Source organism: Chanodichthys erythropterus, chromosome 5 (genome assembly GCF_024489055.1).
Source record: "Chanodichthys erythropterus isolate Z2021 chromosome 5, ASM2448905v1, whole genome shotgun sequence".
NCBI lineage: Eukaryota > Metazoa > Chordata > Actinopteri > Cypriniformes > Xenocyprididae > Chanodichthys > Chanodichthys erythropterus.
In genome coordinates this window covers 16,198,850-16,343,028 of record NC_090225.1, presented here as the reverse complement: position 1 = coordinate 16,343,028, position 144,179 = coordinate 16,198,850, and the positions used below count along the sequence as shown (strand labels likewise).

The 144,179-nt window shown below is 38.4% G+C and overlaps 3 protein-coding genes across 6 annotated transcripts; 2 read left to right on the top strand and 1 right to left on the bottom strand.

The window, feature by feature from the left end:
* Positions 1 to 44,130: 44,130 nt before the first annotated feature.
* bcl11aa (BCL11 transcription factor A a) lies at positions 44,131 to 109,575 on the bottom strand. 3 transcript variants are annotated; one of them, XM_067386301.1, is made up of 4 exons: positions 109,444 to 109,575; positions 100,648 to 100,788; positions 96,912 to 97,247; positions 44,131 to 49,413 (listed from the first exon to the last, which is right to left on the bottom strand). In XM_067386301.1, exons 2-4 carry the CDS (start codon positions 100,700 to 100,702, stop codon positions 47,351 to 47,353), a joined length of 2,454 nt encoding a protein of 817 aa, XP_067242402.1. In that variant the 5' UTR covers positions 100,703 to 100,788; positions 109,444 to 109,575; the 3' UTR covers positions 44,131 to 47,350. The 3 variants fall into 3 exon arrangements, with proteins under 3 accessions (XP_067242402.1, XP_067242404.1, XP_067242405.1); XM_067386303.1 differs by lacking the exon at positions 100,648 to 100,788 and having other exon boundaries at positions 109,444 to 109,570; XM_067386304.1 differs by lacking the exons at positions 100,648 to 100,788; positions 109,444 to 109,575 and adding an exon at positions 99,843 to 99,982.
* A 255-nt stretch (positions 109,576 to 109,830) lies between these two features.
* Positions 109,831 to 121,115, top strand: papolg (poly(A) polymerase gamma). 2 transcript variants are annotated; one of them, XM_067386300.1, is made up of 22 exons: positions 109,831 to 109,967; positions 110,592 to 110,759; positions 111,713 to 111,779; positions 111,879 to 111,960; positions 112,064 to 112,173; positions 112,260 to 112,313; positions 112,622 to 112,733; positions 114,184 to 114,273; positions 115,058 to 115,196; positions 115,355 to 115,427; positions 115,517 to 115,637; positions 115,719 to 115,803; positions 115,882 to 115,935; positions 116,119 to 116,238; positions 116,766 to 116,875; positions 117,958 to 118,079; positions 118,174 to 118,337; positions 118,840 to 118,949; positions 119,055 to 119,257; positions 119,371 to 119,451; positions 119,644 to 119,703; positions 119,775 to 121,115. In XM_067386300.1, the coding sequence occupies exons 1-22, from the start codon at positions 109,951 to 109,953 to the stop codon at positions 119,871 to 119,873; spliced, it is 2,241 nt and encodes a 746-aa protein (XP_067242401.1). In that variant the 5' UTR covers positions 109,831 to 109,950; the 3' UTR covers positions 119,874 to 121,115. The 2 variants fall into 2 exon arrangements, with proteins under 2 accessions (XP_067242401.1, XP_067242400.1); XM_067386299.1 differs by having other exon boundaries at positions 118,837 to 118,949; positions 119,775 to 121,113.
* A 4,134-nt stretch (positions 121,116 to 125,249) lies between these two features.
* Positions 125,250 to 138,907, top strand: rel (v-rel avian reticuloendotheliosis viral oncogene homolog). The gene is made up of 10 exons (XM_067386298.1): positions 125,250 to 125,356; positions 126,062 to 126,097; positions 126,909 to 127,048; positions 127,152 to 127,300; positions 127,836 to 127,927; positions 134,089 to 134,229; positions 135,803 to 135,907; positions 136,334 to 136,549; positions 137,195 to 137,338; positions 137,442 to 138,907. Exons 1-10 carry the CDS (start codon positions 125,350 to 125,352, stop codon positions 138,206 to 138,208), a joined length of 1,797 nt encoding a protein of 598 aa, XP_067242399.1. The 5' UTR covers positions 125,250 to 125,349; the 3' UTR covers positions 138,209 to 138,907.
* Positions 138,908 to 144,179: the final 5,272 nt, after the last annotated feature.

Sequence of the window (144,179 nt, the reverse complement as noted above, 5' to 3'; positions counted from 1 at the left end):
TGTTGCAGACCATGTACACCCTTTCATGGAAACAGTATTCCCTGGTGGCTGTGGCCTCTTTCAACAGAATAATACGCACTGCCACAAAGCAAAAACTGTTCAGGAATGGTTTGAGGAGCACAACAACGAGTTTGAGGTGTTGACTTGGCCTCCAAATTCCCTATATCTCAATCCAATCGAGCATCTGTGGAATGTGCTGAACAAACAAGTCCGACTTAAAGGATCTGCTGCTAACATCTTTGTGCTGGATACCACAACACACCTGGTAATTCACCTGTGACTTCTCCATGCCTCAATGGGTCAGGGCTGTTTTGGCAGCAGAGGGGGATCAACACAATATATATACCAATATATTGAGAGGTATATATATTTTTTTAAGCTGTTCCCGGTCTTTATTCACTTTCATTGTATGCAGCTTGAACATTTAGCTAAATATCTCCTTTAGCGCCCCACACAAGAAAGAAAGTCATATAGGTTTAGAACAGCGTGTGGGTGAGTAAATGATGACAGAATTTTCATTCTTGTGTGAACTGTTCCTTTCAAGGGATGTTTCTCTCTCGCTCTCTCTTGCAAAGATTGGCTATGGAATAGATTAGTGCTCTGCAACATCACTTCAACTCCCAGGCCAGCCAGTGTGTGTGCCCCCACTCCACATTTGTGTTTAATCTTATTTAAATGAAAGGGACTTTGGCAAGAAGGCGGCAGGGAGTGCCAGCCTGCACTCCGGAGCTGGGGAGAAGGATAATGCCCAGCTCTGTGGCAGTGAGAGCAGGGTTGGGGGGAGGGAGGCCGGAGGGTGGAGAGTCCGATCCAGCCCAGCAGGAAGCTCCAGATGTGAGGCCACGGAACTGACAGTGCTCGTTCCCTCCGGGAAAGAGTGTGGCTAACATAGCTCAGAGAAAATGAAGAACAGAGAAAGAAAGACAAAGAGAGAGAGAGGAGAGACCGACAGGCTGCTGTAATTTATTCTTGTGAAATGGACACAGTTTGGAGTAAACTATAGGTGCAGAGGAACAGAGAGTCCTGTGAACTGTGAAAGTGTGAAGCCTATTCTTCATGTGCAGAGGAAGTGATGATAGTCTCTTTGCTCATTTTAGCCCTATGTATGAATTTATTTTAAAATACGTTTTTACACCTTCTATGATGAGTATGTTTTCCGTTTCTGTATTGAAATGTATTTTGATGCCTTTAGAGGGGCATAGATTAAAAAAATGAGATGCTGATCCAACTATTCTGATTTTATAATCACAAAAAAGCCTCATTAAAAATAATTTGGCATATTAAAACACAACTGCTTCACTGCTATTGATATCTGAAAAAGGTTAGACAACTAAACAAAAGTCATGTGATGTGACTTCCAAAAATGTATGAACTGTTGTACTATATTGTAACATTCCATAAATATCAGCTTCATGTAAATCTCGACTTCCACCCAAAAATGAAATTTCAAACAACAGTTTTGGGTCCCATTGTATGGTCAAAAAATATAATAGAATCAATGGGAACTGAAACAGTTACCGTTACCGACATTCTTCAAAATATCTTTTTTAGTTTTTCACACTAGAAATGGCTATCCCTTTAATGCAGTTTACATCAAAATCCAGAGTACTAAAATGTTCTAGAAATAGTGTAGAGTAAAACAAAATTTCTCTTTCACTCATACATTATCCACACATGGCCATAAACCACCAGACTTCTCATAAATGAACCAGAAAATCTGAAACTTGTCGTTTCAAATAATTGAAACCTCATATAACACCCCCCAACCCCCGTGTTTTCCTCTGCCGCCTAGCCAATCCAGTAAGCGTCTTTAGATGATCGAATATGTTTAAGCTCTCCATCTCTGAGTGTGTGTTTGTGAGCTGGGGGTCAGTCTGAGATATGTAGCTCCTGTACGTGTCACATATCTTATCGTTCTGTTCTTACATGTGAGTCAACAGTGCACACATACAAATACACACATGTGCACTCACACACACTCATCTAGTGCTGCGTCAATGTGGCCAGGGGCTAAGAGTGTGGTGGTGGGCCAGATAAGGGGCCGGTAGAGCAGGCGTAGTGTTCCGTGGACAGTCTGAGGACCGATAAGAGCAGATAAGATTCAGCCTGCGAGTGCTTATAGCAACATATAAGCTGAGAGACCCTGCCACCAGCCCCAAAGACTGTGTGTGACACTTCAGAGGCCCGAGAGAAGAAACCTCAAACACATTTACACAACACCCCAGTGCCTGAACGCTCAATTGCTTTTGCCTGAAGCCATACAGCGAGGAATCAGACATTTACATACTGCCATTACAATAAATACATTTAATATTTATTTAATTAGGCACTTTAAATGCAATCAAACTCTTATAAGGGTTTTGCAATGCAAAGCGATTCAGTACGACTTTGTGAAAGGTCTGAAATGACACTGTTCGCTTTAAGACCATATCTGGAGGTTTATTTCCAGACCACGCATGAAATACGTCAATGTCAAAGGAGACATTTTGAAGTTCTAGAGGTGGATATTAAGGCCACGCATTTCTCATAAAACATGACCTTCATTTTCTAGGAGGAAGCCGCCACATGATACTGTTTTGCATTTGATACTGGCTGATGGGCCTGAGGTTTATTTTGAGACATTTATTGTAACACAGGTGTTCTCTTTTCTGAGAATCAGGAACTAGATGGGTCTGCACGGACCACCATGCTCAGCCAAGTGTCGAAAGGACAGCTTAAATGAAACTGGCCCCAGAGGAGGTGCTGGCAGTGGGGGATAGATCGAGAAGAAGAGCCAATATGACCGTGCAAGCTGCCCTGAAAGGGAAGGAAGGAAACAGGGGCCAGTGGTTCCATCAAACAGACAGCCTCTCGGCTAAAGTCTCTCATGGTTGTGACCACACCATCCCCCTCAGAGGAGAGCGGACTCCTGACTCTCTCACAGGCCCGAGAGTGAAAATAAACACCACATGCAGCGACCAGACTCTATAGTATTTAATGAGGGGAGAGTGTTTTAAGAGGCTGCTGAAAAGTATGGGGCATGAAAAAAGAAAATATAAGTCATTCTTTGTATTCCACCAGTTCAATCATTTTTTTCTATTGAGATGTCCTGAGGACATGCTTTACTTCGTGAACATTACTCTGTGAGTGAAACATCTCAAAAGAACCCATGCAGACAAATGTTTTCAATGTATTTCAAAGAAATATACTGTGAAACTTTGAACAAGAAGTACATTTTAAACAATGTTTTGTTTTGTTTTGTTTTGTTTTGTTTTGTTTTGTTTTACAATAACTATAGCCTACAGTAAGGTTCCATTTTTTAACAATAGTTAATTTAGGCCTACATAAACTAACACTAGCTTTACCATTACCCTTCAAATTACCCTTCAAATTGCGCAAATTGTAATTGTGAATTGAAATTACACTCAATGGAAACACGTGAATTTAGCAAAAACTCCAAATATCGCAATTCTTCTGGCCAGTGACATCGGAGTGCGCGCTGTTTGACGTCAGAGTGTGCGCCACGCCACTATCTCCTTTGTTTACATGAGGTGAGTACTATTATTATTAATAATAATAATAGTAATAAAATGCTTAATAAAATGACAATGTTGTTAGACTACCGGAAACAGCAATAAACTTTTTTCCAGGTTTCTGATTGGCTAACATGGCTTTTGGCAGCGCTTCATTGCGTGTTTTTGCGTTTTCGTTTGGACGGAGATTTTTTTTAAATCATGCTTGTGTGGACGTGATTTTTTTTTTAAACAGAGGAGGAAAAACTCTTTTTATAAAAATACCCATGTACGTGTGGACTAGGCCATAGATGGAACGGGAGGATGCAAAAAAAATGTCATAAATCATATTTGTTTATTGGAATATTCTTGATCTCTCGAGCGTCAATTTAAAGCATCATCAGCTGCTCTCAAGCCTCTAGGGATCTTAAGTTATTAAAGTTTGACATCTAATACTAATAGTATTCATCTATTAATAATTAACATATTAGAAACTAATAGTATTAGATGTCTATGTACCTGTGCATCCTCGCTCATCGCTCCTCAGGAAGCTTTCTCACTCCTCGTTCCTCGCCTCGCGCTGCATTTAGCTATAGAATTTAAATGGCATTTATAGAATTAAAATGGCCTTCGAAATTTTATTTGAATGGTTTCCAGGTCACAGGCTGGAGGATGGAGGAACAAAGAAATGAGGAAGCATCCATTCGAGTATTGAGAAGCACACAGGGAAGCATATATGAGGGAGAAGGGCTTCCAGAAGCCGTGGCAAATATTACTCTTCAAATAAAGCTCCCAAAAAGAAGAATATTTTAGAAAATGACTTATCGCAAAAGGAAAATGACTCATCACGAGAGTTTTAGTCACATAATATCGGTTAATGGAAACGCCGACATTTCGCAATAGTTTTTTATCGGCATTTAGAAAATATCGCAAAAGTTTTGCGCAAATCTGTAATGGAAATGCGGCTAATGAAAAGTACTGATTAAAAGCATTTATTCGTTTTAGTTCATGTTGTTTAACATATACTAATACATTACTTAAATCAAAACGTTGTATCTGTTAATATTTTTTAATGGATCTGAGCAAACATTAACTAATGTTAACAAAGAGTAATAAATACTGTAACAAATGTAATGCTGTTAGTTAATGTTAGTTGAAGCACTTGCTAACATTAGCTAATGGAACTTTTTTGTAAAAGGTTAATGATTTTTCTATCTTGGACACACTTATATTTTCTAATATTGTTTAAGGAATGAAAATTGTTCAGACTTATACAATTTTGGAAACAGTACTGTTAACATTATTGTTCTTATTTGTTATATTCAAAACACTCTGTTGAAAGCCATTAATTGTTGCTTCTTCTACCTGGAAACCCCCCGACAGCTAGAGAGAAACCTTGTGCAAATCTCCATGCATCCAACCATGACTTTGAATCAACTGTGGGCAATAATGAATAGATATTAATTTTTAATATCTGGGACCTTTGTAAGACTTGTCAAGCTGTCGCGAGGCTCTTTTGATATGTGAGTTTTAACATTCATAAAAGGGCTTGAAAGCCTGCCAATGAGCAGCATCTGCTCCCAGTGCAGTGAGACAGGGCTCCTCAATGAACTAACACGCATGCTGCTCCTCCCCACAATGAGACAAAGTCAAAGACAAGTTCCTTGTTGATGCCTGTCAATGGCAAAGGTGTCACCACTGCAATTAATCTCTTTAACAGAGAGCAGGGCACTGCTTTGTTTATTCTGCTGGCTTCTCTCCTCCCCGACTGTACTCCCCGTGGCCTCCGCACACATACGTTTATCAGACCCCTTATTTCCTTATCGGTCTGTCATAGCTGACCATGGCCTCTTGAGTAACTACGCTGAAGGAAATGATGAAAAAAAAGGGAAAGAAGCAACAAACGGCTAACCCCTTCAGATTTCCACGAACTGCCTTATCAGAGGAGACCGGCCGACCTCTTTCTACCAACCACATAACCAAAGAATGACCAGACCTTCCTCTATACTTTTCCCTCCTTCGTTTATTCTCTCACATTTAAGTCTCTGAGCAATTTCCACCTTAACGGCACCCTTGTCCACACCCATGTATTCGTGAAGCCCAAACTCCTCCACATTTTAACACTTTTTTTACTTAAACTTACTTGCTATCTTTCTTAAAGGGACAGTGTGTATACTTTTGAAGTTTTTTTCCCCTAAAATCCAATTATAATGTTAGTGAAGGATACAGCAAGTAGTAATTTAGAGTATTTTCCACCCTCTTTGACACTTTTTGAGAATTAAATTAGACAAAGGGAATACTTAATCCAAAAGTTACTCCCTATACGTTGTCTTGAAGCACAAAAGAAAATGTTTTTAGTGTTTTTTTTTTTTCTTTTTTTTTTTTTTTTCATACAACAAAAGTCAGTGGGACTTATAACAAAAGTACCAACGTTGTGGGATATACAAACCCAAACATGGCAATATCTGAAATCCTTGTGGGGACATTTTTTGGTCCCCATGAGGAAACAGCTTATAAATCATACTTTTTTTTTTTTTTTTTTTTTTTTTTTTTTTTTTTATCTAAAAATGCAGAAGGATTTCTGTTAAGGTTGTGTTTAGGGGCTAGAATTTACAGTTTATACAGTATAAAAACCATTATGTCTATGGAAAGTGCCCATAAAACATGGAAACCCAGCATGTGAGTGTCTGTGTGTGTGTGTGTGTGTGTGTGTGTGTGTGTGTGTGTGTGTGTGTGTGTGTGTGTGTGTGTGTGTGTGTGTGTGTGTGTGTGTGTGTGTGTGTGTGTGTGTGTGTGTGTGTGTGTGTGTGTGTGTGTGTGTGTGTGTGTGTGTGTGTGTGTGTGTGTGTGTGTGTGTGTGTGTGTGTGTGTGTGTGTGCTTTTGTTTATATTACATTGTGGGGACCAAATGTCCCCATGATGTAATATAAACCTGAGTTCACCTACATCGTGGGGACCAGCCAGCGGTCCCCACAATGTAAATGGGTTTATAAATCATATAGAATGAGTTTTTGTGAAAAAGTAAAAGTTTGCACAGTTTCCTGTGAGGGTTAGGTTTAGGGGTAGGGGCAGGGTAGGGGGATAGAATGTACAGTTTGTTCAGTGTAAAATGCATTGAAGTCTATGGAAAGTCCCCACAATTCACAAAAACAAACATGTGTGTGTGTGTGTGTGTGTGTGTGTGTGTGTGTGTGTGTGTGTGTGTGTGTGTGTGTGTGTGTGTGTGTGTGTGTGTGTGTGTGTGTGTGTGTGTGTGTGTGTGTGTGTGTGTGTGTGTGTGTGTGTGTGTGTGTGTGTGTGTGTGTGTGAAGAAAGCAAGCCAACAGGTTTCAACATGAGGGTGAGTAAATGATGACAGAATTTTCATTTTTGTGTGAACTGTTTCTTTAAGTCTGTCCTTCAAAAAAGCAAAGCAGTCGCGTGGCTTAAGTCTGTCTTGTTAAAATAAGATGTCATATGCACTACTTTTATGTTATTTTCATGTAATTTTGGCACCTGATGGTGGCCTTATTTATGTATAAACAACGGGTGGTTGTTTATTGTGCTCATGAGTGTTTGACGGTACAATGACATTTTCTGAGTGAAACATTTTTTCAGCTTTGTTTTCATAAATGGGTTGGGCAGACATAGGAGGGATCTTTACATGAACATTACACTATGCTACATAGAACATCAGACTCTTTTATTTCAAAAGAGCAATGAAAATATGAAATGAAATGTTTCCAAGTCCCCTTTAAACCAACTCAACCGGACAGAGCGGTGTCTGCACGTGCAGGTGACATTCACAGCTGTAGGATCAGTGTGAACAGTGAAAGAGCAGAATGTTCCAGAGACAGCAAGCGTTCTTCTTTCGGCTCTTGGATAAAGGTATGGAAATGAAGGGCAAGTTGACTGAGCTGTAAGTACAACCAACCGAGCACAGATCAGGAGAAATCCCTCGCTTCAATTAGTCATTCTTTTCCTTTCTTTCTTTCTTTCTTTCTCCTTTTTTTTCTGACATCTGATTAGAAATGTATTCCTGAATCTCACCAGCAAAATGAAAGAGAAAGAGAACCGGAGAGAAAGTGCGGGATAAAGATAATCCAACAGCTTAGGAGATACACCGTAGAGTCAAACCAGGGCACAGAGAATGTTTAAAAAAAAAAAAAAAAGCATCAAGACAGTGGTTAAAGAACAGGCCATCTTTAATGAGTCAGTGTCCAAAAAAAGAGGAAAGAGGAGAAAAAAAAGCTGGCTTTAAAGTATCCCTCATTAGCTCCTCAACTGATGTCACATGCTGGCAATCTCACAGCCATGAAGACAATAAAGCCAAAGCAGCCATGTAGCGATTACGACTACCCAGACTATAGACACTGTGGAGTAGTATGAAAAAGTGTACGAGTGTATTAATTAGCATGGTTGCCAATGAGAAAAATGTTGTGTACGCATACAAGCTCACATCAATCCACTTACTGCATTCTAACACATAACAGACACACACAAGCAAGTTTAATTTAAGAGATGTTTGTATATAAATACATTGTAGCATCTCAGTATAACTAGATAGTTGTTTGAAAAGTAGTAAAAACATTGTTAAAATAGTCAACATGATTAAAATGGTTTATGCTTTATGTCATGAAGTGACGAGAATACTTTTTGTGTGCAAAAACAAAACAAAAATAACGACTTTATTCAACAATTTCGTCTCACCCGTGTCATTCTGCATTGCTATTTAAGTTGCAGCACCAAGTTCTACATCAGAATGGCAGCTCAGTATTGGCCGGCTCCTGTGTCAGCCAATACTGAGTCCGCGTTCTGACGTAAACACAGGAGAAACGAATTTGTTGAATTTGTCATTATTTTTTATTTGTTTTTGCACACAAAAAGTATTCTCGTAGCTTCATAACATTAAGGTTGAACCACTGTAGTCACGTTGACTTTTTTAACAATGTTTTTACTACTTTTTTGGACCTTGAATATGGTAAATTTCATTGCTTTCAATGGAGGATTAAAAAAACTCTCGGATTTTGTAATTAATTTGTGTTCAGAAGATGAACAAAGGTCTTATGGGTGTAGAACGACATGAGGGTGAGTAATAAATGACATAATTTTTGGGTGAACTAACCCTTTAAGGCTAATATATTCATACTAAAAGCTAAAAAACTTACATTTTGATTTCAGGTGGACTTTAAGACCGAAGAAATTTCATTTTGGGGTGGACTAAAGGTGCAATATGTAAGAATTTTGCAGTAAAATATCCAAAAACCACTAGGCCAATATCCCAAATGTTTGCAACTATTTGTAAATCATGAGAAAATTGCAATTTTAACCAAGGCTTCGGGACGTGTGAGGAGTCGCCGGTCAATTGTGTCATACCTGCGTTACCCTCGGTTTCCGGTTTTATTTTGTAGAAACCATGGAAACACCAAAGACGCTTTAATATTCACATGTTTTAATAAGCAAGGGAACAACTGTTTGGTTACGTTTATAGACATAAAACTAATTGTTGTTATATATCTCAAGACGTTTAGTCTTATTGTTTAAATCAAATTTTCTTGATTTTTTTTGCAAGTACCATGCTTTACCATGCCTCAGAGAAAAACACTATTTTGTCAAGTAGCTACAATAGCATTATCAGATGCAGCTTTATTTTTAGTAACAGTAATACAGCATTTTCTCCAACATACAATACCTTTTAAAATGAATTGTATGCCATTTATCAACACAAGCCATCCAGCATTTAATATGATATTCTAAAATCAATCAGCTTACTGTAGCGTGCAACAAGTGTCTCACAGCAGCCGTTGAGCGAACGCACATAGTAACGTTATAACATCATTTTCAACACACTCAAATGTATCTAATATGATAAACAGAGCTGTGTTACCTCATAAGCTAGACCGGAAAAACGGAAGCGGCGCTGACGACTTTGGCATAAAAAAAGTCCCGCTGCTCGCAGAGTGTTTTGCGCAATCATTCCAGCGGCCTTGTTTAGCTCCCATAACACTCAGTCCTGCTCTGCTTCATACTACAGTAATGTTAATAATCGCATCCATGAACATGATTTCTTCCCGAGTCCTCAAAATAATCCCAATTATTTTCCACTGGCCGTTGAGGTGAAGACCACATGTCTCAATATTCCACGCTCAAACTTGCCGTCATCAAGCTACACCTTTGTTTAATTAGGCCTTTAGCGACCTCTAGCTGACAGAAAATATTACATATTGCACCTTTAACCCTTTAATGTTTTTGTGGAAACCATAATACACTGTTATTCAGGATTCTTTAATGAATAGAATGTTCAAAGGAATTTATTTGAAATAGAAATATTTTGTAACATTATAATTGTCTTTACTGTCACTTTTGATTAAATACGTCATTGGTGCAAAAAAAATCTTTCAAAAAAAGAAATCTTACTGACCCCAAAGTTTTGAATGGTAGTTTACATACCTGGTTGTGTTGGTGTTTGAATTTGTAATATGTGCTTAATTTTGAAGTACAGTCCAAAACATGTTACATCTGCCATATTGGTTTTGTCCTTGGTAAAGGGTCTAAGGTCACAGGTTTCTCCCCCTCTCTTAGGTAGTGATCCAGGCCTGGCCGTTTTCCGAAGACTGTGTCCTACAACGACAAGGCCACTCATTAGACTCCCAAAGAGCAGGAGGAAACTGGCTAGACAGGGTCTCACAAGGGGACAGATATTGATCAAGGATCAAACACACCCACACACACACTCATACATTCTTACACACAAGTACACTCATACACGGCAACTCGAATCAAGGGTGTAAATTGGGGGATGCGAAGAGGAGAGCGAGGGGATGCTTGATGAAATAGAGGCCAATATGTGATCAATACAGCCTGAGATTTTCTCCTCTCTCCATTTCAATTGTCATGCTGCAAGCAATTAGACGAGGTGAAGATAGTGGGCCAGATTTACCCCCATTACCAGACAGGCCCTGGGAGAAAAAAAAAAGTTACTGTTATTATTTTTCTTAGTCGATATGCTTTGATTTTTTAAAATAAAACTGTGCATGGGGTGGAGAAATGTCCTTGAGCTGACAGCAGGCCAATGATGGCAGGTCACTTCTCAGAGAGAGAGAAAGAGAGAGATAAAAAGAGAGATGTGATGATAAAGAGGAGGAAACATATATTTGTTCCCATAATGTTCCTATATGGTTTGGGAACCAAATAATAACACTAGAAATATTCATAGAAATGTTCATTCTCTCTTTTGTTTTTCAACCAAAAATCACTTAAAGAGATTTTTGTGACAACCTAAAGAGAAACTATAGACAACGTTCGTTTACACTTAATTTCGATAGTCTACTTTAGAGATTCATGTCAACTAACTCATTCATTCAAAACGACGTGTCAACTAACTTTCTTTAGAGTATTAGTAGACTGTTAGGTTAGAGTTAGGGTTAGTAGAATTAGTTTGGTGACCATCGAAATAAATTGTTAGCAGATATTAAGCAGACAGTCTACTAATGACTAGTTACTAATAGTTAGTAGTATGTTTAAAGTAGACTATCAAAATAAAGTGTTACTGAATGTTCTGTAATGGTTATTTTTAGGTTTTATTTTATAACCAAAAACTAACCTTCCCTGAACAACGCAAGGAGGTTTTTGGAGACAACCTAAAGAGAACCTAAACCTAAACAGAATGTTAAGTTATACTTTATTTTAATTACGTGTAATTATACATATAAGTACTGAGTAATATTAATTAACTGCATGTACTTACTTTAGGGTTAGGATAGGATTAGGGTTTGGTTTAGGGTTAGTTCCATGTAATTATGCCTAATTTATGGTTATTACTATAGTACATACATGTAACATGTAACAAGGACATATTAAAAGAAAGTGTTACCGAACGTTCTCTAATGGATATTTTTAGGTTTTGTTTTTATAACAATATTTTTATAACCAAAAACTAACCTTCCTTTTCTATTTTTGTGACATTTCTAATGGTTATTTTTAGGCTTTAATGTATAGCCATAAACTAACCATCCCAGAATGTGCGGTTAGATTAAAGGAAACACACTAATACAGACACTGTACCAGTTGACCAAGGTCAGTGAAATCTTGTGCATATAGTATGAAATAAAGTGTCAAAGACCCTTGTACCATATCAAGTACATACTGTAACTGTACTGCAAAGCACACCTGTGCAGACATGAATCAAGAACAAAGAAACACTTTGTCATGTATTTAACATATCATACATGTCATATACACTAGAATGTGCAGGACACGACCACAAGAATTATCTTATCTTATATTAACTTATAGAGCTATATATAATATCTTATAGAGCTAAATTATACAAATAAAAATCACAAATGTCAAAATTGTTGACATAAAATAAGAGTATAGCACTATAAAAATGAATGTGGATGTCATCAGCTCAACTTATTTAGTGTTAGAAGATTTTGATGAGGAACTTGAAATTTCAGATGTTTGATTGTTGAGAACTCTTGTGAAATGCTCTAAGAAACGTGAGATTACTGAGGTTTTTTACTCAAGAGAAAAATCTAAGAGGCAATTCAGTAAAAGTCTCAATTTATTTGCTCTCGGTTTCTTTTAATTGGTGTGTGGGAGAAACATTTGAGATGTTCAAGAGATAACGTTCGTTTCCTTCCCCATGAGAATTGAAAAGTTTTTTAGCTTTTAGTATGAATATGTTAGCCTTAAGGTTATGAATAAGCTGGTGTGTTCCAAAACAATGACAAAATTCGCATTATGGATCATGGATTTTTGTGACATCACCGTGGACTTCATCTTCTCAACAAATCTTCTGTCCAATCAAATGCCTTATAAAATCTGAAGTCCCGCCCCGCCCCAACACTATAAACAGACGCTGAAGCTGTGACTGAGGAAAATTGATGCTAGATGAAACGCTATTGGCTATTTTGGGAAAAAGGGGGAGGAGATTCTAGATATATTCCGCCCTGTCTTCCTGTTTCACTTAAAATTACGTCAACACGAAAACTGCACGTTCCAAGGCACTTCATGGGCCTTTAATGGTTTTGCCCTTACTCTATTGAACGGAACCATCATGACATTCACCAACAGTGACAATGTACTATAGATAACAGATTAAAAACAAAAGCAAAAAAAAAATGACAATACATATTCAATGCGAAGATGCAAGAAAATTACACTGTAAACAGTAAATAAAGTATTGCTTAGATCAGAGCTAACAAGATGGTTCTTGGCAAATATGCATGCCATTGTTCCTAAGCGCTGATATGTGAGGAGAGAAAACCACGCAAGATCCTTCACATGACCTTCAGCGTCTGCGTCGTCTGAAGGAGCTTACCTCTTTTTCTAGGAGGGAATGTCACGCAGACCCAAGGCTTTATCTCCAACCCAGTTTTTCATGGGCATCTTAAAGGGCTGTTTGAGCTAGCTGAAGTGTTTGGACAATAGGTATTCATTAAGGGCCAGTGTACAGTGTACAGGGCTGTTTTGTCTGAGAGAGGAAGATAACAAAAGGACATGGCAACCCACTTCAGCATTTTCGAAATGAATGGCTGGGGCGGAGTGACAGTTTAGCATTCAGTGTCAGGTGTCGCCCGCGATGTACTTTTTCTCTTGTTTATTTTTCATGGGCCCGGGGATGTCTTGAAACAAAGAGGGGTTCAAATTTGGCACCGTCTCTCTTGTGCGTCTTTGCTCTTGTTTGGTGTAATCCTTTAGCGTTGTCTGAAATGACACAAGTGTCAAAGCCAGTGATGTCAGAGAGCGCGGGCTGCATTCTTCGTCCTGCCTCTGAACTCGTCTTCACAGAGAAATTGATTAGCACGGGTTCAGGCCCGGCAGCTCAGGCCTCAGCATGCAGAACACTCCCTGAACACAATAAAAAAGAGGGGGGAAAGAGGAGGGGATAAGAGAGATCCCTGGCAGAGTGAAACACACAACAGGACAGCGGGGACTAGCCAGTTCAAAGTCCACAGTCTGAAACCCTAGAGAACCCTCACCCCCCCCTCTGAACCCTGCCCCCTGCCCCCTCCTTTCTTGGCCCTCGTCTGGTTTGAAAGGTCAGTGCGTGTCTGGGAAAGAAGTCTGGGGATCCCCTTCTTTATTAAAGGTCACTATTATTCAATAGCTCTTAACACACAGCCGCTCTTGCTTGGTCCAGCAAGCCTGGGCAGGAGGGGGTGCTGGAGGATGCAGGATGGGGTGCAGACAAGCCTTGGAGATAGCAGGTTTTTGGGGAGTCCTGCATAGGGCTATATTACTGAAACATCATCTCTTAAATCTTATCTGTTTCGTATACATGATGATTTCAGTCTGGATGTCATTTAATTTAATTTTACTTAATGGAAGCTGTTTCTCAGACCATTTTTTTTATCCTATGGGCGACATAGGACTCTTATGCCCTAAAATTAAGGAACTCACTACTGAGAGATATTAGAAAGGCATCAACTATCCTTTAAATTCATCATTATCATTAAATCTTAAAATGTGTATTATAATTTAAATAATTTTAAATACTTACTATAAATGTAAATGATTATACAAACTATGTATAGAATAATATATAAAATAAAACATATAAAGATGAATTATATATGTGATTTTATTTTATATATTTTGTGTATGTACACTACTGCTCAAAGGTTTGTGGTCAGAAATATTTCCTTTTTTTATTTTTAATAAAACCTTTATCCAGCAAGGACATATTACATTTATCAAAAGTGACAGCAAACACATTTATAATGTTACAAAAGAAACCTGAAAAAAAAATGTATCAGTTTTGTAGCAGCACAAATGTTTCACCAAATCATCATATCATAGAATGATTTCTGAAGGATCATGTGACACTGAAGAATGGAGTAATGGATGCTAAAAATTCAGCATTGCCATCACAGGAATAAATTACATTTTCTAATATATATAAAAACGGAAAACTGCTATTTTACATTATAATAATATTTCACAATATTACTCTATAATAATATAATAATGAATAATATAATAATAAGGTTTAGGTTTTACTGCTATTGTGATAAACGGTTGTTTAGAAACTTTCTATCAATGTGAGCTACAATGAAGCTTACAAAACAGTGTTGTGTTTTCATTATACTGCAGTCCAATAGAGTTCAGGGTTAAAATGTTTGTTGAATGTGGTTATCTGAAGAAAGTGTGATGATGGGCAGTTGAATTTGGCGGTAAATTGAGTTGGGGGGAGGGGGTGTTCGGGAACGCTGCTAGTTCCCACACTGTATTTGGTTCACCCCAGCCAAATACTTCCCGATTTCTTATGAAGAGAGGGAACTGACACACTCATTCTCATGTAAAACACTCTTCGCACAAGCATCCCCCAATCTGCGAGTCCTCATTAGGTATGCCTAGTTTAGCGCTGACTCTTTTTCATCAAGTGGCTCTATTATTACAATAATCATCACCACTACCTCAATCATGTTTGCAGTAATTTCATAAATCAAGGGCCCTTTAGGAGGCCACAGGAGCTCTGGATTCTCTCAGGCCATTTGTTCACAGTTACATAGAAGAGGTGAGCCAACGGGGGGAGACTGATCAGTCTAGGCCTTTCACACAAGAGGGACAGTAATTACAACCCTGTGCAATGGGTGACAGGGGAGAATTATCACTCTGATTCAAGACTAAAAGCCGCTTTCTGGCTCCAATGCTAAATTCTCCATCAGTGAACATTGTTCTTGATTTTTTTTTTGTGATATTTCAGGACCAGATGTTTAAAGTCTTGCATGGAGATGAACACAAACGGATATTTGAGCAGTGGGGGTTCCCACTGACTTTGAAACGAGATGATTTTCAACACCTGGTTTTGATAAGACTCCTTTGGACATGACCCTTAAAGCACATGGCACAATTTCATATGTCATAAAGAGTATGTATTTGGTAAAAGGATAGTAAACTTTATATGATCTTAAGTCTTTTTTTTTTTTTTTTTTAAATCACAAAAAAAAAAAAAAAAGTCTACAGAGAAGGTTTTGCTTAGCCTCAGACAGCCATGAAGAAAAAAACTGTTGCAAGTATTTATTTTGATGCTGCTGTCCCTACTATGCTGCCCCAACATAAACTAGTCTGGACCACCATTGAAATGAATCTTTTTAGCAGGGAGTAGACTTGAATGAAAAAAATTAATGGTTTTGTGAACTGGTTTTCTTGGGTTTTCGATGTGCTTTTTTAAACAGTACTGATCATGCGTACAGTCCATTAGTTTCTGAGTCACAACTGAAGGACATTTCTACTTTCCCACATGAGGATTCATCAGGGAACGGGTGATGGTTCTCTGTGTGGCTTTGCATGCTGGCAGTAGCAGATGGCTTCAAATTGAATTAGATTGCAGTGTTAATAAGAGTAACTTTTTGTTTGTGTCCTTGAGAAACAGAGATTTTCATATCACCCTGGATTCCAGACTAAAACACTGAAGCAATGCAGACACATTCCACAAATATAGTACTTTGATTTACTGTTTTTCTAAGCATTGAATGCACAAATCAACTACTTAGATATGTTAGATGAGCTATTATCTAATGTTAAATTTACCTATTAAAAGCATACTACATTATGCATCAATGCAAAATGAGTGCAAAGTGAGTGGAACAGCTTTCTTCATAACAGCCATCTAACTTTGCATTGTCCTCAACTAGTACTGGTAATCTCTTTTTCTCAGTCTCTCTCTTCTCATTCTCTCTTTCACTCTTTACATGTAAATATACAAGTAAATGTTTATTAACATGGGTGTGGGGTTTGTCTGTAGTGCATGTGTGTCACATGTCTGTGTGTGCACGATTGCATGTGAGGGTGCGCCCTGGTGTGTGTCCATGCGATTGTATGGCGGGGTGTGTCTGGGTCTCACCCCAGGTCGAGATGAAGTGTCTGGTCTCTCAGGCACAGTGTCTGAATTTGGGGCTCCAGTTGGAGGGGGCCACCTCACAGAAACATCACTTAGCTCAACCAGGTCATCGTGCACTTCTACAACTAATATGTCCACTATCCAGTGCCATCATGACCGTTACCTTGCAGCCACAGATAACCATATTCAGAGGAGACTGTTTGGACCTGGATGCCATAAAAGACATATTTATGTCTAATCCTCAAACACACACACACCCACCCCCCAACCAAAAAACAGCTTCCAGTCCCAACCGTCGCTTCAGCCCCCTTTCCCAATCCTGCTAAGGATTATTTTGTATAATGATGAATAATTTATGAAAATCTACCCCCTGGCCCTCAACAGTGTCTCTCAATTGGCCTTGGCATTAAGCCATTCATTCCTCTGTCTGGGGTGGGAGTCGCTCATAAGCAACCGCATAATAAAATCTCATTTTCCCTAAAAGCGAATGATGCCATGACTTAAAAACTTATGAATAATTTCTAAACCTAAATTTGGACACACTCTCCCCTTTGTGAGTGCTAAACAAGGATGGTGACATTTTTTGGTATACCTTTTTACTTTGCATCACCCCACCAATGCACTTTTTCTTCATGTATAAATCTTCCTCTTTGAATTTTACTTTTTTTTCTGGTTATGATGATTTTCCGGTTTTGGTTTCTCTTACCAGTTCCTTAAAAGTTTCAATGAAAATTCTTTTAGTTTTTTGGAATAAACACCAAAAGGGATTGTCAAATGATAACATCATTAAATAATTAATAAGTGTTAAATAATTTTAAGTAATTTATCTCATTCTTTTTAGGAGTAGCATAAATCCAACACTGTTATTAGGCTTATATATTAAACATTTCTACAAAAAAATATATATATATATATGGAAAGATATTTTATTTATAAATATTTTTAAAATACTGCTGACAAAACTCATAATGTGTGTCTTTAGAGACAAGCTGTACAAGCTTGTACACAAGATTTAGAGACATATGAATAACCATTAAAGGTGCCCTAGAATGAAAAATTGAATTTATATTGGCATAGTTAAATAACAAGAGTTCAGTACATGGAAAAGACATATAGTGAGTTTCAAACTCCATTGTTTCCTCCTTCTTATATAAATCTCATTTGTTTAAAAGTCCTCCGGAAAACAGGCGAGTCTCAACAGAACACCGACTGTTACGTAACAGTCCGGGTGTACGCCCCAATATTTGCATATGCCAGCCCATGATTGAGGCAAGGGCAGAACGTCTGGATGTGCACAGCTGAATCATCAGACTAGGTAAGCAAGCAAGGAAAACAGCGAAAAATGGCAGATGGAGCAATAATAACTGACATGATCCATGATAACATGATATTTTTAGTGATATTTGTAAACTGTCTTTCTAAATGTTTCGTTAGCATGTTGCTAATGTACTGTTAAATGTGGTTAAAGTTACCATCGTTTCTTACTGTATTCACGGAGAAAAGAGCTGTTGTTATTTTCATTATTAAACACTGTCTGTATAATGCATAAACACAACTTCATTCTTTATAAATCTCTCCAACAGTGTAGTGTTAGCTAGTTAGCCACAGAGCACAGCCTCAAACTCATTCAATATCAAATGTAAACACCCAAATAAATACAATACTCACATAATCTGACGCATGCATTCAGTATGCATGACGAACACTTTGTAAAGATCCATTTTGAGGGTTATATTAGCTGTGTAAACTTTGTTTATGCTGTGAGTCGAGAGCTCGGGAGGGAGCGGAGAGCGAGCGATTTAAAGGGGCTGCAACCTGAAATCGGCTCGTTTCTAATTATGCCCCAAAATAGGCAGTTAAAAAAATTAATTTAAAAAAATCTATGGGGTATTTTGAGCTGAAACTTCACAGACACATTCAGGGGACACCTTAGACTTATATTACATCTTTTAAAAAAAGTTCTAGGGCACCTTTAAGATTATTCAACACTCTGAAAAATGCTGGGTTAAAAACATAGACTGTAAAAAAATATGGACGTAGTGTCCGTGACGTCACCCATAGATTTCTGAACAACAGTTTTGACGCCTAAATGAGGCCGCGGCCATCTTAGCTGCGCGTCATCGCACGTCACTCCCGGATAACTGAAAATGGGCAAAGAGGCGGGGAGGTGGTTTGAGCTGATGTGATTGGTTGCTGAAACCACGCCGCCTAGCTCGACGTGACCATGTTAGCAGGCAAAAGAGCTATCTATCTAGATACTATCTAAATTATTAATAAAGATAAGTTTTATCATCAGAACGTTCTAAAGGTTTACTGTCAATCTACGGTGTTTTTTAAGATATAGATGCTCCAACACCAGTCATTTGTTTTGGGTGTGCAAATAACAACATGTAAAATTAAAATGGGACTTCATACCTTTATAACATGGACTGTAAAAAATAGAGATCGCGAGATGAATCCAATCTGTGGCACTTGGGTAAAATATAAATGTCCATTTAAAAAAAAAAAAAAAAAAAAAAAAACATTTCACATTTCTTCTGAATGATCTGCTCTCTGTCATCGTTCTTCAAGAAAGGATGCAATCTGAGCAGCCTTTATGTTGTAAAACTGTATACGATCGTATATACTAACAGACAAATGAGCCTGTGTCCAAAGTATATTTTTTTCAAAATAGTGCAGCAGTTTTAGTTATGATATCCAAGCAGTGCTGTCAGAGTTGTATATCCTCCTGGTATTGTCATTGTAGTAACGTTAAATCTCGCAATCAAAACTTTCAGCCAATGCCACGATCCAACAAAGTGTGTTCTGTGTTTCTTCCCCATGCATGCACACAGATACAAACATCAGTCTCGAATATTATGCAGCAAGCCATATTTTATAATTGTATAAAATAATCGAGAAAAAAAAGCACAAAAACGGCTGAGATGCCAAATTCAGCGGCAGCTGAGGTAACATGACGGCTCACAGACAGCAGCAATCTACCTGTCACTCAAGTGACCACGCCCTTAATTATGCAGAACTTTAAGGCTTAATATAATTTAAACGGATAAGTTATAAAAAAAAAAATCACCCCCTTCACAGTTGTCATGAAGGGCAAAAATAGCAGTATAGACCAAAACCACAATTTGAACCAACTTGTAAACATGTTTTTTTCTGCTATAAACTTGGCCAATTTAACATGGTACTCTATGAGATTCTGCTCTCTTTTGGAGCCTGTCCCTAGCGGCCAGTCGATGAATCGCAGTTTAAGTTACTTCCGTATTGGCTTCACGAGAGAAAGGGGGAGGTTGCCGCTTGGTTAAAAACAACCCAAGGTGGGTTAAATATGGACAAACCCAGCGGTTGGGTTAAAGGGGACCTATAATGCCCCTTTTCACAAAATGTAACATAAGTCTCTGGTGTCCCCAGAATGTGTCTGTGAAGTTTCAGCTCAAAATACCCCACAAATTTGCCCTGGTGTGAGTAAAACATGCCTTTTTTGTGTGTGTCCCTTTAAATGCAAATGAGCTGCCGCTCCTGACGCACTTTTCAAAAGAGGGTGGAGCTTTAACAGCGCAGGCTTCGGTTGCTCAAAAACAACAACAAAGCTGGAGAATCTGGAAGAAGTTACAACTTTTAGAATGCCTCTGGACGTTTCTGAATGGTTAGTGGAGAAATTGATGTAGTTGCTGTGGAGTTGATTCAACTCATGAACTAGCATGTGCCGTCATGTTAAACTTTTGTGCAAACCCAGCTTTGAATTGACCCTCTTTTGTGAAGCAGTTTATTTAACTCAATAAAAAATTATTACTATATCGCTGGCTTAAAATGTACCCAAAATTGGTTGAAAAATAAAATGGCCGGGTGAAAACAACCTGCAAATAATAGTCATTTGTTTGGGAATCAGACTACTCTGGTTGTGTAGTAAGTTGTTGATTCACTAAAAAAAGAACTCATAAGAGTCATTCCCTACTATATAGCAGACAAAAAAAGTGTATGTCAGAATTCACAGTATACATAAAAACAGTAGGGAAAAAGTAAATGAATGACACTACTTCCAGCAAGATTCTGAAGTGTGCACTTTACTATCCCATGAGGCCATGAGAGAAGATTTGTGAATGGCAGTGAAGTGGTGCAACTGATGCTGTAGGTCACCATAATGACAATGTGACAAATGTAGTACATTCAGATTAAAACCTTTATAAATTAAATAACAATAAACAAACAAAAAAACTTATAATTCATTCATGTGATATGAACAACCAGTCAGACAAGCTAATTCAAGCCCTACAATTAGTTGTAGATGTAGCCCTGTATTTTAGTGTGTGTATTTAAAGGAACACTCCACTTTTTTTGAAAATAGGCTCATTTTCCAACTCCCCTAGAGTTGAACAGTTGAGTTTTACTGTTTTCGAATCCATTCACCCGATCTCCGGTTCTGGCGGTACCACTTTTAGCATAGCTTAGCATAGTTCATTAAATCTGATTAGACCGTTAGCATCGCGCTTAAAAATGACCAAAGAGTTTTGATATTTTTCCTATTTAAAATTGGACTCTTCTGTAGTTAAATCGTGTACTAAGACCGACGGAAAATAAAAAGTTGTGATTTTCTAGGCTGATATGGCTAGGAACTATACTCTCATTCAGGCGTAATAATCGAGGAACTTTGCTGCGTTCCATGGCTGCAGCAGTGCAATGATATTACGCAGCGCCTGTGAGCCCCTGCTTGCACAGGGAACGTGCCTTGCAACCATGGAGACGTATGAGAGAGACGCTGCGTAATATCATTGCGCCTGCTGCAGCCATGATACGGCAGTAAAGTTCCTTGATTATTACGCCTGAATGAGAGTATAGTTCCTAGCCATATCAGCCTAGAAAATTGCAACTTTTCATTTTCTGTCGGTCTTAGTACACGATTTAACTACAGAAGAGTCAAGTTTTAAATAGGAAAAATATCAAAACTTTTTGGTCATTTTTAAGCGCGATGCTAAAGGTCTAATCAGATTCAATGAACTATGCTAAGCTATGCTAAAAGTGGTACCGCCAGAACCGGAGATCGGCTGAATGGATTCGAAAACGGTAAAACTCAACTGTTTAACTCTAGGGGAGCTGGAAAATGAGCCTATTTTAAAAAAAAGTGGAGTGTTCTTTTAATTCACTAAAAAAAAAAAAAAAAAAAAACGGCTCATAAAAGTAGATCATTCAGAAATCAGTAACTTGTATGTTGTTGATTCATTTAAAACAATCAGCTCACAAGAGTCAGTTGTTCATGAATCGGACTACCTTGATTATGCTGTATGTTGTTGATTCACTAAAAAGAACTTGTTCATAAGATTCATTGTCTGTTTCATGTTGTAGATTCAGTAGAGGTGTTGCAGTGCTGTTGAATAAGTATTGCATATTCCACCTGCATTGATAGATGAATGCACGAGCGATAACTGTTAACAGAAATGGACCGCGTTCAATAAAATGTTTAAGGTAGCAGTATGTTTTTCACTTTTAAGGTTTAACAGACTGGCCTTTCAATGTATAATTCATTTACAGCTATTAACAAACTTGCACTTGAGAAAAATGACTGTGTTAATATGACCCCAGGGTAGCCAGTCCCTAAGGCCAAGCTAGTAAAACTCAACACTGGACAAGACACATCATGTAAACTGAGAGAAGTTAGAGACAGAAATCTGAGGCAACTGTGACATGTTTTTTTCTATGTGTGTGTGTGTGTGTCTGTGACAGAGAGAGATTTAAAGAAGAAAGACAGAGTGTTATCTGAAGCAGCAAAGCCGTCTCTGGCTGCAGGGATCTTTGATGGTGGAAATCAATAGATACTCACTGCATAGTGGCGTAACCTTGTCAGGCCAGAGCAAGGGTACTCTGGTTAAAAATGTGGGTGGAGGAAAGAGAGAAGGAGAAGGGGAGGGAGAGGAGGATGGTTAGAGTGTCATGTGGCTGCCCTCAGCAGATTAGTATGTGAGTGTCCGTAATCAGGCCATGGCCTTGAAGGCCTTTTAAAAGCCTTCCGCTGAAGCAGATCATCTAAATGTGACCATGGCTGAGTGGACTGCACAGTGACACACATATACTACCTAACATAGTTACTTCAGGGGTGAGAAATAAGCAAACATCCAATAAATCCTCAGCTTGTGCAGTCAGTGATGTTATACACAGGATTGATACACAGGATCTTACTTAAAGGATTAGTCCACTTTTAAATAAAATTTTTCTTGATAATTCACTCACCCCCATGTCACGTGCTTCCGCTTTCCGCATTCTTCAAAACGCTTACGCTGTATGTCCTACGCCTTCCCTATTCTACTTATGGAAAAAAACTAAACTGACGCCGTGTTCGTTCTGTAAGTAGAATAGGGAAGGATTAAGACATACAGCGTAAGCATTTTGAAGAATGCGGAAAGCGGAAGCACGTGCAAGGCGATAATTTGTGTTTATAAAGCATATACAGTTGTATTTTTTAGAAAATGACCGATTGTTTCGCTAGATAAGACCCTTGTTCTTCGTCTGGTATCATTTAAAGCCCTTTGAAGCTGCACTGAAACTGTAATTTTAACCTTCAACCGTCTGGAGACCATTGAAGTCCACTATAAGGAGAATAATCCTGGAAAGCCTTTAAAGGCTTAGTTCACCCAAAAAAGGAAATTCTGTCATTAATTACTCACCCTCATGTTGTTCCAAACCCATAAGACCTTCGTTCATCTTCAAATTAAGATATTTTTGATGAAATCCATGAGCTATCTGGCCTCCAATAGACTCCAACACAACAACCACTTTCAAGGCCCAGAAAGGTAGTAAAGACATCATTAAAGTATTTGATAAAAAGAAATTGTTCAATAAAGTTATTTTTGTTTGTTTTTTAAACACAAATGTATTTTCGTCACTTCATAACATTAAGGTTGAACCACTGTTGTCACATTATTATTGGTATGGGACAGAATTAATACCAGTATACACCACGTTCCAAATTATTATGCAAGTGACATATCAGTAAGATTTCAGTAGAATAAACATTCAGATTTTAGTTTTTCTAAGAAAATGTATGTTTGTTTATTTATCCATGTCTTTTTAGATAACTGGTATCAATCTCAGACAAAATAATTTGCCAGGTCTACTTAGGTCTATGGAGACCCTACTTAGAGGTTGTTCCACATTATTAAGCAAGTCACAGTTCTCATGCCATATGGAGAGGAAGAAAGATCTTTCTGAAGATGAAAAAGCATGAAATGGTCCAATGTTGTGCAAAAGGCATGAAAACAACTAATATTTTGTGAAACTGAATGGAGATTATCACATTATCATAAGATTTGTGAGTGATTTAGAGCACAGCAGAACTTGGTCAGATAAAGGCTTATTAATGAAAGTTTCTGTCAAAAAATTAATTGTATTAAAAGGGCAGCTATAAAAAAGCCAGTGTTGAGCAGCAAACAGGTATTTGAAGCTTCTGGTGTCGCTGGAGTCTCAAGAAGCTCTCCATGCAGGCTGGCAGTTGTGTGTAAAGATGCATTTCAGCCATCACTAACCAAACCTCAAAGAGAAACATTTACAGTGGGTGTAGAAATACATTTTCAAAGTTTTAATGCTGTGGTGTTTTTTTGCAGCATGGGATAGTGCATAGTGCATTGTACAATAGTACATAGTGTAATAGTACACTATCCTCCTTTTTATACCATAGCTGAAAATGGCCAGTTATGAACTTCACATATCTTGCAAATGTCATTTTAATACCCTCAGAGACCCTAAAGGGACCTTCCATCTCACTTCCCAATAATCCAGCACAAATCATCACCCACCAGCTCCTTGCTGACGTCACAGTCTTGTTGGAATGTGGTGGCCATTCACCAACCATCCAGAAATCCATCCATTTAGACCATCCATTGTAGTACAGCATTAGTCAGTGAATAAAACTATTTAAAAATGAGTCTTCATGTATTTCTAAATCCACTGTAAATGTTTCTCTTTGAGAGGTTTGGTTAGTGATGGCTGAAATGCATCTTTACGCACAACTGCCAGCCTGCACGGAGAGCTTCTTGAGACTCCAGAGGCACCAGCAGCTTCAAATACCTGTTTGCTGCTCAACACTGGCTTTTTATTAGCATCCCTTTTAATAAAATTAATTTTTTTGATAGGAACTTTCCTCAATAAGCCTTTATCTGACCGAGTTCTGCTGTGCTCTAAATCACTCACAAATCTTATGATAATTCGATAATCTCCATTCAGTTTTCACAAAATATTAGTTGTTTTCATGCCTTTTGCACAACATTGCACCATTTCATGCTTTTCATCTTCAGAAAGATCTTTCTTCCTCCCCATATTGCATTAGAACTGTGACTTGCTTAATAATGTGGAACAACCTCTAAGTAGGGTTTCCATAGATCTGGCAAATTATTTTGCCTGAGATTGATACCAGTTATCTATAAAGACATAGATAAATAAATAAACAAACAAACATTTTCTTAGAAAAACTACAATCTAAATGTTTATTCTACTGATATCTTACTGATATGTCACTTGCATAATAATTTGGAACGCAGTGTATATATTAATCAGACAAGATCACAGTTGAATGCCCATGAACATGACATCTATAGCTGAAAGCTTTTTTTTTCCATCTGCTTTTTCTAGGTATTGGTTTTGTAAGACATGTGATAGCGGCCAGCACAACATAAACAAAAAAAAGACTGAGTGCACCTCAAAGAAACAGACAAAGAGCCCAGTGGCCACCTCAGTGGGCAAGTGTTTTGTATGCGTGTATGTGAGAGACAGACAGATTGAGAAAGATAAAGCCGGCTCTTTGAATGGGTAGGGGTACGGACAGGCCTACAAGCAGTGCCAGGGGGCACAGCCATTGTGCCAGTGTGGGCTCTGTCTTTGAGTCCCAGCTGAAACAACAGCGCTGCAATTACACCTGCCCATCTCCCTGCTCTCTGAATCTCCCTCTGTTCACTCGCTGTCTGTGGTGCCCCTGTTGTTTCTGTTTGTTTATATCATTTAGCTTTTTTACTTTCATTTGTTTTGCTTTCCTTTTTTTTTTTTTTTGGTATCTCATGCTTTTTGTGACAGGGCATGGGGCTGCCTTTGCCTCCAGGAAATAGCAGACAATTTGCAGCAGCTGTGATGCGCAATAATACAACAAATTCACTTACTGAATGACAACGGCTTTGTTGACAAGCCAATTCAATTAGCCAGTGAAACCAACGGGAGTAGCAAGCGGGCAGCTAGTCAGACCCCGGGTCTCTCTCTCTCTTTCGTTCTCTCTCTCTCCTTAATTCCCTACATCTCTTTCTATCTGTCCAAATGAGAGGATGGCTGTGTGCCTGTGTTTGGCACTGAGAGAGAAGGCCAGAGTTCTGGCCGGTCTGTAGTCAATGAGAGCTGAATGAGTAGTGTGTGTGTGTGTGAAGCTGTGTAATGCTAATTAATGGTAGTTTTTCACACAGACTGCCTGGTAATGGCAGCAGAGCTATTATAGCATGGCTCTGACCTATGCCCAGACAAACTGGCCTGCCAGCTTGACCCGGCTAATGGCGGAAGAGGAGTGGGGCCTGCTATTATGCCTTGATCAATCATTTTCCCAGGGCCCCATGTAAAATGTATTGCGCTTGTCTAAGCTAATGTATCGATATCGGACCTTAGGAGACAGCTTAGTCAGACTTGCTCACTTGTTAGCTTAATTATTTCACCTCTTTAATATCCTGTTATTAACGTGTGTGTGTGTGTGTGTGTGTGTGTGTGTGTGTGTGTGTGTGTGTGTGTGTGTGTGTGTGTGTGTGTGTGTGTGTGTGTGTGTGTGTGTGTGTGTGTGTGTGTGCGTGTGTTAAGAGGTGGTGACTCTGCTACCACTCTTTTTCAGTTCTTCTATCTTCCCTTATCTCTTTTTGGTCATTTTTCTTCTTGGGAAAAAATTGCAAATGTAGTCTTTAATGTGAAGTGGGCATTTTCTATGCTTCCTTCCATTTAGAGTTATTAAAAACTCCCTCAATCAAATTATAGTAAAAAAAAAAAATTATAAATTACATGGAGAGAGTGACAAAAGCCATTTGCAAATACTTCAAATTCATACTTTGTGCTAATAAATCTGTCAGACCTATATACATTTTTCTAATTTTTCTCAACAGACTGAAACCAGTCTTTAAATACATGTTCTATAAACTAGCTACCTCTGAATTGCTGCTCATACTTTTTTCTCTGCTGGCTTAATGCTATAAAAGTGTAGCAGTCTGCCGTTCATGTAAATAAAAAAGAACTTAAGTATAATTAAAATAGCTAAAATAGCTCCTTGTTACCATTAGAAAGCAGAAACATTTGGTGAAAAATTGGCAAAACTGGCTTTTAGTTTGTTAGCTAGTCTATTTTATTCTATAATTCTATAATTAAGATGTGTTCAACCTATACTCTTACTCTATTCCCTACATTAGTCCCCTAATATAGTCCAGTTGAAGGAGTGAATGAAAACGAGTGAGCGAATTTGTACACTGAGTGCTGCCTTTGCATAGTTTGTGCTTGCTGTTTACTAATCATTTGAAACTTAGCAAAAAAGGCAGCTCTTGTAGTAATGAAAAGATTTATCTTGAACTCTCATGGAAACTAGTATGTATAAAGCTTGATTAAACAATTTAATAATCAATTAAAAAGAAATTTGTACCTGTATGATATTACGCTGTACCGACATTCGTCAAGCGGTTTGAAAAATGGATGGATGGAGGATTCAGCCAGTGCATTATGGGTATTCTCTAGGCGTTGAGTGAACATCGGTTGTACACTCATTAGTTGACTCGATAACGTCCACTATAGTTTCGGACACAACGACAAATGGCTGGCCCTTAAAAATTATGCCCTACACTCTGAAAAATGCTGGGTTGTTTTAACCCAAGTTTGGGTCAAAAATGGACAAACCCAACCATTGGGTTAACTTTTTAAATGCATTTTTAACCCAACGGTTGGGTTTGTCCATATTTGACCCAAATTTGGGTTAAAACAACCCAGCATTTTTTAAGAGTATAGGGGGCGATTTCGGACACAGCCATAGTCCGTTAGCATCTACTGCTAGCATATGACAATTTATAAAAACATATTTAAAATGCATTGCAAAATAGTTCCCAATGAACTTCCAACAGCCAACACTCATTCATTAAGGATCCTGCACACCATCTTGGCTCAATATGGAACAGGTCCCTGGAGGTTGTCCACCCCTTCCCTCCAGCTACCACCCCCAATCACACCTCTGCCCTCCTACCATGACCTTGGGCTAAGCACTTGACCCACCCTGTGGGTCACTGCTGATGGTTGTAACTGGAGAGCAGAGCTGTTTCTGACAGAGCTGGCCGTGTTTAGTCCAGTGGAGAAATGCTAAGGGCCAAAGCTATCAAAAGAGGCCCTGAAAAGTAGAGAACCACTTTTCCACTGAGTCCCAAAGGCTTCAGATGAGCACTAATGGATGCTAATAAAGCTGATGTGTCACCTGATACTTTTAATTTTAGAGAAGGAATACACAGCCACCACAATCAGAGACTCCCATTATACAAGAGCAGGTAGTGCGCAGGTGCCATGCTGATTGCAATACTAAACAGAATCTGCTGTGCATTTTCACACTGATTTTACAGGAAAGTCTGATAAATTCTGCAGAATTGACTTGTTTAAGTCAGAATGTAACAGAAGCAGCGACAGATCGTTTCTTCAGTATTGAAACGTACATTCAAGTGAAAAGGATTATCAAAAATTTAGGATGGGGACTTCCAATCCATCGGTTGTTTATTAGATGGAGGCAGATGGTCGACTGTAAGAAAGGGACAGCGTTTAAGTGGATTAAATGATTGGAGAAATCTGCCATACGTCACCAGAGAGAATCTGTAGTTCTACCAGTAGAATGGGTTGTTACATTTTAATTAAAAAGGGAAAAAAAAAAAAAAATATATATATATATATATAGCATGAATGAATCATCCACAATAAGATCATTAAGATGCATTACAAATAGACAGGGTGAGATTACATTTAATGCCGACTTTAAAATGTTATGTTTTAAACATGTCTTAACACTCTTATTCAAAGCTGAAAGAATTTTTAAATGATCTGAAATATGTCAAATTACATTAATGCATTTGTCAGACTGCATTGTGAAACATTGAAAATTCTTTTTATATTCCAATTTAAATTTGAACAGAATTTTAAATTGAAGTAGTAAACAAGATGCAGAACTACAACTGGAATTTGAATACAAGTAGAATTAAATGAATTGATATTCAATTAAATTCACGTTTTGTTTACTAGAAAATCTCCAGATGCTGAGAGTGATGGAGTCTTTTCTGGTATGTTAGTGCCAGTTAGAAAGCCTGGAAAAAACTGAGCCAAGCTAACACTATATCAAAGAGGAAATCGATGGAAAATGGCCCGAAGTTGTTTATGACATATTTAGCTAAAGCAATTTTCCCCAAATAATATCACTGCATAATATCAGTATATATGCCAAAAGCTGTTACTTGTTCATGGTTGTGCCGCAACCACTGAAGCTCCGCAGACTCCGCGTGGGCCTAGCCGTGGCTGATTTGGTATTCACAGGATGTTCTTGCTTTTATTTTGCAGAGATTTAGTGGCAATGGTGTGAGTAGGAAGTCCTCTCTCAGGTGCTGTGGAAGTCAGAGAGAGGGTACAGAGAGAGGAGAGTGTAATAAAGCGCTGATGGTAATTTAAAAAGCAGGCATGCATATCAGAGACTGGCCATGACACCCCTCTGTCCTCCACCCCTCTCCCTCTCTTTGCTTACCGGCCTTCCATTTTTCTTTTTCTCTTCATTTCCTTTCCCCCTGCCAGACAATCAATTTCCGCCCCTGGCATAGCGTTCATCTCTCTTTTCTCTCCCTCTCTTTTTCCCTCACTCTCTCCATTCTCATGGTCAGATGACTAGAGCTGACCTTTTCACTATAACCCGTTATTAGAGAAACTGACATTCAATCCCTGAGCCCGGAGGACACGGAGAGCCAGCGTCAGTCACCCAGGCCCCCACTACTGCCCCTGGCTTGCCCCTGACCCTCCCCTTCACGCCGCGCAACCCGTCAATCAACCCGCTATCCTCAGGCGTCCACCGATACCGCCTCAGCCTCAGAGAGAAAGGTGCTCTCAGAGAAGGATGGTCTTCGGGGTCATGTGACCATCTACACCTGTGAGCTGGGCTGATGTCAGTCGGGGTCACAATGGTAAAATAACGACTGAAAGGTGTGATGGAAAGAGAAGGTGAAGAATCCCCTTAAAAAAACTGACTGAGAGTGTGAGGGTTATCCTCACACACATTACTATGACCAAGTTTACACCTGATATTAAGATTCATTTTGGGTGACTATTTATTTTATTTTATTATTTTATTTTTTTGTTGTTGTTTTTATTTTATGTTGTTTTATATTTTAGAAATATACTATTTACTTTTTATTTTTACTATTTATTTTGTACTTAATCACAATAGATAAATTATGTAAAAATGTTTTTTTTTTAAAATAAATGAATACTTTTATTCACCATGGACACATTAAATTGATCAAAAGTGACAGTAAAGACATTTATAATGATTTTTCTATTCATCAAAGACTGAAAAAATATCATGATCATGATCAACAACAATATTTAGCAGCACAACTGTTTTCACCATTGATAATAAGAAATGTTTCTTGAGCACCAAATCAGCACATTAGAATGATTTCTGAAGGATCATGTGACACTAAAGACTGGAGTAATGATGCTGAAAATGACAATTTAAAATATATTAAAAAAGAAAATAATTATTTTAAATTGTAATAATATTTCACAATATTACTGTTTTTACTATAATGTAGACCTAGTTGAACATAAGAGACTTCTTTCAAAAACATTTTTTAAAATCTTACCAAAAATCAGAGACCCTCCCCTTGAAATTTGACACATCTAAGGTCAGTGTTATTATCAGCTGTAAACAATAATGTTCCTCGGCTGACTACTTGTGATTGGATCACCCGAGACAGATCTTAATACCAAGTTTAAATAGAGGCTAAAAATGTTTAGAATCAAGGAAGGGATTAAAAATAAATAAAATCAGGTTTGCTTTAGGTTTAAAGTGTTCTCATTAAATCTTCATTACCATTGGAGTTTAATGAGCGTTTGAAGAAAAGATTAAATAGGCGATGGTGGAAAATTTGATACAGAAAAACAGAGGCATAATTTGCTAGGGAAGCATTTCAGCCTCTTTTTTTTTTTTTCTTTTACAGCAAAGTTTATTGACTGACCAGATGAGACACAGACACTAGCAATTTGGACCGACTGCATGTGTGCTTTACACAATGAAAACACACTTTCTCACACTAATTATTTGCCCTTTGCCTTGGCAGAGAGGGGCTCAGGTTATGATAATTTTGTTATTTTTAGGTAATTGTTTCCAGTGTGCAAGTTCATGAACATTAAAGGGCTTGCCGCGTTTTTAATCTAGCGGATGAAGGTTTAACAGCAACGGCGATGTGTTCTAATGACAGAGGAGCCAATCATGGGCTCTCCTCACGCACACGGCAGAGCAAATAAACGGCCACTGGGCTGGGCTGCCTGCTCTCTCAAACTCGCAGTTCCTGCAGAGGCTTGCATGCAGCTGCATATGTGTGCGTGTGTACTTACAAAAGTGTCACTCAGTACAGCGCAGGTGAGGAGCAGGTATGTAGGACAGGGTGTGGTCCAGGCCAGTCGAACAGGTCAAGCATGTGACCATCGCCGGCGGGCAAAGGGTGTGGAGCAACCCGGAGAGATAAGCGGAAGAAGGGCCAATCGGGGCCGATTCAGCTTCAGGTACAAAGTGTGCCTGCGGGAAGAGGAGGAGAACTAAAATTTCACACACACATACATAAGCCTGCGGGCATTTTCCAATGTTTCACAAACAAAAATTGATATAGATGAGTCAGTCTCTCATGTTCAGGTTAACCTTTTAGTGCCCACAAGAACCGGAGACACTCACACTTGCACACTGTAAAAAAAGAATTGTTGGTTTAACTTAAAAAGGTAAGTTACCTGGTTGCCTTAATATTTTGAGTAAATTGAAATTAAAAATTTGAGTTAGTACAATGAAGGCGATTGATTTAATCAACAGAAACTCAAAATATTATGTTATCTGAACTACATTAATTATCTAAGCTGATTTGACAAAAGAAAACATGTTGTGATGACAAATCAGGAAAATCATTTTTTACAGTGTACAGTGAACACAAAACAGGCCTCAATATATGATACGCATCTTCAGATGACCTATATGACTGCTTTTGTGAAAATGAAGTGTGCTAAAGTGTATTGAATGAATTTGCAGATAATATATTAATGAAATAAAAGGCACATGAAGTGTACTTAAGTATATTAAGAAATCACTTACATTTCTTAACATACAGTAATTACACTTTTAATAAAGTGCTCTTTGTAATATCTTTTATAATAATATTTTGTCGTGCTTCCAAGAAGTACACTTATTTTGATGTGTTGACTAACATATACTAAAGCATGTGTAAAGTAACTTCATTACAAATGTGTACTTACGAATATTTTTAAGTTTAAATATAGTATAATATACATGTTTCAATAGAAATTACATTAAAGCACATTTTAACATAAATGTTTGTCAGTATATCTGGCGGTACACTTTAACCATATTTTAAAAACAATAGAATTATGAAAATACATGTAAAGATGTACAGTCTTACTTTAGCCGAACTCTAATGTTCAGCTAATTGCATTTAATAATTTTAAACTATAATACATTTTTATTGATTTAATGCAATTAACATGCAATTCATTGTCTGAAAACATTACATGTAGTTCACAGTTATATTCTTTGAAACAATATTAATTCTATAATAAGTACCCTTTTTTAAAGTATGCTAAAATGTACTTTTGCACAATGATGACCTTTCACTGAGCCATAAAATGTTACTGTTGCCGTCTGCCATTTTCTCAAACAAGCTTTTGCTCCTCTTAATGCGTTCTATGAGAGATCTGTGTGTTTGAACAGTTTGGAAACGTAAGGAAATGATCCAATAATATGTTCAAATGTATTTTTTAAATCACATTACTGTATAATTTAACCATTTCTATAAAGAAAATGGTGAAAAAATGCTTTGTAATGTCACTGTTGTTTTACCACTATGAGTACATTTTAGTGAAAATCACAGTTCATGGAAATCCTGTACATTCTGAAAACCTCATCTGGGTTAGCAACAGTAGCAAAGAAGGCGGAGCTTAGCAAAGGCTCAGTTGTGTGAATAGAAATTTTTATAATTTACATAAAGCTGAGCTATCAGAAATACAGTCAGTAATGGGGTACAGAAGAGCTTTAAAGTAGTACAGCTCATCTCAAGGGTCTGGAATCTGGGCCTGGTCTCAATAACAGAGTCGGCTTGATAATGTAAGAGAAAGAGTGAGAAGAAAGAAAGAAAGAAGAAATTCTCCAAACACATCCTGAAAATAATTAGAACATGTAACCCACCAAAAAAGGTTAAAATTTACAGGAGTAGATGACCCAAAAGGCTTACCTCAGTTTAACAAACCTCCAAAAGCACCGAGTGTTGAGCTGGGCAACTGAGGCTCCATGTGCGCTACTGGGAAATGGAGGACCACTGCACTAATTCCACTTGCTGGATGGGTAAGTAGCAGACAGACATTAGTGGGCCCTGTAGGAGCAGTGCATCAGAATCTACTTGAATCTGCTGGTCATAAACATCCATTATTTTAATACTGAAACTCATTTTCTTATATATGAAGGACGTTTTTGGCAGGAGAGATTAAGAGGGGGATCTTCCCCCCTTTTCCAAAGTGGTCTTGTCTCAGAGAGTTCCGGAATGTTGACTGAGTTGACCCGAATCATTTAGCATGATAAGTAATGGGCACCTGTGGCCATCCACAGCATTCCAAGAAGACAAGACCACTGATATGATCAGCTACTCCAAATACTGATTTCTGGGGCTGAGTACAGAGGTCAGCAAGTACACACTTACATGCCTTATATATGCGCCAGAGAAACAAGCGTGCAGAATCTTCAGAATTTTGTTTTTGAACTTCCATTTTCCATTTCTATGACATCGCTGGTGAAGAGTAATTAGATGGTAAAGTGGATTTACTTGTTGTCGAGTTAAAAGTTCTCATGAGCATTGTAATGTTTGAAGCGGATAACAAATGTCAGTAGGCCGAGGAGAGTTTAAAACGAGCAGTTTATTCATAAATCCATAAGATCCTATTTTTATGCTGTGGAAATACACTAATATCACATATGATTATATTTTATAGAAATACTTTTGTATTTATTTTGCCAATATGCCACCTCGTAATACCTGAAACATTGTCAACGACAGTTGCTGTAAATTTAACAGGATATTTTTGTCTTTCCAGTGTGTCTTTCCAAATCTGTATGAATTTTTTCTTCAGTGGAACACACACACAAAAGACATTTTGAAGAATGTTTCAACTGTTTTGGACCATACAAAGTAAGTAAAATAAGTCCAAAACATGTGAAAGGACTTTCATTGTACTGTACAGACAAAGAAAAAGAAAGAAAAAAATGAGACATTTTTCAAATTATTTTCTTTTATGTTCCACAGAAGACAGAAAGTCATACAGGTTTGGAACGACATGAGGGTGTTTTGGTGAACTGGAGTTTAAAAAAAAAAAAAGTCTCGGACAGTACAAGCTTTATGTGTGTTTGTTTGTGTGAGTATGTTGAATTAGAGGCTGTAGGAAAGGGTCTTCACTGAAATAAATATCTCTCTGACCTTGGCCATGTCATCGCTGTTCAAACACAAATACACTGGTCACTATAGCTGAAGACACCACAACTAATGGGCCCCCACTGTTCCAGCAGGAAATAAAAATGTTGATGAAGAAGGTATCGATCGCTCAAATTAATTCGGCCCTGATGGCCCAATAGTCACGGTGTGGGTGTGTAAACAGAAAATCCCTAATGCAGGAGGGCGAGACAGAAACAGAGAGCAAACCTCATCCACTCACTTCATGAAGTCTACAGATTCAGGTTTCAGACATTGAGATTCAATGATTGTTTAGTCATTAGCAGACAGGTTAATGTAAGGGCTTTTCACGAGTTCATATGTTAATGTAAAAGGGCAGGATGGTTTGATGCTGTTTGTACTGAAGGTGTTGAGTATAAGGATGGGACGGTTAGAGGAAGTGAGGTAAGCAGCTGTTTATGTTGGGGAGTTTTTTGTGATGGACAGGATCATATGAACAGGATCAAACTTCATTAGGAACTGACTGATTCTTTTATATTCGAGTTTGATCTGTATGTTCACAGATATTTTGTGTTGGCAAAAAAAAAATCAGGATTCTTTGATGAAGAGAAAGTTCAAAACAACAGCATATATTCAAAATATATATTTTTGTAAGTCATTACTGTCAATTTGATTAATAAAATGCATCCTTGCTCAATAGAGTGTTCATTTCTTTTCTTTCTTTTTTTAAAATCTTCCTGACCCTGAACTTTTTTAATGTTTACCACAGAATGCAGATGACTTAACTCCTAATTTTTAAACTACTTTTTATCATTAAAGGTGCCCTAGATTCAAAAATTGAATTTAAGAGTTCAGTACATGGAAATGACATACAGTGAGTCTCAAACTCCATTGTTTCCTCCTTCTTATGTAAATCTCATTTGTTTAAAAGACCTCCGAAGAACAGGCGAATCTCAACATAATACCGACTGTTACGCCACCAATATTTGCATATGCCAGCCCATGATCGAGGCATTAGACAAAGGCAGCCAGTATTAATGTCTGGATGAAAGGCATTAGACAAGGGCAGAACGTCTGGATCTGTGCAGAGCTGAATCATCAGACTAGGTAAGCAAGCAAGGACAATAGCGAAAAATGGCAGATGGAGCAATAATAACTGACATGATCCATGATATCATGATATTTTTAGTGATATTTGTAAATTGTCTTTCTAAATGTTTCGTTAACATGTTGCTAATGTACTGTTAAATGTGGTTAAAGTTACCATAATTTCTTACTGTATTCACGGAGACAAGAGCCGTCGCTATTTTCATTTTTAAACACTTGCAGTCTGTATAATTCATAAACACAACTTCATTCTTTATAAATCTCTCCAACAGTGTAGCATTAGCCGTTAGCCACGGAGCACAGCCTCAAACTTATTCAGAATCAATGTAAACATCAAAATAAACACTGTACTTACGCGATTAGACATGCTGCATGACGAACACTTGGTAAAGATCCATTTTGAGGGTTATATTAGCTGTGTGAACTTTTTTTATGTTGTTTAAGGCAAGCACGAGCTCTTGGGGCGTGGAGCACCAGATTTAAAGGGCCACACACCCTGAATCGGCTCATTTCTAATTATGCCCCAAAATAGGCAGTTAAAAAAATGAATAAAAAAAAAATCTATGGGGTATTTTGAGCTGAAACTTCACAGACACATTCAGGGGACCCCTTAGACTTATATTACATCTTTTAAAAAAAAGTTCTAGGGCACCTTTAAAAATAAATAAATAAAATGCTAATGCTAAAATGCTAAAAAGAATAATGCTAATTTGGTTGCTCCAGAAGGACTGTCACTGTTATGAGAATGCAGTAAGTCACTTTGAATGAGATCATCTTCTAAATCAAGAGTGTCCAACCCTAATTAAACACACCTGAACCAGCTAATCAAGGTCTTCAGGATTACTAGAAACTTTCAGCATTTAAAGCATTTACTTATTACTAAATATTAATATGAGCATAATATGTAACATATCACATATGTGGATAACAGATAAAAATGAAATAAAATAAAAATGGCACATAAAAAACACCACTTTGTGTGAAATATATCACAAAACTGATGGCTGAACATGCCTTCAATCTCAAGTGCAACCTTTTGCTGGCTCTCCCCTTCCATTCAGCAGCATGTGTCAGGCCAGACGTATTGTAGTTCATGAAAGGGTCTGAGACACTGCAGATCAACCAGATTGTGTAGCATGCAGAGTTCAAAACACCCCCCTCGGACGAGCAAACATGCTCAGTGTGGCTCGGGGGTGGGGTGGGGGGACATGCTGCGAAGGTGGCCAATCTCAGCACAGGACTCAGAGGGAGGAGCTGCACGATCCTCCTCTTGGACTCAGACATGCAAGACACTTCCTTTCTAGTGGACTGCCCCAACAAAGGTGCTCAGTCATGTGAAACTTAATCTGCAGCCTTGCCATGCTGACCTCTCACCCCCACCACCTTAATACTGCGAGAAAGAGGGAGAGCTGTGCTAAGACAGGGTAAAACGGCATGGAGAACATACCAGAGAGACCATGAAGTTGTAAAATGAAGATGGAATGGCCTTTTGAAATCGCTTACAACACATGAAAAATGGTTACTGTGTTCCTGCCGCATTTCTCTGTGTGCGTGTTCACGCCTGTGTGTGTATGTGCATGACTCTGGGGAAACAAATGTAAGAGAGTGTCAAAACAGTCTTAAGCGGTAGACAAAGTGCACTGGGGTCACTTTAACACAAAACAGTAGGACCACTAGACAAAACACAGCCTCAATCCTGGCCACAGTGTTCTTCGCCAGCCCATGTTATCCAACCACAAGTGATCAAGCAAGATAGACTGATATTGACACATATGGCCAGATTTACTAAACGGGGCAAATTAGAGTGAGAGCGCAATTCCACAAATGTGCCGATGGGAGTGGCAAATTTTGCGCGTGATCTACTGCTGACGCACGAATTAAAGAACACAGACGCAGTCAAATCATTTACATAATGACCAACGCAATCTACCAAGAGCAGTGCAAATTAGCGCAGGGACACAAATAAGCAGAGCTGATGCTCATCAGGTGCGGATTGACACAGGCGCAACTTGTCACATGTAGTATACGGATAACGTCTTCCTCTGCCATTCCAAAGAGATGAATACGAGTGGAAAATATTTTCTCTCTCCTACCACGCATTCTCTGTTCTCTGCGGTGTCTCTTCCTAGCAGCAACAATTGTAGCCATGTCGCAAAAGACATGCTTTCCTTGGCGTTAAATAATGGTGCAAATATCAGTAAATTGACTAGCACAAACATTAGTAAATCGCGTTGCGTGATTCATTTAAATACTCTCCTCCCATAAATTTTGCGTCTGAAAGGGAAACTAGTGCTAATTTTGCACTGCGTGTCTTTAATAAATAACGACTGTAGTTTTTTAACGCCAAAAGAGGGTTTGCGCTAGCCTGGATGCCAGCCGAACTTAGCCCCGCCCACAACATTTTGAGGTCGGGGAGTTCGGTCTGGACTCGATCCGTAGAGGAGTAATTATGCCCGAACAGAAACTGTTCGGACCAATCACATTTGTCAGGGCGATGATTGACAGATTATCACCAGAAACGTAATCAGCCACGTCATCAAAAAGCGCTTGGGTTGAATTAGTTTACAACAATGATGGCTGTTGTTGAAGAACTGAGATGCGTAGATTCCGCCATCGCGTCCGTTATAGAAGATATCGACAGCACATTAATTGGCAAGTACTCCGTGTATACTTATTCTTTTTACAACACCGGCAAAGATTGTTTACGCTCATCTTCTACTAGTTCCAGCATGTGTGCAGTTGAGTTCTGTTGACAACTATGCGTCGCTCAACATACATCACTTACTCTGTAGCTCTGATTGGTTGCATCTATCCAATTGAGGTCTTTCCTGGATCGGTTGAAATACGCCCCCATAATCAAAGCCCAATGGAGCAGTATCAGACTCATATTCAAACTAGAATTGAGTATGACCACGTCAGACTAGGTTTGCGCTAGCACAAGCTATTAGTAAATCTGGCCCATGGTATTGTATCTGCTATAAAGTCGAAATGAAACAGAAGTTGCAATCCCCTTTTATTCCCTATTGTGATGTACAGTATATCCAAGTGAAACGGCTTATCAAACAAGAAAAAAAATGAGGGCCGGGACTTGATTTTGTCCTTCAGGAATTGATTGGATCGCTGTGTTTTGTTATTGCTGTGAGCTCATGTGAGTTACAGCCCTTGTAATTTTTAATCAAACACAGTAATGTCCCCTTCTCGCAATGACATCTCTTCTCTGATGACGTGTGCACCGACACAAGGGCGGGACAATAATCCCTTCCTTCCAGCAACCTGTCACTCACATGAGAACGCAGCAATTAGCAAATCAAATCCAATCATATCCCGATGGACAAAAATCAAGTCCCGCCCTAGTTTTTTCCTCATTCAACAAGCCGTTTCACTCCTGTGGTTTTGGACTCCGTTTATATCTGCATTTAGCACTGACCACTTTTAATCGGATCACCTAATACTAGTTAATACCAGGTGTAAGCAATGCCTCCCTTTCACACCTGTCCCGTCCTCTCCCCCTCCATAGCCCTCTACCAACCATTAGGAACTGTCCTGAAAAAATCTCTGTGGTTCAACTTTAGCCGTCCTCTATGATTACCTCATTTTTCCCCCGTCTCTTTCGTAGAGAAGGTGACCCAGGCTGTTCATCTCTGCAGCTGCAATTAACCCAGGTCACCCTGCACAGCTCCCAGAGTTGAGCAGGAACGAGACGTGTTAACAGCAAGCACGGACAGGCTTTTTTTTTTCTCCAGCAGATTAGCTCCAGTCTGCCTGGACGCATTCCCTCGCTCTCAACCATCAGGCTACGCTGGGATTAAGGCCTGCACCAAATGCCCTGAGGAGAGGAGAAGAGAGGTGAAGGCTGTTGTATATGTGAATGTGAGAAAAACTACTGACTATCACCACAGACAAGCACTTGGATACTGGAAAACAGATTACTATCAAGTTATTACAGAAACATCTTCAGCACACACACTTACAAACCATAAATGTTTTTCCTTAGGGAGTGAACTTGACTCTCTGACCTTTACACTCCAGACCATCCATTCACAGACACACACACACCCTGTCCTTCAGTCCACACAGTCTTAACTTTATCTCAGTTGTCCACACCTTGCATTCCAAGTCTCTTGTCTATCTATAGACTTTAGCCTTCCCAGCTCAGCAAACAGCCAGGGTGAGAACAAGGCCAGCCATTAGTCCAACATGCCCCAGGGTGCTAAAAGAGGACAAGAGAGACACACACACACACGGGAAGACACTGATAGATTTATGGTAATGACACACTCACTCTGTTGACCATGCAAGGGCAGGAGACTCGGATAAGTCACCAAACACTAAACTCCAACATCTGATGTCTGAGGTTCAAGGCTTGAGGCGTGTGTGTGTGTTACGGTAAAGTGTTCTTTTATTACTTTGGTCAACAGATGACCAGGACCACTATCTGTGCCCACGGGTTTCCACAAAACTGGAAACACCCATTATTCAAAATGTTTTTACACATCTACCACAACTAGATTTACAGCATTGTTTGTTTACTAAATATGTTGGCTAATTTGATACACTACAATTTTATTTTATTTTTTTCCCGATTTAAAACCATATCCTAAAAACCGCAATAAATTTACTTGGAAAGCAAGTTGCCATTTAAGATGTATAACATAACATATATTTATATTAGGGCTGTCAAACAATTAATCGCGATTAATCACATACAAAATAAAAGTTTGAGTTTGTATAATATATGTGTGAGTAATGTGTGTAATTAATATGTTTACATAAATACACACAAATTAATGTATATATTTAAGAGAAATATGTTATTTATGTACAAAAAATTATTTATATATAATATAAATTATATAAAAATATAAATAAATACAAATACTTGTAAATATTTCTCAAATATATACATGGATGTGTTTGTATTTATATATACATAATAATTACACACAGTACACCCACATATATTAGGCGAACTCAAACTTTTATTTTGTATGCGATTAATCGTAATTAATCATTTGACAGCCCTAATTTATATATATATATATATATATATATATATATATATATATATATATATATATATATATATATATATATATCTGTAAAGCTTGGGGTAATTTTCATTTTAGTGAACTAAAATGAAAATTACCCCAAGCTTTACTCACCCTTAAGCCATCCTAGGTGTATATGACTTTCTTCTTTCTGATGAACACAATCTGAGTTATATTAATAAATATCCTGACACATCCAAGCTTTATAACGGCAGTGAACAGGACCAACGAGTATGAATAAACAAAATACGTAGCTTCCGCCAGACCGCTTTCCATATTCAACTTACGAAAAAAATGTAACTTACATTGTGTCGTAGGATGCGGCGAAAGCGTTTTGAACTGTGAGAGGCTTTACACATTCTTCATAAGTTGAATACGAAAGGCAGTCTGGCGAAAGCTAGATATTTTATTTTATAACTTGTTAAATAATATAGATATTTTTCATACACAAACACATCGCTTCACTTCAGAAGTCCTTTATTAACCCCCCGGAGATGATGGATGGATGCAATTTCTTGAGCTTTAAACTTCTTGGTCCCGTTCACTGCCATTATAAAGCTCGGATGCATCAGAATATTTATTAATATAACTCTGATTATGTTCATCAGAAAGAATAAAGTCATATACACTTAGGATGGTTTGAGGGTAAGTAAAGCTTGGGGTAATTTTCATTTTAAAGTCAACTAATCCTTTAAAGAAATTATTGTTTTCAGTGCAATTCCTCCTCTGCCAATAAAAGTGAAATACTCTCAGTTCAGATTAACACATTTTACCATGTTTAAATCCATTCTGCAGAAATCCATTGGATTTTCCCCAAAAATCTGCACAGAAAATGCAAGAAAAATCTTGCATTCGGCAGCACAAGCAGATGACTAACCTCTTGACCTCTTTAAAAGTATTATGTGACTGACAGTTTTTATTGGGCTTAGTGACGACTTAATAAAAGTCATTTCTCATTTGTCTTTAAATATGTGAACCTAAACTGTTCATTAATGCTCACAGAAGGTATCCGACTGTATATACAGTATGTTCTAAAAATGACACATCTCTCCTGGGCCTCACACCACTGGCGAGAAAAAGAAATAGTCCATATGTGACATAGTTACAGACCGTTCAAGTGACACCTTCTAAGAATTCAACACCTCATTCAAACAGGCTGTTATCTCCAAACAGGGCTCAGTGTGGGCTGCGGGCTCTGTTTATTCAAACCTAAAGGGCATTGCAATCTCCACAACAAAGTGTTCACCTGGGATCAATCAGTTAGCTTATTAAAGCACTAACAATATTCAAATGATGCTGCTGCTGCTGTTTAAGAGTGTGTGTGTGTGAGTGTGTGTGTATTTATCTCCCCTGCACCATTTGTGATTAATTATCCCTCACAAATCTAATCATAGAACACACATGGTTGCTTCTAACTATCTATCTGTTGTCCTGTGCTTGAGGGGGAAAAACAACAATGAAGAGACTGATTCCACCTTTAATGAGATTGGAGTCAGCATACAAGTTCTTGTGGCATTGCTCGACCCCCATTCAGCAAGCAGGTGTCCATTTCTAATGACTCTAGGAGCCTGACAGCCTGCCGTTAAAGAAAGTGAGACAGAGAGAAGAGTAACATGTTAGATATGGCTCACTGGAATGAGGATAAAATGACACTTGACCAATTGACCCCACAAACCTTTGAGCAGGCCTGTCAGGGTCAAAGGTTGAGCTTGGTGTGATGTCTGAGTGCTAATCCAGTCCCCATAACCTCTTAACCAACCCCATTTGACCAAGGGTAAGGAACTGTCTCCAATGTTTTGTGTCTGAGTCTCCTTGAAATCAAATTGGTGTGGAGGTTGTATAAATTGCAGCATGAGGCCATTCTGTAAGAGCCGAGTAGTTTGCGTTCAGATGATGTGCTGTAAATTTAAGCTTGGTTAACAGTCACATACTTTGAAAGCAGGACGAGGTGGACATTGTCCATTAAGGTGCACTTACTTTGTGCTTACTCACCTCTGCACACCGCACATTTAATAGAGCAAAGCCAAGCCGGGGTAAAGGAAGTGATGCAAAGCTAGTTCAACACACAAGGCGGGGTGTTGGCGATGAGGCATTCGTGTCTAGTGGTACCGCAAACTCACAAACCGATGAGAAAGTTGACAACGTGTAACGTTTAAACAACCGAGTCAACCTCTGTTTAGACAGCGGTACAATCCGCTTTGGCAACCTTGTGCTGAATAGCCCAAAGCAGAATGCCTGCCAGCGGGCCATAAACACAAGGAACTTTTGATCAGGAGACCAATTTGCACGGCCAAGTCCACAAAGACACAAAACTAAAACAAACCATGCACCTCAAGGTTTTGAGACTCATATTTTCCAAGTCACTGGAGAATTCTGAACTACAAAACACTGGGAAATGGGAAAAGAAGGATATCTGGGGATACAGAGTGAGTAATGCCCATATGGATTTTTATAACAGTGAGAACATAATAACAGCGCCAGTGTTCCCATCTTGTTTTGTTATCTGTATATATATATATATATATATATATATATATATATATATATATATATATTGTTGTATTAGTTGCTAGTTTGATTTTTGACAGGCCATGCAGGGGCAGTTCATCCAAAAAAGGAAAATTCTTGAAAATTTACTCACCCTCATGTCGTTCCAAACCTGTATGACTTTTCCGTGGAACACAAAAGAAGTTGTTTAGTAGAATGTCCAAGCTTCTTGCTTCCATCCAATGAAAGGGGATGGAGGCAAGGAGCTGCCAAGCTGCTAAAGGAAAAAAAAATATATAAAAATTATGAAAATTATGCAGATAATTATATATATACACACACACACACACACATACACACACACACACACACGTAAACCAGTTTGAATATGTTTTAATCAATGTGAATCTTACCTTGAAAATATTGCTTGACGGCAGCTTGGACATTTAGATTAACGTCTCCTTTTCTGTTCCACATATGAAAGTCACAGAGGACTTGAAAGACTTGGGAGTGAGTAGATGACAAAATTATCATAAATACAGCATTAAAGTCTGTAAAAGTTTGGAGGGAACTTAAGCACATGGGTTTATGTGAGCAGTGGTTTATCAGGCATAGAGAGAAGTCAGTGATTTGTTTTATTTGTCTGTCTGTAGTGTAGTATTTTTTGAGTAGAGTGACATGTTGTCCTTAAGAGCGAGATGAATAAAATGGGAATGATTGGGTAGGGAGGGGTTGAATTTTTTGCGTCTTTCCCACCTGCTAAAACACAATAGGCCTCTCTCAACACAAGTGGCTGAAGGGGAATCTTAAAGAAACACATCTCTGCCTGGTTTTATGGATTTGTGTTAGACAAAGGAGAAAATTTGAGAGTGCATCACTATGAAAAAAAATGACTTGGCTTGTGGTCAAGGCTCTATTCCACTACAAAACTAACTTTTTGTTGATTTTTTTAGCATATTAAACATAAAAGATTTATACAAAATAAAGGCGGATTCAGTAGTGAACTTGCATATAAGAGTAGCTGCGTATGTGGTAAAACTGCTAAGCTGCTCTTGTGACCTAAAGAACTGGTAAGGTAACACTTTTCAAGTCACTTGGTCACATGACCCCAGATATCTGCAGAGCAGCCTGAAGGCCCTCCTACGCCCAGGGGCTGAACACACCAAACACACAGTAGCGGGCAAGGAACAGGGGGAGGGGAGAGGTGCCACGAATGCAGAGCTGCTCAAGACGACCGTCCTAATTATTTGACATAAACACACCCAGTGGAGTTCCAGCAGTTGAGAGTTAAACACCATCATGGCTTTAGTACGATACTCAGTTGTGTGTGTGCGTGTGTGTGTCAAATGTCCTCTACAAAAAAAAATAAAAAATTCAAAGACAAAAATGCAGAGAGAAATCTTTGTCACCAGACACGGATATACTTTAATTTTTTTATTAATTGTTTTCAATAAAGGGACAAAATTGGTTGGTGAACAGGATAATGTAGACAACTGCCAGAAAACACAGACAGTGGTTTCTCCAATAAAACTTAACATAGACCAGAAACAAAAACAACAAAAAAGCAAGTCTGTCAATGACCTTTGGTCATTCTTTTCTTTTAAAAATAAAAAATAAAAAATGAAAACAAATGAACAAAAAAAGGATCCATTCTATGTCTCCGTTTTGAACAGAGTATTTAAGCAATAATAAATAGTGACTCCCATTGAAAAAGATAAAGTTCAAGTTCAAGTTACAACAAACAGCTCTCATAACAGGAATAGAAAAGGCTGATAACAAAATATTCCGCATTGCCATTTACAAAAGAGTATGAACTTAAGTGGGCTGCTCCTTTAGTTCCATTTCATTTTTAAATATGCTTTGCATATGAAAGTCATCCCAATCTAAATATAAAGCACCATTTAATATTTGGCAATGAAAAAAAAAAAAAAAAACACCTGCAAAACATTGATTATTTGAATTCATTTATTTGAATGATTTTTTTGTTTGTTTGTTTATTTACTGGTATTTTACTGCATATGAAGTTAGCTTTTTTTCAAGATGCTGGAATGTATTCAGGTGAGACAGGTGAAAAGACAGAAGCACACTACAGAACAACCCAACATTAGCTTGCTGTACTGCATACAGAATGGCAGCAGAGGAGATTTTAAAAAAGAAGAACAGAAAAAAGATATGTACAACCACCTGTTTTAGCTAGTGTGGACATTCTCAAAAGACTCCTCGGGGGAAACCATTGAATGGCCTCCTTTGTTCAATGCCACATACTTTAATTTTTTAATTTGATTTTTTTCAGTTTTCTTTTTTTAAACATACAAATAATTCGCACTATATTATCCTGCCAAATTAAAAAAATATACCGTGGCAGCTTGTTGTTTTTTTCCACTACCAAAAAAGGTACAATAATACCTTTTGAGAGAACAAGCAACAGTTAAAAATACAAGCCTCAATATAAATACTGTAGTACCTACACTAGGTGAACATTTAATTCAAATACCATTCTAGAAATACAGAAGAAAGTAGACCATAAATGTGTTTTAGCATAGGAACTGACATGATGTGCATTTTCCTATATTTAAGTTTCTCTATTATATATTTTATATATAATCTTAAACCTTTCCCCAATGCAAGTTTGACCTGAAGAGCTGTGAAGAGCCAAGATGAAAAAAAGAAAAAGCAGAAAAAAAAAATCACATATTTTTTCCCATTTTATATATAATGTGATCAAGTCTTGAACACCACCAAGACAAAGAGGAAAAGAGAAACAACAAACTTAAATACAGTTTCCCCTAAGATAATGAAATGTTACTTTTTAAAAAAGTCATTTTCATACTTAAAAAAAGATTTGTACAAAAAAAAGTTCTTGCAGTGAAAGCAGCAAGTTTCAATTGTCCGTACTTTGTCAAGCACTGTGTGCTTTGACACAATAGTATTATATCGGAGTTGGGCTTTATCTTCATGAGGTGAGAGGAGGAGTTGGCTTTTTTACATTAAATAATGACACCATGTTTGATTCTTTTGGAAGTTTTCCCTCTCGTGAATACCTGTAAACTGGGAAACTTTAACAGTGCACTTCGTTGTCCAACAAGCAAGCAATCGTAATTTATACTCAGCTACTATACCTCCAATTAGCATGTCTAATATAAAAAGAAGGGCAGAGTGGCAGGTGCTGTCTAAACACCAGAAACGTTGTCTAAAGTCATTGATGTCATAATGCAACAATGAAAAAGAGTCTCCTTGAATGTCAACTTAGACCACACTATGTGTGAAACTCATATAAAACAAAGGAACAAAAGTGACGTGTATGGTTTTCCCTCTCTCTCTCTGTCTCTCTTTCTCTCGCTCGGTCGGTCTTTCAGGTTCATTTAGTCTTTTAGGGAGCTCAGACATAGGCAATAATAAAGAAATAAGATTTTGACTCAGACCTGTAGGCAATTCATAGTTAATCATCACTGACAGCTGCAAATATTTCAGTGCTTTCTTAATAACCAATTCTCAAGTGTACATTACATTAGTTCGGTCCAAATGCCCTCAAGTGTTCCTTCACAATGGATGTTCACACTAACAATGGTCATCAAAGAAACGTCAAAATGTTGTGCTACTGAAGATAAGACTTGAACAAACACAGAAAAGTCAAATGATTGTGGATTGAAAACTAGTACCGCCAAGTACAGTACCTTCAGATAGAAGTAAACGAGACTGAATCCCACACCATACACTGCTTGTGCCATGCCCAGGACATAAACCACAATGGAAGGATACATTTTACATAGGTACCTAATGATGATTAACTAGAAATTTCCTTAGCTTTTTGCTTACTACTATTTCTCTCTAAAGTCACAGTTGACTATAGCGGTCAGGTGCTTGATGCAAGAACCTTTTGAGGATCCATTTGATCCTTATGTAGTATCTAGCTGAGACTCCAGAATTACAGCAGATGAGATTAACCAATGCAATTTCAAGATATCCAAGGCACTCTTTTTGTTTGTTTTACCAAATGATAGTACAAATTCAAATCTTAATGCTGTTTCCTTTTCAAGAAATTCAAAGGCTGTCGTTACTTTTATTCCGTAATAGGGGCCAATTAATATTTTAACCCTATGTGGACAGAACATCTTTTTGAAAGATTAGTTTAAGTGCGATATCCAGCCCGTCCAAAGAGGGTTAAGCAATAGCCTGTAGTCCTCCATGTTACAACACAAAACTGTACATGATATGTATTACAGAATGTATGCAGCATGGTTGTTTTTTCTTTTCTTTTTCTTAGATCTTAAAATAAAAAAATAAAGAAAAAACATCTTAAAATAATGAACGTTAAAACAGCAACACATTTACTAAACAACTAACCAACCAGGGACAATTTATTTTTAAAATTAGCCAAAATATATCATGCATGCTGTCAAATTCTCCAAAATGGGAAAGAAAAAAGAAAAAGTACACAACATGTAAATTATTGCACAAGAGAAAGGCTCCAAGTTTGCGTCAATGCAATAGTATTGCCCCGATACAGATCATGCATTCAACGGTAAATGAAAAGGGTGTGCTGGTGGTGCCAAGCACGTTGTCTTAGCCGCCACTGGACTAGCGAAACAGGGAAATCTACAAGGATGAGGGTGGGAGTGGGGTAAGGTGTTATTCGCTGTTAACAGGCAAGTGAGTCACCACACTTCACCGCTACTCAGTTTTAATTTCGTTGTTCAATGCGCGGTCACTGTGCCATTTTTTCATGTGTTTCTCAAGGGTGCTGTACACACTAAAAGGCATCTGACAGATTTCACATTTGTAAACGTCCTTGCCCACTTGCCCGTGTGTTTTCATGTGCCGTGTTAGCTTGCTGCTCTGGGCACAGGCATAATTGCAGAGCTCACACTTATAAGGCCTCTCGCCCGTGTGGCTGCGCCGGTGCACTGTCAGATTGCTGCAGTTTTTAAATACTTTGCCACAAAACTCACAGGTGTCACTGCGTCGGCCATCTTTTGAGCTGGGCCGACCGGGACCCCCAAGGTGTGGCGTGCTGCCGCCACTGCCAGTCCCGCTGCGGCCCGAGACGCCACCATCCAGGTCCCCTGGTGGCGTAGAGAAGCGCAGGCTTCCGTTCTCTGAGGAGTGCTCTGAAGACGAGGCGAAAGGCGATTGTCTGGAATCCCCAAAATTCAGAAAGGGGTCCTTGAGCTGCCGAGAGGCAGCGTAGCCAGCCAACCACTGAGAATAGACATTCTCAGTGTTGGGGATTGTAGGGGTAGAGAGGTCAAAGTCTTTCTCCAGCTTGATTCGTTTGGAGAAAGGACTAAGGGAGCTGGGACTGCCCAGTAAGAGCTTCTTGGACAAACCAACAGAGGCAGACTCGCTGGGGGACGAGCCTCGGCCATTGATAGCTGAGCCACAGCCCTCGTCCACTCTGTCTGATTCCAGAGCCGAGTCCTCGTCACACATGTCCCTATGTGCATCATTGTCAGAGTTTAGGGCTCCTCGTTTGTGTTGATGAAACGCCTCACTGTAGTGCTGCATGCTGGCAGCCAAGCCCATGCCCTGCATAACCTCAGGCAGCGAGCGCGGGATCCCATCCTCACCCGCGCCCAGACGCCCGCCGTTGTTTTCGTGGTGCCGTGCAGCCTCAAGGTTGAGGCTGAAGTGGTAATTGTTTCTACCTCCCTGCCTCTCCAGCTCCTCCTCCTCTCCTTCCTCCTCTTCCTCTTCCTCCTCTTCTTCCTCCTCCTCCTCCTCTTCCTCTTCTTCTTCTTCCTCTCCGTTCTCTGGAATCAAATGATCATTTTCACTCTTGAATTTGGCTACCACAGACTTGAGGGCATTACTGGCACTACCCACCAAGTCACTGGTTCCCGGTTCAGGGGAGCTGGCTGTAGACAAGCCATCGTCGGATTTGACCGTCATGGGTGAAGACTTGTTCATGTGTGTCTTCATGTGCCGCTTCAGCTTGCTGGCCTGCGTGCAGGCGTGGTCGCACAGATGGCACTTGTACGGTTTCTCACCCGTGTGACTGCGTCGATGCACTATTAAATTACTCTGGAACTTGAAGGTCTTCCCACAGAACTCACAAGACTTGGTCTTCATGGGCGTGTTGGGCTGTTGGGTAAGAGGGGTTGGGGTGGACTGGGAGCCAGAGGGGGACTGCATGGAAGGTAGGGGAGGGGTAGAGAGAAAGGGCGGCTTGGTTCCTGACTGGAATGGTTGTAGTAGCCGTTGCATAGGGCTGGGCCGGTTGGGTGAGAGAGGAGGAGTTGACCCTGAGGTGTTACCAGCCAGCTCCCTCAACCTACGAGAGAAGTCCATAGCTGGGGGATCCATGGGTATGGGGTTGAGGCGCAGCACCCTGTCGAAGGCACTCGGGTGGTGGGTGGCCAAAGCCAGCTCCTCCGGGCTCAGGTGCTCCATGCGATGAGGGTCCAAGTGATGGCGGGGTGGAGGGCTAAAGAGAGGTGGCGTAGGGGGAAACCGACCCTCTCGGAGAGGGGGTCCGTCGCGTCCAGAGTTGGGTATCCGTAGCAGGTTGAATGGGCTTCCCTCTGGGAGATGGATGCCATGCAAGGGGGGTTGAGAGGAGCAATCTGCGACCATTCCTGAAGGAGCTCCCACACGGGGCGTGAGCGGACTTCCGCGCTCGCTCTCAAGGTAGATACGGAAGCCATGAGTGTTCTGGGCATGTTGCAGCAGAAACCAGGCACTGCTGAACGGCTGTTTACAGGTTGTGCAAGTGTAGCTGCTGGGCTCATCTTTACCTGCAAAACACATAAGAGAAGAATTAATTCTCTAACTGTACTAAAGACATTAACTGCAACTCATTCAAAGAAAAAAACATTTGGTTAATAGGTTTGTAGATCTGTTACATGTGTTTGTTCACACTCATTCCCTTTCTCAGCTGCTCCCTGGTGTATTTTGGACATACGAAAACCCTACAGATTGGGCCTTAATCATTTATGAACCTGCCTAGACCCCGGGCCTTTGCAGCCCCCCATACTAACAGTCTTTCAACAGCTTTAGCCCCTCAGCAGGCTAAAGTAAGTATCACATAACATTAAACACAGCTCTTATTATAAATATGCTCCCAAACAGCACTACAGGCCAGAACCCAGTGGAGCAGAGCTTTTCACAACACAAGACCAGACAAAGCACTGATATTCCAGCAGAGAAAGACTGTGTTGGGGTTTAGCTCAGGTCTTTGCATGGGGTGATACACTTCTGCTTTGCAGTTGTCAGCCGGGCTATAAAAGCAAACAATAGTGCTCTCTCATGCTGAACGTTTTCATCCATGTACAAAAACAGATGAACAGGAAGCATACAGTATACAAAATTTGGAAGAACTAAAGTAATACAGATCCTGTAAAGGGGGCAACAGAAGAAGCACACACATTGTTAGAATGTGTTAAAGGATACATTACTCAATGTTCAGGTATTGTATACCAGTGCAAAGCTAGAGGAGAATAGGAACATTTGTTGTAAACACCTCACACAACACTCTGAAATTAGAATTCTATTTAATAAATTGTCTGCTCTTCAAATGCATCTGACAAAAGATGTGTTCATACAAAAATAGCTTCAAATGGAATTAAGGGAAGCAGTAGAATAAAAAAGAAAAATGAGAGACTATCTCCTCCCTTACAACTGAAATGAAGTATGTAGACAATTGTCACAGCAAAGGAACATTTAAAACAATAATTGACTTTCAACAGCACTTTGACAATGACCTGTGATTTTCCTCCCATTGCGTTTGTAATCTCATTTAATGTTTCTGACTCCTACGCCACCTTATTTAAGAGATTAAATAATAAAGGAGGCTGGAAACAAGAGCCTTTCAACATTAAATACACTGTGCTGAATCCTGATGCAATGTTACCCATTTATTAAATATTTTTGTTCCTGCATTTTGGAGGAACTGATACAGCAGTATATTCTCATGCAAATGCCTTGTTATTTTTGATTATCTGGTCTCTGTAAACAAAATAACACCAAATGATGACCAGCTTTTATAATTTAAAAAGAAAAAGAAAAAAACATCTTCATTAACATACACCTCTCTCATAAATATGATAAGTCTAAATGTTTTATCTAGTCCAGATGGAAAGCTGTCAAAGCTACAGAACCATTTTTGATAATTACACTGATTTAATTTCTAAAAAAAAAAAAAAAAAAAAATGTGATGCAAATGGCATTTGCACCATCAACAGGTAAACAAGCAGCGAGTTCAGGATGCCTATAGTTAAAAACACACGATTAACTCACAAATGGCAATGAAATGGATATTTTCATGAAGTAATGAGTGACAGTTTGAACTTTGAAAATTACCAGCGCTAAAAGGGATGTTACATGCAAGGTACAGATATCTACCTACGCTCCCAAAAACGCAAGGTCAAGCGGTCAGGAAAAGAGCCATCATCCACACAGGAACCACAACAACAAACAGCGAAAATGGACAGGGGAGATGGATTTAACTCCCCCCACAAGCCAGAGGTCTCTAAACTGCTATCATGTACTGTTTACAACCATCCCGAGAGAAAAAGGGGAAGAGGAAAAAAAGCGAAAAATGGAGAGATGGCGGGAAGAAAGGCAGAAAGAGGTGCTGAACGGTGCCGAACAGGCAGCATGCACTCTTTCATCTCGTTTGTTTTCCTCAGAGGGGCTTTCTCTGAAGTCTTCAATAGCCAGCAAAGCATGTAACGAGGCAAGGCCTTTCTGCTGCTCAGAGGAGGATAGGCAGGCCTGAGCCACTGTGGGTTTTCTCAGATAATCCTGTTAATGCACACAAATGGGGGTGGTTCTGGAAGGCTCTGCGGCGGGCAGACAGCCACCTCCGGACATCGCTGCGCCCTTTTGTGCTGTCATCATTTTGTCTCTTCCTTGGCACTTCTTAAACATGGCCGACGAAAACACATGCACTCTACATGAGCAAGGTGTGCAACAAATAAATGATAATGTTTAGGAATGGCTGTTAGGAATGACATGAGTGAAGCTAAAAAATAATATAAAACATGGTGATGTATACCAGTGATTCCCAAAACTTTGTCAACTTGAGCCCTATCAGTAACACCACATCATAAATATGTTCTCTTTTACTCAACATATACTGAATATCATTTAGCATTAGCATTATTCTAATTAAAGTGTAAATATTGAAAATCATTTACTTTTAAACAAAATACAGATTCAACTAGATGCTTACTCTCTATTTATTAAAATAATTGAACTTGCTTGTATCACACTGAGAATTGAGAGAATATATATTATATATAATAAATACACACACACACACACACACACTCAAAACATATGTACTCTTTAACAAAATTTGCACTTGTTGATTTAAATACCATTTAAAAGTATAAGTAATCACCCAAATGCACTATAATTAGTACATCTGAAGACTTTAGATGCAAAAGCCTCTAAGTGCCATCTGAAATGTTCTTCTAAAATGAGCATTTTTATCAAGCTCGTATGTTTAGGTTCAGAAATTCCACTTTAATGGCAATTAATAGGCCCTTTTCATTGCCATTAAAGTGAAATAACTGAACATAAACATAAGAGCTTGATAAAAATGCTTATTTTAGAAGAACATTTCAGATGGCACTTAGAGGCTTTTGCATCTGAAGTCTTCATCTGTCTATTTTAAGAAGTTATGAATTAAAGGTAACAAGCCACACACATTTAAAAGATCAGAATCTTTAAAAAAAAAAAAATCAAAATCTTTCCAAATACCACTGGAACCTGCACATATAGGCCTGGTATGTCCTTAAGACAAAACCATTCAGATTTCAAAATGAAATGTGAATCAGATTTGACAGACATTTAAAATATATATAATAATCCAAGGTCCCAGAACAAGAGATCAATGGTGATGATATCACATGCCAGCTTTCAGCTGAGAGAGATGGGCAGTGAAGGAGGTGACGGTTGGTGTAAATAGAGAGAAAAATAACAGCACATTGCTGATCTGTGGCCCTGCCACCCACGAGCACCTCCTGACAAGCTCACTCATGACCAACAGCTGAAAGCCCTGCACCAAATCAAGACTGCGCACTACTTTATATCAGGCGGGTTGATGCAAAGGCCAGCTAAATTATGGATCATTACAATCTGCAGAAATTACATTTAATTGCTGCCACCTGCAGAGGGTTTAACCTAGTATACATTTTTGTATTATCATGCAAAGGGTATTTTTCACTCCTGTCACAGCTACAACCATAATGGCTATCTGTTGTTGTCGAGTTGGAGAGAGAGTTTTAATTTGCCTCATGTCGGACACAAAACCCAATTCGCCTTCAAAACCGGGTCTACGGAAGGTTTGAGTCTTTAAATAGACTTTGAGGGTCCGCCATCTCCTCACCAGCCATGGGGATCTCTGAAGGACAGGTTACCGCATCTCCATGTTTAACAAGGGCCCGCTTCATTTCATTACACATGGCAACGCTCAGCGGAATATGTAATCATCTTTTTCACATGACATTTTGAATATCCAACTAGACAAATAATTGCGGCAATAATTGATAGCTTCACGCAGGCTGCAGTATTATTGACTGGCGTGCCTCTCACAGGCACCACCGTGTGCCGTGCGGACATCGTGCTTGGCACGCTCACAGCCAGGTTCTTCTTCTGACAAAACTGTCACAATCTGTTCCGATGACGGGAGTCGGCAAGCCACCGACAGGTGCTCCAATAATCTGCTATTAGACTCTGAAGATTTTACTGGGTGGAATTAAAAGCAGCAGCTTGCCAAAGAAATTAGCCTCCCCCTCCTTTCGGTCTAATTTTAATTTTCTCAAGAGAGTTGAAAGAGTATTCTTTGTGTCATTGACTGTCTTTTTGAGACGAGGAGTCGAGAGCTGAGCATTTGAGACGGATGAGCAATAAAAGCAGACGAGGGACTTGTGGGTTCTCAGCTGTTTAATGTGTACAACTTACGTGGGCCACCGCTTGGTGCGCAAGTTTGCTAAATGTAATGATAATCTGTGCCTTGACACTCTAAACATTTAAGACAAGTCGGAAAAGCGGCCTTGCTCTAATTTTCACCGATTTCTCAGTTAATTAGAAAGCTCTCCAATTTGCAGCGAAAGCGGGTCAGTCCGGACAAGCTGGCAAGCCATGGTGTTTGAGGCAGAGACTGCCGGTGACAGTTGTTGGACTGGTCTGCGGGAGCTGGCAGCGGCACGGCTACTTACAGACGGATGCGAGCGCTCAGTGCATTGCTGGCAGTTTTTACACAGGGAAATGTCAGAGCAATGTTACAGCACAGAGCCACGGGAAAACAAGAACACCCCCCCCCCCCCCCCAAACTGCCAACCACATCCTCACAGGACCGACTAATCCAGCTAAATCGGCACACACACACACATACACACACACGCATTAAACTGCAGTTAGATAAAGCCACATTAAATGATCTTGACAAAAAGTAAGGCTGTATTACAGAGCGGTGATGGCTTGGCAGAGAGTGACTGGTGCCCATGGTGAAACCGGAGACATGGAGGAAGGAAATATGTTGTGAGCCCCCCATCCACCCAATCCCCCCCCCCTTGCTGAGTCCTGCATCTTGCTCAGGAAAACTGTAGCACACCAAACAGATAGCTTTACAGTGCAAAAATAACCAAAAAGTGTCAAGTTATGACTCTTGCAAATTTCAGACAGCTCGTCTGGGGTGCAGAGTGTATAAAATCCGCCTAGGGGACGGGTCAGTCGAATAATATTGCAGAAGTGCACTCAAACAAACACACACACATAACCTGTTTGTTGGTATTCAAAAGGCATTGTGTTAGTTACACAAGCGCATTTACAAATGAATTTTTTTTTACCGTCATACCAATTCCATTACAGTTAAATACAGCTAAGTGCATGAAACGAGCATTACGAATGGATTTATCTTGACTGACACACATGGATGACTGACATGTATAGATGGAGAGCGTGTATATTTGGAGTAATGTCTACAGTTGGCTTTGTTAAGAGAGCGGGGTGCATTTCTATGTGTGCCGTCTGGATCGATGGCGCTGGCAGACTAAGATGAATGCCAGATTAAAACAGCTCGGGCAGCCCAATATCCCCGACATGCAGATTCATCCATTGTTCTTCCTCCCACCACTAAAAACCACCCCCCTCACTCTCACACACACACAAACGGCGTCCACGGCAAACAAAAGCACCGGATATGAACGCACTTGCGTAGAGCAATTCAAAACCTCCTACATGCGAAAGCGCAGGTCATTTGGACAGTTGCTGGCATTTCGCGAGCTGTACTCTCAGCCTTCCATCTCGACAGCTACACTGCTGTCACTAGCCGAGACTACGGCTCCTTTTGTTTTGTCCTTGACGATTGTGTTAAGACAGCTCTCAGAGATAATGGTAATTGAAGTAATGCAACAATGCAGTAACAGGATTACTAAATGCAGGGGGGGGAAAGGACAATGCCATGTAATATCATTTTTGAATTTTATCAGCGGCTTATGCTTTCAAGAGCCTCTGCATATATTTGTGTTTGAGGTGTCCCTTCACCTCTGCACCTGCTCAAGTCTCAAAATTATGAAATTACAATTTTCATATTACATTTTCATAAAGTAAACTAAGCACAATGCATGTGAATTCTGTTAACAACAAATAAAATACATTTTATAAATCAATCAATGTCAAACTTTTTAATAAATATTTTACGTTCAAATTTATATACACTGCCATCGTTCAAAAGTTTGGGGTTGGTAAGGTTTTTAAATGTTTTTAAAAATAAGTCTCTTATATTGCTCACCAAGGCTGCAAATATTTGATCAAAAATATAGTAAAAACAGTAATATTGTTACAATTTAAAATAACTGTTTTTAATTTTAATATATGTTAAAATGTAATTTACTCCTTTGACCGTAAAGCTGAATTATCAGCATCATTACTCCAGTCCTCAGTGTCACATGATCCTTCAGAAATCGTTCTAATATGCTGATTAAAAACAGTTGTACTGTGTAATATTTTTGTGAAAAGTGATACTTTTTCAGGATTATTTGATGAGAATAAAGTTCAAAAGAACATTTATTTATTTTAAACAAAAAATGTTAACTTTTTTAATCAATTAAACACTTTTGATCAATTTAATGTTTCCTTTTTGAACAAAAAATATCTTGCACCCAAACTTTTGAATGGTAGTGTACATCTAAAATTAACTGGTCCCCATTAATGGTCCCCCATTAAAGTTTTTCCACAACATTTTGCATTTGCTAGATAATTTTAATTGTCCTGCAGTGTAACAAATTCATTTTTAAAAGTACAAATATTATACACACACATTTATAAATAATAGCAAAATACAGTTCACACTGCAGGACATGTTGAATACGTATAATAAAGGAAAATGTTTGCTAAATCTGACCAGAGTGAAGCTTCTAATGAGTGTCTGTGTTCAGGTCATGTGTGTCTCTGGCTTGTATCAGTATTCCTCCAAGCAGTCTGGCTGGGTCGACCCAGCACCGCTCTCACACACTCGGCTCTTTGTCCGGTTCCAGACTCTTTGTGGTGTGCCGAGTGACTGGCCACAAACAAAGGCCTGTTTGACCAACACTTGTTCACTGACAAAGCTGGACAGAGGAAGTGCCATAAAAATCCTGCAAAAGACTCTGAGACACTTCTCACACTGTGTGTCCTCCAAACCCAAACATTATGCATTTCTCTCCGCCTTGCCAAAAGGACACAAAGTAATATCTAAACAATGAGATGTAATGCGCCCATTAACTGCACTTTCCAAATAGACAGAGAGAGGGGAAAAATACTGTGATGACACTAATAACACAGAAACTATTATTTATGTATGTGTGGAGTTAAGAGATAAATAAATAGCATTTATAAGGGAATGTGTAAAAGAGTGTACATCAACAATTTGTGATGGTCAATCATCCTGAGGGGAATAAAATATGGATTAAAATTAAAAATCCTGCTGGAATTCCCTTTTCCACATTATGCGAGTAATCCCAGCATCAACTCATTCCGATGTACACAATCATGTCTTCCGCCTGCCTGCCTGCCGGACAGCAAGCGCAATTAAGAGCAGAAGAGATTTCCACACACCTGACTCCCCTCTCCTTATCATTATTACAGCGATGAGAGACGTGTCCCCTCCAATCAGAAATACACACAGCTAAACAGGGCCTGCCCAGCTAATGATAACTGCAGAGAGTGGCATACATTTCCCTCTCAAGCCAGTCAAATCAAACCCGGCTGCTCGGGTCCGAGCGTAACGCGAATGCATGTTCTGTTATTGCTGAATACAAGAAGTTGATTTCAGTATTTAAGAGCAACAATGAGACTAATTTCACAATCCTCTCGGTGTGTCATTAGGCACTGCTCTACAATCTGCCACACAAGAACGAAGACAAAACACAATTACCCCCCAATGCTTATAAAGAGATGGGATATGAAAGCGTTATTGTTTTGGCGAGGAGGCCAATCAGGACTTTATATGTGTGTGTAAATGTATATTTGTGCATGAGAGACACGTGCACATGGTTTGACTTTTGCTGGGGAGAAATATAAATACTGAGTGCCAAAGAGTTCGACTTCCCTGCTGTGACACTGTGCTTCTCTAGTTGTCATACACACATATTCACTATGCAATATAACATTTATTTTTAGCATTTATTTTAAAAGCATACAGAGAAAGCAGTTTATGTTTTAAAGGTTAAACATACATTATTCAAAAGTTTAGGGTCAGCAAGATTTTTTTTAAATATTTCATTTTTATTTCAAACTTTTATTCATCAAGGACGCATTACATTAATTAAAAGTGACAGTAAAGACATTTATAATGTTATTTATAATTATTTATATTTCAAATGAATGCTGTCCTTTTGAACTATTCATCAAACAATCCTAAAAAAAGGTCTTATGGTTTCCACAAAAATATTAAGCAGCACAACTGTTTTCAACACTGAAGATATTCATGATAATAAGAAACAATTCTCGGTTAGAGTGACTTCTGAAGGATCACGTGACACTGAAGACTGGAGTAATGGCTGCTGAAAATTCAGTTTTGCCATCACAGGAATAAATACAAATACAAAAACATATTTTAAATTGTAATAATATTTCATAACCTATTCTTTTAATGTATTTTGATCAAATATATACAGCATAAGACTTTTGAACTGTAAAACTGTGTATATTTAACAAGACAAAATTATTGTATGAACTTGATTTTTAGAAGACATACAAAGTCAGTTAGTCCATTTAAATAAAATTAACTGTCTTTAAAAAGTTTTGAAAAGCTAGCATCTATGTGTTTGCAGGTGCTACTTGGTTTGTTTTCTCTAATACAATGACATCCATACACCTGACTTAAGTGACCAAAAGTGTTTAAATACTGCATATATGTGTAGACATAAGGACCCCAGTGAAATCTTTTCTTTAAAAAGCACTAACCCTGCAGTCAGACATCCTCTGCTTATGGATGTGAATGTAGGGAAAGTGTGGGGAGAGTGATGACTTCATGTAGAAGCAGCCCAGGAGCTGTGCTGGGGATTCGCCTTACCACTGGGGAACATGCCTGGAGAGCAGAAGCCCCAGAGGGACAGATGGAGAACTCTTGGCATAGACACCCATGAACAATGAACGAAAACGTTGTTCCGTCACCCGGATTATTGTAACTGCTGCTCCGACCGTTCCTGCACTTTGGATGTGCGAATCAGGCCTCCTGACACTGGAATGGATTGTTTAAAAATGAATTCCTGCATAACCTCATAAACATAATTTTAATAATACAGTCAGAGCCTCTTAAACTGTGTTTATGATTGTAATTAAATGGCCAAACCTTTATATAACCGTCAGAGCGTAAAACCATGCGCGCATCCTCTCTCTCGCTCTCTCTCTCTCTCTCTCTCAGTCTCTTGTGAGGAGAGAACCTCACTGCTGATGGTAGCAACTGTAGACTACTCTTAACCCAAAACCAAAATGTCAAAATTATAGAGAGCACAAATTACAGCATAGGAGGGTTGTGTGCTTTGCTCTTTTTCTTTTTTTAAGCTAAGAAGAAAAAAAAAATGCTCAGAAAAATACCAGGCTAACCTGCATCCAGATGTACACACACACACACATATCTGGAACCCTAGAAAGAATGACAAGACTTGTCATAAATAGCCTAATTAATCACTGTGCAAACTACTACACTGCTCCAAATGCATCAATTAATTAAACCCAGATTCATTTAATCCTGTGGAGGAACACAGGCTTTGTGCCCAAAATAATTACTGCAGAAAAAGTCATTATTATTGGAATTATTGTTATAAAATAGATTTCAGTCTGAGGTATCCCCAAAGAAATGCCTTTTTTGAAATATACTTTTCAATATGGCTGAGTATTAATTAAGCCTTAGCACTAATTTAACCTGCACAAACACCAAAACGGCATCGGCGTTGCTCAAACACACAGATCATTCCTATAACAATGCAGCAAACGGGCGCACGGCCGAGGCTTCAGCTGCAGCCTCTGAAGCACAGATCATGGAGACCTCTTTTCTTCATTGTCTCTCTCAGAGCCAGAGAGAACGAGGGAATGAAATAGAGGGGAGGAGGTGGGGGTGAGTGAGATATTCACAGCACGTTCTGCATAAATGTATCGCTGCATCTGTAAGGAAGAGAAATTGGAGCTGCGCAGAGCTGGGGCCCGGGGCATGGCTTCAGACACTGTCAAAACATTTTCAGCCATTTTAATTAGAGGACCAAAGCCAGTTCTGAGGCTCCATAACATTTGCTTTCACATAATTGCACTTCGCTCAGCGTTTTCGCCCTTTCTGTCCCCCATCGTATTCAACTTGGGCAATTCATATTTCCATTAAGGCTTTTTTGTGCTTTTTCAATTTGAATATATTTTCTTATAGGACATTCAAACATTCATGAATAGCATGTCCTACGGTGGCTGAACAGCTGGAAGTCTGTTCGCTTGTACTTCATTAATTATTCAGCTACCTTCGGCTCTGTCACTGTGGTATAGGGTATATGAAGTACAGTATCAGAAAAGCTTCCATTTGGGTTTTTAAGGTTCTTATTCAGCATTTTGTCTGCATTTATCCCCTTTGAATCCCTATGCTCAGATAAACATGCAAGCAAACAAATGCTGACACTTGTGATTGGAGGTGTTCAAATAAATTCACAGGGGTAATTTTTTCCTGTTCTTTCACACGCAATAGGTCAGCGGTCACCTGTATGCAAAACACACACACATATATATATACACATGGAGAGAACAGGGATGTGCAGGGACATGCAGACCAGAGCAGTCAGCAGCAGCAGCAGCTGTCGGCCACAGAAGATCACTCATCAGCCTTAAACCTTCATAAAGCTTAGCAAACACCAGGTACTGGCCTCACGCCCTTGGAAAGACACACATCTAACAAGCCTCTATTTTCTATGTTAGCAATAGGAATATATGGATTGTGTTTCAATATTTCAACTGAGCAATAAAATCTTTAGCTTCTTTGGTTTAAATCCTGCTTTTTTAAGGATGGTTCATGTTAGGGGTGTCACAGTACAACAGTATTGATGTAATAATATTTAAAAAATGAAATATTGATATTGTGTTAATACTACATATCCAATAATATCATAAATAATCCAGTGCCAGAACTTATCTAGTTGATTTAGTAGTAGGTGGCAGTATTGCACCATAATGCTGGTTGGGATTCTGTCATAAAACATAAAAAAGAAGAAGATGATGATGTTGATGCAGTGTGTAGTTACTAATGTTGCACAAAAACATGTAATCAGAGATGACAAACGAAAGTGAGACTCTACAAACTCAAAAAAAGTTAGTTAAAACACAAAATGAAGTTAAAGATTAATTTGACTGATTGCATCATTTATTATTTTTTATAATGAAAATCTGACAGCCCTAGTTCAGGTCATTTGCATGTGCACTCCACAGGCAATTCTACAAACACATGACTCTCATTCCTACATCTGCCATATTAAACACTGCAATTTCTCTCGTACATCTCCTCTCCTTTATACTGTCTCTGGTATCTCTCTCTTTTGCTCTTATTCATTTGTCCATCGGCACCAGGGGGCTGTTCAGGTGTTTGTTTTTCCCAGCCCAGACTATCTTTGGAAATTTTTTTTTTTCTCCACTATCTGGCTGCAGGTCTGCACTGACTCAACCTTAGGGGTTCAGAAAAGGGGATGAGGGAGTTGATGATGGAGAAAGAGAGAAAAAAGAACAAAAGGAAAAGTTAAACCTGTAAGTCAGAGCCCTTTTTGCTCTGCAGTCTCTGGAGAAGAAACCTCAGCAAGACTGACCCTCTCTCATAAGCACACACATACACAATCTAACACACACCTCACCTCACCAAGAGGCCGCTTTTTTCCTCACAGATGCCCAGAGCTCTCAAAAAACAACAAGGAAAGATGAAGAGAGAAAAAGCAAGTAAGAGAAAAGGAAATGGGGCATATGGGACTTTGAGTCTGATTCTGATATGAAGTAGAATATCAAGAATATTAGAATAGAAAATTAGTCTCAAGAGTTACATTTATTATACTTTTGTGAGAATTGATTTAATTAGTGTACAAAAAGTACTAAAATCAGCATTAAATAACAGCAACAGAAATAAAATAATATTCAATAACTTTATTTTCAGAATAAAGAATTAATCAGAATATGTAAAATTATGTGCACATAAAAGTGATGACTGAAAACACACAGAAACCATATAGGCTTTAGCCACTTACAACTTTATCTCATCATTTCATCTCAGCATTTTCTCTCCCTTTTTTCCCTATTAAAAAATAGTCTTCAAATATATTCAACCTAGAGTAACAATCGATAAAAGGACATTTTAAATGCAGATATATATTGTAACTGGTGCCTAGTCAACAGTAAAATCCCCTCAATGATTCTGGTGGCAGTAAGGGGGTTGAGAGAGCCATAAAAAAGTTTATTCACATAACTGCCTCTTACTGCCTCCTGGAGCCACTGACCCTTGCACTACAAGAGCTGACAGACATGCAGAGAGAGGTGTGAGGAGCCTGTGTGTGTGTGTGTGTGTGTGTGTGTGTGTGTGTGTGTGTGTGTGTGTGTGTGTGTGTGTGTGTGTGTGTGTGTGTGTGTGTGTGTGTGTGTGTGTGTGTGTGTGTGCTTTTGTTTATATTACATTGTGGGGACCAAATGTCCCCATGATGTAATATAAACCTGAGTTCACCTACATCGTGGGGACCAGCCAGCGGTCCCCACAATGTAAATGGGTTTATAAATCATATAGAATGAGTTTTTGTGAAAAAGTAAAAGTTTGCACAGTTTCCTGTGAGGGTTAGGTTTAGGGGTAGGGGCAGGGTAGGGGGATAGAATGTACAGTTTGTTCAGTGTAAAATGCATTGAAGTCTATGGAAAGTCCCCACAATTCACAAAAACAAACATGTGTGTGTGTGTGTGTGTGTGTGTAGGTGTGTGTGTGTGTGTGTGTGTGTGTGTAGGTGTGTGTGTGTAGGTGTGTGTGTGTGTGTGTGTGTGTGAGTGTGTGTGCGTGTGTGTGTGTGTTTGTGTGTTCATGAGTAAGACATGGGTAAACCCCTGAGATGTGACTGCAGCTAGCTGCTACGCTAACACAAGCAGATGCAACAAATCAATAGTGGAGAAAATCTCCCCATGCAGCATCCACATGGCAACATTGAAATACACATTAAAATCACATACACAACCTATTTAATTATTTTTATTTTTTATATTTTTTTTTTTTTGTTAGACGAATTAACCAAAGCAAACTGGGCTGTTTTGGGCAATAATTGCTATATTATTTATTAAGTATACTTCTGAAATAAATATTTATAAGAATATGTGTATAGTGCCTAAATGTCATACTTTAAAAGAATATTTTTAAAAATGTATATTTTAACAATATCACACAAGCAAAAGTGCCTTTCTACTAAATTCCAAATCAATTTCTGAGAAAAAAATGTCAAATAAATAAATACATAATATAATAAGATATAGTTCATTAAAAATGTCATTAAATTTACACTGTATTTACTTTTGTGTAAACACACAAAAACATGAACTGCAATAAAAGTGTAACCAAAAGAAGAAAAAAAAAAAACATTTGACACTTTGTTAGAACAGTGAAAAGACTGCGTTGGAGAGGCTTGGTGAAAATGAAAAGCGATGAGAGAAGGTCCAAACAGATCACTCACTCTGCCTCACGGCTCAGGCCTGTGTCTGACAAGAGGACAAAAATTTCTCTAAATTATTCAGAGTGGACAAGCACACATCTACTGGGCACTGCCCTAAAAAGAACATATCCAGAGAGCGGGAAAGTAAGCGAGAGGCTAGCAGGGGTTGGGAGGCAGAAAACGGGAAAGGGAGAGAGAGAAGTAGCAGTTTGATGAACGTCAGAAGAAAGGCAGTATTGCAGCAGCAGGCCGCCTGGGGCTAGTTGTGTAGGAGAACACAGAGGCACACAGCCGTTACAGAGCAGTCAATAACGACACAGCCTCTGACATTTACACAAACACCAAGGCCCCGCCACTAGCGCCAAACAAACACCCCCAAAACACATACACACCACCTTTAAAGGAAGCCCACAGTAGCTCCTCACACGCCAAAGCAGAGTGGGAAAGAAAAAGAGGAAGCTACGGACAAGAGTATGTAGCGGCTCTTTGCGCAGGAGTTGATTTAAAGACGGGGCATGTAAGGAGATTGAGAGGTGTTGAAGATCCCTTTGCTTTACCGCTTTCTCTTATCATCAATCTCGTCCAGAGAAATTACCGACCATCCTGGTTTCATTTTTTATCTTACTTAAGAGGCAAGGGAGAGGGCAGCTAGCAAATTACAGAAATATATAAATCACACATTAAAAAGTTCCAGAAAACTATTTGCAATCCTTTTTTTTAGTGGTGTGTGCGTGCTCGAGTGTGAGTGCTCCATTAGGGCATTTTGAGAGCAGTCTAATGTGGCTAATGTTCCCATCAGAGATACTCTAAGTGCTGTGCCATTCATTTCCCTTCCACCCCCTTGAGCGCAGCGGTCACAAGCCCTCCAAATGCTTCCCTTCGAGGAGTGGCCAGCGCCTTTTAGCCAGGCCCAAAAGATCGGCCGGCCGCGCGGGAAGAGCCAGGGCCCGACCACCGACGCCCTCTCCCAAAGCTATGGGTCTACTAATTACCCCCATCTCGACACCAACAAACAACTTTTAAGACCTATTAGAGGACAGTTGTCCGGGAAGGGGTTTTATATCCCATTAAAACCAGAAGATTAAATTGCTATTCACATAAATTCACCCGGCCTCAGATACCGGTAGGACTCGGATGCTAATAGCGTGTGGCCTATCGCTGCTAAACAGGCTACAGCAGGATGGCACCCTCTTGCAAAATAGCCTCGAGTGCGATCGCATAAATAACCTCGGCTTTTCCGTTGAAGCCATTTCAGGTTTCAGTGGAATTCCTGTTCTCATGTCTCTCCCGACCTGTTTTTGTCTTTGCTCTCCACTCCCAGAATCCCCTCAGCATTCGCTATCTGGGTTTCTTTGTTGATCCTACCTTTCTCAGCTTTCGGTACGGCCTGAAGGAGGGGGGCGGGCAGGACGAACGGGCTGGATCTGCCGGGGCAAGAACTAGAGGTAATGTCAGCCAAGGCCAGAGAGAGCGAAACCCAGCAACCATGTCAAAGCCAACAAACACTCCCTATCTCATTCCCAAAGGAACTGTGTGACTCACTCTCCAACAAGCCCCCGATTCGCTCCAAAACCTCTCAGCGTAGCCATAACATACATGCCTCAAATTTGGCGTAGAAACCACAGCGACTAATACCAGAGACGTGTGTGTTGGGGTGAGAACGGGTGAAGATGTAAAACTCGACAAAACTTCTCTGAGTGCGAGGACACCGAACCCTACAGAACTTAGGCTGACCCGATACATCACACCACCCTCCTGACTGCCGCCCTAAGCTGTGTGACATGTCCACCGGGTCTGGGGAGAACATGTGACATTCATGCCTTTAAGAAGGAGCTCTCAGCACATCTATCGAGCTCAGCAGGGACACGAGGCCACACACAAACAGAGCACTGTTTCAAGAGCGGCCAAGGCAGTGCTGTTGCATTCCTCCCGACTGGCGCATGGCCGGCTGGTGAGAGTGCGGTCGGCCTCCAAAGCTGCCCCTCGTCTCAATCGCTCGTACACACTGGGTCTGCTCTCTCTCTCTCTCTCACTCACTCTCTCTCTCCCTGGAGACGTATGTTTTGCCGGCATGGGCCGTAATACTGGAGCGTATACCAGGAAATTACATGTTCATTTACAGCTTCTCATAAATACAGCTGAATTTATAATAAATCAATGACTCATCTGAAGCCAAATAGGAATTCCCTGCAAACTAAAGTACTTAAAGGGATAGTTCACCCAAAAATTACAATTCTATCACCCTCATGTTGTTCCAATCTTGTTGAAGTATGTCTTAGTGTTTTTTGATTGTCAATGTCCAATGTTAGACAAAGATAGTTGAAACAATCTTTAAAGTATTTTTTAAGTTCTTCAAAAGATACAAAGTCATACAGGTTTGGACAACATAAGGATGAGTAAATTATGACAAAATTTTCAGGTATGCCTTTAAATAGAGTTATTTAGAATTGCTAGTGTCCAGAGGGCAATTAAGTAGACCAGTATCTTAAAAGAGTTCAATAAAATATGAATGAATGACCCTGGTGAAAAGATTGCCTCTGTCTATCTCATTTCACATTAACCTTTGGGCTTGAAATCTGCTGCTTGGACTCATTTTCAGTATCTTCGTTTACAGTACATGTTGGTGCTAGAGAGGTGGAATGTCCATCAGGGCCAAGGGCCAAGGCTATAGAGGTATATAAAAGTAAGAAAGCAAAATTGAGATGGGGGAGGGTGGGGGTGTGAAAATGATAATGAGACAGACATCAAAGATCAGACCAGAAAACAAACCGCTTCCGCATGGTCATAAAACAATTTGAGCCATGAGTCAATACACTGATAAGGCACATCAGATGCCCGTGGTGAGGCAGCCAGGCAGAGGTGAATGGACAAGCACTTGTGTGTGTGTGTGTGTGTGTGTGTGTGTGTGTGTGTGTGTGTGTGTGTGTGTGTGTGTGTGTGTGTGTGTGTGTGTGTGTGTGTGTGTGTGTGTGTGTGTGTGTGTGTGTGTGTGTGTGTGTGTGTGTGTGTGTGTGTGTGTGTGTGTGTGTGCTTTATTCATGCGGGACAGAGCGCATGACTCAAAGCCACTCGGCCCTGCACTTTATCGGGATAAAAAATTCAGACTGACCCTTCTACTGCCCCCGTTTGCAGGCCACAGCCATTAGCAGAAAGAGAGAGAGAGAGAGAGAAAGAGAGAGCAGGAAGGAAGGAAGGAAGGAGGGAGGGAAGGAAGGAAGGAAGAGAGACCTTTAGGTTTGGTGACACTAGAGCACTTCCCCCATATGTCTGATATAGCAGTGATGGTACTTTGAAACTAGCATCCAAAGTTTAAAAGCTACTCAAAATTTTAAGTATTTAAACTCAATTCAAGCTACTCTCTTAAAAAAAAAGTAGTCAGCTTCACTTGAAGTTACTAACAAATATCTAAATAAAATATAATATAAAATACATTATAAAATACATTATTATAATATAAAATATATTATAAAAGTATACAATAAATGATAAAATATAATAAAAATATATAATAATATACACAAAACATAATCATATCAAATATTATTTGTACTATAAATATAAAATAAGGATAATACTATATAACACTGCAACAAAACAATGACGATTACACTGAAAAGATAAATTTACACAACTAACACAACTACTACAGCTAGAAAACACTAGTTCCTTTAAATGCTGCAGTTCATCATGTTTTCAATTGATACTGTAGCTACACTCTAATACACCACTATGTCCAACCGCCTTCAGCACTCGTTAGTAAGGTCTGATCGCGCTCTGACAGCGGCAGTGATGTCTCGCTCTCATTGAAGTATATGCGCGAGACATCACTGCCGCTGTCAGAGTGCGATCAGACCTCACTAAGCGAATGCTGAACGCGGTTGGACATAGTGGTGTATTAGAGTGTAGCTACAAAAATGATATAAATACTGTTTGGTTTCTTGCACAAGCCGAGCGTTTCGTGTCTTAGGACATCAATGTGTCGTCACGAGCCGCAGGGTTTAATTTGGACTTGTCTATGCAAGTTTTATTTACTCTTATAGTAGAAGTTCCCATCCACTAGCATTATTTGACTCACAGACGGCAACGGTTGGAGTTAAAAATCATCATTTGTGTTCTACTGAAGAAACAAAGTCACCTACATCTTGGATGCACTGGGGGTAAGCAGATAAATATCAAATTTTCATTTTTGGGTGAACTATCCCTTTAACACTGATATGAACTATCCAAATTATCCTATGAATCAGCCTGCCCACATTTACACATAAGAGAAGGCAGTGTGACTATTTCTTTAACTTTCTTGGCTGCAAACTTACGCACACAATTAAACAGGAAAAAAATCTGCAGTTTAGCATTTGTCATGAGTATTATTATTTTGACTATTGTCAAAAGTAGGAACTACCGTGACACTGTTAGAAAGTGCAAAGCAGAATTGCTGCTTTTAGTTAGTAAAAAAACGCTGCAGATACTTAATTGCATCTCTCTGTGTGTGTTTGAAGGGTGGGGGACAGGCATTAGTACGGTGTGGAAAGAAGACGTTAATACTACAGTATAACATTTACCATTTATAACGGGGTGGTAAGATGGATGCCATGCATGCAGGGCTGTGGCTTTTGCTGCTCAGTCTAATTCTTCATGGCAGCACTTCTACCCACATTTACTCCCAGTCCCACAGATAATTCAATACAAGTGTTCTAATCCATATCATCCCATCGTATGTTACCTTTGACAGCTCAGCACTGGGGCTGCAAACACCCCGCCTCTAACAACCAGTCAGTACGGCCACAGTCCGAGCCCTCCTCTGAAAAAAACGAACATATTACCATTTGTTTCATCTCCTTCCATTTTTCTGCTCAGAGACAGAGTTAGTGGTATGAGTTGGACACAAAGCAAACGCTCTGAGCTCAGCATGAAGGACTTTTTATGTATGAAGACCAAGAAAACCAGCCATTCATAAGCAAAAATGTGACCCGTTCCAACTCGGGACACTTACACAACTGATATAAAAATCTTAATTACCGCAGATGTACCTGCAAGCTCTCTTCAACGGCTAAAGTCAATAAATCAGGTTTTAACACGGCAAGGAGCCACAACTCAAAGCATGCTGGAACATTACCTGCACGCTCTGCCAAAAATGTGTCCGGGGTCCTATAGATCAGAGATCTCATAGGGGTGGCGTGAAGCAGGGTACAGGGAAGTGAGGAGAATGGAGGGGGGAAGAGCTTTCTGTAAGGTCGCTCAGGTTGACGCTACATATCTCAGATGCTTATCTCAAGTGCCTGGACTTCCCAAAAACAGCCTTGAGAAAAGAGAGAGGTGTGTGTCTCTGACATTTATTATGATGCAGTGTGTTTACCGTTTCTAGAAAATTGACTCACCAAACCTGTTTGAGCCCTCGACTTTTTTTCCAGTAGTTGAGATGAGCAAAGGACACCGGTCTCTCTCTATCTGAGCATGTGTAGGCGAGACTTCACTATGTGCATATGATCCTGTTTCAGCTTCTAATTTTTGACCCCAACCTTGCCCTCCTGAGCTCGGTCCTCGACCCCACGTTGCATTACAGAACACAAAGTTATATAAAGCGACGTAAGTAGAGCAAAGCGCAAGCTGCACCATTTCTGCCCTCTGTGGCTCCCAGCCAAACAGATAATGTATATTCAGCCTGCGGTGCAAACTAGGTCTGTATTTGTAAATACCACAACTCTTTACAGTATCAGACTGTTTTTAGAAGCCCGTCTGAACGGAGCGAAATGATGTCTTTTCACAGTGGACAAGTGGAACTAATCCATTTCATTAAAAACAGACAATCAGATTCCAGTCACAGAACAGAGCACTTAGCGCAGACTGGCTTCAAACGGCAACTGACATCAATACTCTCTGCCCCGCAGTAGCGTGAGGAAGCGGGCGAGCTAAAATTGATGCCGTTCACAGTTCATACCCCCTCTACTTTCTGCGCTCGTTTACAACTGTCTTTTTTCACGCGTTTCATCGGGACTGGAACAGACCAGAGAGTGGCCTCTAACAAACTCCAGATCCCTGTGCACACGCGCACACACATATGTACATATACACATAACAGAGCTCGGTATACCTTGCATATGAACACAAATATTACACGTTAAAGACAGGAACAAAGGGTCGTGTCTATAGGGGTGTTATCTCAAAATCTTAAAAAGTCATCTCCTAAGTCAGAGACGGAACCTACAATAAAACCAGAATTAAAGAAATTGCCGTTAATAGAGGACTCAAGGAAGCATTGCATAAAATGAAACAAAATAACACAAAGTGCAAACTATAGAAAATGAAGAAAGCTCAACAAAATCAGCTGCAGGAGCATATATATTATATATATACATATATATGTTCACTACAAAGTGCAAACACAGAGTTAAAATACAGCACAAGACAGCAAGCAACATTATGATCATCTATGAGACTCCCTTACAGCATGTAGGTCTGCTTAGCTGAAATCTCAATGTGGCTGAACAATGTGGAACAGCAGTTCTCAATTCTTAACTCAAAGGACCCCTCATTGTCCAAAATAATACTCAAAGGCCTCCCATATTGACTAAGATGTTTCCTCTGGTATTTCTGCTAATATATATATATATAATAAAACATAACTTTTTTTTTATTAACAGAAACTATTATGGAAAAGTCAAGATTCTGATTCGGTATGTTCTTCAGAAAAAAAAAAACAATAGTTATTAAATATTTTAAGTCACACCTTGGAAGTTTGCGGAGGGCCACCCCATTGGGCCCCGGCCCCCTGGTTAAGAACCACTGGTGTGCTATAATACATAACATACTATAATTTTTAAAAGCCCATTTCTGCATTGAAGTAAGTATAAATAAAGAAATAAAAAGTATCTCTGAGGTGGAATCTGAAAAAAAAAAATTATTGGAGAAAAAGATGTATTTTTTTTCAGTTCGTTGAAAAATTAATAAATAAATTAAGTAATTACTTAGTTGACAAACATGATTGAATAAATTAATCGAGGAAAATATTTAATTTAGTTAATTTTTTTAATTTAGTATATTTAATTAAAATGAAAAATTTAAAAATGCACATTATTTGGAGCCTGTTATAAACTTAAATGGTTCATTTAAAATCAGGGAATCAGCCCTGCAAGTGTCCTATAGTGGCCACTCTAGTCAAAGATGTCTGGACACTCCTCTAGAGGGAAAAGACACAGAAAGAGGTAGAAGTACAAGGCCGCAAGAAACTTTGCCATGTCACTTGATAAGCAACACTGGGCAGGGCGTGGTGACATTGTAAGAGTCACGGTACAGTAAAACAGACCAGGAAATCCCCTCTGACCTACAGAATACACACAAACACACATTCACAAAGGCTCCTTCAGCTGTCTGGAGCTTCTTACTCAGACATAAAAGCATCAATCTGAGGAAAATCGCATGAACCTTGACAAAACTGAGCGTAACTATGAGTATATGAAACTGTTGAGAAGGAAATGGAAAAATAAGATGTGTTTTGACAGTCTCACTCATCAGCAGGGTGTGGAGAGTATCTCACAATACGTCCAACTCTGAGAGGACAGGTGGAAAAAAAAAGTGGAGAAACCATGTCAACTTTTTAAATCAATGTGCTTAATGAGGATGGAACGGGACTTTTTGCCTCTGTTGGAAATAAGGCGGCGGATAGATCGAGGGAGAGTCGGTGGACAGCGTCAGCCGTGGCACCCTTTTCCCGGTGGTGCCAGATTACATTTCCAACAACAGCTGCCTCCTTTGTCCGCTCGCAGCCAAGCCAAACTGCGCCTAAAATTTCATTTAATCTGCTGCAAAACCTGAGTGTCAGCCACTTAAATGGCAGCTAAAAGCACTACTCTCAGATAACTGACTGACACTTGCTAATAATAGACCCTGGCAACAGGGGAGCCACGGCGGACATTTTGTGTAACCGTAGAGAGACGCCGGGTGCCTGGGAAACAGGGGAGTGGACGGTCCCAGCTCCCCTAATGGGTGGGATCCTCTCACAGGCCGCCTGCACCGTAGCCCCCTCAAGCTCCACCCTTCCCCTTGTCCTGATTAGCCAATCCTAATCCAATGACCCAGGTTCTCTCTTTCAGCCCTCAGCCGCCATGCAACAATGGGCCTACATGCTTTTGTCTCCAAGTCTGGGGGCAAGTAGGAAGCAAGGAGGTTCAATCCAAAAGAAAGAGTGAGGATTTATAGATGATATAAAAATGTCCCCTTTTCAACTTAAGCCCCAGTATGTCTGAATGGAGACTCGGCTCTCCGGTCACAGGTCCGTCAAGCTGTGACGGTTTGGACCCGGTCAAGGAGCAGAAGATTAGCGCATGGAAGAATGGGGGAAATTGGAGGAGGAGAAGGGGGGGACAGGTTGAGCAGCTTCTGTGGTACTGTGTCATTACACAAGGTCTCAACACGCCCTATACGTGGGAATCTGAGACAGAGCCTGGCAGGTCAGGGCTGAGCTCAAAGCAATAGAGCACCACGCTAAAACCACTGCTTGTGTGTTTAAGAGCCAAAAGCCCAACGGACACATCATCGTGCTTTCTTTCTCTCATACGCACAGGAGAGAGAGTATTTATAGAGAGGAGGAAACACCCTTCGACTGAAAAATAAACAGATTCACTGTACATCGTTGAGGCAACAACATAAAAAAACGTTCCGCTTCAATGGGTTCACAGATGCTGCTCTCTCGGTTTTGTTTTTCACTACCTGTTTTCTGCTTTTCTTTTCTCAGGTGTCGAGAGGTGAAGCCGTCTGGAGTGGACACATGTGGCAGGAAAACCTCAGTGAGAAACAGCACGAGAGGGAGAAAGGGACAAAGGAGGAGTGAGACACTATTGGGTTTGACAAACTTTCACATTAGTGAGGTTTCAGTGCGTCTATATATACATATGTATATTTTTGTAATGTTCCAGAACTGAAAGTCACCGTTAAGATGCGATCATATAAATGAAACTTGCAGATTAGTGAAATTTTGCAGGACCACTGTCCACCATTTACTCTTACTCAGAGATCACTTCCAAACAACATTTCCAACACTTCCAATATTTGACATGTTCAAAGTTTAACACACTTTAAAAGGATGCAAAATGCTTGCAGGGAAATTGTGACTCACGCACCCCTTATGTTACATTCCAGATCGCACAGATTCCTATTACTAAGGCAAATGTGTTATAGTTGTGTGCCCCTATGACAATCAGATCCCAAAATGACACCATTACACATCACAAAAGCAACGTTTCTGCAATAGCTACAAATGAATAACAATCAGCACAAGGGTTTTACTCGCACGATTAGTGTATTTCCATGATTAGTCATTGTTGTCACTTCCAAGTACTCATGCCCATCTCTAACATATCTGCTCAAAAGCAGGCTGGAAACAGAGAGATGGACAGAGAGAGTAAGACAGGAGGAAGAGAGCGGGCAGGGGGCCTCTCACAGCCTCTGATGAAGACATAAAGGGGAGTGGATGGAGGGGGTGATTTAGTCTGCTGTAGGAGATTTTCACTTCTGCATTCTTGTCATGTCCAGATGTTCTCCTCCAAACACACACACCAAACAGTGTCCACATGTACTCAGTCTATACAAACACAGTAAACATCAGCGCAGTGACTACTGCATCAATACTAGTGGTCCGAAGATGGACTTTTCCTAGAGAGCAAGACCGATGGCTAATATAATGCCAATATATACATAATACAATTCAAATATTGCAAATGATATGCACAAAAAATTGCTAAAATTAAAAAGAATCAGTTAAACAATTATTAAACTGATTTTCTTTTCACTATCTTTTTGTCTTTTTAATAACTGTTTTTTTATATTTTTTCTGACTTTTTTTATCTTTTTGCTTTTGCTGGAAATAAGGGAGCAGATACAATACGTTTCAAAATGTTGGGGTCAGTACGATTTTTTTATCCTTTATTTTTATCCAAAAATGCATTCAACTGATCAAATGTAACAGTAAAGATTTTTACATTGTTTCAAAAATTTATATATCAAATAAATGCTGTTCTTTCAAACTTTTTTTATTCATCAATTTATTCATGCAGCACAACTGTTTCAATTGTGATAATAATAAGAAATATTTCTTGAGCACCAAATCAGCATTTTAGAATGATTTCTGAAGGATTGTGTGACACTGAAGACTGGAGTAACAGATGTTGAAAATTCACCTTTGCCATCACAGGAATAGACTCTTGGATTTCTCTTTTTTTATCAAATAAATGCAGCTTTAGTGAGCATGAGAACCTATTTAAAAACATTTTAAAAATCCTACCAACCCCAAAATGTAGTACATTTGGCAGGCAGCATCAACTATAAATCTGAAAACAGAAAATGTTTATTATCCATTGACAAGGCTGTCAACAGTTAGAAGTACGATATCACTAATTAATACGGCTCTTTTTATACTGCAAAACTTTCAAAAAAATTCCAGTCTCACAATCAAGTTTAAATATAGTACATTAGAAGTGAGTTAACACTTGTACAGGAAGCACAGTGGTGAACCTGTTAAGCAAAACAACCTCTGTCATCTCCACCGAGAGCGACGCATTTCGGACTAGGCCATGACAGCGGCGGGCCGCTCGGCGCACGCTGACGAGCGAGGGGAATTGTGCGCTGATTACTGGCAGCTTGCCTTTCTGACTTGGCAGCTAGTGGTCACTGGGGGAGGAGGACATGATAGAGGCAGGATTTAGCCTCCGCTACACACACAGGGTAATGAGAGCCAGCCAGCGTGGATTTATGTGCATTAGGAGGCACTGGGCTACCCGGCCTGTGATACATTTATTTGGCTTTATTAGCCTTGTGGCATATACGTATTGGAGGTAATTTGGTTAAGGCTGTTAGGTCCATTATGCAGCGAGCATCGTCGGAGGAGGGAGAGGGCTGTTATTAGTGGTTATCAGATGAGAATTATGAATGATAACGGAGGCCCATCTCTAATTTGTGTGGCTAAGGTCTCCATTTAAATTATGCATACAGTGCAGAGCCGATAAACAGTGGGGCATCTGTGCAGGGATGCGGCCGTTCCTGTGGTCAGGAGAATACACTGGTCCATGCTTTAAAATAAACACATGCACTTACAAACGCACACAAATACCCACAGAAAATCAATCTTGAACTGTGCTCGCCCTTTAGTCTATAACGGTTCTATGTGTGTTCCTGTTGGCAGTGGCCAGGGCTGTATCTGCTGCCTGCTGGTCAGATCTGTGTTACTGTGTTGTGACGCTGGGGTCACCCCATTCTGAAGGGGACATGGATCAGTTTATTGACCGCTAGCTGAATGCAGAGCTCACCCCGGCGGACTGCTCTTACAGTGTACTCTCTCTTCCTGTGACACGCTCACCTTTACCAGGGCCTGTGAGCACTCAGTGTCACAGAGTAAAGCTCTTTTGTTCATTTCTGTGTAAAAGATAAATAAATATAGCACAAGGGCATGTAAGACATATGAAGAGTGTTACAGTCTTTTAGTCTGCAGGGCACAAGGGTCACCTGAGAATTCAGCTCTCGGTCGCTAACAGGTCTTGCACAGCACTGCCTGGTCAAGCAGAAACAGACATCTGTGTCTGGTCACAGGGACCATGAGAGAAAAACACGAAGACAAAACAGGAGAGGGGATGAGAAAAAAGACAAGGAGGGCAAAATTTTACTGCACACAGTATGAGAGAATGATAACCATGAATCAAATATGCTATAAAAAATAAAATAAAATAAAATAAAATAAAATAAAATAAAATAAAATAAAATAAAATAAAATAAAATAAAATAAAATAAAATAAAATAAAATAAAATAAAATAAAATAAAATAAAATAAAATAAAATAAATATGTGCCAAGAAACCTAAACTTTAAAGATGATGGCTTAATAAAAAAGGCTATATTAATTCAAATGAAATGCAAAATAATTAAACTGAGTGCTCAAATATATATTTAAAATACATATTATATAGAAAGGCATATTTGTATATTTAAACAGAATTGGAACAAAATTTCTTTCCAGATGTTTTTATCCAAAACAACAAATATTATATATATATATATATATATATATATATATATATATATATATATATATATATATATATATATATATATATATATATATATATATATATATATATATATATATCATACAACCCCTACAACCCTATACTGTCCACCTTTCAGCAACTATAGATATTTTGTGCTGAATTTTAAGAGGCTGACTCAGCACATTATACTTTATCATAATTAACTGAATATGGGTTTATTAGTTAAGTAAAAAATTCCATAATAATAGATAAAACACATTTTCTGTTTTGTAACTAGTTGCATGTAATATTGTGCCAACATTTCATTCTTGTTTTTTGAACATCGTTTTTTTTTTTTTTTTTAACCTTCAAAAGACATTAAAGGTGCCCTAGAACTTTTTTTTAAAAGATGTAATATAAGTCTAAGGTGTCTCCTGAATGTGTCTGTGAAGTTTCAGCTCAAAATACTCCAAACATTTTTTTAATTCATTTTTTTAACTGCCTATTTTGGGGCATAATTAGAAATGAGCCGATTCAGGGTGTGTGGCCTTTTAAATCTGGTGCTCCACGCCCACGGAGCTTGCGCTTGCCTTAAACAACATTAAAAAAAAGTTCAAACAGCTAATATAACCCTCAAAATGGATCTTTACAAAGTGTTCGTAGTGCAGCATGTCTAACAGTGTTTATTTTGATGTTTACATTTGATTCTGAATGAGTTTGAGGCTATGCTTCGTGGCTAACAGCTAATGCTACACTGTTGGAGAGATTTATAAAGAAAGAAGTTGTGTTTATGCATTGTACAGACTGCAAGTGTTTAAAAATGAAAATAGCGACGGCTCTTGTCTCCGTGAATACAGTAAGAAACGATGGTAACTTTAACCACATTTAACAGTACATTAGCAACATGCTAACGAAACATTTAGAAAGACAATTTACAAATATCACTAAAAATTTCATGTTATCATGAATCATGTCAGTTATTATTGCTTCATCTGCCATTTTTGCTATTGTTCTTGCTTGCTTACCTAGTCTGATGATTCAGCTCTGCACAGATCCAGAAGTTAATACTGGCTGCCCTTGTCTAATGCCTTTCATAATGTTGGGAACATGGGCTGGCATATGCAAATATTGGGGGCGTACACCCTAACTGTTACGTAACAGTCGGTGTTATGTTGAGATTCGCCTGTTATTCGGAGGTCTTTTAAACAAATGAGATTTATATAAGAAGGAGGAAACAATGGAGTTTGAGACTCACTGTATGTCCTTTCCATGTACTGAACTCTTGTTATTCAACTATGCCGAGATAAAGTCAATTTTTGAATCTAGGGCAACTTTAAAAATTGTCTGGTTCAGCCACACTCATTCTTAACACAAACATCCAGCCAGGTACAAATGGGCAAAAGGAACCAAACGTATGAGGACTGCACAATGCTAAATTCACCTGCCTCATCATAGTAGCGTAAAACTGCGCTTTTTACAGTACGGCTCCCCTCATCCTGCGCAAGAACTACAGTACTGTTAAAAATAACTGAAGAGCGAGTAACACTCTGGCTATTGATACAACCTCAACTCAAGCAGTGAGGTCACACACAGTCTCCTCCCCCACGGCCCGTCCACGCACGCTCCCTCGCACATGCAGCCGACCCGCAACTTATCAAAGGCATTAACAACTTTTCGTTAAAAGGCTATAAAGTCTGGCAGAGGTCAGAGTTCACAGCGTCAGCTCTCCAGAGCAGAACAGCACGGCTTATGGAATCAGTGTAATGTGTTTAACAGCGCAGAGTTATAAAAATGGAATGTTTAAAAAAAGAGAGAGAGAGACAGAGAGACAGAGATACACTCCTACACAAGCCCCTGTGTGTGTCAGAAAGGCAGAGCAGTACAACATTGAACAAAGAGCAGCCAGGCTGGCATGATGTGTGTGTGTATGTGTGTACGCAAAAGAGAGAGAGAGGGTAAGAGTTTGCCCGCGGCATGCCGAGATGTCAAAACTGTCTCTCAGTAGCTGCAGAGAGACGCAGACAAAGGCAGAGAATCAGCCACTGCTGCTATTGATTACTTCTCACTGGAGAGCACTGTGTGAAGAGGGAAGACAATGGAGCAGATCAAACTCACACGCTCACCTCTCCACCCCACACAGAGTGCCACCGGCCCTCTGCTCTCATGCAAACCACAAAGCCTGTGCTGCGTTCGCCAAAAACTCCGCCACATATCGGAATTAAAGGAATAGCTCAGTCAAAAATGAAAATTACATCATTCACTCGCCCTCATGTCAAACCTGTATGACTCTCTTTCTTCTGTGGAACACTAATGGAGAATTTCTGAAGAATGTACCGGCTGCTCTTTTCAATATAATGAAAGTGAATGCGGACTGTAGCTTTCACATTCCTAAAAATGCAAAAGTATCATAAAAGTGGCCTAGCGCTTCTTGTTAACAGTTTCATTGCTCATATTTTTGATCTGTTGATCTAATCATTTGATAAATTGTGAACGAATCATTCAGATGATTTGGGTTTATGAACTTAACAAAACAATTTAATTAAAAGATCTGACTCAAAAGACAAAAAGACCGAAATTTGAGTTGAGAATCAACCAAATGTCTCACTGATCTCAATGATTAACATCCAACTGAGAAGATTTTCAGAATTAGACAAGCTTTATTTGCCAAGAATTTGTATGGCTCTGGGTACATGCATACAACTTTTATGTTACTGTTGCATCCTATTTCGGGCCAAACAGCCCCAATCCTGATTTACTTTCACTACATGGAAAAGAGTGATCAGGATATTCTTTAAAAAAAAAAATTACCCTCATGCTTTCTACAGTAGAAATTCATACAGGTTTGGAACCACATGAGAGTAATAATAAATAGTGACCTAAATTTTCCTTTTTGGTGAACTATTCCTTTAAAAGCCTGCATTTTACAGCTGTACAGATTAATTTCTCTATATATTCCATGTTCTATATCCTAATGAATTGCACACATAAAGCTGTCGGTATATTTTAGTATGCAGGATTATAGTTTTGTTGGACACATTGAAGCTATCAGTTGTGGACTGGGCCCCATTAAGGGCACTGATGTGGCTTTTGATGGTCCTTCTGCAGGAGTAATAGCTGTGGAAAACGGCTCTCTCTCCCTCTTTTTTTCACTCTCACTCTATGCCTCAGTGCCAAAGAGCTCTTGTCCAGGCAAACTGTTAATAAAAAGCACTTTAACAAGACTTCACACAGCCCAAAAGCAAACATCACAGATACTCTGGCCCCTGTAAGCAGAACAACTACACGTTTACATAACTAAACAGAAACATCTAACAGTAGGTGAACCTGTATCTAAGATAAACATGACTATATTGTTTCATGGCACGGACAGTAAACAACAGAAATGGGTTATATAAACATTAATTATATATTTATATAGACATAAAATAAGAAAAAAGATTCAGCCTCTTTGTCTCTGTACTTTTTTTAATTCAAGCCAATTATAACCCCATAAATGGAGGTGCACCAGGGGTGTGAGGGGGCAGTTTTGGCTGCTGTGTTCAGGATGGAGGGAAAGGAAGGGTGCGCAGGTGCTGATGTGAATCTGGGGGGCATGTCCATTCATCAAACGGCCCAATCTTACAGCCCCCGCACACAAACAAAATATGCCACGGTAAACATAATCCATACATCAAACTCCAACACAGCGCACATATTACCTTGTTCTCTCTCCATTGACGTGAACAGAAGCAGTTGAAGAGACGGCTGGTTTAAGGCCTGGAAAGATCATTCACTTCCCTGTCTTTCTATGGCATCCCAGAACCCTCTGCTTTCGTTTTAAAGAAATAATAACACTAAATACTGCGTCTGTCTTCTAAAGCAGCATTATAAACATCATAGAACCTCATAAGCGACATGATTCCACATAGGAAGAAACACAGAGCGCTCCATATGAGAGCTTTGAATCTCAACTTTTGAGTACAACAGAGTTTGATCAAAGTCCCTTTAATTCAAGTCATTTCACTCGGCGGCCATCTTTGAAACACCTCTCGGGCATCCTGGGCATCATGCAGCTTCTATCTCTTTGAATGGAGAAACATCAAATTATCCAAAGCTGTTTGCCAAGCTTTTGATTAAATTTCATATTTGTAATCACCAATGAAATCTGACAACAATTTTTTTTTCCAAAAGCTCGAATCATGAGCAAAAAAACTATTTTTCAGGCTGGATCAAGCTAATGCGCATGCGCAGACCTAAATGCGCTTCTCTTTGGAGGTGCGCGTCTGACTGTTTCTATAGAAACCGGTGCTTCTAACGGCCGCTGAAATGACGCGATGACTTTACCAGTCGGCGATTGGCTCTTATTTAGAAGGCGGGACTTATTCCGCCATATTGCGCGTTTCACTTTCTCCCATTCAAATCAATACGAGTGACACGTCTTGTGTTATTCTATAGTCTTTGGTTTGATGTTAGCATGTTGCTAAGCTAATAGCCAATTTCTTGTCATCTTCCCCCACTTGTAATGAAAAGTGCTTGTAAACTGGCTGTCAAGCTTTAAGGTCTTTGTCTGGGGTTTTCTGTCAAAATAAAAGCTTGGTGGTTTAACGTTTGAAAATTAAATTAAGAAATTAAGGCAGCCATAAATATTAGTATTGTAATTTTACATTTGTACTGTAATAACAATAATAATTAATAATATAATAATAATAATAATAATAATAATTAATATATTGATAATAATTATTATTATTATTGTTAAAAAATTAAAAACTACATTTTTTGTTTTCCAGAGAAATATTATAATAGCAATATTTATTTTTAAAAATATTTTTATTTATTATTATTATTATTATTATTATTAATATAGTCATATTTATATTTATTGGGTTAAATTGTTCAGTCCTACAAGCAAGCACAACAAGAAAAAAAACTGATTAAATTACTTTCCTCCAAACCTATTACAAATCACATAAAAAATACATAGCACACACAATTTTAGAATTAATAATCCATTTTAATTACACTGAACTATTTTATTTAATATTTTTCATACTGTATAAAGAATAAAATAATAATAATTCAATCAATAAATCAATAATCATCATTTCGTTCATAATTTTGGGTACATTTTTTTTCCACAGAGCTTGTCGCAGTGGGTTATGGGACACCACAAAGGATGCTACTGTAAAATTTGACCAAATTGAGGTAAAATGAGAAAAAGTCTTTGAATCAGGAGAGCGTCTATGATGCCTTAAAACACAGCTCACAAGGTTTTAAAGAGAGCAACTGAAGTGTGAAGGGAGAGAAACAGTTGAAAAGAGGAGGAAGTAGAGGACTTAATTTTTTTCAGTTGGTGTCGTGGGATTTTGCTTTTGAAAGTTCCTGTTTGTGCAGGGAGTGTAATGCTAATATCAAATAAAACACATTACGAGACACGCGTTTTTGCAGTTTCTTGGACATTGTGTGCACAGCATGTCCAGGAATAGCCTGTTGGCCAAAGTTGCGAGAAATAGTATCGAGTTTGCTCTGTGCTATTTAATACACACATAGCCAGATCACATCTATCCTTAGAAATCCAAGCCAGCTAAGATGGTGGGCAGGGTGTAATGAATTCCATCTTGTCTATGTTGAGCCTGTCCTCCTATACGAACCACTCTGGCCTCTCCATGTCCGGCCAGCCTGTCAGTCTGGCCCAGGCTGAGCCTTATCTGGCCTGTGGTTACATCTGGGGTTCAGATCTCTGACCCCAATCGGGTTACATGTACCACAGTCCGTTCTTCCACACACATACATGAGCGGCAACATGAACACACTCTGAAATGCCAGCCGTCTCATGTAGCACACACACTGTGACCTGTGTATCTGCCACCAAAACACATGCCGAACTTACATACGTATCCTGGTTTGCTTAAAGGGATAGCTCAACAACATGTATTGGTCCATACGATGAAAGTCAATGGAATCCAGTAGTATTTTGGACCCCATTGACTTTCATTATATGGACAAAAAACAGATGAAATGTTTCTCAAAACATCTTCTTTAGTGTTTCACATGCAGGTTAAAAAGGAAGTCTTACATGTTAAAAATGCCATGAGGGTGAGTAAATGATGACGGAATTTTCATTTTTGAGTGAACTATCCCTTTAATAACAGACACATGGTATTCAGGAAGACTGATAACACACACACACATATGGGAAGCTAACATTTGACCGAAGACTCACATTTGCTGGTCTGTCCTCGTGAATTCAGGGGAAGAGCTGGAGATATACACAACCGGTTCCCTAAAGAGTACTTGGAGAAAACTTCTAGACTGACTATTCAGGTCAGCCACACACTCACTCACATACAAATAAATGTGACTGCCCTCCGGCAAACACATATTTGAGGAAAAATAAAACTCACCAGGAAATCATGCCACTAAAACTGGTGCAGGTTAATAAAAATGCATATACATAACTGCGGTTATGTCATAAACATCTGGTGACATACTGAATGCTTTGAGAAGCATAGCAGAATGTACATGAACACACACCCCACACTCTCACTTACAAATACAGCTATATATAAAAGAAAAAAAAAACATATTTTTGGTCTGGAAAAATCTAAATGACAACATCATCTGTTATTCAAAGCATTAGGCCAGAGTCGCCCCTCACACCCCCAGGCTGTGATTGACAGTTGGTGGCCACTAACTGTTGCAGCTGTGCTGGTCTATAAGGCAGGTGTGTGTGTGTGTGTGTGTGTGTGTGTGTGTGTGTGTGTGTGTGTGTGTGTGTGTGTGTGTGTGTGTGTGTGTGTGTGTGTGTGTGTGTGTGTGTGTGTGTGTGTGTGTGTGTGTGTGTGTGTGTGTGTGTGTGTGTGTGTGTCTGTGTGTGTGTGGCAAGTCTGATTAACTGCAGAGCAGACCAGTGCTGACCTCTGTTCCCTGTGTCCAAGCTCACCTTTGATATGGAACCTAGCATGAGGTGCCTCAGATAAGACAGAATGTTTTTATGACACATTGCTCCAGAGGGAAGGAGTCTACCCTCACAAGCTCATTCTACTGTAGAATATATAAAAATGTTTATGTATCAGACCCCCCCCCCAAAAAAAAAATCATATTCCGGTGTTTAGATTTGATAAAACGAAATTCAACAAATCAAGCAAATTTGAAGACTCAAACAAATCAATATTTGTTCTACCAAATAAACAGGAAGTGCACGTTTGTGACTTTTTGACACATTCATAATTACTAGGACTGCAACGATATTCAAATTCTGGTCAATACCAATAAGATAATAATTATTTTCATGTTATGGCTGATAACTGGCCAATATTATAAATGTACACTAATGGTAAAAAATCTAAAATAAATAATTTGTATGCTACAAGTAAATTTGATTAATGAATGAGCATTATAAAAGATGAAGGATACATTTTCCATTTAAAATATGCTACAGATAAGAGTAAACTGTTTGAATTAGGGAAAAAAGTTCATATTAAAAAACAACAACAATAACATAAAAAAAAATGTTTAAATGCAATAAATATCCAATATCAATATTCTGATCAAAAGTAAGTTTTTGGTCAAGTAAGGTCAGTAAGTTTTTTACTGCTTAAGGAAGTCTCACCAAGGCTGTGTATTTTGGATCAAAAATACAGAAAAAACAGTAATATTGTAAAATATTATTACAATTTAAAATAACTGGGTTTTTTTTTTCTATTTGAATATATTTTAAAATGTAATTTATTCCTGTGATGGCAAAGCTGAATTTTCAGCAGCCATTACTCCAGTCTTCAGTGTCACATGATCCCTCGAAAGCATTCTAATATGCTCAGGATTCTTTTATGAACAGAAAATTCAAAAGAACAGCATTTATTTGAAATAATCTTTTGTAACATTGTAAATGTCAGTCACTTTTTATCAATTTTATGCATGCTTGCTCAATTTCTACAAAAAAAAAACATTAGCCAATATACTGTTCATATATTTTACATAATATAATATAATATAATATAATATAATATAATATAATATAATATAATATAATATAATATAATATAATATAATATAATATAATATAATATAATATAATATAATATAATATAATATTTAAAGGCCTAAAATTTCCTGATATTTCCAGGTTTAATGCCTGTGGGAACCCAGTAGACTCGTGTCTAAATCAAACGACCTAGCCCAAGTTTCAGATCACACTAGGACTGAATTATGAAGCACAGTAACAACTCATGAATCACTGTTGCTGGGTCAGTGCCGGCCCAGGGTTCACTGACCATCCCTCAGAGAAGAGGGAGAAATCGATGGTGTCCTCTGTTGGCCGAGGGTAAGTGGGTCATACATCAGGGGTCCCGGGTTCAGCGAGCTGCTTAGCAAGTGGTGATCAGGCACTGGGCGGACAGTGACAGACTCCACAGAGGAGATGCCCTTGCTATGGCTCACTCGATACGTGACCCTGTCCAGCCAAACACACACAAAGGCATTCATATCCCGTTCAATGCCCTGCTATAGCCTGAGCTCAGCATAACGGACAAAACGGTCATAAAAAGACCCCTCAAACACATTGATTTCCTCAAAGTGGGCTTTTCTCAACCTAACAGCGCTTTTTCTTGTTAATTTGAACTCCTTTCCTTTAAATCACCAACGGGGATCCACAGGTCATAAGCAATATTAGAATTGTGCTTTCATTTTCTTTTGGTGTTTTGTTTTTGTTCTCGAAAGTCCTCCAAGCTAAAGAAGATGATGACGGAGCCCAGGCTACAAGGCCAGCTAACCGGTCTAAACTGGTTCTGACATTGGAGGGTGTGCAGCTGGTGGAGAGAAAAGTAGTGTTGTTTTTGCCTTTAGCAAAAAGGAACCTGGAAGCATTTGAGAAATCGGCTGCAGGTACAGTAAAAGAGAGAGAGAGAGAAATCAAGAAAGAGAGGAGAATGAAAATGAGAGGTAGGAAAAAAGACAAGCAGACAGCACGACTGATGAGCGAGAGAGGAGGGTGAGAGGAATTGTAAAGGCTAGAGTGAGTGCGGGCTATGACACTGTCTCATCAAACAGCTGGACCTCGGCCAAGTTCATCTGTTAATGGACAACCACCATAGGGCCCCCAGCACTCCCCCTTCAACCAGCGCCTCCCTCACCCCCTCAAACCCTCACCGCTCTCTCTTTCTCCAAAAAAGAAACAGACGTAGATTATTCTAAAGCCTTTTCTTTTTGTTGGAGATAAACAAAGTACTTCAGGTTCAGGGCTCACCCTGGGACTCTGACAAAGCAATCTATCATCCTGTCTGGCTCAGCCAGTTTGACCACACTGAGACCAAGGAGGCTAATGGACCCACTGGACAATTTTGTCTTTGTGTGGATGCCCCCTCCGTTCTGCCACCCCCGTTCCAATGCCCCCTCACAGGCACAGATGTGCTTGACCAGGCCCTCTCCAACCTGGATCCATCTCTTCCTGTTTTATTACATACCTAAAAAAGTGAAAATGCTTCTAGTTTGCATTTTTGTAATGTATTCAAATATTTTAAATTACAAATTATATTATCAGCTGACAACCTGAGTGAAATATTGGGGGGGGAAAAGAAAAAAAAAAAATTCTGAATGTATTAGTCATGCTGAATGAACTCTACATGCTTTAACTCCAGCATGATCCAAAGAGCATTTTGTGCTTCAATGGAAACAAGAACATCTATACAAAGAATCACATGATCAGTGTGACAAATTTGCTTATTTAATAGTACAGAATCTGAAATATTTTTAGAATTTTCAAAATACAAAAACATTTTTTCCCAAGTTTAAAATGGATTTTGACAGTGGACACGGTGTGTGACTTTAATACAGAGTGATATAAAAATAAGGAAAATAAGAATTAAAGATGAAAATGAGAGTTTGTGGAAGAAAGAGCAGGGGAGATGAGAGAGAAAAAGAATGGTTAGCATTAGCCTCAGACGTGTCGAGACACATACGCCTCCTGGATTTTCCCTGGAATGACATGCAACGGAATGAAACTCATAAGAGGGAAAAGTATAAAAGAACAAGGGAGGGAGAGGGAGAGGGAGAGAAAGTGCAGGAGAAAGGGGGGAAAAGAAGTGGACTTAAGAGTATTTTAGTCCTTGCTTGCAGGGATTTTCAAACAGAGTGCGATTTTACTGCGGTTTTTGTCTCGTAATCAAAAGCAGCATTATATATTCTTTTCATACTTTTCCTCAGTCAGGTATTACATTTATCATATTGCCCAATACACTATGCAGTTGATAAATCATGTGGTATATTATAAGACACGTCACCTACACTATCAGAAATGTTTAGAAAGTTCTTCACCCACTTTTTGGGATATATCTGAGAAAAAAACGCAACTCTGTTAACAATTGCTGATTAAATGTAATGAATGTAAAATCAACAAAGAATCAATTAATTTCTTTTTTATTCTTTTTTTTTCAGTAGTATTTTAGAATTTATATAAAATACCACTGGAAAAAAAAAATGTTTATCTTCATCTTAACTACACATTGTCATATAAACATCCAATCAGAAACTACAGTGATTTTGATCTCTTGAGCCTTAAACACAACACAGCACTCTATCAGTTCTTGGTTCATGAAGTTAGACAAGGTAAAATTACTTGGAATTCAGTAAGTGAGCCAAATTAAATTAGAAGCTGCTCCAGTGGATTCAAAAAAGGTTTGTTATTCACTAAAAAAGAACCCACTTATAAGAGTTATTCACTTGGGAATCAGACTTCACTGGTTGTGTGGTGTGTTTTTGATTGACTAAAAAGACACAAGAGTCATTCGCTTGAGAATAAGATTTCACTAGGTTTCAAGAATAAAAAAAAGTGGAAATGGTACCAGTTCTCGTAATTTATTCGATAGTAGACTGAATGAACGGTACTTTACCAGACAAATGTTACGTAAACTAATTAATATTCATAAACTTGATGAAGTTTATATTATATCCCCTCCCACTTTTCAGATTGCTTGTGGTTTCTGCTGAAAACTGATACAAGGATTAAGGCAGACACAACAAGAGCAGGGGATCTATATATCATGCATTGTCCAAACACACAGGTAAAGCCCCACTGCACGTTTATGCATGCATGTGTGTGTGTGTGTGCTTTTGTTTATATTACATTGTGGGGACCAAATGTCCCCATGATGTAATATAAACCTGAGTTCACCTACATCGTGGGGACCAGCCAGCGGTCCCCACAATGTAAATGGGTTTATAAATCATATAGAATGAGTTTTTGTGAAAAAGTAAAAGTTTGCACAGTTTCCTGTGAGGGTTAGGTTTAGGGGTAGGGGCAGGGTAGGGGGATAGAATGTACAGTTTGTTCAGTGTAAAATGCATTGAAGTCTATGGAAAGTCCCCACAATTCACAAAAACAAACATGTGTGTGTGTGTGTGTGTGTGTGTGTGTGTGTGTGTGTGTGTGTGTGTGTGTGTGTGTGTGTGTGTGTGTGTGTGTGTGTGTGTGTGTGTGTGTGTGTGTGTGTGTGTGTTGTATGAGCTCAGGCAACAGACTAGAGACAGCAGCACCCATCAGGGATAGGTTCCTGTTCAGAGCACAAACAGACACGGTTCACAACCCCCACTGTGAAACAAACAGTCCAGAGCCTCTGCCAGGATCTCATCTCACACTTACACACACACACACACACGAGCGAATGCATGCGGCAAACAACAGATCACACAAGCTGACTGCAAGCGGTCCAGAGCAAGACGTCTCAATCAAACAACAAACATAATTCCCAAAGGATGACAACACATTCTCTGCTGTACAGGTGCAAAGAGATGGTGACAAAGAGAGAAAAGAGCTTAAAGCAGAATTCAAGGCGGAATTAGACACAGATGGCCGAAGAGAAGACCTCAGGATGGAGAGACTAATAAAGTATTTGCTTTTTAAGTCCGCTAATCAAGGAGAAAAGAGAACTAATCAACCCGCATTACAGAGATCAGATGTGCCGCCCGGGATGGAGTCAAACGGACAGCCAACGCTCTTCCCCTAAACATGCACAGCCGTTTCGTTCTTTCTTTACCCATTTTGAGACGATAAATTATCCATTAGATTTCATCATATCTTACTAAGGCAATTACATCAAGAAAATGATAGCGCGTGTGGAATCAATTATGCATGCCCTTGGCCGGAGACCAGAGGCTGGGAAGTCGGAAAGGGCAGATCCACTCCGCACATGCACACAAACACACACACACACACGCATACATGCAAAGAAACCCATACTACACCGCGCTACACACACACACACACACAAATAAAAAAAGACCCTGGATCTCACAGATGTGCCCCATCAGTTCATCTTACTGCCTAAAAAGTTCATGCACTTAATAATTTATTTGTGTTCTGGATACGGTTTCCCAGCTGAATATTAACAACTTTGAAGCGTGCTCACAGCCAGGGTAGGGCTAAAGGAGTCCGGAGGAAACAGTGCCTGCCGAGTCCCACCGGCCCGAGTCCATTCTCCTCCCCCCTCCTCTCCCGAAACCAGCGTGTCCGTCCGAGGAATGAACCGTGCAGCCGTACGCAAGTTACTTTTTCTCTGATTAAGAATTCTTTTTCATTGCAATGTAGGTTTCAGTGCTCCCTCGAAGCATTTTTGGCAAAAACAGACGAGAAGAGAAAGGAAAGGGAACGAAAAACATAATATGAAATATAAAAACAATTTCAGTTTTTTGTTATTTTTTATTTTATTATAATTATTATAATTTATTTTAAGTTTTATTCATTTCAGATCTCTTCATTTAATTGCATAAATATGCATTATAATATGCATTTATGTGATTGAAATTTTTTTTTTTTTTTTTGTCCACAAGCCCACTCTCAGTCTCTTCCTGGTTCAATTACACATGACAGTCTCTCTTTTGGGAAATGCATAAACTGAGATGTGTGTGCGTCCCTACGTGTGTATTTCCATATGGGCTCCGACTGTACGAATGCATGTTTGAGATCTGGAACCATTACAGCCACATGTCCACATGTGGAGGGACACACGCAATGTGCTGAAAGATTTAATTAATTTCCCTCAGCATGTTAACAGAGAGCCTCACTTAGTAAGACAAATCACTCTCAGAAAATGGCACTAGCATTTGAATCCCAGCAAGTGTATTGTGTGTGTGTTTGGAGGGGGGTGGGGGGGGGGGGGTTTTGCTCAACATCTGCTTCCTCGTTGGGAAGGGGGTTTACGGTGGGTTTGGAGCAGAAAAAAAATGTGTGAATGTTGTCATGTGCAGAAGGTAGAATCGTCTTCCGTGTGTGTGTGTAATTTGAGTGGTTAGATGAGGCTCTCAATGCTATCTCTGCAGTGTGTTACAGCGGCAGGCTGAGCCGGGGCTGATCAGCAGTGATTAAGTGCGCCGCTGTATGCAAAGTGCATTAATGAGGGTGTGCAGAGTCATCAAGTAAATTAAATATGTCAAATCTCCCGGTGAACTTTCAATCTTCACATACAAAATGCTGCTTTCATTTACATCCTCCATTTCTCGCTCAAAATCCAGGATGAAAAAAAGCAAAGCGCAGAAGCAATTTATACCTTTGCTTCTTTTCCTTTTTTTTTTTCAATGCACCCCCTCCCCTGTGTAAGCATGCACACACACACACTCACACACTTACAAACACACGCATGCTTTCTCATACACAGCTCCCTGCAGAAGGTCTGACAGGCCGTGCTGATGTGTTCAGAATGCGTATGGTAATAGGCCAATCAAAAATGCAAAACAATTGGCAATTACTGAGAAGACCTAATGGTCATTAGAATTTACAACTAGGTAATGAACTAAAGTCTGCCCACACCATGCATATTCATAAAGCAATTTAGGCTTTGAAGATTAAAGAAGTGCTTAAAATTCAAATGAGCCTGAGCAAATTATCAGTAAGATTCAGTCAGGAAGTAGCCGTGTGTGTGTGTGTGTGTGTGTGTGTGTGTGTGTGTGTGTGTGTGTGTGTGTGTGTGTGTGTGTGTGTGTGTGTGTGTGTGTGTGTGTGTGTGTGTGTGTGTGTGTGTGTTTCTGTGTGTGTCGCCAGCACATGTTTTTACGAGTAGATGTTGCACCATTTTCCTCAAGTTTGTTAACAGGAAAAGCTGCCCAGCGTGTGTGTGTCTAAGCGAGTATGTGAGCCCCGTGGGCCTGACGGAGGCTAGTGAGGGTCTAGGTGTGAGCTCAGAGACCAATCAACACAATAATGGCTGCTTAACAAAGCTGGCTCTCAGCTTTATTCGACTCTTCGAAATCTTTATTTGTCTGTGTCCTCTCTCATTCAGATTGGTTAATTCATAAAGGGGAAACGCTTTTCTGGCAATTGCCGCTTTATTGAGTAAATGATCATTTGAAAAGCAGTTCAATATTTGTGGTAGCAAATACCTGAGGAGGTAGAGCGGTAATAAAAGAACTAACTTTAATGCGGATTTAATAATTTGTTAAAATAGAGCCATAATAATTTTCAATTCTTTATGCAAATTGCAGTGCTGGCATTATACTTACAATGAAAGCAATTCAATTAAATCAAAATAGTACCAAAATAAATACGAATACATTGTATTGTATATCAAAAAGACAAAAAAAAGGTAATATTTTCATTGTTTTGTACTATTAAAAAAAACGCAAAACAAGCCATATTGCTGCGACATAAACTAAATTTTACTTATTTATATATATATATATATACTAACAAGATAAGGTTTTCAGATCAGAGCGTTGATAGAACAACAAATCCTTGCCTTCATCAATGAAATGAAAGGTTGATATCTGTGTCTAACAGTACATGGATCAAATATTAGAGCCTCTGTGGTCACAGGTAGGTTGAGTATATGTAGGCTGCAGCTGGGCTCTGGGTGGCTTCAGCCCACTCAAATCTAAAAATAAAGCAATTAACTTATTGGCAGGCAGGAGGGGAAAGAGTATGACAGGCCGTCCTGCTCTAGGTGAGGGGTTCTGACCCACATGGGTCTCCAGGATGGTAAAGAAGAGATTCAGAGCATAGTCACCACTGGAACTGACAGAACAGAACATTTCTGAGCATTTGTATGGATCTATATACAGTATACACACATAAGCACACACACACACACACACACACACACACACACACACACACATACAAAGCTAGAGCGAGCTTATCATACTATGTAAATAACCAGAAATCCAATATCAAACACAATAAGAACCATATAAACATAATCAATCAATGTATTGTTGAGCTGTTGCAAAAAAAAAAAAAAAGCTAAATAAAATAAGCACACTGTTGCTCCCACACACACACACACACACACACACACAAACCTCACCAGAATACTATAATGTGACATTTCAAGCATATCAGCTTATCAGTCCAATAAAGAGCTGATATGCTCGAAAACATCACATTATGTACTTTTTTGGTCATGCATTTTTGGATGTTTGGATGTTGATATCATATGAATAATTTTACGTATCTATAAATTTTTAACAAAAAAAATTAATCGTTATTAATCTCTGAAAGATCTAAGCCCTCGTCACGCAACGCGTCTGCATACTGTCACCACGGCGGAGTTTAAAACCACATACACACACGCAAATACGTGCGCACACACATACACAAACACTACAACCCACTAAAACTAGGCAGGCACCCAATACCAACATGAGCAGAGCAGGCAACCACCCAAATCACACACAAACACAGAGAGGGAGATACGGACAGCAGCTCCAGTCGTGGCACGCACGTTCTGGAGGACCTCACATGGGTGAGAGGTGTGGAGTGGCTTTAAGTAAAAGTCTGAGTGAAAGGATTTGACGGCGATCCACCAGCCTGCAAGAGACGGCCTGTCCTTCTTAACACTGTCTTTTTTTTTTTTTTACATAACCAGATCAGAAAGTGTGTATAACATCCTGTTTTCACCTGTGTGAGAAATCTGAGGGCACTTCCCTGAGGAACATTTCGTTGCTCGGAGATTGCTCTTTTATAGCTCAGGTGATGACTTTAAGAGGGGGGAAAAAAGAATTGTAGAATAAATTAAAATCAAATAAATATTACAGCTCAGATAATTCAGTTATAATGAGATCTCATTTGATTGGTATCTTGGCAAATCTTAGCACAGTTTGAGACATTCAGCGAAAATCTCGTGCTCTTTTATAGCTCAGTTTCAAGTAACAACTTTAAGAAGAGGCATAAACAGATTTTAGAAGTAACATTTGAGACAAAATTGACATTTTCTCAGATGTTTTGCTAAAATTATTTAGGAAAAATAAAAAGTAAACACAAATGAGAGAATCGTTAACATACAAACAAGGAAATGAATGTGAATAAATTCAAATCAAATTAAAACTATAGCTTGGATAATTCAGTTCTTGATTTCTTAGCGTATCTGAAATCTCTTCTATGAGATTCCTTGGGTCTTTTTCTGTAAAGAAAAATCTGAGAAGCACAAATCTAAAAATCTAAATCTAATCTCACTGTCATTTGGAGCAACTTTTGAGATACTAAAGCGATCTCATTTGTGAGTTTTCTTCCCTACAGGTGGAAAGCGGACCCCCTTAAGAGATTAGGAGAGACAGAATGATAGAAGGAGCGACAAAACAGACAGGAAGGGAGAAAAAAAACACTGAGCGCTCAAGGTGTCTGTAGAGACTCAAGTCCTGCCATCTGTAACCATTAGAGCCCAGATGAATTGATCGTATTGAGCGACCCGGCTGGCGCAGGGGCATAGCTGGTCAAGGTGACCTCATAGTGGAGTTGTGTCCGCCCGGTGATACCAGGAGGGATAGAGCAAAAGGAAAGAAGACAGAAGTAAAAAATGAACTAGCCTAGCACTGGAGCAGTGACGAGGCCATCGCATGTGTCTGACAGCGTGTGTGTGTGTAAAAGGTAAACAGAGTAGTGGAGGACACCCCTCCTGAAGCCCACCCGATGCCTCCAGCCCTGCTCTGTGCCAATTTCTCTTTGGCATTGGCCACTGAGGGATGTCCTGCAGTACTAGTGCCAACTCACACACACACACACACACCTCGCATGCACGGCTGCAGAAAACCACAAACAAACTCACAGGCCTTTCGCAGCCACACGCACACACACGGCCTAGTAATTCTGCACCATTCCTATCTGTGTTTATGGAAGCTGTCTGTAATCCGCAGAGATTTATAAATATGCTTTGTAGTACATAAACATTTTTATGGACACGTTCCTCTAAAACATCTGACACAATTTGAGAGCTGCAATACGACAGGACCCAGTGGGTCTGTGCGTGTCCACCCACATACAAAACACGCATCCATGTTGGCACAAATAAAACGAGGAGATCAGACCAGAGGGGAGCTTGAATATCAGCAAAATGATCACAAAATCTCTCCGTAGAGGCATAATCACACTTCTCACGAACCTCGAATCAAACCCTACACCTTCTAGACCTGCACGTACCTGCGAACAACAACAGATACTGAGCGTTTTTACATCGAGCAGATGAGCGCTTTTATTTTTCATCTAACATCCGGCGGAAAGACAAAGCGATCGCTCGAGGTAGTCCAGGAAAGACGGCATGATCAGGTGGCATTATGGAGATGAGCACAGACAGAAAGGAGAGAGCTGGTTATTTCTCCTCTTGTGATGGAGGAGGCGATGCCATTGTCTGCAGGAGGGAGGGACGGGGTGGGGGGGGGATGAGAGCGTCATTGGGTGCTAAGAGCGTATGAAGGGGTGCGGGGGTGGGAGAACTGAGACGGAGCGGGTGGCACCGTGCCAGGCAGTGCCCGTCTGGCTGCTAAATACCTTTGTTTCCTTGCACGCCAGCTTTGGCGCAAAAAACAGGTAAAACGGACACGATTTGGGGGGTTTTAGGACTTAAAATATACATTTTTCATTTTAACATCTCTCAATTTCAATCAAATATAAAAATGGTACTGCACAAATAACAAAAAATATATATTCTCCTTTCTCATTTTTTTTCCAGGCAACACAAAATTCCCAACCCAACAAAAAATGTGTGCTGTAGCCCATTAGATGAGAATGGCGAATGAAAGGAAGCCGCCCACCCCCACAGCACCGAGCCGACTGTATCATGCAAATCAAGCCTGAGGATGCAGAATATCACAATGTTTCTGCGAGGGATGCTGCGAGACACATCTCCACATGCAGCAAAACAGCTCCAAGAGAATTAAACATCATTCTGTGCTATTATTACACCTCATCCCTCTGGAAAAGCTGCACACCTCTCACACACACACATTCAGTAATGCTATTTTTCCAAGATCAGACAGGAGATGGTACACATATGCAGGGACCAGATACAAACACACATGGGCATACAACAGCACGGTATTCTTTGAAAGGGATGACGGGTCTTGTGTGTGAAGAAATCCTGTCGGTGAAAGGAAATAAAAAGGTTTGGAAAATTAGACCCCCCCCCCTCCCCAAATTCGAATACATATTCATAAAGAGCCGCTTCCAAGGCACCATCGCCGCTCGGGTAAGACATGTCTCTTTGTCGCTTCCTGATAATTCATTTTCCTGATTGTAAAAAAAGGACAAGCAAGGTTTGGGTGTTGCCCCATATTAAGTCGTGACAGCGCACACACTCACACCTGCACAAATAAAATGATCTTGTGACACTATACATGCATATTTCCACATGCCGTCTATTACGTCTGTCAGAAACACACACTACCATGCTGCATGGGGCGGTTTAGAAAATAAAAAGCAACTGTCATGGTAGCCTCAGCTCTCACTGATGACCGAACATCAGCTAACGCTGCTCCTCACAAGTCCTCTTAAAAAACGATCAGTGTCAGCACACTCGCAGCTGAACTCCAGAAGGGCGCTTTGATGATAATTATGATCATGACAGATCGTCAAGCTCCAGATAATATGCGATTTAAAAAAGGAGGAAGAAAAAAAACAATAAGGAAAAAAAAAAAGCTTAAATTGCTGGGGTCTTTGTTAAGCCACTCATTTGGGTCACATTTTGGCACAGAAAATTGCAGGCAGCTCACATGCCAGACAATCGCACACAGTGTAATTGATTCAATATTAATTGGATGCCCCTGATTTACATTGACTGCTACAGCCATATGCATAGCAGAGAGGGAGAAAGTGACAAAATGGGCGAGCAAGCGAGCGGGAGAGTTAGAGGCATTAAAAACCCACCCAGCAAAGGCCATTTAAAAAACAATTATCTGTATTGAGGTCCGTTCTGCATGGTGGCAGTGTTAGTCCGATCTAATCTGCCGATTTATTGGAGAGCAGTCATAATTTCTGAAGGGCTGCCATAGCGAAAGACAGAGTCTTGAAAAGCGTTTGATAAAAAAAAAAAAGTTCAGAGCTCCAAATGGCCCCATATCGTGAGCCAAAGCGAATTCAATCTGTTCCATCGACATGTTTTTGGACAACGCGTTATGAAACAGAAGATCATAGGATGTTACTCTGCATAATTTTTACATTTCATCAGACGTCTTGCATTGTGAAGCAAAGGACACGATGCAGATTATATCAACAGAGCGTATTCAAAGCTCTGGGAGCAGCATTAATTCAACTAGACACTTTTGTGACAACCGGTCTAATTTTTTACCATTTTCAGGGAATATGAGGCTCCAAAATCTCATTTAGGGATTAAAAATTAAATAAATACATTATGTCTGTATCAAATTACAGCATGGGAGAGAAGAAGGTCTCAGTCTTCTCTTCTAAGGCCCTCTCACCAGGATACATTGAGGTAATACACAGCCACAAACGTGTGTATTGCCACTTTCTATGCTCACACAGCAAGTCCATTCCTCTGTGGCAGGTACTGCTTTTCCTCACACTGAGCTGCTCTATATGGAAATGGAGTTGTTACATCACACATAACAATTTCCTTATTTGGTCGTCTGAACTACAGCATAATGATCCCTCTTAAAATAGATCAAATGAATAATAAAACAGTAAAAAAAAAAATAGTATATAAACAAACAAAAAAGTTAAGAATAAAAAGATTATAAAAATAAATATTAAAAAACATAATATAATTCGTTGAAAGAAAAAATATATAAAAATGTTTTTCTTGAAAATAAAATAAATAATAGAGAATATTTAATAAGAAAAAAAATACATAAAGAACAGAATATGTGAAAAAAGTGTTGAACTATCACCTTTCCTTCACCCTTTTTTAAATTACGTTTTGTGATGTTCTGGCCCACCTCTAACCCAGGTACAGATACACGCACACTCTCACAAAGTATTCTAGTTTACATATTCACAGTAAGCTGCAGTCATAACTAACCTTGAATGTGTTATGTCTAAAATCGTCTATAATATGGCTAATTAATATCTCTTCCCTGTCTGACCTGCCATGGCAGCAGATTCAGTAACATGCTGAGAAGCTGTTATGGTCCTTCCCACAAAATTGTTTAAAAAAATAATAATAACAAGCACACATAATACCAGTGACCCAACGCTATCAGCTGAACCCTGATACATTATGATGTAAATGAGTTTAATAACCCAGTTTAGCGACTGACAGAAACAAGAGACGTGTGCGATAGCCGGCTCGCATAAAGGTTGTATAATTTGTGCTGAAACTGCATCAACATGCTTAAAACAAAGAGGGCAAGCAGACACAAATGACCCCATTCAGCCTCCATATCTGATCAAATTTAAACGTTCTATAGCAAAGCACTGTGTTCCACAGCAGATGATTGTACACATTTTATATGCACACAAACTATACCGATACATTTTCTCTATCTCAAAATATGCAAGTGGGAACTGTTGGAAAACAACTTGATACTTGAACTCAGCCGCCGATAATTAGCCTAGAGCAAAGGGTCAAGTCCAAATGACTGTTGATGGGGCTAACCGGACCCAGACGCTTCCTGGAACCTGATCTTTGAGGCAGACCAGAGAATGGCCAAACGTAAAGCCAGGCCAGAAAAACAGACTGGAAAGTCTCACTCTCACATTTTCTACATTTAAAAAACAGCCACTCAAAATCACCCCAGCAGCCCAAGACACTCACGGACACATAATAGCATGCCGACAACTTAATTTCACTTAACGCTCAGCTTAAGGAAGATTAGACTTACGCTGCTATAAGATTCCAGCGTTTGCTTTTCTCTTTTTATTTAAGTTGTTTACAGTGGAAATTAGGAGCTATCTTGTTTGCTGTTTTTTATGACTATACTTTCTGCGTTTTATATAGTGCAAGTCAACCTCTAATTAAAACGCACATCCACAAAACTAAAACAAATAATTAGAGTTGTATTATTGTTCCCTGACAAACCAAAATAACCAAACGGCCTTCCATTTCCTTTCCTTTTTTGACAGAAAGTGAAAATGTGCAGACGTGCATTTATACGGATAAGATGTGGCTGTGCAAGAACCCACAACGAAATCAAGATACATCTGTCGAGACCACATGAGAGAGGCAGTGCAGCACAGAGAGGCATTTCATATGAGCCTGTGGACACACACCGAGGGGGATGGCCTCTCCTGTCACAGCAAGGACTCTTCGAACCGCCCCTCCAGTGCCAAAATCCCCCCCTCTCAATCCCTCTTGTAGGGATGAGCGGCCCGTCAAGCCATTTAGAACACACCCTTTGCACTCTACTTTGGCGGCCGGTAACAAAATTGCAACTTTTAAGTCAAAGTCTGCCACTATGGGCCTCATGGGGAGTGAATGACGAGTTACCAAAGAAAAAGGATTTAAAAAACACAAAGTGCAAATGTGCTAAACCGAAGCACACAGACGGTGGTGGGAATGTGTGATCTACGGTTCGAATCTGAGCTTAATTATCCAAATCCCACAGAGTCCAACTGAAGGAGATCCTTGATTCCAAGCAGAGATGATCTTGAGATAATAAATCAGATTTTAAATGTGTGTGTTTTTTTTTTTTTTTTATCTTTGTACTCTATGAAGTAATGCCGGTTCCTCTTTTGGTCTTCTCACTCTGAGGTTTGATTGAATATACCCCCTTCCCCTTCCTGCCCCATAGCTTTTAAATATTCAGCACTCTGATACGTCTCCAGAGCCTCGAACGAGACGCCCCACGGAGGAAGGACATGTGTCTACGATATGTGGCCCACACAACAACTCGGCTCCACCACAAATTTTTCCTCACACAGACTCAAAAAAAAAAAAAAAAAAAAAAAAAAAATCACATTGGATGAGGTTACCTGTAATGTTTTCCTGTTTGGGACAGATTCCTCGAGAAGACGTCGATAAGCAGTCATCATCCTCCGGCGTAACCTGGATGCCCACCTCCACGGGGTTGGACGCTCTCCTCAGCTCAGCGTTCGAGGGCGAGGGGGGCTTATCCACTGCTTTGTCCATGCACAAAGTGCCATTGCACTGCTTCCTTTTGTGCTCAATGAAAATAAGGATGTCTCCCAAAGGGAAGTTCATCTGACACTGGCCACAGGTGAGCAGGTCCTGGTCTCCCTCTGGAGATACCTGTACCAGCCCGCGCTGTTCCTGCCTCTCCTCCGAGACCACGGCTGACAGGGGCTCGGCTGCACACAGGAAGAATCCATATGCGACACAGAGGGAAGGAAAAGCAGAGGGAATATTAGAGACTGGGTGCTGTAATGAACGCAGTCAAGAAGAGGGAGCACATATATATATCAGGACAAAAAAAGAAAAAAAATACACATTTTATGCTCCACATCAAACTCCCACCATTTTAATTTAGTTTCTAATTTCAGATCCATAAATGTAATTACCTCACAAGTTATAAAAAAATTATAATTATAATAATCAACACACACAAAAAAACAATCAGTTAAACTTCAATGAACAAGTACAAAAACGTAAAATTAGCAAGGGCATGACATCTTATTAACATTTGATTTTCTATGATATAACGGTAAAAGCAATATAATTGTGCTATATCTATTTTTGGAGCATTAACATATGTGTCTATAAGTACAGAAAATTCATCTCAGTCTGACTCTTTGTTTCACTCAACCATACACACATCTGGATCGTGAAATGACTGCATGGACAACACGTGTAGATTTCCAGCAAACCCAACACAGTCAGAGCTGCAGCAATACATACTTCACACAGTAACGACTATTAGCTTTTTCCCCTCACGATAAAGTTAGCTATAAGGTTCACACACACACACACACACATGCAGGTATTAATGATTGTTTAGTGAAATCTTTTGCGCAGAGGTTACACTATCTTCCTAACGGTTAAGAATCTTGACCTTCTTTATAAGCTGCCAATTTCATGCTTTAATGAACCTAAAACCACAGAGAATCAAAAAATAGATTTTAATTTTAGTGGGTGATGATTGGTACAGATTTTGATAAAAAGGTGTTGGGATCATGTGCAGGTCGGATAAATTTACTTCAGCCCTGTCTGGGGCAGCTATTGAGGGGCAGATGTGGAGTAACTCCCAGACGTACTTATGAGGAAAATATCCGACACATTTGCACATGAAATAACACAGACGAAGTGTGATAATTCAACCTTCTATATGGAGCAATGCTTTCGACACTTTTTTTCTTCTAAGTTTAAATGCTCAAATAAATAAAAGGCTAAGCGATTAAAAGTGAACTCAAACTATTTTAATTCTCATTCCTAGAGTGATACATAGTGATATTGATTCGTAATAAATTCGTAATGATAACAGCTGTAGAACTAGTCCAGTTATGTGTGACTGTGATAAAACAGAGAGATAATCGATATATGCAAAACTTCAGTCATGACTTAATAATGCCGAGCGAGTATTAGCTTATAAAGTTACAAAATATATATTTCATTTCAAATGCGTCACAATAAAACAGCAGAATATATTCGACACTTAGTTTAGCTATAACAAGTATATACTTGTTTTACTATCGCAGCTGCCATCTAAAGATATCCGTATACATATGCATATTTTTGAATTATATTAAAGCAACTTTATACGACTGACCTTGTATAAATAAACAAAGATTCTGTAAATATGTTACAAAGGAACATTCGACAATTTTTTTTTAAAAAATTATAATAATAAGTTGGCTCAGAAAGTGTGGAAACTGTGGAAAGTGAATCACATTGAGTTTTCCCAACTGTTTTAAATTCCACTACACTCAGCGCAGGCGATAAAAATGATATTAAATTTTAAACTGTTTTTAAAACTAAGAATATATTTGTATATTTCAAATCGATTCAAATGTCTAAAATCAAAAGAAGCTTAATGCCACAAATTGGTAATATTTTCAAATAGTTCTCTGAAAAGTAGGCTATCTCTGTGTGTATGAACGTGGACCTTTAAAGCTGGGTTTGAATAAAATAATAAAAAGGTTTGCAATAACAGCTCCTTCGTTATAGTGTCTCTTTCACTTTACAAATAGCTGCCATCTGTGTAATTATGAATTAGATGGCAAAGTTTATCGTGATTGACATTTGGTCTATTTGTAGTACTGCCTGATCCTCCTTTGTTAGTTTACTTGATCTATTAAAAAAAATACAAGGTATAAAAATTCTACATGTCATGCCAGGTCAGGACGGGGTAAAAAAAAAAACTGTTACCAGTTCATATACAATACGTTTCGCTCTTGCTAACATATGGTCAAATATAGATAAAGATAGCGGTGAAACTGATCGGGTTCGAGTCTAGTTTATGATCGTCGTCTGCCCCCTAGCGGTGGTTTTCTGACACGTACAGCAGCAAGCAAGCACACGGAGTAACCCGCGCTGAGATCCCACAGCCTGTGTGTGGAAACCCAATAATGTCACACGATACTTTACAATGTTACAACAACTCGGGATTTGTGTCAAACATGTTTATCTAATAAAACGCGTACTAATGCTTTTGTAGCTGTACATGTGCGATATGAATAGGTAAATATCTAAAAGCCTAGAGCTAAAACGTTTTCGTTTCGTGGTCTTCCTGACAGCATTTTCAGGTCCACAAAATACGAAGTACACTATATTTACAAAAATGTAACTTACCACAGAACTTCAAGACATGTTACAGTGAAATAAATAATTCTAAGGATAATTCTAAGAATAGTAGCCTAGCAGTAGGCTACAAATGTAGCCAATGCTTTAAAAAACGAGCGATACACTTGTATCTTAAATAGTTGCATTACATTCAGGTTTCGTCTTACCTTTGCCACCGACATTTAAGACAAAATCAGGCCTACGTGAAATTGAATTTATCCTTGTAAATGCACTCAGAACGGCAAAGAGCGTAGCGTAAAATCGTCTCCTACTGCTTTTAAGCGAAAGCCCAAACGAGTAGATCAGAATCGCGTTTTCCTTCAAATGTAAGAAAAGCTTAAGATTAGAATTCAAACAGATTTTATATGCAGACGGGTTTCTCTGCGACGTTAGTCTCACACAGGCGACTATGCGTGCTCTATTTGCTGGCAGTGGGTAGTACGCGCACGCGGCGCTTGTAAACAGTCGGACACGAGATTTTTCCCAATCAAAATTCACTTCCACTCTTTGAAAATCTTCCAAAAATAGCGCGAGAGGGGGGAAATCCTGCCCAGAATCACAGACAGACAGCGTTACGGGACATTCCACGAGATGTGAGCTTAAATAAGCGAGAGAAAGCAAGCGTGCATATACCCACCACAGTCCGGTATATGTGAGCGCTTGCTCTTAAGTGGTCAAAGCGACTAGGGCACGAGAGCCAAGACATATGCGCCTAAACACAGAGTCGGCACGAACTTCTCCAAGTATAGCGATGGAAAGCAAACTTTTCTGGCATTTCGGCGGACGAAGGTGCGCGTAAAGGCATTTCAGAGATGGGAGCGCTCTCTTCTCTAAAGTCCACTTGATCTGCGCTGTCCAGTGTCCAGTGTGTCTTCGCTGAGAATTACGCTCCTCTCCAGCAACTCAACACTACAGAACGGAGCCAAAAACAGGTAAACGGAACGGGCACAACATATATTTGTCTTTACTTACGCGAAAAATCCCGTTTGCTTAAGTGCTGGGGTTTGCCTTGCTTGCGGCGAGACATGGTGGTTGGTGGTGGCTTTCAGCTCGGTTCACATCGGGAGAGCCGGGTTAGAAGGGAGACTCCAGAGAAAATATCTTCATCAATGCCTTTGACATCCAAAATAAATTAGAAATAATACAAAGATGGCGCAGGGAAGATGGATTGTGGGATAGCCGTCATGGCTTTTTTGAAAAGAGAGAGAGAGAGATGAAAAAATGGCAAAAGCCCCCCTGAGCTGCAAGTTCAAGTGCGGACGTGACGTCCCTGCGAACTTGAACGTCAGGAGATGGATGGACATAGACATACAGAACATGGGCAGGGCAAAGCCGTGGAGTGGGAGGAGGGAGTGGAAATAACAAAACCAATGGACACTCATTAGGGGCTGGACATGAAAAATAGACCCGAAGAAGCCAATGGACAGAAAGATCAGGGGGCCGGACAAGAGGCGAGAGAGAGAGAGCGAGAGACACGCACACACAGAAAGAGAGAGAGGGGGGAGATATGCTTAATGAAAGCAATGTGCGCTGCTGCGGCGTGTGTGTGTGTGTGTGTGTGTGTGCGCGCGCGCGCGCGAGCGAGCGCTGGGGGTGGACGCAGGAAAACAGAGCACGAAAAGCCAATGGACAGGAGATTCAAGGGGGCCGGACATGCTATATATACAAAGAGAGGGGAGAGGGACCTCGCATATAAGGTTTCCTAGTGGACACTGATGGTGCTTCAAACACAGTCACTCAACTCCTGGTCAAACAGTCAGAGGTAGCGCGCAAGCTGCTTTTCGGCGAGACACGATCGGGTTGCATGAACAGGACAGACAGGTTCCGAGTCGGGGCATGTGGGTTCAACCGCCGCGTGCGCTGCCACATTCCTCCAGAACAGAAGCCCAGAAAAACTTAAGGGACATCATCACGTAGAGCGGGATAGGATACTAGCTCGCGCGCTTTGCGAGCGATGTAGGTGGGACTTAAATACTACAAGAGTGTAATTGTAAAAATATAACAACACACTGACGAATAGATTGTGGGAGCAGCCCACTAGAAAGAAAGGGGACGGGGTAATAACTTTCAGATGTGTTCAGATTATAGAGAATGGCGACTGGGAGGAGGAGGGGGGTGTCAGTAAACCGCCGCGTGGATTTAGAAATATAAAGATGCTGTAAACAGCGCCGATGCATCTGAAATTAAAGAGACATGAAGCGTATAAGCGAACGCGATGACAAGCTAGTTCAATGCATGAGGTGGGAGGAAGAGAGAGACACCCCTGCGAACTAGTAGAAGTACGACTAGACTATAGCGACTGCTCCAGAGACTCAAAGCAGAGGCTGCGTGAACAAGTGACAGTCTGCGGGGAAAAGGCACAATTCAATAGGGAACCGATCGGAACTGAATTCGAATGCTGGAGATAATACGTGACCCGTGAGCGAGCGAGCGAGCGAGTGAGTCAAACTGCTTTGCAGGCTTATGCGCTGACATCTTTGTTTCTGGACCAAGACTGATCGCTGTGTTCGGTGCGTGTGTGTGGGGCTTTTCTTTTTCTTTTTTTCCTCGGCGCGAGGTGTCAGCTCTTTACGCGAAAGTTAAGACAGGTTTGCGCTGGCTAAAAAGGTCAACTCTGCGCGAGGGCTATCTGGGAATGCCAATGGATCCGATGCTTTTCAGGTCATTGTTCTCAACAAGTGCATATGATTAAAAGCACCGCATCGATCTGAATTTTGTATATAAAGCCTTTGATTTAGTTTCAGCGCACTATTCTCCAGCATGCACAAAGAGAGCTAGCTACATTTACAGCAATTTAAAACAATAACAACATGTAATTATTTTAAACAAATAACTATATGGGCTATTCTAAGAAACATGGATTCTTGGGTTGGCTATATGATTATTTGCATAAAAGCTAAGCTATAAAACAGGGTTTCTGGGTAATAAAAAGTAACATAACTTAAGCGAAAAACACTTTTTGTCTCTAACTAGGACCTTTATTTTTAAGTGTCTAATATTTCTGCGATCGTGCAGCGTGATTGACAGAAATGCACCACGGATTCCTTTAGGACCTCTCCTTTAGGGATCGTGCTCTGTATTTCATGCGTCCCACAGAAGGATTGCATTGTTAAACCACGCTCTAAATATTTCGTTAAAAATTACATTGTCGAAATTAACTTAAAAGTTGTGGGAAATAGCCTGAGGTTTGTTGAAACCGTGATTATATTATGAAAACTTAGTTTGCATGCCATTTTCCTCACTAATTCACCCCGCGCGTGAATAGCAAATATTGGTCTGGAAACAGCGTTTACTTTTGACTGATCGATCGTTGTATAGGTTTTGCTGGACGTTCATGCACTTCAGTAGCACTAACCATGGCACCTGCCCACTCAGGCCATTGGCTAATGGACCGCCTTTTTTTCTTCTTCTTCTTCTTCTTTTTTTTTTTTTTTTTTTTTTTTTTACTTTTCTTGAAAGTCTGTCCCGGACATTGATCAGCGCAAACGGAGCGTTTACACCTCCTTCAGGAATGGAAGCTATCAGACAGCAACAAAACGCCGCGTACAAACAGAATCTCAATATGTAAATGACAATGCGACTGATCCCATCATAAATCAGCCAGACGTTAAATGCATTGCAATATCCATCTCTCCAATGCACGGTCAGGCGCGTACAGAAAAAGTGCTTTTGTGTGAGAGAGTGACAGAGGAAGCGATTGGAAATGAGAGTGAGAGGAAAGTGCGACGACAGATTCATGCTTAAAATAACGTTTCAGCTCAATGCGCGAGGCCCTGTGGATGACACAAAAACCAGATTACCAAACCTATGACTGTTGCTATAAGATCACTTTATTAAAATGCTGCCTTCTTTCACTATTTAATACAATAAATACTGGTCCATAGGTCAGAGAAGGAAAAACAAGACAGTTAAATTTCTGTTGGCCATGTGCTTGCCTTCCACGGGTAGTGGCTCAAGGAAATTGACTGACTGGCCCCTTGGGCACATTTTAATATATGGAAATGACCGAGGGCTTATGCGATAAATCAACGCCCAACGCCCTGTTCATGCTTCACTCCTCTCATTTTCCCACTAGCTCTGGCAATTCATCAGCAGATCTGTTTTCCTGCAACTGTTGTCCAGCGCTGATGTCATGTTGAAAGAGGGGCTTTATTGGCATCTATGGTTTACCAGAGAGATTAGCACTGAGTAAAAACCGTCGCGTGCAGTTTGTGTGCGCATGAGAGAGAGTGTGTGTGTGTGTGTGTGTGTGTGTGTGCGCGCGCTAGTGCTTTGCCTAACTTTATCTGTAAAGACCTTTCAGGATAGATATGCTCATTATGTGTCTTTCTGGTTGTATCTTATTTATTATTACAACAGTAGGTATTTCGCATGTATTCCAATTGCAAACGTGACAGATTTCAGGCAATATTCCAATACATTATCTTGCCAAATTTATTAAAACTTCGATTTTAATGCTCAAAGAGCAGCTGTCACTGGTTATTGAGCATTTTATAGGTAAACAAAGTGTCTGGTAAACACGACTAGTACACTAATTCGTGTTATTTAGTGCTAAACAAACTAATATGCAAAAGAAAAAGAAAATGTGTGCATCCTTCTGGGTTAGATATTGTTTTGTTAATTCCATACTCCATAAAATTGTTTATTTATTATTTTTTTCTATTTTGTTATATCAATTGCAAAGTTTTTTATTATTGCACAATTTCTTTTCCTATTTAAAAAAAAGTGCACATTTACTCTTATGGAAACTTTCTTAAGCGATTAAAGTGCAGATATGTTACTAAGAATTGAGCCACGTTTTACTGTTTTAATTCAAATACAGAGACAATGGCAAATTGAAATAAAAAAGTAAACAAAAAAAATGCTTGCCATATTATTTATTTGCCCGTTTTGTTTACCATATGTAGCATATGCTCTCCATACTCTCTGGTTCAAAGAGATTTTTGTGTATGCCTAAAGTAGAGTTTGGACTGATGTACATATAGAGAGTGAATGCCATGCACTGACCCACCTGGATGGAAATAAATCGCTTTTCTTGATAGTTCTAAATTAAATGACATGTATCTCTCAGATATGGATGTAATCATGATATTATCCTCTTACGCATTCCTCTGGGACAGGCTCTGCGAATCGCAGTTGAGTAATTAACCATGTAAAATGTCACTAGGAAAAGCGAGCATTATTAACGAAATTATTTTGTCTCCGTCCATTCTCTTCCAAAGCATATTTCATTCGCACAAAAGACCCTAAAATTAAGCACAGAAACCTCCACAAAAGACAATGGTGCAAACAACATGTCTTCATTTGTCCAGTGTAGCAAAGACGAATATATATTTGACACAATAAATCAGACTGACCGTAAGATGAATAGGCCTTGTGGTGTCGACTGTGAAAGGCTTTGAGCACCTTAAGTCTACATATCCCACTGAATGTAAGTTTTACCTCAAAGGACGGAGAGAGGCGAAATGGGAATGCTCTTAAAATCCCTGGTAAGTCAAGTCTTCCCTTCTTTAAGGAATTTTAAGCTTCAGCAGTTCAGGCACATTCGCAGACTGAAAATTAATATTAATGGCTAGATTTCACAATGTGGCATTATCACACCGAGCGATGGGTGGGCATGCCATCTGGGTTTTGGCAGGTATTAGATATAATCAAAGGGATTACGTCTCTGTGGGCGAAATTATAAACGTGAGTACTGGTTCTTCTGCAAAAAGCAACGGCGTGTGAGTGAAAGAGAGAAAATCTGATTACCCCTAAGAGTCGACTAGCCTACATGTGGACACATGCTGTAAGATAAAGACTACAATTATTGTATTAAAAAGCGCTTTAATAGAACAAAAGACAAAGTGAAACACATCCTTGAAATATTGTTGCGTAATCGTTGTTATTTCAAGGTGACGCGCTTCACAAGTTCATGCCAGTCGGTGTTTATATACTGTTAATCTTACATTAATATGATGATGAATGGAAGCACTGTAGTCGTTTATCTGTTGAGTTAAGACTTTCGTTTATGTTCATGTTCAAGTTCTTCCTCACATAAGAGATGCTGCTTAAGGTAAAATGTGTGAAACGGTAAGGTAGAGGGGATATTCAACACATACACGCAGGCCGACAAAAAACGACAAACAAAGCTCACATGTCCTTTTGCATCACAGTAAGCGAGTGTCCAATCCACAAGGATACATTGCTGCCGTATTTCCTCCAATTAGTTATCAATGACATCGAAGAAATAAACGTTTTTACAATAACCCGTGTTGTTAACACTGGTACATTACATAAGATATAGGCTTAAATAAGTTAAATGACTTTGTCTGTAATGTGCAAAATGCAACAAAATAAACAGGATAAGCATGTCATTATTAATAATAAAAGTGAATTATATGGCCTAAGCGGGATAAAAGGGTAAACATTGGAGTCATTAAAGAGGTTACTGATGGTCGACATGATTCGCGGAGTTTGGGAGATGCAGAGCTTAAAGCAATGTGTCGTGTTCCAGGCTCCCTCTGGTGTTCAGAATGATGAGGACATGGAATTTCTCTCGTCTTGACAAAAAGAAATTAACGTACTGAGAGAAGTGAATGACTTGATTTTATAACATATTAGATTAAACACAACTGAGTAAAAAATATATATATATATATAAATATATATAAACAACTTTTACACGATATACGTTTGGGATTTAAAACTGAAATCAGGTTCTTCATTAAACTGTGAAGCTTTTTTTCCTCATTTTTGAAATACTTTTTTAGGTGAGTTACTTGTAAAGAATGGTTTGCTATTTAATTGCACAGCTGGCTAATTCTATTTATTATAGGCTATTTGTTAAAGCTAAACGCACTGCAGTGTGACGATATATTGTGGAGAAGGTCGTAACGGTTTAGGCTTATTACAATTATTATTGTTTTTGTTCTTCACAAAGAGGAGAATGATAATGTTTAGTTATAATAAGACGTGAAAATTAAAAGGTCCCAGTTATAACATTTTCGTATGAAAGATTTCTTGAAGCTTTTTTTAATATTTTAGACATCAATTCAGCATATCGTCCAAAACAAGGCAAGCATTAAAGAATCTCTCCTAAATTTTGTCATTACAACGCGTCTTGTATTAAGCATTAATTGCACTGCATTGCATTGTTTTTTCATGCCTCCAACGACAGCCTTAAAATGAAGAATCTCGACCACCTGAACTATTAAACATGATCAGTCAGTTTAGTTATATACAAAGAACGAAAATTCAAATATCATAAATGAGAGATGCAATGTATTTGCAAATAATAAGTTGGTCCGAATATCTTTGCCACTTACATCCAGCAATAATTTGGCAAGTTGACTGAATTGATTTCACTTTAATCAGACTGAGGAATTCTGGTCGTTATAATTGCTTCAGAACCATGGACAGCGACCACACGAAATCAACTCTTGCCACACAAACTCTGCCATTAAATGAGCTAAACACGGGAGACATTCTCAGGAAACACATTGGTTTCACGGCTCACGATACTGCTGAAGAGTTTACCTTTATACCATATAGCGGGATGACCAGCTAAAAATAACAATATCTTTCTGCTTAATAAATGCTTTCCTGCAGACTCTACACTGAGGCTATGTTGCATAGCCTACATTCCTTGGTTAAGAGAATGAGGAACACGTTCAGCTGTTTGCAAGAAAAGAAAAGAAAAGAAAAGAAAAGAAAAGAAAAAAGAAATGGAAATCATAACAGGCTTCACTCTGTGAGTAAAGAAGTGTTGTGTTGCCATGTTGAAATACAGAATTAAAGACAATGGTTCCTATTATAATATTGTCTTGTATCGTATTTCATTTATCTCATGTTCATTTACTTCAAAGTGATTTTGTGTAATGTTTCATTTATTCAGTGTCATTGTTCATTCATTTTCTTTGTAAATGCGGTTCCGACCATCTAAAATAAAAGTGTTCTTGAAATGTTTTTGAAAATAAATATAATAATTGAAATTTGAAATGGTGTTTAAAATATTAAAGACATAATTAATAAAGAAAATGTCGTTGTGCGGGTCGTTTCTTAGTCTTAAATTAGCCAATAACATACATAGCCATAAAAACGCATTAAAGTCAGAATTTATACAATCGACTGCAACATTGGAGGACAACATTACACTAGCTACATAAGAATGGTGAAATGTTGATTTTGAAGGAAAAGTGTGTGAAAACACAGTGAAATATAACAGAATGTGAATGAGAGCACATGCAGCAGAAAGCTTGATTAGCTGTGCGGCTTTTCTACACATTTAATACAAGATCCAGTATAAACATCATTTGGAGCGTTATAACTCAACAACTATTTTTTAACGATAGAATTTTAGATTTTTTTAGTCTTCAAGTCACTGGAACACAGTTGTTATTAATTTGTAATATTATCATGTATAAAACTTTGGAATATTATATAAAATACATTTTTCCATTATTATTTATTTCATTCAACTATCTAATCTGTCGTCAATTCGTGAATGGTATAAAAAAATCTTGCACTATAAAGTGAAATAGAATACAGCAAAAGTGTCATTCTATGTTAAAAAATAAATAAATAGGCTAATGCATCCATACACTAAGTATGCAGGCTGATACATTATGGTGACAACGTGCAAAACATAACATATACCACAACAAAACAGTAAAATAACTCTCAAGCAACATTTTCTGTTCTGGGTTTCATTAGCGAGCTGCTGGACGTCATCACGCCATGGCATAGAGCCACTAGATGGTGCTGTGGATAAGCGATTACGCACGGCACACTAATTCTTTGGAGCTATCCTGCCAAAGCCTAGCTTGTGTGTAATCGATTCAATCACAACATATGCTAAAGCTCGAATCTAACTAAAACTATTACTACATCAAATGGAGTAGATACAGCCTTTAAATTGTTCGTAAATAAATGTAGGGGTTTTCCAACTGGGGTACGGGGACCCCCAAGAGACCTCAAGGGAGTGGTAGCGAGCCTGTGAAAACGTTTAGAGTAAATAAATAAATAAAGTACAAATAAATAAATAGAAATAAGATCAAAATAAATAGCTAAATAAAATAATAAAGTAGATCAAGTAAAATATAGGCTACTAAAAAAATAATGCAAATGAGATTCAAATAAATGCAATTATTAGAAATAAATACATGATTACAATACATTGATTTATTTTAAAAATGATTAAAATAATAACGAAGATTAAAATAAATAAATTAGATAAACAGGCTAATAATGCAACTAAATAAAAACTTAATATTTTACACATATTATATTTATAATATTAAATAATTTATCACAGTATAAAATGTTTATACAACAAAAAAAATAAAGCTTGCTTTTAAATGATGGTGGTCCCCAACACAAGCATATTTGGGGGTCTGGGAAGCCTGAGCCCCTCAGAAGGAAGGTTGTTAAGACTTATGAGTCTGAAAGGGAATTTAAAGCCATTTCCAAACTATTTAAAATCTTTAACTTCACCGTGAAGTCTTCACGGTACATAAAAAAATTAAGCAGGCCACAGGCAGTACATGCCTCCAAAATTACAGATATCTGATTTATAACATAGACAAAATGTATCCTAGTCAATAGGGCTATAAGAGACTGACAATATTATAAACAGTAAGAACTTATTTCTGCCAAAGGGGTTAAAACCTACTAAATATAGGGGAGTAGACCCTATGAGGGCCTATTTTTCCACAGAAGGACATTTATGCTACTTATTTCTGTTCTGCATTACTTCGTTTCATTGGGTTTGTTGTACTATGTACTTACGCAGCGTTGGTCACGTGATTCTGCCTGTTCATCGTTTGTTTAAAGAATTGTTTGTCCAGGCTAGTGACGGTGGAAATGTTCAGTAGCTTTTTGGTAACAAAAAAACTTAAAATAATGTCTATACAAATGTCAATATTTTGATATTTGACTTATAAACCCACTGTGATATAATATCCAGCCGAATAACAACAAGCCCCGATCTCCTCAGGATTCCTACTTTTTACCAGAGAGTGCAGATTTTCTTCAATAACATAAAAAATGACAGTGTTTGATAGTCGTATCGCACGCTGCTCAGCTCGTTCTAGTCCAATAAAATCGTGATTGATATTTGAAAACATTCATCTGCTGGTGTCAGGGGCGCAGAGCATGTCGGGAGATGTCTGTCCGGTGGGCGCCATATTGGAGCAACAACTATTGTTATAAATTGAGACGGGGCTGCTGCTGGCTGAGTTTACATGTTTTCTGCGCGTTTGTTCTGAAAATATTTGGATATTTCTACGCAGGGTCATGAAAGAGATGTCAACGTAAGTGTCCCATGCCTCACAGTGATATTAGTAGGGTAAACGGGGTAGTTGTTGATGAAAAATGCCATGCTAGGCTAGTTTAGCCAGTTTATTAAGATAACGGTCAGAGAATGCAGACTGTAGCTGATAAGCGGCCTGAATGTGTGTTTTTAATTTTATAAATGCATACATTGCAGTGGTTAAATACACGTGTGTTTTAGACGGTTGCATTTAAACAAAGTATTTTGGTGGTGTTGGCCAAGTAACGTTAATCTTGTCTTTGTTTACAAATGCACGGTTCTTCCAGCGCTTGTTTACGTTTCTTAAAACGAAGCGCATTTGAATATTTTGAAAGTACAATATGATCTGACATTGTTTATATTAATTTAAGTATATATATATATGAATTTCTAGATGGCATTTGTCGTGCAGTCATTTCCGTCTTTATACGCATTACTTATTGTATATTGTATTTTGAGCTGTCATATCTCATGATTAGAGCACCCCTTCATTTTTTAAAAAAGCCTTTAGGGTTTTTTTTTTTTTTTGTTGTTGATTTGTTATTAATCTTAATATTTAGTGTATCTACATTGCAGAATGACCCTATTATTATTGTCGTCGTCATCATTATGTCATCATTTGCAGGACTGGTGACAGTACGCTTGGCGGGCAGCAGCCTCGGAAACATTATGGCATCACATCTTCAATCAGCCTGGCCTTTCCCAGAGAGATAGACCATATCTACACTCAAAAGCTCACTGAGGCTATGAAACCATTTGGGGTGTTTGAGGGTGAAGATGAACTCAATCACAGGTGAGGGATTACATTTATGTAATTTTCCAGTGGTTAGAGACAGGGGTTTCGGCATTGCAGACTGACACATATTTGTTGCTGTCTATTGCTACCCTTTTTGTTGCTATCAGTCTAGTGTCTTTGATGAAAGTACAAACATAAACCTTTGAAGCAACTTTACAGTCAACATATCTGGAGATATGTGTATATGCAAAATGTTCTTTATTGGTTATGGTCTTTGAGATTGTGATGTGATTGTGTCAGCTTTTTTTATTACTTTTGACACAGTCCAACAATCAACCCAATCTAGCCCTTAAATGTACTCTTTCTTCATGTTACTTGCATCCAGATATCTGCTCAAGTTTGTCAGATGATGCAAAACATTTAGTTAAAACTACAGATTGCATTTTTGTGTCCCTAACCACTTGCAGTTGGATCGACAGAGAGGCCTTGAATGGCAACAAGCCCAGTGCATTATAGGTGTTGAAGTTTCATAGTCATGTAGCATATACCTTTTTGTACCTTCATAGACAGCCAAGTTATATTTTTTTAACTGTAAGCAGGCTCTAAAGAGAGTACCTATTAAAAGTTATTGCGCCAATGCGTCGTTTGAAGACCTGATTTCAAGAGAAGATTTGATTACTCGATTTCTCACAACATGGCGCTTTATCTTACATGAAAGCAAAAACTAGATAAAATATTGCAATCTTGCCATTCCTTGGGACACTTTACTCACTTTAATTAAAACATGAGATAATAAGAAATTGCACAAATTGTTCACGTTACAGATTTTTGCATGCACACAATTTTGAACTTCTATCGATTTTACATCGTTTGATTTGTTGCTGGTTAAGTGTAAAATCCTTTGGCTTGTATTTAAATATTAGCCGTATAATTTGCCTTCTACAAACTAGTTTTTGCACAGTGTCTTGTATGTTTGTGATGACTATGAGAGATGTTTGTTGTCTGTATAGGCTTGCTGTTCTTGGGAAGCTGAATTCATTTGTGAAGGAGTGGATTGCAGAAATCAGTGAATCAAAGGTAATTAATACTATAGGTCTCTTGGCCTGTTCCATCACATCACTTGTTCTCAAGAAGTTACATGATGAGTCGCTTTTTAAAATCTCTTTTGCCTCACAGAACCTTCCACCGTCGGCAGTAGCGAATGTTGGTGGCAAAATCTTTACTTTTGGGTCATATAGGTTGGGAGTGCACACAAAAGGTATATTTAATATGCTTGCTTGTATTGTAAAGAAATGGAATGACCTTAAAAGGCTTTCTTTTAAGTTTGCATATCAACTTTTTTTTTTTTTTTTTTTCTTTAGGTGCTGATATAGATGCTTTGTGTGTTGCCCCACGTCATGTGGAAAGAACTGACTTTTTTTCATCTTTCTTTGAAAAACTAAAACGGCATGATGAGATTAAGGATCTACGGGTGAGTACCTTTTCCATTACTCATAATTTCTACCTCTGCCACTGCTTTAAGAGTGACCTTTTATCTTGTGTATGATTCCTGTTTAGGCTGTGGAGGATGCATTTGTGCCAGTGATCAAATTCAAGTTTGATGGCATTGAGGTAAAGCATTTGTTCATTTGTTTATGATTAGAGATGCACTGATGTATCAGCCGCCGATATTTATCAGGCAATTTTTGATCAATTTACAACCATCGGCATATCGGCCATAGCATGAAAAAGGCTGATTTAACAAACCAATGGTTTATTAATTAACTGCGTGAAGGCACTGAGCTGTATAATGTCTGTTGCATAATCCAACGTTTTTCTCTAGGTGTTGGCCATAAAATCCTATCGGTGCATCCCTATTTATGATATAAGCCTGGTTGATATTTTATATTGTAACCCCCATTTCTTTACTCTCCCCCCAGATTGATCTGCTGTTTGCCAGGCTTGCTCTACAGTCTATTCCTGATAACCTGGACCTGAGAGGAGACTCTCTCCTCAGAAACTTGGACATCAGATGCATTCGCAGTCTAAATGGTAATACTCTCCAAGATTTTATGATTTAAATGTCACATGTACAATCCAATTTGTAGTGATCGACCGATATATTAATTTTTTTTTTTTTTTAAAGCACTGGTAATTGTGTCTGATAACCAATATGCAGAACCGATATTTATTTACTGTTATACTTCTGTTTTTGACACGATTACAACACCACTGAACTGAACAAACTATTTTATTTATAACAATCGCTCCTGCATTGCATAGAAAACAAAACAAATCTTATTTATACACCAATAAATGGAGGAGTCTAAGAAAAGTGCAAAAAATAAAAAAGTGCACTGTTACTGAACTGTTTTTGTTGAAAATTATTAGTCTTTCATGTTAATTTTAATCTTATTACAAAAATTATTTTATTTATAAAAGGCATCAGCAGCAACACTAATGTTAACAATAAGCAAAATAAATGTAGAATGTCTGTTTTCAAATGGAGAAAATAAATTGAAGACAGGAGTCATATCAACTTTGCAGAAATGTAAAACGATTTAGTAGATTTATAAGCTGTTTAATAGTGTTTAAAAGAGTGAAGAATAACTCGCTGAATAATGTTAAATAACTGAAAAATATTCTCTAGAATATTGGAATATAACAAACAAAACATCTTATTTTATTGCATTTCTCAACTGGTATGTTATATCAGAATTGTTGTTTTTGTCATTCTAGATTATGAAATATCTGCTGACAAAGTGCTGTTTATCTATGCATTTACACAGAACTATACTCAAACTGTGATCGCTCGCGGAGATAATCAATAATGAATTTCCATAGAGTTGCTTTTACTTGGATGTTTACTAGCAGATTAATAGTTACATAGTAAAAGTTTATATAATTATGGTGTTTTAAACAAGTTGTTAAAAGTTACATGCAGTGGCCGTGCTGGTGAATTTCCTGAGCATCAACCCGCTGAGCGAACAGCAAAATGCAGACGACTTCACAAGACTAATGATGAGCATAGACAACAGAGAGAGAATTAAATTTAGCACTTTTATTTCCAACATGTGCTCATTAATGGCTGTATTATTTAATTCATGCAAAGTTACATCTTTATTGGGAAAGGACTTAACGGATTATCTTACGTGACTCTGTGAGCTTGTCTATATTTCGTATAGCTGTGTAAACCAGCTACATTTCAGGCATTTATGTAACGAGTCTAATTTGTGCATTAATGGATATGTTAAATAAAGTTTACTAATTACAGCAAAGCAGTACGCCATTGTCTCTCTCCCCTCAGATGCGCTGTAATGGCGATCCTGTGCACAATTCTCAAAACAACCACAAGATGGCGCCGTTTATTAAATCCAATTTTACAAACCCGATATCCGATTATGGTAAAAGGCTTAAATTTCAGGGAAAATATCGGTAAATTTATATATCGGTCGATCTCTAATTTGTCTGTTATTTCATAGATTTACCTTTTGTTTTGCAGGTTGCCGTGTTACAGATGAGATCCTGTATTTGGTGCCTAATAAAGAGAATTTCAGATTAACATTGAGAGCGATTAAATTGTGGGCCAAACGTAAGTGTGTGATTTGAAAGCTTGCCTTTTGAGACTTTTTTTTTTTTTGATTAGAGTAGCGAAGGACAGAAATGATGGGGAGAAGAAGAGGGTGAAATGGGACAAGGAAAGAAATTGCTTCACACTCATGAGTACCACAGAACAATGTGTCCTAGCATGTTAACCACTAGTTTCTGATGTCTGGTTTGAAATTGAAACTTCTGTTCTTTTGTTCTAAATCTTGGATTTATGGAAGCTTGTTTCCGCCATGAAATAAAGTATTTGCAAATACTTTAAAAAAAGTTTATATCTCACAATTCTGACCTTTTTTTTCCTCAGAATTGCGAGATACAAACTCATAATTGCGAGTTTTAAAATCAGAATTGCGTGATATAAAATCGCAATTGTGAGGGGACATAAGTCAGAATTTAGTTTTTATGTCACAAATGTGACTTTTTTTTTTTTCTTCTCAGAATTGTGAGATATAAACTCGCAATTGCATGTTAGGTCCAATTGTGAGGGGGAAAAAGGGATTTTTTTTTTCTCAGATTTACAAGTTTATATCGCACAATTCAGCAAAACTCACAATTGCATGTTATAGACTCGCAATTCTGAGTTTCTTTTCTTGTGAGTTTATCTCGCAATTCTGAGAAAAACGTCAGAATTGCGTGATATAAACTCACAATTGCGAGAATAAACTTTATCATGCAATTCTGACTTTATAACTTGCAATTGCTAAAAGCATGTTAAGAATGCAAATCGCTGACCTATATGATGTTTCTTTTTGGTAATCTTTTTCATTCAGGCCGTGGAATCTATTCCAACATGCTAGGCTTTCTGGGTGGAGTGTCCTGGGCTATGCTGGTGGCCAGAACATGTCAGCTCTACCCAAATGCTGTTGCCGCCACTCTTGTGCACAAGTTCTTTCTGGTCTTCTCTAAATGGTGAAGTCACAGCTCATGTGGTTCATTTGGTGGAACTGAAACCTCATGTATTGTGTGGTGTTAATGTTTAGTTCATATCCCGTAGTAATGGAATGTCCATTGCTTCCCCGCTCCCCCCTCATCTCTTCACTGCATATTCATTCTTTTTACTTCTTCAGGGAATGGCCAAACCCAGTGCTTTTAAAACAACCTGAAGACAGCAATTTGAATCTGCCCGTCTGGGATCCACGGGTATTCTTATATTCATTCTATACAGTTTTTCCAGGCTTTTTAAGCATTTTCTGATTTCACCATACCATCTGTTGTTGTTTTACTTTCAGGTGAATCCATCAGACAGGTATCACCTGATGCCAATCATCACACCTGCATACCCACAACAGAACTCTACCTACAACGTGTCTACTTCCACACGCACCATCATGAGTGAAGAGTTCAAGAATGGTATGTAATGTAAATCAAAGCAGGTCTTTATTGGCCATCTCCCTTGACCATTGCTCATGTTTCAAATTTTTCTGTTTTAAGGTCTCACTGTTACAGATGAAATTCTTCAGGGTAAAGCTGACTGGTCCAAGTTGTTTGAACCTCCCAACTTTTTCCAGAAGTACAAGTAAGTGGATATCCATAATGTCATATCAGAGATCAGTTCCGGTAAAGATACAATTTAATGTTGGTTTGTTTGTTGCAGGCATTACATTGTCCTTACTGCCAGTGCATCCACTGAGGAAAACCATCTTGAGTGGTAAAAGCTTAGGAAAATTCATTTCTTGCTTTTCTTGTATATGCAAAAATTGTTCTAATTTTAATTGGTCTTAGTAAAAAGGACATTTAGTTTGGCTTACTTATATGGGTTTGTACTAAAATGTTTTCATTCTTCAATTTCCACATTTTCACTCTTCAAGTAATGATGTTCTGGCCTCTACAGGATTGGACTGGTGGAGTCAAAGATAAGAGTGTTGGTTGGAAATTTGGAGCGCAATGAGTACATCACTCTTGCCCATGTCAACCCACAGTCTTTTCCCGGGTCAAAAGAGAACCGCAATGAGTAAGTAACAGATAGGTGGGTGGCGTGAACAAAAAATTAGCTAGGTATGAGTAATTTAATAACAGTAATGGTATTTCACGAAATAGTGTTTGTTTTTGTTTTCTTTGTAGGGTTAAAGTCTTGTATTCTTTCATAGTGAAAATGGTCTGCATTTCAAATAAACATGTAGTACCATTTCTGCATAACCTAAAGAATTAAATTTTTACAACTTACAAGTAAAAGGTTTTTACTGTCATTTTTCGTTTTTTATTTGGAATTTGTTGGACGCACATCAAAATATAAGATTTTATCATAATGAGTGCCTCTGGTAAAAGACCAAATCTTTGAACATAAGGTAATGATTCCTGTAAATGCAAAGCAGTCCTGCACAGATTTATATCTATATCTTTATATCCAGCTTTAATCACCATTAATCACCATTTGATAATGCCCATATTTATTTTGCTGATATCTAATGGCCTCTATATACAGACTACTTAATAGAAATTAAAAAACTGTTCATAAATTTGCACACTGCTTTTTCACAGGAATGAATTTGTTTCCATGTGGTTTATTGGAATCAGCTTCAAAAAACTGGACAATTCTGATTGTGTGAATATTGACTTGACCTACGACATCCAGTCCTTCACAGATACTGGTAAGCTGCTCAGCCTTCTGTTTTCCTCCATTGTTTTTGTTTGTTTGTTTTTTGTTTTGTTTTTTTATATGTAGCTGAGGACACTTGGGGTCTTTTAAAGGTGCCATCGAATTGAAAATTGAATTTACCTCTGCATAGTTGAATAACAAGAGTTCAGTACATGGAAATGACATACAGTGAGTCTCAAACTCCACTGTTTCCTCCTCCTTGTGTAAATCTCATTTGTTTAAAAGACCTCTGAAGAACAGGCAAATCTCAACATAACACTGACTGTTACGTAACAGTCAGGGTGTACGCCCCCAATATTTGCATATGCCAGCCCATGATCGAGGCATTAGACAAGGGCAGCCAGTATTAACGTCTGGATCTGTGCACAGCTGAATCATCAGACTAGGTAAGCAAACAAGGATAACAGTGAAAAATGGCAGATGGAGCGATAATAACTGACATGATCCATGATAACATGATATTTTTAGTGATATTTGTAAATTGCCTTTCTTAATGTTTCATTAGCATGTTGCTAATGTACGGTTAAATGTGGTTAAAGTTACCATCGTTTCTTACTGTATTCACGGAGATGAGAGCCGTCGCTATTTTCATTTTTAAACACTTGCAGTCTGTATAATTCATAAACACAACTTCATTCTTTATAAATCTCTCCAACAGTGTAGCATTAGCCGTTAGCCACGGAGCATAGCCTCAAACTCATTCAAAAATCAAATGTAAACATCCAAATAAACACTGTACTTACGCGATTAGACATGCTGCATGACGAACACTTTGTAAAGATCCATTTTGAGGGTTATATTAGCTGTGTGAACTTTGTTTATGCAATGATAGAGTCGAGAGCTCAGGAGGGGGCGGAGAGCGCGAGCAATTAAAGGGGCCGCAGCCTGAATCGGTGCATTTCTAATTATGCCTCAAAATAGGCAGTTAAAAAAATTAATTTAAAAAAAATCTGTGGGGTATTTTGAGCTGCAACTTCACAGACACATTCAGGGGACACCTTAGACTTATATTACATCTTGTAAAAAAAACGTTCGATGACACCTTTAATGTCTAAAAGCTGGATTTCATTGTAGTTTATAGGCAGGCTAGCAACATCAACATGCTGAAGGATGGCATGACTATTGAGGCCACACATGTGAAGAAGAAACAGTTGCATCATTACCTGCCTCCTGAACTTGTTCAGAGGAAGAAGAAGGTAAAACCACATAGTCTTATAGTGTTTACAGTAATGATCAATGCTATTGGTCTCTAAAGAAGCTATATATGTATCTTATCCCGCTTTTTGGCAGAGTTTGGGAGATATAAACCGGAGCTCAAATGGTGGTGGGTCGAAGCGCTGCTCATTGGATAGCAGTCAGCTGGACAGCTCCAGGGACACAGACATCGGCACCCCGTTCAGCTCGCCAACACCAGTCAGCAATCCATGCCCGCCTGTCGCCACACCTGAAGACAGGTAGTGTCACTGATTGGGATGAAATATTTGTGATTTACTGTACCTGATTTAGCTGGTTTACATCAAAGGTTTCTAGGGGATTTCTGAAAGATTGTGAGATTTTAAGTGAATACCAAATATCTGCCCAAGGGACTGAAATGGCATTTTCAATTTAAAGTATCACACTTTACTGCCAGCAGGCTCTTAAGAGGTCTAGGTGTTGAAAGAGAAAACAAGAATTAGATATTACTCTTCTCCTGCTTCAGTGCACACATTTCAAATGTCACAAATTGCAGGTTGTTGTTTTTTGTGGTCAAGCTAATTTTATAACCTCATTCTCAAGCACAAGAAATATGAAAATATATGTTAGCTGTAGTGTCAAAATGCTGTTATTTAAATTAACTTATTTACAATTACCTATGTTAGTTATGTTGACAGTGGGTTTTTTCTTACCCTTCTGCTTCTGAATGAACATTTATCTTTTATCTTATTATTCCCTTTTTTCTTTTTTCCTGGTCAGTAGTATCAGCCCATCCAGTCATCCAGTCCTTGTATTCATGGACAGCCCACCAACATCAGAACTGTCTCCTCCAAAACCAGAACAGGGAATGTCCATACCAGTCATCGGCTCCAGTAAGCTAACTTGTTCCTGTTTTTCTATTGGGGAAACACATTTGTTGGTGTTTTTGTAAGCTACATTTATTCTGATTCCACTCACCTAGTACTTTCTCTTTTCAGAGCCCATCGCTACTCCAGTTGCCAAGCCTCCAACACCTCCAACTGGCAACACCATTCCTACAGTGGTGGGCCGCAGTGTGATACCACGCATTACCTCTTCCTCCCCTAGCCCAACTGACCTGCCCAACAGTGTCAATGGAGCACCAAAGAGACCTCACTCTCCATCTCTGGAGGATCCACCTAAGAGGCACAAAGACACAGAGGTCTCACAAAGCTCTTTATTTGCATATGTTATACCATTCACATGCAAAAAACAGGCCAAGTTTTACAAAAATTCAAGCATACCTTAATGTGAATGTAAACTCTTTTGCTTTAGGTGTTTTCTGATGACTCTGCTTTTAAAGAACCGTACCCTCCAACTAGCAATGGCGTGGATGGTGAAGATGGGCAAACAGTGGTGAGTGCTTTTTTTTTTTTATTATTTTTTTTTTATTCATGTTTATTGCATTAGCCACAGGTATAAACCACAATTGGATCATTTCACTAGAACCGAAACTGTTTTTTTACATCAACACAATAAGACGTCACGCAATGTTTGTGCAAAAACCAGTTTGCTGAAAAATAAAACTAAAAAAACTCTTTGACACAGGAGGGTCTTGCAGCAACCAAACCTATGCCAATACCAACAATTGATACATCAAGATCACAGGTAATTGACATGCAATATCATAATTTGATGTTGAAATTGAAATTATTTTTGATTAGTCTTTGTGTTTTCAGAGACTACCCAGTAAAGAGCTTCCGGATGCATCTTCCCCAATCCCCACAAACAACCTCCGTGTGATTAAAAATTCAATCAGGCTCACTCTCAACCGATAACAGTGAGCTATCTACAGGTGACATGAATTGTTACTGTTGCTGTTTTTTTTCCCCCTCCCTTTTCTTGAGCATTTGTCTACACAGGTTTTCCCTTAAAGAGTTGGAACCACACTTGTGTGACAGCAGTGCTGCTTTTAAACTGCTACTGATATTTGGCTGGTCTTCCTGCTTGTTACAGAGTTAGTGTAAAGTTTTGATTTTTTTTTTTTTTTTTTTTTTTTTTTTTTTTTTTTTCCTTACTGTGTCAGAATGCTTGCTTAGACATCTATTTGAGCTTTTGAAACAACCTGTACAGTAGATGTAGTTTGTAAATAACTTTAAAAATCATTGTTAGTCTTTCTATGCCACCTTAATGTAGTTTTTATTAACAAAAAAATTTGAAAAAAAAATTGTCCTGTTTGTCACTGTAAATGAGATTCTTTGTTTGTCCAAAGGTTTTCCTTGCAGTCTTTTTGTAATCGCTGTATTGGTTCTGGTACAGTTTCTGGGAGGACCTTTTTTTGTGGGGTGCGAGTGTGTAGATGGACCAGCATTACTAAAAACCAATCCCAAACGCTGCTGCCACTCCATAGTTTCATTATCAGCTCAGAACAAAAGAACAGTATTAGATCTGAGGTTTGTTGGGCCAACATTTCAAAGCAGGTTTGGTTTTACAGTGAGTTTGCTAAATGATAAACGAGTCAGTGTTGGTTTTGCGTGTGCATGTGCATGATTGTAATTCCCTGTGTCTAGGGTGTCACCCCCTGCGCCTCCCATGGAGGTCTGAATGGCAGTGTCTCCTGAACTTTAAGAACAGAGACTAATGAGATTTCTGCCCACTTTCCATAATTTTTCTTTTTTCTTTTTTTTTCTTCTCCACTCTCCGTTCCACAACCTACTGTCCTGCCCTGTTGGGGTGTACAGAGAACATGGGATTACTATCCATTTTGGGGTTTCTTAACATTTTATTTATTTGTACCATTATAATTTTTTATATCACAGGTATTGCAGTTTGACATCTTTTTCTTCTAGAAATTCATTTCATCGCTCAGTTTGAATCTTCCTGTTACCTTTTAGGACAATTTCAAAAAAAAAAAAAATCTACTTGTCATATTCTTTTTGTAGGGCAAAAGTTGTATTTGAAAGGGTATTTTTGTATGTAATGTAAACTGCCTTCTTTACATTGAGAACATAAAATTCACAAAACCCCAAATGGCTCCTGTCTTTTTTTTTTTCATAACGATCTTGTTCATGACAGCGATCATTTCAAAGAGAAAACGGGACATATACTCTTTACATGCTGTGTAGATTATCAAGTTGTAAGTAATGGTGTCATTGCTTGAGATGACATCACCGCCTATGGGCGATCCCTGTGACGTACATCTTACTAGTGAAGTTGTAAACGTTCATGTTGCGTTGACCACTATTCCTCATATAGGTCATTAACTAATAAGCTGCGAATAACTATATGGGTAAACATTTTTGTTATTGACAGTTTAGAGTCAAAGCGTAAATTCTCTCGAAGTTTTTCTTTCTCTGTTGTTGGAAATAAACTTCCTTGTTCATGGGAGATTCCCACTGCGTGCAGGGGATTACCCTCAACATGAGTTGATCAGTTGCGTGAACTTTAGTAAATACAAGCGTCAAGAGGCGTCCATTTTAATGAATAATATGATCATAATACTTGTCATTCAATCTCTTTAAAAATGCCCACTGAGTTAATTTGTCAGAATAATGGTCATGTTCGTTTTGGGTTTTTTTTCTTTCAAAAGTAAGTCCTTTGTTCTTAAAGGGATGGGAAATGAACGTTACTCAATTCAAAATGAAGGAGAACCTAAAGAGTGAGAAACTCCCAAGTGTCTGACTTACTGAAGTGAAACTTATTGTATTAAATCAAATTTTTCATGGGATTTCAAAAAGTATGTCTTTACTTTCCATTTCAAACAAGAAAAAGTAAACGCATTAATTATTACAAGCACCTTGGCATCTCAATTCATTTCTAGCTAATTTGAATTTGTCGTCGCACTATGCACTTCCCTCGTTGGATTGGCTGTGCGTACGCTGAAGAGTATGGCAAGCCGTATTAACATTCAACTATTAACTGTTTTTAGCTGCTAGTAGTTTTGTTTAATATTTAATCCAGTAGTGATTATATATTGATTTAGTCATTTATTTATTCATTCATTCTTTATTTTGCTTCTAGTCACTATCCCCTAGTCTAGTCCAGGGATGGTGTTTACATATGGCAGAGTAAGGCAATTGCCATACCTTGGCATTCAGACAAAACAGGATAAATACTCATGAGCATCATGAGCTTTGAAAAGCTAATTTAAACGGCCTAACACCATGTCCTAACCAGACACAATGCGATAAGATTTCCAGCAGCAAGTAATTTGTCTGCCCAAACCAGACTCGAGATGCACTGCAGAAATAGAAACTGTAAAACAGATTTGTCATGTATCACCATTGTGGCTGGTTAGTACACAAAACTGATTAACATGAAAAAGATATATTTTCTTGCTTCATGTCTGGTTGGGACACAGTGTAGGCTTAGGGCTGTTTCAGAATTTGCATAGATTTCGGATTGTTGTTAAATCTGAATATCCGTGGACTCCATCCATTCTTTTAGTATGGTGGATTTTTGTCCATATTTTGTTTAGATATAATATGATTACTTGGCAATATCATTGTTGTATGGCCAGAAGGAATCATGCCATACCCTACGTTTTTGTGAAACGCCGCCACTGGTCTGATCTAGTCTTTGGAAGTCCATGTAATGATGCTTTGCCCTTGCAGTGAAAAAGTCTTTCCATAGTGATTAAGTTTTCCTGGCCTTACAACTATTTGTTTGAGGGCAAGCCAAAAAAGCCAGCATGCAGCATTGTGCAAAAATACATGGTGACGTAGCTACATTACGGAAGTAACAGCAGGATTACAGACAAGGGCTGCATCCGAAATCGCACAGTTCCCTACTATATAGTATGCAAAAAACAGTTTGAGATAAAATAAGTATGTCCAAATTCACAGTACTTCTAAAAGAGTAGGCAAAAAGTACCCCTGAAGTGCACATGCGATGGGCACTTTACAATCCCATGAGCCCGTGGGGAGAGGATTTGTGAACGGCAGTGAAGCGACGCAACTGACGCTGATAATGATAATAACAACATGCCGAATGTGGTACGTCCAGATTATATTCATAATACACACATTCATACTATATAGAACATACTTGCAAAGTTACTTATTTAAAATTAGTACCTACTTGAGAGTATGCGATTTCGGACACAGCCACGGCATTTGAGGCTGGTGTTTTTGGTTGAACATTTTAACTCCCTTTGATGCTTTGATGTGGACCTTTTCTGCTTTGTAACTTTGCAAATTGTTTACATGAAAAGAAAGGTAAGAGATTTTACACACACACATATATATATATATATATATATATATATATATATATATGTGTGTGTGTGTGTCCCCTTTAAATGATGAGAACACTAGTAAAATGTTTAAGTTTTTCTTTAATTATCTAATATCTTTCTATCTTGCTGTTTTATGTTTTAGAAAAACACTTTATTTTGATGTCTGAAGGACAAACATGATGATGACAAATGTAGTACAAGGTTAAAAATGGTGATTGGGTTCCACAACCTTTTCACAACTTTAAAAAGTTTTGCTTTTGTTGTTGCACTTACTGAGTATTTCTTAGTTACTAACTATCCACCTAGTGTCTTTTACAGTATTTACTAGTATTTATTTATTTACATATTAGTAGTACCTATTTATGAGAACAAATCTATCCCAATTGTTACTACTAATATTTTGAATTTATAATTTCATTAAAAGCAATTTCTTTTTTACTCTTTATAAGTACTGACTAATCAGAATGGCTATAGTTAATTAAAAATCTTAGTTAATAGCTAGTGACAAACTAGTGCCTATTCAATTAGTACTAGGAAAACTGGAGAAACTATTTGAATAGTGTAACACTTTATTTTAGTGTCCTTGTTACATTACATGTACTTACTGCAGTAATAAGAGCAAATTATACATAATTACATGCAACTAACCCCATATTAAAGTACATGTTGTTACTTAATATTAGCTACTCAGTAAATAAATATTACATACGTGCACCCAGGGCCTGAAATTAACACCCGCCAACCCGCCAAATGCGGGTAGATTTCAGCTGTGGCGGGTAAGACAGCCACTCCCACTAGCCAATTTGGCGGGTTGAATATAATTTCAGTTTACAGCCAAGGGATCGTCGAAGATCGTCGTAGCACAACATTACAATCCAATCACACAATTCGTTATTTACATGCAGTTAGTGAAGGAGGGATAGGCGGAATTGCGCTAAATTACACACAACAGAAGCGCTCTCTCGCGTGCGCTCTCTCTCTCTCTCTGTCGCGAACGCTATCAGTTCTCCTCGCGCCTGAGTAGCCAAATACACGTGCACACAGATGTCTAAATGTCCATCGTGTGGAGTATCTCGCGTGAATACAGTCGGTTATTATGGCTTAAGTGGACGTAAACAGGTGAGTAATAACTGAATATGCGTCAGTTACGTCCATGCATTCAGCTGCCCAATTAAATAGGTCATTAATGTTAATCAAACAACAAAAGATGTTCAATAAATGTAGGCTATATGTGTATCTATAAACCTAGTGTATCTGAAAAAAGATTATTTTTAATTTACTATTGTTTTTGTAATTAGCTTCTTTGTTCTTTTATATAGCCTAACACAAATAATTAAATAAAATTTCTCATATTAGCCCATGCTCATATTGTCCACCTCTTGCCCATCTTTACATACCAGCTGATATACAATGTAGTCTTGATTTAGGTGGTCAATCTGCATTTAAAAGTTTGAAAGGGTTTTAAATCTTCTAAATCAAGTAAAATGACTCGAAATAAAGTAATTTAAGCATAACAAAGTCAACTTTAATCATATAAAATGTAATTTACCAACATCAAAATTGTGGCCAGTGAAAATGCTGAGTGGCTAGTAACTTTGGAAAACCACTAGCCACAGTGGCTGGTGAGCAAAAAAGTTCATTTCAAGCCCTGCTTGCACCTTAAGAATAGTTATTAGTAAAACTAAAAATATTATCAGCAGCAGATATAAAATGCATCAAATTCAAAGGCAAAATGTGATTTTTTTTTTACTAGTAACAATGGAATGATTACTTGTCAATTTTGGAATAGTGAGTGGTAGCAAAAGAATACACATCTAATAAATAGCATCTAATAAATAGTTAGTGAAATGAGGGGGGGGATCATTGTATTGTAAATTATTACTAGTAAATTGGGATTAAATGTTAAACCGGCTTGCCATAGAGAAGGGCGTGCATATATCTGGTCTGTGGGAGGGCATATTGTATATAGTGGGGAATTCCCAGTCAATACTCTTCTGTGTTGAAGTGTTACTGTATATCTGTTCAGCACTTTAGAGCTCGGACGTAAGACAATCCTAAAACAAGGGTGTTCGCATAATATGTCTGGTGAGTACCTGTATTATTAAGTTAATCAAGTAACTGTGTTTTTTACGGTCCCTTTCTTGCTCTTTGCGATTTAATTCAAGTATGCTTCCAAATAATATCTGTGATAGATAGTCGAATCGGAACAGCACCGTGGTTATGTTTAATGAGTTGTTTATGTAGCCAATTAAAGATACTTAATCTGCCAACTTATACTTTTATTATATAGACTCCGTCACAATAATAATGACTCTGTTTTATGCTGTCTTCTGTTGTCTTGAGATGGTAAATCTTCACAATGTAATTTGTCATCTTTACAATGTAACATGTTCTGTATTTTTTTAATCGAAATTCTACTTAAGAAAACATACAGCTTGCAGTTTTATATTTTATAGGGAATGAAAAGCAGTTATCTTTGTGCAACTGTACAATTACAGAAAGCTCTTGCTAAAGAAATGCAGTATGATTCCCATTACCTGAAAACAAAATTGTAAAGATGAGGCTTCTAATCTTAAGAAAAATCCCATGTAAACTAAACAAATCAAATGAGTTATCAGTACATGAATACATGAGGGACAAAGTAATACCAGGAAATAAAAATGAGGAACTTTTAAAAGCTGTTTCAGCTCTCTTATTCTCATTTGCATGTTTGTTTTAATTTTTCTACAATACCAATGCATTGATTTCCTATATTGATTTATGTTCTTCTATTCATGCTTTCTTGTACAGTGCATTCCCTCTCAATGCACAGGGACCCCAATCTAAGTAAGTAGCCTACATTATATCCATTTGTGTCATACTAGTATCATGTTTAGAGTTAAGTTTAGGGTGGATCATAAACTCTGACTAATCACTCATTAAATATGTTCAAACGTCACCCAGTTGCCCTCATAAAACCGATGTAATGTTCAGATTTTCTTACATTACTTCCTCTTTTGTTTGATAAAGATATGACTTCCTGTAAGTGACAAATTTCATGAACAGGCAGTAGTGAGTGACATCTGCACACTACACTATCATGCATTGGATATATTTCATGCATAATAGCCATAGATTTAATATCTTCCCCAGCTTATTTTATCAGAATTCATAGTGTAAGAATGCATATGCGAATAGATCTCACCTATTTGTGTCAGTGTCAGAAGCAAGCGTGTTAAAAACCAAATATATCGCATGGCAAATCCAGCTGTGTGTGCAGGTGTTTGACGAAATTATGATTAAGTATACATGTTTATTGGCATAGTGACACCTGGGAGAGCACGTAAAATGTCTGTGCTGACAGGTGCAGAGAGCGGGAAATTATTTACCAGCAGGCTGCGTTGTTTGTGGTCAGGTTATGGTCAGGTTCTGTGAAAGACAAAAGTTGTTTCTGCAGGTGTTTCGAGCCCTTTGCAATGTTCTTATGCATCTTTAGTGTTGCCATATTAATAAACAGTAGATATAAGCACATAGGTGAGCCTATCTGCTGCCACAGAGCTAATTTAAGTTTTTAACATGCTTTTAAATCATTTTGAATATTTAAATTAATGAAATTCACATCTCTGAGACTAATGTTATTTTGACGGTTTCTGTACAGTGGGAGAGCCCTGTGCTCAGATCTTCGAGCAGCCAAAACAGAGAGGCATGCGCTTCAGGTACAAATGTGAGGGTCGTTCAGCGGGCAGCATACCGGGAGAAAGAAGCTCTGACAATAACAGAACCTACCCAAGCATTCAGGTACCTGCTTTTAAAGGCTTACACCACCAAGAAACTGTATAATTAAACTTAGCCTACTTACTTAGTAAGAAATTGTGTCTCTATTCCTATGGCTTTCTATTAGATACTAAATGTTAACGTGAAAGGAAAAGTACGTGTTACCTTGGTGACCAAAAGCGAACCATACAAACCCCATCCCCATGACCTAGTGGGTAAGGACTGCAAGGATGGTTATTACGAGGCAGAGTTTGGACCTGAACGTAGGGTCATTGCGTAAGTTGATGCTTTTAATGTTAAAATGTCTTAATAATTTTGATGTGGTTAAAAACCTTTTGATTTAATATATATTATCTGCATGTTTTGCTCTAATCTCGTTTGGTTCTGTTACTATTTTCCTCTTAATGAAATGAAACATCTCTATGCCCCACATCAAAGCCATTCCAATGTGCTTTCCGTATTACTCCAGCCCACACACTACCACATTTCTCTTCCGAAGGGCTGTCCATTCTTCTTCTTTTTTTTTATTTTATTTTTTTTTTTAAAGAAGCATGTTGTTTCAGAGTAGGGAGCCATGCAGGGGATTCCCCCAGTATGCAAAATGAGAGCCTTAGAGCTCCAGTCTGCCCTCAATTTTAAACAGTATGTCAGTATGGTTAGTTCTTAACCTCACTCTTCCTGTAAACTTTAGTCTTTGGGATCAGAGTTCAAGGCGGACAATACCATTACCAATACCATATTGAACCAATCAAATCTGGGCGCTCGAAATCAGACTACACGGATTAACAGATTGTTTATTTGTTTTTCCTAGTTTCCAGAACCTGGGCATCCAGTGTGTACGGAGAAGAGAAGTGAGAGATGCCATAATGCAGAGGTTCTCACGAGGAATCAACCCCTTCAATGGTGAGATCTAACACCACATTTTCTCTCCAGGCCCAAAATAGATTCCAAAATTCTGCAAATTTCCCCCCAAATTGGGGGAAATTAAAGGTGCAGTCCGTAACCTTTTCTGTTTTGAAAATGTAAAACATTTATATACAGAGCGAGTACATCATGAATCCATTTTCCAAACTGTATTTTTGTCTTATCCTGAATCACTACTTATATTAAGTGTTTATATTCTTACTATTTTAGAACGGTCGGCTCGCCACTGCTGCAGAGTAGCCCAGTTTATAGACACAAACGGAGAGAAGTAGCTCCGACTAGAATATTCTTCCTCAATACGTATGGAGATTTGTTTATTAACCGCTTAAAGGGTTAGTTCACCCAAAAATGAAAATTCTGTCATTTATTACTTACCCTCATGTCGTTTCACACCCATAAGACCTTCGTTAATCTTCGGAACACAAATTAAGATATTTTAATTGAAATCCGATTGCTCCGTGAGGCCTCCATAGGAAGCAATGTCACTTCCTCTGTCAAGATCCATAAAGGTACTAAAAACATATTTAAATCAGTTCATGTGAGTACAGTGGCTCAATATTAATATTATAAAGTGACGAGAATACTTTTGGTGCGGCAAAAAAAACAAAATAACGACTTATTTCAGAAAGCATCGGAGCATAAATGAATCAGTGTGTCGAATCATGAATCGGATTACGGGTCAAACCGCCAAACTGCTGAAATCATGTGACTTTGGCGCTCCGAACTGCAGATTCGACACACTGATTCACTGTGCTCCGATGCTTTCTGAAGCATTGTTTTGAAATCTGCCATCACTAAATAAGTCGTTATTTTGGTTTTTTGCCGCACCAAAAATATTCTCGTCGCTTTATAATATTAATATTGAGCCACTGTACTCACATGAACTGATTTAAATATGTTTTTAGGATATCCTTTATGGATCTTGACAGAGAAAGTGACATTGCTCCCTATGCAGGCCTCACGGAGCCATCGGATTTCAACTAAAATATCTTAATTTGTATTCCTAAGATTAACGAAGCTCTTACAGGTGTGAAACGACATGAGGGTAAGTAATAAATGACAGAATTTTCATTTTTGGGGGAACTAACCCTTTAAGTGCCAAAAGTTACAGACTGCAGCTTTAATAAAAATTGCAGATTCCATCTCGGCCTTCTAATCGCCCTTTCTTACGTCTAATCATTATTACCGACCCAGTTTCTTTCGCTTTCACTCTCGTTATCAGACACACAGTATTTATATGACAGTCAACAACATCACGCTGTTAAAATCACAAATGCTTACACATTTCTGTCTTTTCTGCGTTTGATACTGTATGACAAAAACTATCATCTGACAATGCAGGTAGAGTAGAGAAAGAACCACTTCTCTTTATTTAGTGAAGATGTTGCAAAACTGGCTGCGGTATTGAGCGGCATATGATCATGGGGAATTTATTCAGATAGGGAGGAATGTCAAGAGGAACTGTAAACTATACAATTTTGTGTAACAGATAACTTTCTGCCTTGAATATGCAAACAGCCAAATACTTCAGGAATTCCATGCAAACTATTGTGTGGGAGGAAAGTATAACAGGGTGGAGATATTTAAAGCAACTTATCTAGGTAAATGTTTTATTTATTTATTTATTTATTTTTTGCACAATCAGCAACATCTTTGTGATACGGAAGTCTATAATGAAGTGGCATTATTTGTGCTTTGTCAGTACTTGGTGTAATGGTAAGCGCAAAAGTGGCATAATGATACTGGAAGTATTGAGTAGCTATTGGATATGCTGCAGTGTTAACTTAACGCTTGGTTGATTTGCTTGCACTTTGAAATGAGGCTTTCTTATGATATTATATGTAGTGTTATATATACAGTACAGTCCAAAAGTTTGGAACCACTAAGATTTTTAATGTTTTTAAAAGACGTTTCGTCTGCTCACCAAGGCTACATTTATTTAATTAAAAATACAGTAAAAAACAGTAATATTGTGAAATATTAATACAATTTAAAATAACTGTGTACTATTTGAATATATTTGACAAATAATTTATTCCTGTGATGGCAAAGCTGAATTTTCAGCATCGTTACTCCAGTCTTCAGTGTCACATGATCCTTCAGAAATCATTCTAATATGCTGATTTGCTGCTCAAGAAACATTTATGATTATTTTCAATGTTGAAAACAGTTGTGTACTTTTTTTCAGGATACCTTGATGAATAGAAAGTTCAAAAGAACAGCATTTATCTGAAATACAAAGCTTCAGTAGCATTATACACTACCGTTTAAACGTTTGGGGTCAGTAAGAATTTTTATTTTTATTTTTTTGAAAAGAAATGAAAGAAATTAATACTTTTATTCAGCAAGGATGCATTAAATCAATCAAAAGTGGCAGTAAAGACATTTATAATGTTACTAAAGATTAGATTTCAGATAAACACTGTTCTTTTGAACTTTCTATTCATCAAATAATCCTGAAAAAAATATTGTACACAAATATTTTGTACAATTGTACACATTAAATGTTTCTTGAGCAGCAGATCAGCATATTAGACTGATTTCTGAAGGATCATGTGACACTGAAGACTGGAGTAATGATGCTGAAAATTCAGCTTTGCATCACAGGAATAAATTACTTTGTGAAATATATTCAAATAGAAAACAGTTATTTTAAATTGTAATAATATTTCACAATATTACTGTTTTTTACTGTATTTTTAATTAAATAAATGTAGCCTTGGTGAGCAGACGAAACTTCTTTTAAAAACATTAAAAATCTTAGTGGTTCCAAACTTTTAGACTGTACTGTAAATTGATTCAACAAGCATGTCACATTATGTCAGCAGTTGGTATATAATCAGTATGTAGTTTAATTCCACTGCCTAGCCAAACAATATTTGAGAAATTATTGGTTGAACATAGGGAATATCAGATTGTGACTTTGGATCTGTGTTTGCTTCCGCATGCTTGTACTGATGCTCTCTGTGGTAACGGGCTGTTTGAGGCACAGCTCTCACTTCTGCTGTGATAACCAAATAAAGATCTCCTTCTTTGGCTGCATAACGCTAACAGTCCCCTGAAATTATGTAGATTAGTCATGGTGACAGTCGTAGTGAGATTAGTTTTGATATTACTTTTGAAGTTTGGTCATGTGTTGAAAGGATGACCTGCCAGCAATGACCTCATTTGCACTGACGTTATCCCACAATAATTTCAATAATGACGCTTTCAAATACAGTATATACTGTCATTCATTTCAATTATTGACTAGGTAATAGTGTGTTTTTGCAACAAGGTTTTCATTTCGCGGTTAGGGCTGTCACAAACATGAAAGTGTAGCTGATCATGAATCGTCATACCAGTAATTTGGATTAATGATGTAATTGTTTCATGTTCGGTTTAATACTCATACACTGAAAAACATTTGGTGTATGATTTCATTTGAAACAGTTTTCACTCAGAAATTGCTAGTAAATGTCACAATTACAAGTGTGTCAAGTGTCACATTGAATTTAACCGTGAAATCTTGACTATTTTCTTGTAAAACACACTCCAATAACTTAAAAAAAAGACATAATTTATTCACATTGGACTTGAAATCATTCTTTAAAATATCAAGGCTTTAAAGACTTTAAAAAATTTACAAATGCACTAAAAATTTAGAAAATATTATTATATAAATATATATTTATATGTAATATAGATTAAATAAAAGTATTGCGCTCCTATTTATACTTCATTTTTATTCATATAATATAATATTTTGCAAGTAATATATTTATTTTAGTGTCCACATGTTAAAACCTTTGGTCTGAGCGTTCAAATTCTGCGCAACTGCACATCACGACAGTATGTGCATTTGAACATTCCTATGTTTGCTTACAATTCACAATATGTGACTGGAATTTATGTGATTACAATATGTGATCACAGTAATCACAATTAGTTCAATTAGTAGGCATACATTTCATGTTGCGAAAAAGAATGTTTGAGGTTACCCATAGCTGAGTTTGCTGTGATGGGTGCTGAGTGGGTGTTCTGCTCATTATGGTGTTAGATGTCACAGATGGTGGGTTCAGGTGACGAGAGATGAGTGTGAGGCTTGGGAATGGTGGTATGCCCACAGAATGGAGAATCTTTACCTGCCTGCCCCCATTTCTCTCTCTAGCTCTCACCCTCTTCTTCACCTTCCACCAGCCCACGCTAACCTAAATCATCCCCCACCTGCAACTGCTGTCCGCCGGTTCCTCTTGCTCTCTGCCTTCATTAAATTCAGAACCAGAGGCGCACATATACGCAAATAAACATGACCACACCACTGCTCGCAGTTGCCTTTCTCACACTCCACCTCTTGCTATCTTCAGCACCCACTCATCTCCTCCCACTTTATCTCTGTTCCTCTGTTACCTCGCTACACATCTTGTCTGTTTTACATCTGTCTGCTGTGCTCCTCACTTGCTCGCCTTCCCTCTCCATCTTTCTTTCCCACTTCTGGGCTTGTGGCCTGAACAGAGGTGTCTCTTCACGTCAGGAGGTCGGCCCCCTCACTGCAGAGTCGTCAGTGATACTCTGTCACTCGAACTCTCTTTCTAACCCGCTGTGATATTTCCACCTGCTGTGACCTCAGAGCTCTCAAAGCTCGTCACGGCTGTGGGCGGGATAGCCGTGGGGTGTAAAGAGACAGACTCCTGAGAGTGTGAGTGGGCAGAGAGGCACACACTGAGAAATGTCTACACCAACACCGTGTGGGTGGTTGTGCGTTTGTAGGCTGATGTGTCAGTGGCATTTCTGGTGATGCTGCCGAGTAGAATCTGCAAGAGCACTACATGCTGCTTGCTTTTCCATTTACGCTTTATATTAAGATTCGTTGCGGTTGGTCCGAGGTGGATGCCACTAAACACAGAGGCCCTCGCAAGTGGCCACACCCGTTGTTTTGTCTCTCCTGATGCAGTGCCTCAGATTGTCATCTCAGAGTGAGTGCAGAGGATAGAGAGATTACACACTTTGTTTTTTACTGTGACATGACTATATGAATTACTTATTTTTTATTATAAATAAATGCATATATTTTGCATAAATTACTATGAATTATTATAAAAAATTACAAAAAAAATAACTAAAAGCAATGCAAAACAACACAATAAATAAACTTTACTATGTTCAAATAATATATCATTTGATTTAGTATTTGGTGCATTACAGCACTATATTTAGTTCACTATATTGTATCGAAGTTAGAAATTCCAGTATCTTGACAACATTAAATATTAATGTTGGCAAGATACTGGAATTTCTAACTTCGATACGATACAATGAAACGTATTGAATATTGATTATTTTCATATATATATTAATGTTGTCACAATACTGGCATTTCTAACTTCGATATGATACCATGAAAAGTATCGAATATTGATATTTTTCGTATATATATATATATATAAGCATTACCATCTCATTACCATAATGCAAAAATAAAATAATAAAAAAATACAAAATAAATAGTAAAGTTCATATTATATTATATATATATATATATATATATAAACACTGTATATTATGCTGCTTTTTGCATTGCCATCAGTTTGAAGATTTAAATAAACTAAAAATATAATAAATACTGTAATATTTAAATCTTCAAACTGATGGCAATAAAAAAAAGAGGCATTATATATATATATATATATATATATAAATGTTGTCACAATACTGGAATTTCTAACTTAGATACGATACCATGAAAAAAAAGTTCTAACTCGATGCGATACGGTGAATATTAATACTTTTCATATTTTATATATATATATATATATATATAATATGAACTTTACTATTTATTTTGTATTTTTTTATTATTTTATTTTTGCATTATGGTAATGAGATGGTAATGCTTTATTATCATGAAAAAATCTCATAATTTAAAAATTCTAAAAACATAATCACAAGTTGTTCAAGTGTGTCAGCTAGTTTTGAACAAACTGACCTGGTTTTCGTTCTCGTGCCTGTTTCATTTTCCTCTCCCTCTTCCCCTTTTAACTCATTCACATGACTCTCTGTATATCTCCTGTTCTGTTTTGACACAAATTACACCTGTGATTAATGTGTTGATATGGATTTTGCACACACTGCAATGTTGAACGTGTGTTTTGTGTCCACAGTTCCCCGGGAACAGCTGCTACAGACTGAGGAGTATGATCTGAACGTGGTGCGTCTATGCTTCCAAATTTACCTGCAAGATGAAACCGGGATGTACAACACCATGCTGCCTCCCATCGTCTCCAACCCCATCTATGACAACAGTGAGTTGGCACAAATAAGTAGCACAAAGCATTAAATGTGAAGTGTGTCATTTCTGCATAGCAACAAACTTCAAAACTGTTTGTTTGACAACATAACTTTGACTCAGCTACTGATGAGAATTTGGGGTGGGGCAACCTGTTTTTGTTCAGCGGCAGACCTGGGTTGTGTTTGGTGTCACTAGTATTACACTTCACTAAGGATGAGGGGGTCAATCTTAAAATATTAATAATGATTTCAACAACCATGTTGTATTAAGAGGAAGTGGGGGGGTTTATTCTGATTATTTTCGTATTTATTTGTCTTGAAGATTTTTTATTATTATTATTTTATATAATATCTTTACAACATATTTTAAAAAACAATGAGGGAGAAAATGCGTATGGGAATAGTTATTTATTTTTTAATATTTTATTTATATATTACTGTGCCTTTTTGCATTGGCTTTAGTTTGTTGATTTAATAAATAAAACAAAATTACAGTATTTTTTTTACTATAATATACTAATGATAGTATTTTTTTGTAATTTAAATTTTACCCCATTCCAAGCTAGATGTGACATTTATTATAAGCTAAAAGTTTTTTGTGGAGTTTTATATGGTTGTTAAATGATTGTTCTATATCATGTTCTAAAATTCATGTAAATTAATTATAATTCAAAAACAAGTGAGTCTAATTTGAGTCTTAGGATTATTTAATATTAATAATTCAATTTTATACAGAGAAAACACAAAACTTTTGCTTTTAATACAGGTACTGGTTTTCAGTATCTGCTATATTAGTTATATTTTAGATTTAGAAGAAAGTGGTTTGGCGAAACCCTTCAGAATGCAACAGTTTTGTGTCAGTTTTGACTAATTTACTGTTTGGCATGATGCAAGTCACTGAAGATATAGCTGTGGCAATGCATTGCTTAGGTGACAGGGCTGTCAGTGGCCACATCCCACACTACAGGAAGTGAGCACGGTCCATTTCAACACTTCCTCACGTGATAGTGTTGTACAGCGCGAGCAGAACAGCAGTGCATGCAGAGTGTTTTTTGTGGTTGTGCGATGCTAAATAAGTCAGAGCGGATAAAAAAAGCTCATGCCATGACTTGGTTAATGGTTAAAACTCTTTCATCTGCTTGTAGAGGCTGATTCTCAAGTCTTTCATGTTGTACTCATGACAATACAGTAAAGTAGACTTATTGTTTAGAAAATGTGAGCTTGAAAACGTAGATGTTTCAAAAAAAAGCATGTGTAGGTATGTTTGACCTGAAATATTTGCAGCCAGCGTTAATATGGTTAGCTGTTAAATCTAACCATAAATATGAAATCAACCTCGTACAAACCCAGAAAAAGAGGAAGCAATAAACAACCTCGCCCTCACTGTCTAAATCATGACAGGTTTGACTGCTTTTTTTTAGTCTCAGGACATAATGTTTGCAAGTGTGGCTGTGCCTGCAGATACTAAGATAAAGTCAAAGAAGGCGAGAGATTATTTCCTACTGCTAATAGCAATGCGTGTCTGTGTTTCAAGATTGTTAAAGCTGACTTTCGAATCCTTATTCTCAAAGCCTGTGCTTTTTTCAGGGGCCCCGAACACAGCCGAACTGCGAATCTGCCGAGTGAACAAGAACAGTGGCAGTGTGAAGGGAGGTGATGAGATTTTCCTCCTCTGCGATAAAGTTCAGAAAGGTACAGGACCGTTTTAAATCTTTACAGCTATTTTCAGCTACCAATTTCAGCTATTTTGCTAACTAGAATAAGAACACCCCTATCCCTCAAACTAAACATCCTTTCTCCAAAATGTCATCACCAAAAAGTCAGAATGATTGACAAGACCTCTTCTGAATGACTAAAAAAATCACAGGCCTACAGCCTGCAAAATAGCTTACAGCACCTTTATTAAAGAAAATAAAAAGCTAAAGCTAGAGATCTGAAATGAATTTTTGTATTTATTAGTCATTTATTCAATCATTTTCATGTCTTTTTCTTTTATTCATCATCCTTTTATTATTTTATTTTATTGAAAATTATCTATCCATTTCCATTGCCAGTTTATTTTTCATGCCATTCTTTCATTTAACTCATTTCTCACACCATAACATCACCTCATTCTAGATGACATTGAGGTGAGGTTCTTCACTCAGAATTGGGAGGCCAAAGGCTCTTTCTCTCAGGCGGATGTACACAGGCAAGTGGCCATAGTGTTCAAGACTCCCGCCTACTGTGACACCAACATCACAGCCCCAGTCACAGTGCGCATGCAGCTGCGCCGTCCCACGGACCAGGAGGTCAGTGAACCCATGGAGTTCAGATACCTCCCCGACGACAAAGGTAAAAAAATTTGATTTTGATCTATGTCTTCTTTGTTGTTACAAGTGGGTCAGTGACTACTAAGAGTATCTACGATAAACAGACGGGAAAATATTTTTAAAATATGGTTTAAAACACATGCGTCAACTTCCTAGAAATGTACTTTTTGTATTCATGTAGGTTTCATTTAGTTTTGGAAAAACTTTACACTATTTTCAAGAAAGGTTTAAATTTGGTGGTAGTAAAAAGTACTCATTATTTTCAAAAATGTTTTTAAAAATATTCTTTAATGAATGATGTTTTTTTTAACAAATATCAAATTAATAATTGAAAAAAAATTAAATTTTTTATTTTATTTTTTTAAATCTCGCATCATAATTAAATAACTGACAAGAACTTTTAAAAAAAGTTAAAGTCATTTTTGTTTTATTTTTTATTTTACAAATATTATGAATTATGAATTCACAAATACCATTTTTGAGGAGGCGCCCGACATGACATTTTACAACCTGAACTAAGCTTGCCTTGTCATAAATAGGTCAAATGATCATGATATAATTTCTTTTTTCTTTTATTTATTCTGCATGTTTGCATGTTGATTGCATCACATGATTTTAATGGTCGATTTGGCAGACAAAAAATGAGCATCGTTTTTTTTGTTTTCAGATCCATATGGCTGTGACATGAAGAAACGTAAAATTGAAAGCCAGATGAAGTCGTTCTCTAGCTTCTCTCAAGGAGCGATGAGCTTCATGAACAGACCAAAAGCTGTGCCTTCAACCAACATGATGAATCAGAGAATCAAAATCGGTAAGACGCAGGCCACTTTCCATGTAGCTCGTACTAAATAATACATGAAAATATTCTTTACGCAGACAAAATAATTATATAACACAGCATACTCTTTTTACAGAGCCAACATATTGTTATCGTCCTTCCAACCATGGAGCGGTGCGCCCAAATCAATATCACAAAGCACCTCCGTCCTGCCCCATGATGCCACCGCTATCAGAAACCCCAACACCAGGAACACTCAGTCAAGCATGGCCCGGTCAAGTCAGCAGCAACGGAGCTAGTAATGGGGTGGGCCTACAGCAGGTCAACCCAAGTCCCAACATGTCCACCACAGGGGATAGTGGAAACAGCCTGCCTCAACTGACCCCTTTGGATCTGGAGATTCTTCAACCCAATGGCCCAACCAGCAGCCAGTCTCGACAGGACCAACCGAACCAGCAAGTTCAGCAATCCCAGCAGCCATCTCAAAGACAAGGACTGGAAGGAGCCCATCCCTGGTTTAATTTTAGCTCCCAACAGCCTCAAAGCACACAGAATGGAGCAACAGGCACCGGTGGGTCACTGGGAACGGGGTACCCGTATACACCCAACATAGATGATGAGTTCTTTCAAAACCTCATAGGAAACCAGCACTTGAAGCAGGAAACTCAAGGGCTGAGCAACATGGCTGTGCTGGGGCCTGCCTGCACCTCTTCTTCAGAGTGTGTGCAGTCCTTCACCGCCCTCCTGAACTGCACCAACCCCAATGTAAGTACTCCAGAGAGCATGAGGCTAATGGAGGCCAGTGGGCCCAATCAGATGGTCTCACAGTTACAGTATCCTTCCAGCAGCATGGGGCAGGACAGCCATCTTGATTCTTACGCCTGGCAGTACTTCCCAGAATAGCGTTGAATTCCATCAACAAGTGTTCTAAATGGTCATGATTTTGTTTTTTTTAAACAAAGGCTCCGATTCATGTTCACTGAATGTATTTTTCTGAAGATCAGGAGGGTTTGTTGTCCTGGAAATACTGTAAGATGCTGCCACCAATTTGGTAAGGCAGTGAGATTTTATAAAACATTTATAACCGTCTGATGGTCATATTGGAAATGTTTGGGACCATTTGTCCACAAACACTTAAGTATGGCAGGAGAATTGTGTTCCTTAAGGTTGGAACTAGCAGGGAATTGTCCCTGGGTAATGGCTATGTCATTTTACAACATGCTTCTTATCCAAGGTTCTCAAACTGTTCAAACAAGGTCTTTCATTGGTAACTCGAAAGTAATATTATGGCTTTAGAAAACTACTACCAATGTCTCATTCTGTTTTTACTTTATTCATCATACACTTGTGCTAATTGTAAAATTTGCTTTTACATCACAGTTTTTGTGGGTGAATTTTGTATTTTTATAAAATGAAAGTTTGTACTACTGAACATGGATTTTGTTATGTGGTATTTGCTACATTCTGAGCTGATTTGTGGCTACAATACTGTTATGTGTAGGTGACAAATGTTTGTTTTATTTCATACTGGTCATTTGATTGCATAATATGTTTCTGTTTCACATCCCAAAGTTCAGGTAAATAAAATAATAAACTCTCTAATTTGGGTCTACATAGTTCCTTTCCTATTTTCAGTTATAAGAATAAAGAGGGGTCTTTCCAGTCCAGCTTGGAGTTTTGTGACCTGGAGGGGTGATGCAACTGACACATGCTCTTAATGAGAATATGAAAACCATTGAAGCAGTCCTTGTCATTCAAGAGGTTTCGACTCCCAACAGGGCTATATATATATATATATATATATATATATATATATGCATAGAAACACATTGCTATTTTGATGAGTTACTCAATTGATTTTGAAACTTGGGAATTTTTGACTTCCTAGTCTAGTTTTTGATTCACTTTTTTCCACAATTTGGAAATATACTCTTACTTTTTGTTTCTCTTTTATGTCGTTTCAGTACTGTAGCATTACAAAATGATGATGATTGCATATATAACGGGATATTGCATATACAGGGCATGGCCTGAACACCATCAGTTAAACAATTTGAATTACTGAATTGATAATAAATTACAAATGAGCAACAGGGATAAAATCCATAAATGACCACCACCCTCCTTAGGTGATAGAAGTTGCAATACTGTAAAAATATTGACCTGCCATTCAAGCGTTTGGGGTTGGCGCATTTGTTTCTGAAAGAAGTTTCCTATGATCAAAAATAGTAAAATCAGTAATATGGAGAAAAAATTATTATAATTTATAATAACTGTTTTCTATTTTAATATACTTTAAAATGCCATTTATTCCTGTGATGGCAAAGCTGAATTTTCAGCATCATTACTCCGGTCTTCAGAGTCACATGATCCTTCAGAAATCATTTGGTATGCAAGAAACATTTCTTTTTATTCTCAATGTTGAAAACAGTTGTGCTGTTTAATATTTTGGTGAAAGCAGAGTAGAGTAAGAAAAATTAAGGTAATAAAGTAACATCTAGTTTATAATTTGATTTATGTTGGAATGGATGTCCTACGAATAAGCAGATTCGCTTCGCTATTTTATATAAAACATCCACACATGCTAAATGAACAAACTCAAAAAAAAATAGACATGGTTTATTTGGCAGCTTTCAGCAATAACAATAGCCTAATAATTTAATTATGTCCATTAAACAGTGTGATTAATACATTTATTTGTGCCAAAGAGAAACTTAAGCTTCAAAGAAAAATGCTTGAATCTTGTACAAAAGCAGGAACAATCATAGGACAATGGTGTGAGTCATTCATTTTAGGTAAACATTTATAGTATGCATGTCAATACATGGAGTTTATCATAATCTTATTCTATATTCCAATAACGCTCACAACATTTCTTGAAATTGCGTGGTTTGGTTCATAGCCAGAATAAACCAGAGGCAACAAGAGCTGCTTTCCCCAAAGAGACGTCAACACCTGTGAATACAGGACAAACTTGAAAACAGACTCATCTTATGGTCTTATCTGGAAGATAATGCCGTTTAAAATTGCGGCTTCCTGTCTGTCTGTCTGTAGCAAACCACAATGCAGCTCCTAAACAGAAAAATTCAGTCATACAGGAAAAGCGCAAGCATTATGGTAGGATTTTAATAAGTTGCTTATCATTAGAAAATGTTTTTTGTTATGCACATTAATGAGGGCAAAGGTTAATGTCTCTAGAGTTCCTCTGATCATATCAAAAACCTCATGTTGTCATAACTACCATCATGAGGTAATAATCGCACAGATCTGAGGGGAAAACACTTAAATAAGTGACGTTTGTTTGTTCTACCTTCCTGGAACTAATGAAGAAGATGAAAATAATAACCACCAACACTATAACAACAACTTATATTTTCAAATCATATCGACCAAAAAGAAGTGGCGATTCTGGTCAAACACAATGCGTTGGGATGAAATGACCACAGTGATGCAGTTGCAATATAATACTCATATACTCCTACTTATTTTTCCAGTATATGCCATATCTGTAAGTGTTTCTTTGTTTAACAGGAGTTAGATGTCTGGCTCCTGGCCAGAGCATATAAACCTTTAACACAATATCATTATCTGGTTCCCTGCATTCAACACTGAGCTGGAGTAAAAAGGGATTCCAAAGCTATTTGTCATTAGTGAGTCTACCTTAGAATCATGCATGTTCGGTCAGAGCATTTATGCCCTGGAACAAAGCCAGGGCAAAACACAACAGAGCCAAACTTCTCAGTTCCAGTCAAGCTCCTCCCCCTGTCCTTCGTCACGAACACACACACACACACAAACACACATATCGTTGCGTGATGGGAAATGGATGACACGCCTCACAGAGCTGCCTTCTCTTGTTTGCTGCTCTCACCAGGAGAATGAGGAAGTTCTGAAGGAAAGATCAAATTACAGTCTAATAATGTACTGAATGTTTATGAATGGTGATTGAATGAAAGCTTCAGTGCCAAAGTGTGCTATGTGGCGCCGGTGAAATACAGTGATTTATTTTCTATAAAGATAGAGAAAAGGATTGATAAAACGATTTTTACTATTGATAATAGTAAAAAAAAAAAAAGATGGACTCATATAGGAACATTAATGTTTGAATCTGAAAATCGACTTTTAAACGAATTAAACAAAATCATTTGAGTAGCAGATAAAACACGGCACTTTCAAACTATTCCAACTGTCTTATAAAGGACACCAAAGCAAAGGTCATCATGTCCGTTCGGATTCACTTCAGAATTCACTTGCAACCAAGAAAATCTACCTCATATGACTGCAAATTAAATGGTACTCATTAAACAGTTTTGTTTGGAGAAAGAGAGGTGTAACTGTCCTGAAGGACTGTCTAATTACATATTGCTTGTGTGTTTTTGACTGAAATGCTTACCTCATGTACAATGAATCTCAGATTTCAGCACAGAGGGAAAATCCCTATAACCCTACAGAGAGACCTGAGTGAACACTGTGTGCTTGCAAATTATGTGCCTCTGATCTGAGGTGAATTTGATATATACTGAACTTATCACCACTCAGTTCTTAAATTCCAATGTATTTTCTTCACTCAATGCCATATCTTCACAGACTTTTGCTCTCATACACGTTCGAACACTCACTCTGAATAAATAACACAAGCAAAAACACACTGTACAGATTCCTACATACTACAAGTAGTACATTACACACTTGACATAACCAGGAAATGTTACGCTTTGTGCTTTTGTGAGTTCAACAGTTTGGCAATTTTTCCCAAAGCAGCAATCAAGGATTGCATTGTAAAACGTTATGTGTTAAAATTGCTCAACTTTAAACTTAAAGTACTTCAATTAGTTCAATAAGATAAATTATAATATTAATAATTATAGGTAATTATAATTTAATAAACAGTATTTTTTGTAAACTAAATCCAGTGTTATAAAATGGTCAACAAAACAAAGTTTGTTTGTACATTTGCAGCTGACAAAAACGACAATAATTATTTAATGAAATATTATGCAATAATATTTATGGAATTAAATATTTTAAAAAATCTACAACTTTAACCAAATTGAAATAAATAATTTTTAATTAAATTAAATAATTGAATTAGTTTAATAAGAAAACAAAAACAAACATTTATTAAAAAGTATTCAGATCAACAAAACATGTTGAATAATGATATATGACAATGAATAATAATAATAATTGAATGAAATATTATGAAAAAGGAAAGTTGTATTCAATTTCAGTTTAACATTTGACATTTTACTTAACATTTATTTATTTAATAACGGATATCAATGCCCTAAGCCTTGTATTAAATACTTTCATTATTCAGTTGTTTTTGGGTTTTTTTTTTTTTTTTGGTTGTTTGTTTTTTTACATACAATATGCCCTGCCCCTATCATCATCCTCTATCTGGATCTGGCCACACTGAACACCTGCTCTTACTGTTGGTCAAGCCTAACTGCGTCAAAGTCCCGTGGGTGGGGGAGAGGGACTGAGGGAGAAGGTGTTAACAGCTCAAAATGTCACCATGGCCCCACACACTGTGACGTCTTCCAACAACATGCTCGCGAGCTTCACCTGTCATTAGCGAACTGAGTCCCACACAATGACATCATTAGACACCTTTCTAGCTTCGCTCATGGCATATTTTGAGGGGTACCAGGGGCAGAGGGGCCTCAGACCTGACCACAAGATTTAAAGACAACACAGAGTCGCTACTTTCACCGACTCATACTTAGTTTCAGGTCACATGCTTTACTTCTGCTTTTCAGCAGAGCTCACTGACAAAGAGGAACAATGTTAAAAAAGAACAGCTTAGGGAACTTAGAAATTCTCTATATTTATACTGTTATCTCATGAAGCAAACACTAAAATATCGGTTTTATAAGGCAGGCTGAACACTGTGTATCTGCTTCGTGTGCTGTAAGAAGGCTACACTCTCTCTCTCTATAAGACATAAATAAACTTACAGAACTCCAGTAATGTTTTGATCTCGCGCTCAAACGCTTTGATTGTTGAGGTCGAACGCAAACACACATAGGCTATCATTTGAGAACGAGCAGTGTGTTTGTGGTTCTGTCGCTCACGGTGCTATCATCACGGAAAAAGTAAGTGGAAACGAAAACAACACAGACATTTCAAAACTATCCGTATGTTTGAGTGCAAAAGGGTTGAGGAGGATGACCTCTGTTGGTCATGAGTTTACATCGCACGTTTGGGCAGTTCAACTCCGAGCTCGTACATTATGCATCGGTGGTGCCGCCAAGAGGCTTATGAAATGTTCTATTTAACTCAGTTTGTTAGGGATAAAGAAAAGTATTTAATCTCGTCCTCTGTTATTTATAGCCTATAGAGAGGCAACATTTCTACTTATATACGTATTTATTCGTAAAACAACTTTATATCAAAGTAAAATCCATCCAGTGTAATGAAATAATATTTCATAAATAGGTCAACATATGTCGTTGGGTCTGCAAGACAGAGACATAAAAAAAAAAAAAACACACAAAAAAACACTAAAAAAATGTATGTGTGGTGTGTTAGTTTTTTATAAGTCTGTATTTTTATCACTTTTTTACTCTGTAGTGTTATTTCATGTTGCATAATTGTGGTTTTTCTTATTTTGTAATACTGATATGTTATTTTATTTGTTCATATTAGCCTACTTATTTACTTTATTGGTAACACTTCATTATAACATAGTTAACTACATTAGTTAACATGAACTAATAATGAACTGCACTTATAGAGCATTTATTCATCTTTTTTAATGTTAATTTCAACATTTACTAATACATTATTAAAATCTTGTTAACATTAGTTAATGCACTGTGAACTAAGATGTACAAACAATGAACAACTGTATTTTCATTAACTGAGTTTA

Bases quoted from the DNA above. Each gene is read 5' to 3' on its own strand.
- rel (XM_067386298.1), top strand. The intron at 126,098-126,908 runs GTAAGTAGCCTA...GTTTCTGTACAG, and splicing joins GCACAGGGACCCCAATCTAA to TGGGAGAGCCCTGTGCTCAG. The intron at 127,928-134,088 runs GTGAGATCTAAC...TTGTGTCCACAG, and splicing joins AGGAATCAACCCCTTCAATG to TTCCCCGGGAACAGCTGCTA.
- bcl11aa (XM_067386301.1), bottom strand. From the start codon at position 100,702: ATGTCTCGCCGCAAGCAAGGCAAACCCCAGCACTTAAGCAAACGGGAT. The intron at 97,248-100,647 runs GTAAGTAAAGAC...TCCTGTGTGCAG, and splicing joins AAGCAAACGGGATTTTTCGC to CCGAGCCCCTGTCAGCCGTG. The intron at 49,414-96,911 runs GTAACCTCATCC...TGTGTTTTGCAG, and splicing joins CAAACAGGAAAACATTACAG to GTAAAGATGAGCCCAGCAGC.
- papolg (XM_067386299.1), top strand. The intron at 118,950-119,054 runs GTAAGCTAACTT...TTCTCTTTTCAG, and splicing joins CATACCAGTCATCGGCTCCA to AGCCCATCGCTACTCCAGTT. The intron at 119,452-119,643 runs GTGAGTGCTTTT...TCTTTGACACAG, and splicing joins GTGAAGATGGGCAAACAGTG to GAGGGTCTTGCAGCAACCAA.